General features: G+C 45.3%; 4 protein-coding genes and 1 pseudogene across 4 annotated transcripts; 2 read left to right on the forward strand and 3 right to left on the reverse strand.

Moving 5' to 3' along the window:
* Window positions 1-1253: 1253 nt before the first annotated feature.
* LOC123730922 (DNA-directed RNA polymerase II subunit RPB1-like) lies at window positions 1254-64197 on the reverse strand. The gene is made up of 3 exons (XM_045709531.1): window positions 64165-64197; window positions 49556-50131; window positions 1254-1898 (listed from the first exon to the last, which is right to left on the reverse strand). Exons 1-3 carry the CDS (start codon window positions 64195-64197, stop codon window positions 1254-1256), a joined length of 1254 nt encoding a protein of 417 aa, XP_045565487.1.
* A 9505-nt stretch (window positions 64198-73702) lies between these two features.
* On the forward strand, window positions 73703-75595 carry ntaq1 (N-terminal glutamine amidase 1). The gene is made up of 6 exons (XM_014178627.2): window positions 73703-73911; window positions 74110-74209; window positions 74308-74358; window positions 74513-74661; window positions 74784-74908; window positions 75020-75595. Exons 1-6 carry the CDS (start codon window positions 73832-73834, stop codon window positions 75121-75123), a joined length of 609 nt encoding a protein of 202 aa, XP_014034102.2. The 5' UTR covers window positions 73703-73831; the 3' UTR covers window positions 75124-75595.
* On the reverse strand, window positions 75431-80261 carry psma2b (proteasome 20S subunit alpha 2b). Its single transcript, XM_014178626.2, has 8 exons — window positions 80149-80261; window positions 79622-79698; window positions 79282-79414; window positions 78917-79039; window positions 76430-76511; window positions 76258-76331; window positions 75970-76027; window positions 75431-75780 (listed from the first exon to the last, which is right to left on the reverse strand). The coding sequence occupies exons 1-8, from the start codon at window positions 80187-80189 to the stop codon at window positions 75664-75666; spliced, it is 705 nt and encodes a 234-aa protein (XP_014034101.1). The 5' UTR covers window positions 80190-80261; the 3' UTR covers window positions 75431-75663.
* A 584-nt stretch (window positions 80262-80845) lies between these two features.
* sdha (succinate dehydrogenase complex, subunit A, flavoprotein (Fp)) lies at window positions 80846-91366 on the reverse strand. Its single transcript, NM_001139616.1, is given in 15 exon segments — window positions 80846-81098; window positions 82434-82547; window positions 82937-83067; window positions 83423-83534; window positions 83685-83803; window positions 84016-84190; window positions 84391-84586; window positions 85417-85585; window positions 85947-86071; window positions 86335-86483; window positions 86645-86809; window positions 89167-89310; window positions 89710-89871; window positions 90073-90150; window positions 91295-91366. Coding segments are annotated over 15 exon segments (1986 nt in total). The 5' UTR covers window positions 91355-91366; the 3' UTR covers window positions 80846-81011.
* Window positions 91367-93005: 1639 nt separating this feature from the next.
* On the forward strand, window positions 93006-93916 carry LOC106589008 (coiled-coil domain-containing protein 127-like; annotated as a pseudogene).
* Window positions 93917-101475: the final 7559 nt, after the last annotated feature.

Genomic DNA, 101475 nt, shown 5'->3' on the forward strand with positions numbered 1-101475 from the left:
GACAACCTAGTCCTGACAGTAACATAGAGACAACCTATAGACAACCTAGTCCTGACAGTAACCTATAGACAACCTAGTCCTGACAGTAACATAGAGACAACCTATAGACAACCTAGTCCTGACAGTAACCTATAGACAACCTAGTCCTGACAGTAACATAGAGACAACCTAGTCCTGACAGTAACCTATAGACAACCTAGTCCTGACAGTAACATAGAGACAACCTATAGACAACCTAGTCCTGACAGTAACCTATAGACAACCTAGTCCTGACAGTAACATAGAGACAACCTATAGACAACCTAGTCCTGACAGTAACATAGAGACAACCTATAGACAACCTAGTCCTGACAGTAACATAGAGACAACCTATAGACAACCTAGTCCTGACAGTAACATAGAGACAACCTATAGACAACCTAGTCCTGACAGTAACATAGAGACAACCTATAGACAACCTAGTCCTGACAGTAACATAGAGACAACCTATAGACAACCTAGTCCTGACAGTAACATAGACACAACCTATAGACAACCTAGTCCTGACAGTAACATAGAGACACAGAGTGAGAGTGGCAGTCTACTGGCTCGGCAGAAAGCAAGCTACGGTAACAAGAAACCTAGACAGTATCATGCTGTGCCGTCCAGTGAGTGTTACAGGGCCCGTATTTACACAACCTATCAGAGTAGCAGTGCTGACCTACTGTAGGATCAGTTTTGCCCTTTAGATCATAATGAATGAGATTACACTGACAGGGAGGACCAGATCCTAGATCAGCACTCCTAGTCTTAGACATTTGCAGAGGGCCAGAACTAGCCTCCTTCCATCCCTCTATCTCTCCATCTGTCCATCCCTCCATCACTCCATTCCTCTATCCCCCATCTTTCCATCCCCCCATCTTTCCATCCCTCCATCTTTCCATCCCTCCATCACTCCATTCCTCTATCCCCCATCTTTCCATCCCTCCATCCCTTCATCCCTCCGTCCCTTCATCCACCCATCTTTCCATCCCTCCATCTTTCCATCCCTCCATCACTCCATTCCTCTATCCCCCATCTTTCCATCCCTCCATCCCTTTATCCCTCCGTCCCTTCATCCCCCCATCTTTCCATCCCTCCATCTTTCCATCCCTCCATCTTTCCATCCCTCCATCACTCCATTCCTCTATCCTCCATCTTTCCATTCCTCCATCCCTTCATCCCTCCGTCCCTTCATCCCCCCCATCTTTCCATCCCTCCATCCCTCTGTCCCTTCATCCCGCCATTCCTCGACTGGTGTTAGGAGCCAGAGGACTGGTGCTAGGAGCCAGAGGACTGGTGCTAGGAGCCAGAGGACTGGTGCTAGGAGCCAGAGGACTGGTGCTAGGAGCCAGAGGACTGGTGCTAGGAGCCAGAGGACTGGTGCTAGGAGCCAGAGGACTGGTGCTAGGAGCCAGAGGACTGGTGCTAGGAGCCAGAGGACTGGTGCTAGGAGCCAGAGACCTGGTGCTAGGAGCCAGAGGACTGGTGCTAGGAGCCAGAGGACTGGTGCTAGGAGCCAGAGGACTGGTGCTAGGAGCCAGAGAACTGGTGCTAGGAGCCAGAGGACTGGTGCTAGGAGCCAGAGGACTGGTGCTAGGAGCCAGAGGACTGGTGCTAGGAGCCAGAGGACTGGTGCTAGGAGCCAGAGGACTTGGATGGATCCCAGGGTGAGTGGATCCCAGGGTGAGGAATCCCAGGGTGACTGGATCCCAGGGTGACTGGGTCCCTGGGTGACTGGGTCCCTGGGTGACTGGATCCCAGGGTGAGTGGATCCCTGGGTGAGGAATCACAGGGTGACTGGATCCCAGGGTGACTGGATCCCAGGGTGACTGGGTCCCTGGGTGACTGGGTCCCTGGGTGACTGGATCCCAGGGTGACTGGATGTATGGATACAACACTGTGTATTCTAAACATGTGAGTCATTTAGCAGACACTCTTATCCAGAGAGACTTACACACTAACACAAGTACATATATATATACACATATCTTAACACACGAGCACACACACACCCACACACATACACATAAACACATGCACATCCACACCCACACACTGGTATAATATTCTTCCCCTCCATCACGTATAACCACAGTCTGCCCAATCGCCCATCCTCCCTGCCAGACCACTACCACGGCCATAATCCCAGCCGTTAGCCTGACCAACAAACTAACAAACAGCCCAAATGGGCGATCCACTCCCATCAGCAAACACCCAGGACTGATGTTAATCAAGCACATCATTTTCCTGAAAGGAAATGCTCTGGGGTCTCAGACAGCAGGAAGCTGACATCTATGAACCATCTACAGTTTTATTTATGTGTTTATCAAACCCAACTCCCTCTGTCTCTGTCTGTCTGTCTGTCTGTCTGTCTGTCTGTCTGTCTGTCTGTCTGTCTGTCTGTCTGTCTGTCTGTCTGTCTGTCTGTCTGTCTGTCTGTCTGTCTGTCTGTCTGTCTGCCTGTCTGTCTGTCTGTCTGTCTGCCTGTCTGTCTGTCTGCCTGTCTGTCTGTCTGTCTGTCTGTCTGTCTGCCTGTCTGCCTGTCTGCCTGTCTGCCTGTCTGCCTGTCTGTCTGTCTGCCTCCCTGTCTGTCTGTCTGTCTGTCTGTCTGTCTGTCTGTCTGTCTGTCTGTCTGTCTGTCTGTCTGTCTGTCTGTCTGTCTGTCTGTGAGTATTGTGTGCTCCCTATCTCCAGTCTCTTCGCAGCAGCACCTCCAACTCCTCTACAGTGCCACAGTGCCACCTGGTGGTTCAGGAGTAGTAATGCGGTGCTGCAGGCAGGGCGTTGGAGGTTCTGATGCAGATGACAGATGTGACTGAATAACTCTTATATCATTTGAAGCTTGGCCATTCATGTCACAATTGTCTGTCTGTGTCATCTCTTTGTCTGCTCCGATAGGACGTCAGCAGAATGCAAACCTGGGGAATATCTGAACTTTTAGCCAAAGGAGAGCTTCATCGAGTGGAAAGATGAAGCTGTGTGTGTGTGTGTGTGTGTGTGTGTGTGTGTGTGTGTGTGTGTGTGTGTGTGTGTGTGTGTGTGTGTGTGTGTGTGTGTGTGTGTGTGTGTGTGTGTGTGTGTGTGTGTGTGTGTGTGTGTGCGTGTGTGTGTGTACATGCACGCGTATGCATGTATGTACATGTTTCTATCTACATGTCTGTATGTTGGTTTGCATGATGTGTGAATCCCAGTGCATGTTACTGTACAGCCACCCTGCAACTATTATTATCCTCATTATTATTATTATTATTATTATTATGATTATATCACTCAAAGCAACCCTCATTTATTACAGCCAGTCTCTGCTGCCTTTGTAAAGGCACAACAAGACTATTACAAAAAAAGAGCAAATGTAGTTCTCACCAGTTTAGCAGCATCAGTGCTAATGCATGATATTTCTCATCAGGGCCTTGCTGGCTGGCTGGTGGCGTCTGGGGCTTAAAAGCGTTCTGTAATTACTACTGCCGATAAATCCTGCTAATGAAAAAGACAGAGAGACGAAGCTCAGGGGAGAGCTAGCTAGCACAATGTAACACAGAACAGAACAGCATCTATCTGGCTTGGTGGAAGAGAGGGAGGGAGGGATGAAGAGAGGGATGGAGGGGGACGGAGAGAGAGAGAGGGTGGAAGAGCGCAGAAAGAGAGAGCAGAAAGAAAGAGAGAGCGAGAGAGGAAGAGCTAGAGAGACTGATAGATAGAGGTGGGTAATTATGCATTTAAGATGTCTGTGTACTGTGAGCCTAGAGTTCCACTGTGTACCGAGGCACTGATGTGGGTCAACATTTCTACTAATTAGTGGTGCTCCTGTTATTTACTCAAGTGATACATCATCAGTATGGCAACATCAGACAACCAACATAGCAACACACAAAAGCACAGACTCTCTCTCTGCCTCTCTACCTCAGTCATCCCCAGCTAGCACATAACGTCCTGAGAACCTTATGTTTCCTAGAGCTTGCTGAGATAGTAGTTGTCCTATGGTTATTTAGCATAAAACCTTCCTACAACTTTCTGGGAAAGGTTCTTCTGTGGGAATTTCACACAACATTTTTCCTTGTGGTTCTATTTAAAAGCATGTTCTCACATTGTTCCGAGAACGTTAAGAAACAAAGTAGAGCAGCCCCCCGAAGTGACTCTTCTCATCAACACTCTGAGGAATTCAGCCTTCTCTGTGTTGATCTCACCAACCCCCATTGTCACACCACTGATAAGCAGAGGTTTTGTTGTGATTACATCATATAGGTCTTATATCTGGATTGGAGGTTAACTTTATAGTAATACTATTAGTCAGCCATTCAGATTTTGAATGCAAACAACTCAGATGTCATGAAGGGTCTCAGACGCACTGTATTTGTATCTTATATGTCTGACCTGCTGTGCTGAGATACCTACACTCTTTCTCTCTCTCCCATGAGCTATGGGCCGTGGCACAAACCATGGTTTCTTTGTCTCTCTCTTTCTCGCTCTGATCATGCCGAGAATAATGCTTAGTTAATGTCAGCATTGCTTTGTACCTTAAGCTTTATGCCTTGTGTGTGAATCCATTCATTCTACAAAGGGAATTAAATTGATTTAGAATTCCATTCTCAAGACATTTCTTCATTGCCAATTACTGTAACTATAGTGTTATATTACTGTAATTCAGCCAAAGTGTTCTATTACTGTAATTCAGCCATAGTGTTCTATTACTGTAACTATAGTGTTCTGTTACTGTAACTATAGTGTTCTATTACTGTAGCTATAATGTTATGTTACTGTAACTCAAACATAGTTTTCTGTTACTGTAACTCAACCATAGTGTTCTATTACTGTAACTATAGTGTTCTGTTACTGTAACTATAGTGTTCTATTATTGTAAATCAACCATAGTGTTCTATTACTGTAACCATAGTGTTCTGTTACTGTAACTCAACCATAGGGTTCTATTACTGTATATCAACCATAGTGTTATATTACTGTAACTATAGGGTTCTATTACTGTAATTCAACAATAGAGTTATATTACTGTAATTCAACTATAGTGTTCTATTACTGTAACTATAGTGTTCTGTTACTGTAACTCAACTATAGTGTTCTATTACTGTAACTCAACTATAGTGTTATGTTACTGTAACCCAACCATAGTGTTCTATTACTGTAACTCAACTATAGTGTTCAATTACTGTAACTATAGTGTTCTATTACTGTAACTCAACTATAGCTTTCTATTACTGTAACTATAGTGTTCTATTACTGTAACTCAACTATAGTGTTCTATTACTGTAACTATAGTGTTCTATTACTGTAACTCAACTATAGTGTTCTGTTACTGTAACTATAGTGTTCTGTTACTGTAATTAGTGTTCTATTACAGTAACTCAACTATAGTGTTCTGTTACTGTAACTCAACTATAGTGTTCTATTACTGTAACTCAACCATAGTGTTCTATTACTGTAACTCAACTATAGTGTTCTGTTACTGTAACTATAGTGTTCTATTACTGTAACTCAACTATAGTGTTCTATTACTGTAACTCAACTATAGCTTTCTATTACTGTAACTCAACTATAGTGTTCTATTACTGTAACTCAACTATAGTGTTCTATTACTGTAACTATAGTGTTCTATTACTGTAACTCAACTATAGTGTTCTATTACTGTAACTATAGTGTTCTATTACTGTAACTCAACTATAGTGTTCTGTTACTGTAACTATAGTGTTCTGTTACTGTAACTAGTGTTCTATTACAGTAACTCAACTATAGTGTTCTGTTACTGTAACTCAACTATAGTGTTCTATTACTGTAACTATAGTGTTCTGTTACTGCAACTATAGTGTTCTGTTACTGTAAGTCAAACATAGTGTTCTATTACTGTAACTATAGTGTTCTGTTACTGTAACTCAACTATAGTGTTTTATTACTGTAACTCAACTATAGTTTTCTATTACTGTAACTCAACTATAGTGTTCTATTGCTGTAACTCAACTATAGTGTTCTGTTACTGTAACTCAACTATAGTGTTATGTTACTGTAACCCAACCATAGTGTTCTATTACTGTAACTCAACTATAGTGTTCAATTACTGTAACTATAGTGTTCTATTACTGTAACTCAACTATAGCTTTCTATTACTGTAACTATAGTGTTCTATTACTGTAACTCAACTATAGTGTTCTATTACTCTAACTATAGTGTTCTATTACTGTAACTCAACTATAGTGTTCTGTTACTGTAACTATAGTGTTCTGTTACTGTAACTAGTGTTCTATTACAGTAACTCAACTATAGTGTTCTGTTACTGTAACTCAACTATAGTGTTCTATTACTGTAACTCAACCATAGTGTTCTATTACTGTAACTCAACTATAGTGTTCTATTACTGTAACTATAGTGTTCTATTACAGTAACACAACTATAGTGTTCTATTACTGTAACTCAACTATAGCTTTCTATTACTGTAACTCAACTATGGTGTTCTATTACTGTAACTCAACTATAGTGTTCTATTACTGTAACTATAGTGTTCTATTACTGTAACTCAACTATAGTGTTCTATTACTGTAACTATAGTGTTCTATTACTGTAACTCAACTATAGTGTTCTGTTACTGTAACTATAGTGTTCTGTTACTGTAACTAGTGTTCTATTACAGTAACTCAACTATAGTGTTCTGTTACTGTAACTCAACTATAGTGTTCTATTACTGAAACTCAACTATAGTGTTCTATTACTGTAACTATAGTGTTCTGTTACTGCAACTATCGTGTTCTGTTACTGTAAGTCAAACATAGTGTTCTATTACTGTAACTATAGTGTTCTGTTACTGTAACTCAACTATAGTGTTTTATTACTGTAACTCAACTATAGTTTTCTATTACTGTAACTCAACTATAGTGTTCTATTACTGTAACTATAGTGTTCTATTACTGTAACTCAACTATAGTGTTCTATTACTGTAACTATAGTGTTCTATTACTGTAACTATAGTGTTCTATTACTGCAACTCAACTATAGTGTTCTATTACTGTAACTATAGTGTTCTATTACTGTAACTCAACTATAGTGTTCTGTTACTGTAACTCAACTATAGTGTTCTATTACTGTAGCTCAACTATAGTGTTCTGTTACTGTAACTCAACTATAGTGTTCTATTACTGTAACTCAACCATAGTGTTCTGTTACTGTAACTCAACTATAGTGTTCTATTACTGTAACTCAACCATAGTGTTCTGTTACTGTAACTCAACTATAGTGTTCTGTTAATGTAACTCAACTATAGTGTTCTGTTACTGTAACTCAACTATAGTTTTCTATTACTGTAACTCAACTATAGTGTTCTATTACTGTAACTATAGTGTTCTATTACTGTAACTCAACTATAGTGTTCTATTACTGTAACTATAGTGTTCTATTACTGTAACTATGGTGTTCTATAACTGTAAATCAACCATAGTGTTCCATTACTGTACCTATAGTGTTCTATTACTGTAACTATAGTGTTCTATTACTGTAACTCAACCATAGTGTTCTATTACTGTAACTATAGTGTTCTATTACTGTTACTCAACTATAGTGTTCTATTACTGTAACTCAACCATAGTGTTCTGTTACTGTAACTCAACTATAGTGTTCTATTACTGTAACTCAACCATAGTGTTCTGTTACTGTAACTATAGTGTTCTGTTACTGTAACTAGAGTTCTATTACAGTAACTCAACTATAGTGTTCTGTTAATGTAACTCAACTATAGTGTTCTATTACTGTAACTCAACCATAGTGTCCTGTTACTGTAACTCAACTATAGTGTTCTGTTACTGTAACTCAACTATAGTGTTCTGTTACTGTAACTCAACTATAGTGTTCTGTTAATGTAACTCAACTATAGTGTTCTATTACTGTAACTCAACTTTAGTTTTCTATTACTGTAACTCAACTATAGTGTTCTATTACTGTAACTATAGTGTTCTATTACTGTAACTATAGTGTTCTATTATTGTAAATCAACCATAGTGTTCCATTACTGTACCTATAGTGTTCTATTACTGTAACTATAGTGTTCTATTACTGTAACTCAACCATAGTGTTCTATTACTGTAACTATAGTGTTCTATTACTGTTACTCAACTATAGTGTTCTATTACTGTAAATATAGTGTTCAATTACTGTAACTCAACTATAGTGTTCTATTACTGAAACTCAACTATAGTGTTCTATTACTGTATCTATAGTGTTCTGTTACTGCAACTATAGTGTTCTGTTACTGTAAGTCAAACATAGTGTTCTATTACTGTAACTATAGTGTTCTCTTACTGTAACTCAACCAGTGTTCTGTTACTGTAATTCAACCATAGTGTTCTATTACTGTAACTCAAATAAAGAGTTCTATTACTGTAACTTAACCACTGTGTTCTATAGTTGAGTTACAGTAATAGAACTCTATAGTTGAGGTATATATAAGATACATGTATCAAATATTCCTGTCCACTACAATGTTCTTCTGTGGGAATTTCAACACTTAAGCAGAATGTTTCTTACAGGTTTCCTCGTGGTTGTATTTAAAGTCATGTTCTCAAATTGTTCCGAGAACTTAAAAAAAACATTTGCTAAAAAACACAAAAAAAACTTTTGTAACGTTCAGAGCACATTTTAAGAATGTTATTTAAAAACATAGATTCCTTTCTCAGAACATATTTTTTTTCTTTTTTTTCACTTTTATTTAACCAGGTTGGCAAGTTGAGAGCAAGTTCTCATTTACAATTGCGACCTGGCCAAGATAAAACAAAGCAGTTCGACACATACAACAACACAGAGTTACACATGGAGTACAACAAACATACAGTCAATAATACAGTAGAAAAATAAGTCTATATACAATGTGAGCAAATGAGGTGAGATATGGGAGGTAAAGGCAAAAAAGGCCATGGTGGCAAAGTAAATACAATATAGCAAGTAAAACACTGGAATGGTAGATTTGCAGTGGAAGAAAGTGCAACGTAGAAATAGAAATAATGGGGTGCGAAGGAGCAAAATAAATAAAATAAATAAATACAGTAGGGGAAGAGGTAGTTGTATGGGCTAAATTATAAATGGGCTATGTACAGGCGCAGTGATCTGTGAGCTGCTCTGACAGCTGGTGCTTAAAGCTAGTGAGGGAGATAAGTGTTACCAGTTTCAGAGATTTTTGTAGTTCGTTCCAGTCATTGGCAGCAGAGAACTGGAAGGAGAGACGGCCAAAGGAGGAATTGGCTTTGGGGGTGACCAGAGAGATATACCTGCTGGAGCGCGTGTTACAGATGGGTGCTGCTATGGTGACCAGTGAGCTGAGATAAGGAGGGACTTTACCTAGCAGGGTCTTGTAGATGACCTGGAGCCAGTGGGTTTGGCGACGAGTATGAAGCGAGGGCCAGCCAACGAGAGCGTACAGGTCGCAGTGGTGGGTAGTATATGGGGCTTTGGTGACAAAACGGATGGCACTGTGATAGACTGCATCCAGTTTATTGAGTAGGGTATTGGAGGCTATTTTCTAAATGACATCGCCGAAGTCGAGGATCGGTAGTATGGTCAGTTTTACGAGGGTATGTTTGGCAGCATGAGTGAAGGATGCTTTGTTGCGAAATAGGAAGCCAATTCTAGATTTAACTTTGGATTGGAGATGTTTGATGTGAGTCTGGAAGGAGAGCTTACAGTCTAACCAGACACCTAGGTATTTGTAGTTGTCCACATATTCTAAGTCAGAACCATCCAGAGTAGTGATGCTGGACGGCGGGCAGGTGCAGGCAGCGATCGGTTGAAGAGCATGCATTTAGTTTTACTTTTATTTAAGAGCAGTTGGAGGCCACGGAAGGAGAGTTGTATGGCATTGAAGCTCGTCTGGAGGGTTGTTAACACAGTGTCCAAAGAAGGGTCAGAAGTATACAGAATGGTGTCGTCTGCGTAGAGGTGGATCAGAGACTCACCAGCAGCAAGAGCGACATCATTGATGTATACAGAGAAAAGATTTGGCCCAAGAATTGAACCCTGTGGCACCCCCATAGAGACTGCCAGAGCCCCGGACAACAGGCCGCCCGATTTGACACATTGAACTCTATCAGAGAGGTAGTTGGTGAACCAGGCGAGGCAATCATTTGAGAAACCAAGGCTATTGAGTCTGCCGATGAGGATGTGGTGATTGACAGAGTCGAAAGACTTGGCCAGGTCAATGAATACGGCAACACAGTATTGTTTCTAATCGATGGCGGTTACGATATCGTTTAGGACCTTGAGCGTGGCTGAGGTGCACCCATGACCAGCTCTGAAACCAGATTGCATAGCTGAGAAGGTGCGGTGGGATTCGAAATGGTCAGTAATCTGTTTGTTGACTTGGCTATCGAAGACCTTAGAAAAGCAGGGTTGGATAGATATAGGTCTGTAGCAGTTTGGGTCAAGAGTGTCCCCTCCTTTGAAGAGGGGGATGACCGCAGCTGCTTTCCAATCTTTGGGAATCTCAGACGACACGAAAGAGAGATTGAACAGGCTAGTAATAGGGGTTGCAACAATTTTGGCAGATAATTTTAGAAAGAAAGGGTCCAGATTGTCTAGCCCGGCTGATTTGTAGGGGTCCAGATTTTGCAGCTCTTTCAGAACATCAGCTGACTGGATTTGGGAGAAGGAGAAATGGGGAAGGCTTGGGCGAGTAGCTGTGGGGGGTGTAGTGCTGTTGTCCGCGGTAGGGGTAGCCAGATGGAAAGCCTGGCCAGCCATAGAAAAATGCTTATTGAGATTCTCAAATATAGTAGATTTATCAGAGGTGACAGAGTTTACTATCCTCAGTGCAGTGGGCAGCTGGGAGGAGGTGTTCTTATTCTCCATGGACTTTAGTTTCCCAGATCTTTTTTGAGTTTGTTTTGCAGGAAGCAAATTTCTGCTTGAAAAAGCTAGCCTTGGCTTTTCTAACTGCCTGTGTATATTGGTTTCTAACTTCCCTGAAAAGTTGCATATCACAGGGGCTGTTCGATGCTAATGCAGAACGCCACTGGATGTTTTTGTGTTGGTTAAGGTCAGTCAGGTCTGGAGGGCTATATCTGTTCCTGGTTCTAAATTTCTTGAATGGGGCATGCTTATTTAAGATGGTGAGGAAGGCCTTTCTTTTAAATAACCTGGCATCCTCTACTGACGGGATGAGGTCAATATCCTTCCAGGATACACGGGCCATGTCGATTAGAAAGGCTTGCTCACTGAAATGTTTCAGGGAGCGTTTGACAGTGTTGAGTGGAGGTCGTTTGACCGCTGACCCATTACGGATGCAGGCAATGAGGCAGTGATCGCTGAGATCTTGGTTGAAAACAGCAGAGGTGTATTTAGAGGGCAAGTTGGTTAGGATGATATCTATGAGGGTGCCTGTGTTTACGGCTTTGGGGTGGTACCTGGTGGGTTCATTGATAATTTGTGTGAGATTGAGGGCATCAAGCTTAGATTGTAGGATGGCTGGGGTGTTAAGCATGTCCCAGTTTAGGTCACCTAGCAGCACGTGCTCTGAAGATAGATGGGGGGCAATCAGTTCACATATGGTGTCCAGAGCACAGCTGGGGGCAGAGGGTGGTCTATAGCAGGCGGCAACGGTGAGAGACTTGTTTTTAGAGAGATGGGTTTTTAAAAGTAGAAGTTCAAATTGTTTGGGTACAGACCTGGATAGTAGGACAGAACTCTGCAGGCTATCTCTGCAGTAGATTGCAACACCGCCCCCTTTGGCCGTTCTATCTTATCTGAAGATGTTGTAGTTAGGGATGAAGATTTCAGAGTTTTTCGTGGACTTCCTAAGCCAGGATTCAGACACGGCTAGGACAGGCTAGGTTGGCAGAGTGTGCTAAAGCAGTGAATAAAACAAACTTAGGGAGGAGGCTTTTAATGTTAACATGCATGAAACCAAGGCTATTACGGTTACAAATGTCATCAAAAGAGAGCGCCTGGGGAATAGGAGTAGAGCTAGGCACTGCAGGGCCTGGATTCACCTCTACATCACCAGAGGAACAGAGGAGGAGTAGGATTAGGGTACGGCTAAAAGCTATGAGAATTGGTCATTTATGGCGTCTGGAATAGAGAGTAAAATGAGCAGGTTTCTGGGGGAGATTAAATAGCTTCAAGGTATAATGTACAGCCAAAGGTATGGTAGGATGTGAGTACAGTGGAGGTAAACCTAGGCGTTGAGTGGTGATGAGAGAGATATTGTCTCTAGAAACATCATTGAAACCAGAAGATGTCATAGCATGTGTGGGTGGTGGAACTGAAAGGTTGGATAAGGTATAATGAGCAGGGCTAGAGGCTCTACAGTGAAATAAGCCAATAAACACTAACCAGAAGAGCAATGGACAAGGCATATTGACATTAAGGAGAGGCAAGCTTAGCCGAGTGATCATAAATGTCCAAGTGAGATTCAGACAGCTAGCAGGGCCATAGGTAGCAAGCTGGCAGAAGATGGAGGGAGGTCTGTTTTTAGCCACCTCGTGCGTTTCCGTCTGTAGGTTAGTGGGGTTCCGTGTGGTAAGGGGGACCAGTCCGATGGGCAAAAATAGTTATAGTTATAGTGGCCCAAGAAAACTGTCCAATAGACCTATTCAGATAGCAGCCGATAAGACAGCTAACGATTAGCTGGCCGCAGATGGGCGTTCAGGTTACGTCGCGACGGAGGGACCAGTTGGATAACTCCCTCGGGCAGATAACGTCGGTAGTCCAGTCATGAAGGCCCGATGGGGCTCCGCATCGGCAGTAAAACGGGTCCGGATAGGTGATTGTAGCCCAGAGGTGGCTGATGGAACTCTTCAGCTGGCTAGCTTGAACAGCTAGCTCTGGAATAATTGATGTTAGCTCCGGGACCGACGTTAGCCAATAGTCACTCGGGTAGCAGCTAGCTAGCTGCAAGATCCAGGGGTAAATGCCCAGAGCCTGCGATAGAAATCCGGGGATATGGAGAGAAAAATAGGTCCTGTATGCTCTGGTCTGAGTCGCGCTGTACAAAACTGGCGATAGCTTTTCGAGCTAAGGGATAGCTGACGACCGCCAACTGTGGCTAGATGAACTCCAACGTTAGCCAGTGAACTGGCCAGCCTCTGGCTAACCTCTGGCTAGCTTCTGTTGTGGATTTCAGATTTGACGTAAATAATACTTTTTTTTTTAAATTGGTGAGGTGGGTTGCAGGAGAGTGTTTTGAGGTTGAGTTTTTATAAAAAAATACATAAAAAGATATGCGAAGAAAAGATGTAAATATATATATATACACGGGACACGACAAGAGGACAACGGACGTCTGACTGCTATGCCATCTTGGAAATTCAACATTCAACATTAAGAAAACGTTCCATAAAAACCAGAAGAAAATGTTAGTAACATTCAGAGACTGTTCTAAGAATGTTATTTAAAAACCAGTGGAGGCTGCTGAGGGGAGGATGGCTCATAATAATGGCTGGAACAGAGCTAATGGAATGGCATCAAACACATGGAAACCTTTTTTTTCCTATTGTGTTATTGACTGTACGTTTGTTTATTCCATGTGTAACTCTGTGTTGTTGTTTGTGTCGCACTGCTTTGCTTTATCTTGGCCAGGTCACAGTTGTAAATGAGAACTTGTTCTCAACTGGCCTACCTGGTTAAATAAAGGTGAATTATGATATATCTTTTTTTATGTGTTTGATGTATTTGAAACCATTCCACTAATTCCGCTCCACCCAGTCCATGAGCCTGTCCTCCCCAATGAAGGTGCCACCAACCTCCTGTGTTAAAAACATATACATTCTGTTCTCAGCCTCAACAAAACTCTATCTTGTTAAGTGTGTTCTGGTGTGTTGGCCAAGTCCACTAATTGGCCACACCTCATCTTAATGAGTGCTTGTTTCCTTGGAAATGGGGTCTGTTTGAATAGATTAAAATTAACAGCTTTGTATGAGTAAAAAAAACATGTTATGCTAGCTCCATGCTGGTGGCGCAGTGGACTAATTCCATGGATAAAAAACAGAAGATCATAGGTTCAAATCTCACTGATGCTATGATAATAAAATAAATAAATGTATTTGCATGATTAATGCTTAAGAAAATGTAATTATCTGTGTTTGGAGATTTACCTCTATGGGATCGGTGTCCCCCTGTGATTAGCATGAGGTTGTAAGTAACAAAAACATTTCCCAGCATGTAGACATATCTGATATGGGCAGAAAGGTAAAATTTGTGTTATTCTAACTGCACTGTCCAATTTACTTCAGCTATTACAGTGAAAGAATACCATGTTATTGTTTGAGGAGAGTGCACAATTATGAACTTGAAAATGTATTTAAAAAACAACTAGGCACATTTTGGCAACCTTGATACAACATTTTGAACAGATATGCAATGTTTCGTTGGATCAGTCTAAAACTTTGCACATACACTGCTGCCATCTAGTGGCCAAAATCTAAATTGTGCCTGGGCTGGAATAATACATTATGGCCTTTCTCTTGCATTTCAAAGATGATTGTACAAAAACAATACAAAAACACATATGTTTTTTTTCTTTGTATTATCTTTTACCAGATCTAATGTGTTATATTCTCCTACATGCATTTCACATTTCCACAACCTTCAAAGTTTTTCATTTCAAATGGTATCAAGAATATGCATATCTTTGCTTCAGGTCCTGAGCTACAGGTAGTTAGATTTTATATGTCATTTTAGGATAGAATTTAAATAAAAAGGTCAGATCCTTGAGGTTTTAAGCTAGCTGTGTTATTAAATAACCTATAGTTTGCATTCTCAGAACATTATTAAAACCTCCCAGGAAAATGTTCAGGGAACCATAGTAAAACATTCTCAGAACCTCCCTGCAACATAAAAATGTACGTTCTCAGAACCGGTGAAATGTTCACTTCCATTCTCAGAACGACAGCGTGGGTAAATCACTGGGGAAGCAATGTAAAAGCCATATTACAACCTATGTGCTGTGATAATTGTGTTGTTGCTCTAAAGCCTGTTAGTTCATATGCCTTCCCAGCGTGATATATAGGCCTAAGGCCGAGACAATAAGAAGACACGGTGACAGAATAAAGTCAACCACACATTTGTTTCATTACAAAACCGGAGATCAACATATGTCTGGTGATGCCCACAAAACATATTGCATGTAACAAACAGTTACATGACCGACAGCAGGGTCAAGCAAGGTAATGTTTCCGACATTTTCGGACTACTAAACAAATATTGATTTAGAACCACAGAGTTACAGCAAGTCACAAAGAAAACAGGAGCTGCCTCCACTATTCCAGCACCATTTCAACTTAAACATTTCAACATCATGATGGCGCCAACAGAGATCGTCGCCTCGCTTTGAGTTCTTAGGAAACTATGCAGTATTTCGTTTTTTTAATGTATTATTTCTTACATTGTTACCCAGGAAAGGTTTCTTCCTAGGTTTTGGCCTTTCTAGGGAGTTTTTCCTATCCACCGTGCTTCTACACCTGCATTGCTTGCTGTTTGGGGTTTTAGGCTGGGTTTCTGTACAGCACTTTGAGATATCAGCTGATGTAAGAAGGACTATATAAATAAATTTGATTTGATTTGATTTGAAAGAGAAAACCAGCCACGTCACGGACACCGATGTCACGCTTCCAGACAAACTAAACACCTTCTTTGCCTGCTTTGAGGACAATACAGTGCCACCGTCGTGGCCCGCTAACAAGGACTTCCCCCACCCCTCCTCCTTCTACGTGGCTGACGTGAGTAAAACATTTAAACGTGTTAACCCTCACAGGGCTGCTGGCCCAGACAGCATCCCTAGCTGTGTCCTCAGAGCATGCACAGACCAGCTGACTGGTGTGTTTACGGACATATTTAATCACTCCCTATCCCAGTCTGCTGTCCCCATATGCTTCAAGATGGATACCATTGTTCCTGTACCCAAGAAGACAAAGATAACTAAACTAAATGACTATCACCCCGTAGCACTCACTTCTGTCATCATGAAGTGCTTTGAGAGACTTGTCAAGGATCATATCACCTCCACCTTACAGGCCACCCTAGACCCACTTCAGTTTGCATACCGCCCCAACAGGTCCACAGACGACACAATCGCCATCACACTGCACAATCTCATCTGGACAAAAGGAATACCTATGTAAGAATACTGTTCATTGACTACAGCTCAGCATTCAACACGATAGTACCCTCAAAGCTCATCATCAAGCTGGAGGCCCTGGGTCTCAGCCCCGGCCCTGTGCAATTGGGTCCTGGACTTTCTGACAGCCGCCCCCAGGTGGTGAAGGTAGGAAACAACATCTCCACTTTGCTGACCCTCAACACTGGGGCCCCACAAGGGTGCGTGCTCAGACCCCTTCTGTACTCCCTGTTCACCCACGACTGCGTGGCCATGCACACCTCAAACTCAATCATCAAGTTTGCAGACGACACAACAGTAGTGGGCTTGATTGCCAACAATGACGAGACAGCCTACAGGGAGGAGGTGAGGGCACTCGGAGTGTTGTGTCAGAAAGACAACCTCTCACTCAACGTCAACAAAACAAAGGAGATGATCGTGGACTTCAGGAAACAGCAGAGGGAGCACCCCCCTTTCCACATCGAAGGGACAGCAGTGGAGAAGGTGGAAAGTTTTAAGTTCCTCGGCGTACACATCACAGACAAACTGAAATGGTCCACCCACACAGACAGTGTGGTGAAGAAGGAACAACGGCACCTCTTCAACCTCAGAAGGCTGAAGAAATTTGACTTGTCATCCAAAACCCTGACAAACTTTTACAGATACACAATCGAGAGCATCCTGTCGGGCTGTATCACAGCTTGGTACGGCAACTGCACCGCCCCCAACTGAAAGGCTCTCCAGAGTGTGATGCGGTCTACACAACGCATCACCGGGGGCAAACTACCTGCCCTCCATGACGCCTACAGCACCCGATGTCACAGGAAGGCCAAAAAGATCATCAATGACATCAACCACCCGTGTCACTGCCTGTTCACACCGCTACCATCCAGAAGGCGAGGTCAGTACAGGTGCATCAAAGCTGGGACCGAGAGACTGAAAAACAGCTTCTATCTCAAGGCCATCAGACTGCTAAACAGCAGTCACTAACTCAGAGAGGCTGCTGCCTACATTGAGACCCAATCACTGGACACTTCAATAAATGGATCACTAGTCACTTTATACAATGCGACTCTAAATAATGGCACTTTTAATAATGTTTACATATCTTACATTACTCATATCACATATATAAACTGTATTTATACCATCTATTGCACTTAGCATTTCTCTACACTTGCATTAATATCTGCTAACCATGTGTATGTGACAAATACAATTTAATTTGATTTGATAATCAAATCACCTATGTTTAGTCTAATAGTGACAACCAGAAGATACCAGAAATTATTTTGTCCAATCAATTTAAGCTACAGTAAGTATGATGTGGCTATCCATGGTATTGATTTCTGTGTGTGTGTGTGGTGTGTGTGTGGAAAAAACAGGTTGACTCACCCTACTTGTAGAGAAATGCCAATGCCATCCTCCTTTCTTTCATGTTGCTTAAACGGGTTATCACTCTGTCATACAGTACACGCTTTTAGTTTTTGTTGTCCTAGGCTACCTGGCTAAAATGCTTGCTCACTAGCCTAACTTCCATTCATGGGCAACAATGCGCAAGGCCAGCTAGTTAACATTAGGCTACTACATCTAGCCACATGTTGAACTTCCATCCTCTCAGGCCAGGGGAACAATGTATTCATTTATGGTTGGATCAGAATCACCATTATAATCATTGGCCAGTATGGAGAATTAGGTAAAACAAAACCATATCTCCATCCATTGCTAATTTAGGAATGGCAGATTTTAGCTAGCTAGCCACCGGAGGACAACGACACAATGAGATGCAACAACAATTTTTTTTCGTCAATGACGTTTGGCGTCTGATGTGATTGGTCAGAAGCGATTGGTCTGATGTTTATTTATTTTATTTATTTCACCTTTATTTAACCAGGTAGGCAAGTTGAGAACAAGTTCTCATTTACAATTGCGACCTGGCCAAGATAAAGCAAAGCAGTTCGACAACCTACAACAACACAGAGTTACACATGGAGTAAAACAAACATACAGTCAATAATACAGTAGAAAAAATAAGTCTATATACAATGTGAGCAAATGAGGTGAGATAAGGGAGGTAAAGGCAAAAAGGCCATGGTGGCAAAGTAAATACAATATAGCAAGTAAAACACTGGAATGGTAGATTTGTAGTAGAAGAAAGTGCAAAGTACAAATAGAAATAATGGGGTGCAAAGGAGCAAAATAAAGAAATACAGTAGGGGAAGAGGTAGTTGTTTGGGCTAAATTATAGATGGGCTATGTACAGGTGCAGTGATCTGTGAGCTGCTCTGACAGCTGGTGCTTAAAGCTAGTGAGGGAGATAAGTGTTTCCAGTTTCAGAGATTTTTGTAGTTCGTTCCAGTCATTGGCAGCAGAGAACTGGAAGGAGAGACGGCCAAAGGAGGAATTGGCTTTGGGGGTGACCAGAGAGATATACCTGCTGGAGCGCGTGCTACAGGTGGGTGCTGCTATGGTGACCAGTGAGCGGAGATAAGGGGGGACTTTACCTAGCAGGGTCTTGCAGATGACCTGGAGCCAGTGGGTTTGGCGATGAGTATGAAGCGAGGGCCAGCCAACGAGAGCGTACAGGTCGCAGTGGTGGGTAGTATATGGGGCTTTGGTGACAAAACGGATGGCACTGTGATAGACTGCATCCAGTTTGTTGAGTAGGGTATTGGAGGCTATTTTGTAAATGACATCGCCGAAGTCGAGGATCGGTAGGATGGTCAGTTTTACAAGGGTATGTTTGGCAGCATGAGTGAAGGATGCTTTGTTGTGAAATATGAAGCCAATTCTAGATTTAACTTTGGATTGGAGATGTTTGATGTGAGTCTGGAAGGAGAGTTTACAGTCTAACCAGACACCTAGGTATTTGTAGTTGTCCACATATTCTAAGTCAGAACCGTCCAGAGTAGTGATGCTGGACAGGCGGGCAGGTGCAGGCAACGATCGGTTGAAGAGCGGGTCCAGATTTTGCAGCTCTTTCAGAACATCAGCTGAATGGATTTGGGAGAAGGAGAAATGGGGAAGGATGTGATTGGTCTCAATCCAAAGTGGCTTCCCTTTTTTGGACCATTCACAGTTGAGCTCACTCAACACTGATTGGCAAATTTTTATACTTTTTTATCAAGGGAGGCCTAATGCTCGCTGGCTTCCCTTGCATTCAACGCTAAGGGCGGCAACAATGTCATACTCTTTTTGACCAGACAGCATCAGATAGATGGGCTACACATACAGAGACAGAAGGGCACTGTTTCGCTCGCTTGGATGCTTTGTCTGGTGACATGCAGTCAGCCTCTTGTGAATGTAAGGACATTTATGAAACACAGAGAGACTAAAATATCCATAATTTTTTGGGTGGAATTTTTTTGAGGGGGAAGCCTGGCTTCCCTTGGCATCCATGAATACACGCTACTGGAGAATGTTGCAAAAAATTTCAGTTTTACCGGTCAGGAAACGTATGGCTTCGTTCCCAGAACCAATAGGAACCCAAAAACTTTTCTTTCCAACAACTTCCAAGGAACCAAATGTGCTAGCTGGGTATTCACACACACAAACACACACACACCAGCATAAGCCCTGCTCAGTCACTCTGTGTGATTCCCTGCTGCTGCAGGCTGGGAAGATGGAGGACCTGATGCCGGTGCCAGAGTGACAGCCAAATCCAGCATCGTGTTAAACCAGCTCGTCGCAACTCAAACCTGCAACAGGGCTCGTAGACACAGCCGTCAAATTTCAGTGGCTCGCTAGCAAAAAATAAGAGGCAAGAAGTTGGGGGGCCTGGAGATTTTACAGCTATCACATCCTCCAAAAATTAGACTGCCTGGCATTTGATAGGACCAAGTATCTGTGAGGAGAGAGGAGATAGGAGAGAAAGGTCAGAGAAGAGAGAGAAAAGAGGAGACAGACAGACAGACAGACAGACAGACAGACAGACAGACAGACAGACAGACAGACAGACAGACAGACAGACAGACAGACAGACAGACAGACAGACAGACAGACAGACAGACAGACAGACAGACAGACAGACAGACAGACAGACAGACAGACAGACAGACAGACAGACAGACAGACAGACAGACAGACAGACAGACAGACAGACAGACAGAGGAACGACAGGTGAGAGGAGAAAGAGGAGATTAAGGCAGACAGCTGGAGGCAGCCCCATCCTAGCAGTCCTCCTCCAGAGTAGAGCAGAGCTCCCAGCCCAGAGCCCATCTAACAGAGCATCATTAGACACCGCAGGCCAGTAAACAGCCAGCATCAACCAGGATTAGGATTATGAGAAGCCAACACACAAAACTGAACACACAGAGGTCGGTCTGAAAAGACCAAGCCGAACACAGCCCTTACCGAAAAAGCACATGTCAAATTTGCAGTTTCACATGTGAAATAGCTGTTTACACACGGTGACCTTAAATTTCACGTGAAACCATATTTTCACATGCATTCAATTTAGAGTTCACATGTTAACACCATCTTTTCACATGTGAGGAGAATATCATGTTTTTACCTCAGATTGTAATTGCAGTTTCACATGTGATAATCTAACTTGCAGGTTCACAAGTAATAAAACTCCACATGTGAAAGTTGGAATTGGAGATTCATATGTGGGGTTGAAATAATGTTATTCTCCTCACATGTGAAAAGATGTTGCAGTAGTAGTAATGTTTCCACCGGTCCAATTAGGGTGACCACATCTAAAAAGCCCAAACGCGGGACAAGGGAATGACTTTGCGGTACATTTGTGGAACAGTAGACAGAATCCATTTTTTGGGGGGCAGGTTAATGGATCATGTTCAAATGGCGACATAGTTCTGCTGTATGAAGGTCACTGCCTGTTAAAGGGGCCATCTTTCTTTCTCCTTCAAGAAAGCTACAGGAGAAATGTTCCATAACCTATAGGTAGGCAGGACTGGGATCTGAACGGATAGTTCACAATATATGGCCTATATTTGGCATGTAGGTTTCTCACTTATGTGTTGTATAAATTGCAGTATGGGGGAGGGGACTGGCTAGGGTACAGTGCATTCTGAAAGTAATCATACCCCTTGACTTTTTCCAAATGTTTTTGTTACAGCCATATTCTAAAATGGATTCAATAGTTTTTTCCCCTCATCAATCTACACACAATACCCCATAATGACAAAGGAAAAACAGGTTTTTATATATTTATGGAAATCAATTACAAATTAAAAACAGAAATTACACATTTACATATGTATTCAGACCCTTCACTCAGTACTTTATTGAAGCACCTTTGGCAGCGATTACAGCCTTGAGTCTTCTTGGATATTACGCTACAAGCTTGGCACACCTGTATTCAGGGAGTTTCTCCCATTCTTCTCTGCAGATCTTCTCAAGCTCTGTCAGCTTGAATGGGGAGCGTCGCTGCACAGCTATTTTCACATCACTCCAGAGATGTTCGATCGGGTTCAAGTCCGGGTTCTGGCTGGGCCACTTGTCCCGAAGCCACTCCTGCGTTGTCTTGGCTGTGTGCTAAGGGTCGTTGTCCTATGCACAGGATTTATTAGCCAGCCCTATTCTGTTGTTTATGATTTTGTTATCATGGAGGACTGATTGGGCTCATTAATTCGAGTTGAAAAATAAAAGCTGTGCTCATGGAATGACATGCTTTGAGAGCTACTGAAAAATGAATGGCATATTCTGCATTTGCTATAGGCCTATTGTTTGTTATTGACACTGACATCTTGATAATATGCGCTGTTTAAAGGGCAAATCCATAGATGAAACAATAACAGAATCGCTGCCCCGCCTCTGTTTTGGTAAAAGCTGAGGGATGGGCCTGGAGAAATGTAACCACTCTCAAATTAATAGACAGAGCTACAGTTGAAGTTGGAAGTTTATATACACCTTAGCCAAATACATTTAAACTCAGTTTTTCACAATTCCTGACATTTAATCCTAGTAAAAATTCCCTGTCGTATGTCAGTTAGGATCACCACTTTATTTTAAGAATGTGAAATATCAGAATAATAGTAGAGAGAATCATTTATTTCAGCTTTTATTTCTTTCATCACATTCCCAGTGGGTCAGAAGTTTACATACACTCAATTAGTATCTGGTAGCATTGCATTTAAATTGTTTAACTTGGGTCAAACGTTTTGGGTAGCCTTCCACAAGCTTCCCACAATAAGTTGGGGGAATTTTGGCCCATTCCTCCTGACAGAGCTGGTGTAACTGAGTCAGGTTTTTAGGCCTCCTTGCTCGCACATGCTTTTTCAGTTCTGCCCACAAATGTTACATATGATTGAGGTCAGGGCTTTGTGATGGCCACTCCAATAATTTGACTTTGTTGTCCTTCAGCCATTTTGCCACAACTTTGGAAGTATGCTTGGGGTCATTGTCCATTTGGAAGACCCATTCGCGAACAAGCTTTAACTTCCTGGCTGATGTCTTGAGATGTTGCTTCAATATATCCACATAATTGCCCTCCTTCATGATGCCATCTATTTTGTGAAGTGCACCAGTCACTCCTGCAGCGACGCACCCCCACAACATGATGCTGCCACCTCCTTGCTTCACGGTTGGGATTGTGTTCTTCGGCTTGCAAGCCTCCCCCTTTTTCCTCCAAACATAATGATGGTCATTATGGCCAAACAGTTCTATTTTTGTTTCATCAGACCAGAGGGGGAAAAAAGTACGATCTTTGTCCCCATGTGCAGTTGCAAACCGTAGTCTGGCTTTTATATGGCGGTTTTGGAGCAGTGGCTTCTTCCTTCCTGAGCGGCCTTTCAGGTTATGTCTATATAGGACTCGTTTTACTGTGGACTCGTTTCCTCCAGCATCTTCACAAGGTCCTTTGCTGTTGTTCTGGGATTGATTTTCACTTTTCGCACCAAAGTACGTTCATCTCTAGGAGACAGAATGCGGTATGACGGTATGACGGTTGCGTGCTCCCATGGTGTTTATACTTGCGTACTATTGTTTGTACAGATGAACGTGGTACCTTCATGGCGTTTCGAAATTGCTCCTAAGGATGAACCAGAATTGTGGATGTGTAGAATTTTTTTTCTGAGGTCTTGCATGATTTCTTTAGATTTTCCTATGATGTCAAGCAACGAGGCACTGAGTTTGAAGGTAGGCCTTGAAATACATCCACAGGTACACCTCCAACTGACTCAAATGATGTCAATTAGCCTATCAGAAGCTTCTAAAGTCATGACATCATTTTCTGGAATTTTCCAAGCTGTTTAAAAGCACAGTCAACTTAGTGTATGTAAACTTCTGACCCACTGGAATTCTGATACAGTGAAATAATCTGTCTGTAAACAATAGTTGGAAAAATTACTTGGGTCATGCACAAAGTCGATGTCCTAACCGACTTGCCAAAACTATAGTTTGTTAACAAGACATTTTTGGAGTGGTTGAAAAACGAGTCTTAATGACTCCAACCTAAGTGTATGTAAACTTCCGACTTCAACTGTCTGTACGCAAGGACTGACCATCCGTGATATCAAAATTATTGTTTTAACCATGTTATGAGGCTATACAGTGTTTGTTTACAATTACATTGTTTACAAACATTGGAGAAAAACAAGCTTATATTTTGGGTTCTAATGGAGTGTGACAGTTGAACTAAGCTCATGAAGCATTTCTAAGTTATATTCTTCAAGAATCAATATATATAGTTTATAATTCTAAAAATGGATTGCCCCTTTAAGTCTATCAAAAGTGTACGAGTCAGGGAATGTGTCCATTAGCCCTATGGATTTTGGTTGCTGATAATGGGCCTCTGTACTCCTATGTAGAATTTCCATAAAAAATCTGCCATTTCCAGCTACAATAGTCATTTACAACATTAACAATGTCTACACTGTATTTCTGATCAATTTTATGTTATTTTAATGGACAAAAAATGTTATTTTCTTTCAAAAACAAGGACATTTTTAAATGACCCCAAACTTTTGAACGGTAGTGTACATAGACTTGAAATCACTGGCCACTTGAATAAATGGAACACTAGTCACTTTAATAATGTTTACATATCTTGCATTACTCATCTCATATGTATATACTGTTTTCTATACTATTCTACTCTATCTTAGTCTATGCCACTCTGAGACTGTCTCTCCATATATTTATATATTCTTAACTACATTCCTTTACTTAGATTTGTGTATATTGGGTATATGTTGTGAAATTGTTAGATATTACTTGTTAGATATTACTGCATTGTTGGGGCTAGAAACAGAAGCATTTCGCTACACCCACAATAACATCTGCTAAACACGTGTGTGACCAATGACATTTGATTTGATAAGTATCTGTAATCTGATTGCAATATTTTTTCTGGTAATGTAACGGATTACAGTTAGCATTTATTTTGTAATCCGTTACATGTAATTACACTGTTTTGCCATTATGGGGTATTGTGTGTAGATTGCTGAGAATTTGTATTTATTTAACCATTTAGAATAAGGCTGTAACGTCACAAAATGTGGAAAAAGTCAAGGGATCTGAATACTTTCCGAATCCACTGAACACATATTTATATATTTTTCATGTGAACATTTTCACGCAATTTGTTCAGACGTGTGTACACGTATGTGTTCAAAAACCATGCCTTGGTTTTGTAAAGGAGATGCTTGTTGGAAAGATGAAGAAAGGAGAGAGGAGGAGTGGAGGATGAGTGGAAAGGGGATGAGGAAAGGAGTGAGGACACAAGGGTTAATCTTAAGTCTTTGTTGGTAAGAGAAACAAGAGTGTTCATTAGGGAAAAGGAAAGAGGAGGAGGGGAGGGTTTTGCATTCACTCATCACTCTCCATGATAAATGCAGTAATAAATAAGGCTCCCTTCCTGCAACTAGTTCTCCTCACCTGCACTAATTGTTTTGAGTTTTAAGTTAAATATCAATTTCAAACTTCATTTTTCTCTTACTTATTTGTGCTAGCTAGGTACCAAGTATGCCAGCTGGGTAATGTTCTAGCTGGGTAGTGTTCTAGCTCGTTAGTGTCCTGGCTGGGTAGTGTCTTAACTGGGTAGTGTTCCAGCTCGGTAGTGTCCTAGCTGGGTAGTGTCCTAGCTGGGTGGTGTCCTAGCTGGGTATGGTACTAGCTGGGTAGTGTCCTAGCTGGGTATGGTACTAGCTGGGTAATGTCCTAGCTGGGTAGTGTTCTAGCTCGTTAGTGTCCTGGCTGGGTAGTGTCTTAACTGGGTAGTGTTCCAGCTCGGTAGTGTCCTAGCTGGGTAGTGTCCTAGCTGGGTAGTGTCCTAGCTGGGTATGGTACTAGCTGGGTAATGTCCTAGCTGGGTAGTGTCCTACCTGGGTAGTGCCCTAGCTGGGTATGGTCCTAGCTGGGTAATGTCCTACCTGGGTAGTGTCCTAGCTAGGTAATGTCCTAGCTGGGTATTGTCCTAGCTGGGTAGTGTTCTAGCTGGGTAGTGTTCTAGCTGGGTAGTGTTCTAGCTGGGTAGTGTTGTTTCTGGGTAGTGTCCTAGCTGGGTAGTGTCCTAGCTGGGTAGTGTCCTAGCTGGGTAGTGTTGTTTCTGGGTAGTGTCCTAGCTGGGTAGTGTCCTAGCTAGGTAGTGTTGTTTCTGGGTAGTGTCCTAGCTGTGTAGTGTCCTAGCTAGGTAGTGTTGTTTCTGGGTAGTGTTCTAGCTGGGTAGTGTCTAGCTAGGTAGTGTTGTTTCTGGGTAGTGTCCTAGCTGGGTATGGTCCAAGCTGGGTAGTGTCCTAGCTGGATATGGTCCAAGCTGGGTAGTGTCCTAGCTGGGTATGGTCCTAGCTGGGTAGTGTTCTAGCTGGGAAGTGTTCTAGCTAGGTAGTGTCCTAGCTGGGTAATATAATAGCTGGGAGTGTCCTAGCTGGATAATATGCTAGCTGGGTAGTATCCTAGCTGGGTATGGTGCTAGCTGGGTAGTGTCCTAGCTGTGTAGTGTCCTAGCTGGGTATGGTGCTAGCTGGGTAGTTTCCTAGCTGGGTTTGGTCCTTGCTGCGTAGTGTGCTAGCTGGGTAATGTGCTAGCTGGGTAGTATCCTAGCTGGGGAGTGTCATAGCTGGGTAGGCTCCTAGCTGGGTAGTATCCTAGCTGGGTAGTGTCCTAGCTGGGTAGGATCCTATCTGGGTAGTGTCCTAGCTGGGTAGTGTCCAAGCTGGGTAGGAACCTAGCTGGGTAGTGCCCTAGCTGGGTAGTGACCTAGCTGGGTAGGAACCTAGCTGGGTAATGTCATAGCTGGGTAGTGTCCAAGCTTGGTATGGTCCTAGCTAGGTAGTGTCCTAGCTGGGAAGTGTCCTAGCTGGGTAAAGTCCTAGCTGGGTATGGTCCTAGCTGGGTAGTGTCCTAGCTGGGTAGTGTCGTAGCTGGGTAGTGTCCTAGCTAGGTAGTGTTGTTTCTGGGTAGTGTCGTAGCTAGGTAGTGTTGTTTCTGGGTAGTGTCCTAGCTGGGTATGGTCCTAGCTGGGTAGTGTCCTAGCTGCGTAGTGTCCTAGCTGGGTAATGTGCTAGCTGGGTAGTGTCCTAGCTGGGTAATGTCCTAGCTGGGTAGTGTTGTTTCTGGGCAGTGTCCTAGCTGGGTAGTGTCCTAGCTGGGTAGTGTCCTATCTAGGTAGTGTTGTTTCTGGGTAGTGTCCTAGCTGGGTAGTGTTCTAGCTAGGTAGTGATGTTTCTGAGTAGTGTCCTAGCTGGGTAGTGTTCTAGCTAGGTAGTGTCCTAGCTGGGTATGGTCCTAGCTGGGTAGTGTCCTAGCTGGGTAGTGTTCTAGCTAGGTAGTGTTATTTCTGGATTGTGTCCTAGCTGGGTATGGTCCTAGCTGGGTAGTGTCCTAGCTGGGTAGTGTCCTAGCTGGGTAATGTGCTAGCTGGGTAGTGTCCTAGCTTGGTAGTGTCCTAGCTGGGTAGTGTTGTTTCTGGGCAGTGTCCTGGCTGGGTAGTGTCCTAGCTGGGTAGTGTCCTAGCTGGGTAGGGTGCTAGCTGGGTAGTGCCCTAGCTGGGTAAAGTCCTATCTGGGTGTAGTCCTTGCTGGGTAGTGTCCTAGCTGGGTATGGTCCTAGCTGGGTAGTGTCCTAGCTGGGTAGTGTTGTTTCTGGGCAGTGTCCTAGCTGGGTAGTGTCCTAGCTGGGTAGTGTCCTAGCTAGGTAGTGATGTTTCTGAGTAGTGTCCTAGCTGGGTAGTGGTCTAGCTAGGTAGTGTCCTAGCTGGGTATGGTCCTAGCTGGGTAGTGTCCTAGTTGTGTAGTGTCCTAGCTGAGTAATGTGCTAGCTGGGTAGTGTCCTAGCTGGGTAATGTCCTAGCAGGGTAGTGTTGTTTCTGGGCAGTGAACTAGCTGGGTAGTGTCCTAGCTGGTTAGTGACCTAGCTAGGTAGTGATGTTTCTGGGTAGTGTCCTAGCTGGGTAGTGTCCTAGCTGGGTAGTGTTGTTTCTGGGCAGTGTGCTAGCTGGGTAGGATGCTAGCTGGGTAGTGCCCTAGCTGGGTAAAGTCCTATCTGGGTGTGGTCCTAGCTGGGTAGTGTCCTAGCTGGGTAGGGTGCTAGCTGGGTAGTGCCCTAGCTGGGTAAAGTCCTATCTGGGTGTGGTCCTAGCTGGGTAGTGTCCTAGCTGGGTAGGAACCTAGCTGGGTAGTGTCATAGCTGGGTAAAGTCCTAGCTGGGTAGTGTCCTAGCTGGGTAAAGTCCTAGCTGGGTATGGTCCTAGCTGGGTAGTGTCCTAGCTGGGAAGTGTCCTAGCTGGGTAAAGTCCTAGCTGGGTATGGTCCTAGCTGGGTAGTGTCCTAGCTGGGTAGTGTCATAGCTGGGTAGTGTCCTAGCTAGGTAGTGTTATTTCTGGGTAGTGTCCTAGCTAGGTAGTGTTGTTTCTGGGTAGTGTCCTAGCTGGGTATGGTCCTAGCTGGGTAGTGTCCTAGCTGCGTAGTGTCCTAGCTGGGTAATGTGCTAGCTGGGTAGTGTCCTTGCTGGGTAATGTCCTAGTAGGGTAGTGTTGTTTCTGGGCAGTGCCCTAGCTGGGTAGTGTCCTAGCTGGGTAGTGTCCTAGCTGGGTAGTGTCCTATCTAGGTAGTGTTGTTTCTGGGTAGTGCCCTAGCTGGGTAGTGTTCTAGCTAGGTAGTGATGTTTCTGAGAAGTGTCCTAGCTGGGTAGTGTTCTAGATAGGTAGTGTCCTAGCTGGGTATGGTCCTAGCTGGGTAGTGTCCTAGCTGGGTAGTGTTCTAGCTAGGTAGTGTTGTTTCTGGATAGTGTCCTAGCTGGGTATGGTCCTAGCTGGGTAGTGTACTAGCTGGGTAGTGTCCTAGCTGGGTAATGTGCTAGCTGGGTAGTGTCCTAGCTGGGTAGTGTCCTAGCTGGGTAGTGTTGTTTCTGGGCAGTGTCCTGGCTGGGTAGTGTCCTAGCTGGGTAGTGTCCTAGCTGGGTAGGGTGCTAGCTGGGTAGTGCCCTAGCTGGGTAAAGTCCTATCTGGGTGTAGTCCTAGCTGGGTAGTGTCCTAGCTGGGTATGGTCCTAGCTGGGTAGTGTCCTAGCTGGGTAGTGTTGTTTCTGGGCAGTGTCCTAGCTGGGTAGTGTCCTAGCTGGGTAGTGTCCTAGCTGGGTAGTGTCCTAGCTAGGTAGTGATGTTTCTGAGTAGTGTCCTAGCTGGGTAGTGGTCTAGCTAGGTAGTGTCCTAGCTGGGTATGGTCCTAGCTGGGTAGTGTCCTAGTTGTGTAGTGTCCTAGCTGGGTAATGTCCTAGCAGGGTAGTGTTGTTTCTGGGCAGTGAACTAGCTGGGTAGTGTCCTAGCTGGTTAGTGTCCTAGCTAGGTAGTGATGTTTCTGGGTAGTGTCCTAGCTGGGTAGTGTCCTAGCTGGGTAGTGTTGTTTCTGGGCAGTGTCCTAGCTGGGTAGGGTGCTAGCTGGGTAGTGCCCTAGCTGGGTAAAGTCCTATCTGGGTGTGGTCCTAGCTGGCTAGTTTCCTAGCTGGGTTTGGTCCTTGCTGCGTAGTGTGCTAGCTGGGTAATGTGCTAGCTGGGTAGTATCCTAGCTGGGGAGTGTCATAGCTGGGTAGGCTCCTAGCTGGGTAGTATCCTAGCTGGGTAGTGTCCTAGCTGGGTAGGATCCTAGCTGGGTAGTGTCCTAGCTGGGTAGTGTCCAAGCTGGGTAGGAACCTAGCTGGGTAGTGCCCTAGCTGGGTAGTGACCTAGCTGGGTAGGAACCTAGCTGGGTAATGTCATAGCTGGGTACTGTCCAAGCTTGGTATGGTCCTAGCTAGGTAGTGTCCTAGCTGGGAAGTGTCCCAGCTGGGTAAAGTCCTAGCTGGGTATGGTCCTAGCTGGGTAGTGTCCTAGCTGGGTAGTGTCGTAGCTGGGTAGTGTCCTAGCTAGGTAGTGTTGTTTCTGGGTAGTGTCGTAGCTAGGTAGTGTTGTTTCTGGGTAGTGTCCTAGCTGGGTATGGTCCTAGCTGGGTAGTGTCCTAGCTGCGTAGTGTCCTAGCTGGGTAATGTGCTAGCTGGGTAGTGTCCTAGCTGGGTAGTGTCCTAGCTGGGTAGTGTTGTTTCTGGGCAGTGTCCTAGCTGGGTAGTGTCCTAGCTGGGTAGTGTCCTAGCTGGGTAGTGTCCTATCTAGGTAGTGTTGTTTCTGGGTAGTGTCCTAGCTGGGTAGTGTTCTAGCTAGGTAGTGATGTTTCTGAGTAGTGTCCTAGCTGGGTAGTGTCCTAGCTGGGTAGTGTCCTAGCTGGGTATTGTCCTAGCTGGGTAGTGTCCTAGCTGGGTAGTGTTCTAGCTAGGTAGTGTTGTTTCTGGATAGTGTCCTAGCTGGGTATGGTCCTAGCTGGGTAGTGTCCTAGCTGGGTAGTGTCCTAGCTGGGTAATGTGCTAGCTGGGTAGTGTCCTAGCTTGGTAGTGTCCTAGCTGGGTAGTGTTGTTTCTGGGCAGTGTCCTGGCTGGGTAGTGTCCTAGCTGGGTAGTGTCCTAGCTGGGTAGGGTGCTAGCTGGGTAGTGCCCTAGAAGGGTAAAGTCCTATCTGGGTGTAGTCCTAGCTGGGTAGTGTCCTAGCTGGGTATGGTCCTAGCTGGGTAGTGTCCTAGCTGGGTAGTGTTGTTTCTGGGCAGTGTCCTAGCTGGGTAGTGTCCTAGCTGGGTAGTGTCCTAGCTAGGTAGTGATGTTTCTGAGTAGTGTCCTAGCTGGGTAGTGGTCTAGCTAGGTAGTGTCCTAGCTGGGTATGGTCCTAGCTGGGTAGTGTCCTAGTTGTGTAGTGTCCTAGCTGGGTAATGTGCTAGCTGGGTAGTGTCCTAGCTGGGTAATGTCCTAGCAGGGTAGTGTTGTTTCTGGGCAGTGAACTAGCTGGGTAGTGTCCTAGCTGGTTAGTGACCTAGCTAGGTAGTGATGTTTCTGGGTAGTGTCCTAGCTGGGTAGTGTCCTAGCTGGGTAGTGTTGTTTCTGGGCAGTGTGCTAGCTGGGTAGGATGCTAGCTGGGTAGTGCCCTAGCTGGGTAAAGTCCTATCTGGGTGTGGTCCTAGCTGGGTAGTGTCCTAGCTGGGTATGGTCCTAGCTGGGTAGTGTCCTAGCTGGGTAGGAACCTTGCTGGGTAGTGTCATAGCTGGGTAAAGTCCTAGCTGGGTAGTGTCCTAGCTGGGTAAAGTCCTAGCTGGGTATGGTCCTAGCTGGGTAGTGTCCTAGCTGGGAAGTGTCCTAGCTGGGTAAAGTCCTAGCTGGGTATGGTCCTAGCTGGGTAGTGTCCTAGCTGGGTAGTGTCGTAGCTGGGTAGTGTCCTAGCTAGGTAGTGTTATTTCTGGGTAGTGTCCTAGCTAGGTAGTGTTGTTTCTGGGTAGTGTCCTAGCTGGGTATGGTCCGAGCTGGGTAGTGTCCTAGCTGCGTAGTGTCCTAGCTGGGTAATGTGCTAGCTGGGTAGTGTCCTAGCTGGGTAATGTCCTAGCTGGGTAGTGTTGTTTCTGGGCAGTGTCCTAGCTGGGTAGTGTCCTAGCTGGGTAGTGTCCTAGCTGGGTAGTGTCCTATCTAGGTAGTGTTGTTTCTGGGTAGTGCCCTAGCTGGGTAGTGTTCTAGCTAGGTAGTGATGTTTCTGAGAAGTGTCCTAGCTGGGTAGTGTTCTAGATAGGTAGTGTCCTAGCTGGGTATGGTCCTAGCTGGGTAGTGTCCTAGCTGGGTAGTGTTCTAGCTAGGTAGTGTTGTTTCTGGATAGTGTCCTAGCTGGGTATGGTCCTAGCTGGGTAGTGTACTAGCTGGGTAGTGTCCTAGCTGGGTAATGTGCTAGCTGGGTAGTGTCCTAGCTGGGTAGTGTCCTAGCTGGGTAGTGTTGTTTCTGGGCAGTGTCCTGGCTGGGTAGTGTCCTAGCTGGGTAGTGTCCTAGCTGGGTAGGGTGCTAGCTGGGTAGTGCCCTAGCTGGGTAAAGTCCTATCTGGGTGTAGTCCTAGCTGGGTAGTGTCCTAGCTGGGTATGGTCCTAGCTGGGTAGTGTCCTAGCTGGGTAGTGTTGTTTCTGGGCAGTGTCCTAGCTGGGTAGTGTCCTAGCTGGGTAGTGTCCTAGCTGGGTAGTGTCCTAGCTAGGTAATGATGTTTCTGAGTAGTGTCCTAGCTGGGTAGTGGTCTAGCTAGGTAGTGTCCTAGCTGGGTATGGTCCTAGCTGGGTAGTGTCCTAGTTGTGTAGTGTCCTAGCTGGGTAATGTCCTAGCAGGGTAGTGTTGTTTCTGGGCAGTGAACTAGCTGGGTAGTGTCCTAGCTGGTTAGTGACCTAGCTAGGTAGTGATGTTTCTGGGTAGTGTCCTAGCTGGGTAGTGTCCTAGCTGCGTAGTGTTGTTTCTGGGCAGTGTGCTAGCTGGGTAGGATGCTAGCTGGGTAGTGCCCTAGCTGGGTAAAGTCCTATCTGGGTGTGGTCCTAGCTGGGTAGTTTCCTAGCTGGGTTTGGTCCTTGCTGCGTAGTGTGCTAGCTGGGTAATGTGCTAGCTGGGTAGTATCCTAGCTGGGGAGTGTCATAGCTGGGTAGGCTCCTAGCTGGGTAGTATCCTAGCTGGGTAGTGTCCTAGCTGGGTAGGATCCTAGCTGGGTAGTGTCCTAGCTGGGTAGTGTCCAAGCTGGGTAGGAACCTAGCTGGGTAGTGCCCTAGCTGGGTAGTGACCTAGCTGGGTAGGACCTAGCTGGGTAATGTCATAGCTGGGTACTGTCCAAGCTTGGTATGGTCCTAGCTAGGTAGTGTCCTAGCTGGGAAGTGTCCCAGCTGGGTAAAGTCCTAGCTGGGTATGGTCCTAGCTGGGTAGTGTCCTAGCTGGGTAGTGTCGTAGCTGGGTAGTGTCCTAGCTAGGTAGTGTTGTTTCTGGGTAGTGTCGTAGCTAGGTAGTGTTGTTTCTGGGTAGTGTCCTAGCTGGGTATGGTCCTAGCTGGGTAGTGTCCTAGCTGCGTAGTGTCCTAGCTGGGTAATGTGCTAGCTGGGTAGTGTCCTAGCTGGGTAGTGTCCTAGCTGGGTAGTGTTGTTTCTGGGCAGTGTCCTAGCTGGGTAGTGTCCTAGCTGGGTAGTGTCCTAGCTGGGTAGTGTCCTATCTAGGTAGTGTTGTTTCTGGGTAGTGTCCTAGCTGGGTAGTGTTCTAGCTAGGTAGTGATGTTTCTGAGTAGTGTCCTAGCTGGGTAGTGTTCTAGCTAGGTAGTGTCCTAGCTGGGTATGGTCCTAGCTGGGTAGTGTCCTAGCTGGGTAGTGTTCTAGCTAGGTAGTGTTGTTTCTGGATAGTGTCCTAGCTGGGTATGGTCCTAGCTGGGTAGTGTCCTAGCTGGGTAGTGTCCTAGCTGGGTAATGTGCTAGCTGGGTAGTGTCCTAGCTTGGTAGTGTCCTAGCTGGGTAGTGTTGTTTCTGGGCAGTGTCCTGGCTGGGTAGTGTCCTAGCTGGGTAGTGTCCTAGCTGGGTAGGGTGCTAGCTGGGTAGTGCCCTAGAAGGGTAAAGTCCTATCTGGGTGTAGTCCTAGCTGGGTAGTGTCCTAGCTGGGTATGGTCCTAGCTGGGTAGTGTCCTAGCTGGGTAGTGTTGTTTCTGGGCAGTGTCCTAGCTGGGTAGTGTCCTAGCTGGGTAGTGTCCTAGCTAGGTAGTGATGTTTCTGAGTAGTGTCCTAGCTGGGTAGTGGTCTAGCTAGGTAGTGTCCTAGCTGGGTATGGTCCTAGCTGGGTAGTGTCCTAGTTGTGTAGTGTCCTAGCTGGGTAATGTGCTAGCTGGGTAGTGTCCTAGCTGGGTAATGTCCTAGCAGGGTAGTGTTGTTTCTGGGCAGTGAACTAGCTGGGTAGTGTCCTAGCTGGTTAGTGACCTAGCTAGGTAGTGATGTTTCTGGGTAGTGTCCTAGCTGGGTAGTGTCCTAGCTGGGTAGTGTTGTTTCTGGGCAGTGTGCTAGCTGGGTAGGATGCTAGCTGGGTAGTGCCCTAGCTGGGTAAAGTCCTATCTGGGTGTGGTCCTAGCTGGGTAGTGTCCTAGCTGGGTAGTGTGCTAGCTGGGTAGTGCCCTAGCTGGGTAAAGTCCTATCTGGGTGTGGTCCTAGCTGGGTAGTGTCCTAGCTGGGTATGGTCCTAGCTGGGTAGTGTCCTAGCTGGGTAGGAACCTTGCTGGGTAGTGTCATAGCTGGGTAAAGTCCTAGCTGGGTAGTGTCATAGCTGGGTAAAGTCCTAGCTGGGTATGGTCCTAGCTGGGTAGTGTCCTAGCTGGGAAGTGTCCTAGCTGGGTAAAGTCCTAGCTGGGTATGGTCCTAGCTGGGTAGTGTCCTAGCTGGGTAGTGTCGTAGCTGGGTAGTGTCCTAGCTAGGTAGTGTTATTTCTGGGTAGTGTCCTAGCTAGGTAGTGTTGTTTCTGGGTAGTGTCCTAGCTGGGTATGGTCCTAGCTGGGTAGTGTCCTAGCTGCGTAGTGTCCTAGCTGGGTAATGTGCTAGCTGGGTAGTGTCCTAGCTGGGTAATGTCCTAGCTGGGTAGTGTTGTTTCTGGGCAGTGTCCTAGCTGGGTAGTGTCCTAGCTGGGTAGTGTCCTAGCTGGGTAGTGTCCTATCTAGGTAGTGTTGTTTCTGGGTAGTGCCCTAGCTGGGTAGTGATCTAGCTAGGTAGTGATGATTCTGAGAAGTGTCCTAGCTGGGTAGTGTTCTAGATAGGTAGTGTCCTAGCTGGGTATGGTCCTAGCTGGGTAGTGTCCTAGCTGGGTAGTGTTCTAGCTAGGTAGTGTTGTTTCTGGATAGTGTCCTAGCTGGGTATGGTCCTAGCTGGGTAGTGTACTAGCTGGGTAGTGTCCTAGCTGGGTAATGTGCTAGCTGGGTAGTGTCCTAGCTGGGTAGTGTCCTAGCTGGGTAGTGTTGTTTCTGGGCAGTGTCCTGGCTGGGTAGTGTCCTAGCTGGGTAGTGTCCTAGCTGGGTAGGGTGCTAGCTGGGTAGTGCCCTAGCTGGGTAAAGTCCTATCTGGGTGTAGTCCTAGCTGGGTAGTGTCCTAGCTGGGTATGGTCCTAGCTGGGTAGTGTCCTAGCTGGGTAGTGTTGTTTCTGGGCAGTGTCCTAGCTGGGTAGTGTCCTAGCTGGGTAGTGTCCTAGCTGGGTAGTGTCCTAGCTAGGTAATGATGTTTCTGAGTAGTGTCCTAGCTGGGTAGTGGTCTAGCTAGGTAGTGTCCTAGCTGGGTATGGTCCTAGCTGGGTAGTGTCCTAGTTGTGTAGTGTCCTAGCTGGGTAATGTCCTAGCAGGGTAGTGTTGTTTCTGGGCAGTGAACTAGCTGGGTAGTGTCCTAGCTGGTTAGTGACCTAGCTAGGTAGTGATGTTTCTGGGTAGTGTCCTAGCTGGGTAGTGTCCTAGCTGGGTAGTGTTGTTTCTGGGCAGTGTGCTAGCTGGGTAGGATGCTAGCTGGGTAGTGCCCTAGCTGGGTAAAGTCCTATCTGGGTGTGGTCCTAGCTGGGTAGTGTCCTAGCTGGGTAGGGTGCTAGCTGGGTAGTGCCCTAGCTGGGTAAAGTCCTATCTGGGTGTGGTCCTAGCTGGGTAGTGTCCTAGCTGGGTATGGTCCTAGCTGGGTAGTGTCCTAGCTGGGTAGTGTCCTAGCTAGGTAATGATGTTTCTGAGTAGTGTCCTAGCTGGGTAGTGGTCTAGCTAGGTAGTGTCCTAGCTGGGTATGGTCCTAGCTGGGTAGTGTCCTAGTTGTGTAGTGTCCTAGCTGGGTAATGTCCTAGCAGGGTAGTGTTGTTTCTGGGCAGTGAACTAGCTGGGTAGTGTCCTAGCTGGTTAGTGACCTAGCTAGGTAGTGATGTTTCTGGGTAGTGTCCTAGCTGGGTAGTGTCCTAGCTGGGTAGTGTTGTTTCTGGGCAGTGTGCTAGCTGGGTAGGATGCTAGCTGGGTAGTGCCCTAGCTGGGTAAAGTCCTATCTGGGTGTGGTCCTAGCTGGGTAGTTTCCTAGCTGGGTTTGGTCCTTGCTGCGTAGTGTGCTAGCTGGGTAATGTGCTAGCTGGGTAGTATCCTAGCTGGGGAGTGTCATAGCTGGGTAGGCTCCTAGCTGGGTAGTATCCTAGCTGGGTAGTGTCCTAGCTGGGTAGGATCCTAGCTGGGTAGTGTCCTAGCTGGGTAGTGTCCAAGCTGGGTAGGAACCTAGCTGGGTAGTGCCCTAGCTGGGTAGTGACCTAGCTGGGTAGGAACCTAGCTGGGTAATGTCATAGCTGGGTACTGTCCAAGCTTGGTATGGTCCTAGCTAGGTAGTGTCCTAGCTGGGAAGTGTCCCAGCTGGGTAAAGTCCTAGCTGGGTATGGTCCTAGCTGGGTAGTGTCCTAGCTGGGTAGTGTCGTAGCTGGGTAGTGTCCTAGCTAGGTAGTGTTGTTTCTGGGTAGTGTCGTAGCTAGGTAGTGTTGTTTCTGGGTAGTGTCCTAGCTGGGTATGGTCCTAGCTGGGTAGTGTCCTAGCTGCGTAGTGTTCTAGCTGGGTAATGTGCTAGCTGGGTAGTGTCCTAGCTGGGTAGTGTCCTAGCTGGGTAGTGTTGTTTCTGGGCAGTGTCCTAGCTGGGTAGTGTCCTAGCTGGGTAGTGTCCTAGCTGGGTAGTGTCCTATCTAGGTAGTGTTGTTTCTGGGTAGTGTCCTAGCTGGGTAGTGTTCTAGCTAGGTAGTGATGTTTCTGAGTAGTGTCCTAGCTGGGTAGTGTTCTAGCTAGGTAGTGTCCTAGCTGGGTATGGTCCTAGCTGGGTAGTGTCCTAGCTGGGTAGTGTTCTAGCTAGGTAGTGTTGTTTCTGGATAGTGTCCTAGCTGGGTATGGTCCTAGCTGGGTAGTGTCCTAGCTGGGTAGTGTCCTAGCTGGGTAATGTGCTAGCTGGGTAGTGTCCTAGCTTGGTAGTGTCCTAGCTGGGTAGTGTTGTTTCTGGGCAGTGTCCTGGCTGGGTAGTGTCCTAGCTGGGTAGTGTCCTAGCTGGGTAGGGTGCTAGCTGGGTAGTGCCCTAGAAGGGTAAAGTCCTATCTGGGTGTAGTCCTAGCTGGGTAGTGTCCTAGCTGGGTATGGTCCTAGCTGGGTAGTGTCCTAGCTGGGTAGTGTTGTTTCTGGGCAGTGTCCTAGCTGGGTAGTGTCCTAGCTGGGTAGTGTCCTAGCTAGGTAGTGATGTTTCTGAGTAGTGTCCTAGCTGGGTAGTGGTCTAGCTAGGTAGTGTCCTAGCTGGGTATGGTCCTAGCTGGGTAGTGTCCTAGTTGTGTAGTGTCCTAGCTGGGTAATGTGCTAGCTGGGTAGTGTCCTAGCTGGGTAATGTCCTAGCAGGGTAGTGTTGTTTCTGGGCAGTGAACTAGCTGGGTAGTGTCCTAGCTGGTTAGTGACCTACCTAGGTAGTGATGTTTCTGGGTAGTGTCCTAGCTGGGTAGTGTCCTAGCTGGGTAGTGTTGTTTCTGGGCAGTGTGCTAGCTGGGTAGGATGCTAGCTGGGTAGTGCCCTAGCTGGGTAAAGTCCTATCTGGGTGTGGTCCTAGCTGGGTAGTGTCCTAGCTGGGTAGTGTGCTAGCTGGGTAGTGCCCTAGCTGGGTAAAGTCCTATCTGGGTGTGGTCCTAGCTGGGTAGTGTCCTAGCTGGGTATGGTCCTAGCTGGGTAGTGTCCTAGCTGGGTAGGAACCTTGCTGGGTAGTGTCATAGCTGGGTAAAGTCCTAGCTGGGTAGTGTCCTAGCTGGGTAAAGTCCTAGCTGGGTATGGTCCTAGCTGGGTAGTGTCCTAGCTGGGAAGTGTCCTAGCTGGGTAAAGTCCTAGCTGGGTATGGTCCTAGCTGGGTAGTGTCCTAGCTGGGTAGTGTCGTAGCTGGGTAGTGTCCTAGCTAGGTAGTGTTATTTCTGGGTAGTGTCCTAGCTAGGTAGTGTTGTTTCTGGGTAGTGTCCTAGCTGGGTATGGTCCTAGCTGGGTAGTGTCCTAGCTGCGTAGTGTCCTAGCTGGGTAATGTGCTAGCTGGGTAGTGTCCTAGCTGGGTAATGTCCTAGCTGGGTAGTGTTGTTTCTGGGCAGTGTCCTAGCTGGGTAGTGTCCTAGCTGGGTAGTGTCCTAGCTGGGTAGTGTCCTATCTAGGTAGTGTTGTTTCTGGGTAGTGCCCTAGCTGGGTAGTGATCTAGCTAGGTAGTGATGTTTCTGAGAAGTGTCCTAGCTGGGTAGTGTTCTAGATAGGTAGTGTCCTAGCTGGGTATGGTCCTAGCTGGGTAGTGTCCTAGCTGGGTAGTGTTCTAGCTAGGTAGTGTTGTTTCTGGATAGTGTCCTAGCTGGGTATGGTCCTAGCTGGGTAGTGTACTAGCTGGGTAGTGTCCTAGCTGGGTAATGTGCTAGCTGGGTAGTGTCCTAGCTGGGTAGTGTCCTAGCTGGGTAGTGTTGTTTCTGGGCAGTGTCCTGGCTGGGTAGTGTCCTAGCTGGGTAGTGTCCTAGCTGGGTAGGGTGCTAGCTGGGTAGTGCCCTAGCTGGGTAAAGTCCTATCTGGGTGTAGTCCTAGCTGGGTAGTGTCCTAGCTGGGTATGGTCCTAGCTGGGTAGTGTCCTAGCTGGGTAGTGTTGTTTCTGGGCAGTGTCCTAGCTGGGTAGTGTCCTAGCTGGGTAGTGTCCTAGCTGGGTAGTGTCCTAGCTAGGTAATGATGTTTCTGAGTAGTGTCCTAGCTGGGTAGTGGTCTAGCTAGGTAGTGTCCTAGCTGGGTAATGTCCTAGCAGGGTAGTGTTGTTTCTGGGCAGTGAACTAGCTGGGTAGTGTCCTAGCTGGTTAGTGACCTAGCTAGGTAGTGATGTTTCTGGGTAGTGTCCTAGCTGGGTAGTGTCCTAGCTGGGTAGTGTTGTTTCTGGGCAGTGTGCTAGCTGGGTAGGATGCTAGCTGGGTAGTGCCCTAGCTGGGTAAAGTCCTATCTGGGTGTGGTCCTAGCTGGGTAGTGTCCTAGCTGGGTAGGGTGCTAGCTGGGTAGTGCCCTAGCTGGGTAAAGTCCTATCTGGGTGTGGTCCTAGCTGGGTAGTGTCCTAGCTGGGTATGGTCCTAGCTGGGTAGTGTCCTAGCTGGGTAGAAACCTAGCTGGGTAGTGTCATAGCTGGGTAAAGTCCTAGCTGGGTAGTGTCCTAGCTGGGTAAAGTCCTAGCTGGGTATGGTCCTAGCTGGGTAGTGTCCTAGCTGGGAAGTGTCCTAGCTGGGTAAAGTCCTAGCTGGGTATGGTCCTAGCTGGGTAGTGTCCTAGCTGGGTAGTGTCGTAGCTGGGTAGTGTCCTAGCTAGGTAGTGTTATTTCTGGGTAGTGTCCTAGCTAGGTAGTGTTGTTTCTGGGTTGTGTCCTAACTGGGTAGTGTTCTAGCTACGTAGTGTTGTTTCTGGGTAGTGTCCTAGCTGGGTATGGTCCTAGCTGGGTAGTGTCCTAGCTGCGTAGTGTCCTAGCTGAGTAATGTGCTAGCTGGGTAGTGTCCTTGCTGGGTAATGTCCTAGCAGGGTAGTGTTGTTTCTGGGCAGTGCCCTAGCTGGGTAGTGTCCTAGCTGGGTAGTGTCCTAGCCAGGTAGTGTTGTTTCTGGGTAGTGTCCTAGCTGGGTAGTGTCCTAGCTAGGTAGTGATGTTTCTGAGTAGTGTCCTAGCTGGGTAGTGTTCTACCTAGGTAGTGTCCTAGCTGGGTATGGTCCTAGCTGGGTAGTGTCCTAGCTGGGTAATGTGCTAGCTGGGTAGTGTCCTAGCTGGGTAATGTCCTAGCAGGGTAGTGTTGTTTCTGGGCAGTGTCATAGCGGGGTAGTGTCCTAGCTGGTTAGTGTCCTAGCTAGGTAGTGATGTTTCTGGGTAGTGTCCTAGCTGGGTAGTGTTCTAGCTAGGTAGTGTTGTTTCTGGATAGTGTCCTAGCTGGGTATGGTCCTAGCTGGGTAGTGTCCTAGCTGGGTAGTGTCCTAGCTGGGTAATGTGCTAGCTGGTTAGTGTCCTAGCTGGGTAGTGTCCTAGCTGGGAAGTGTTGTTTCTGGGCAGTGTCCTGGCTGGGTAAAGTCCTATCTAGGTGTGGTCCAAGCTGGGTAGTGTCCTAGCTGGGTATGGTCCTAGCTGGGTAGTGTCCTAGCTAGGTAGTGTTGTTTCTGGGTAGAGTCCTAGCTGGGTAGTGTCCTAGCTAGGTAGTGATGTTTCTGAGTAGTGTACTAGCTGGGTAGTGTTCTAGCTAGGTATGGTCCTAGCTGGGTAGTGTCCTAGCTGGGTATGGTCCTAGCTGGGTATTGTCCTAGCTGGGTAGTGTCCTAGCTGGGTAGTGTCCTAGCTGGGTAGTGTTCTAGCTAGGTAGTGTCCTAGCTAGGTAATGTGCTAGCTGGGTGGTGTCCTAGCTGGGTAATGTCCTAGCAGGGTAGTGTTGTTTCTGGGCAGTGTCCTAGCTGGGTAGTGTCCTAGCTGGTTAGTGTCCTAGCTAGGTAGTGATGTTTCTGGGTAGTGTCCTAGCTGGGTAGTGTTCTAGCTAGGTAGTGTTGTTTCTGGATAGTGTCCTAGCTGGGTATGGTCCTAGCTGGGCAGTGTCCTAGCTGGGTAATGTGCTAGCTGGGTAGTGTCCTAGCTGGGTAGTGTCCTAGCTGGGTAGTGTTGTTTCTGGGCAGTGTGCTAGCTGGGTTGTGTCCTAGCTGGGTAGTGTCCTAGCTGGGTAATGTCCTAGCTGGGTAGTGTCCTAGCTGGGTATGGTCCTAGCTGGGTAGTGTTGTTTCTGGGCAGTGTCCTAGCTGGGTAGTGCCCTAGCTGGGTAGGATCCTAGCTGGGTAAGATCCTAGCTGGATAGTGTCCTAGCTGGGTAATGTGCTAGCTGGGTAGTGTTGTTTCAGTGCAATGTCCTAGCTGGGTAATGTCCTAGCTGGTTAGTGTCCTAGCTGGGTTGTTTCCTAGCTGGATATAGTCCTAGCTGGGTAGTGTCCTAGCTGGGTATGGTTAGGACCATACCCTGGGTAGTGTTCTAGCTGGGTAGTGTTCTCGCTAGGTAGTGTCCTAGCTGGGTAATATGCTAGCTGGGAGTGCCCTAGCTGGGTAATATGCTAGCTGGGTAGTATCCTAGCTGGGTATGGTCCTAGCTGGGTAGTGTTCTAGCTAGGTAGTTTTGTTTCTGGGTAGTGTCCTAGCTGGGTATGGTCCTAGCTGGGTAATGTGCTAGCTGGGTAGTGTCCTAGCTGGGTAGTGTCCTAGCAGTGTAGTGTTGTTTCTGGGCAGTGTCCGAGCTGGGTAATTTCCTAGCTGGGTAGTGTCCTAGCTGGGTAGTGCGCTAGCTGGGTAGTGTCCTAGTTGGGTTATGTCCTAGCAGGGTAGTGTTGTTTCTGGGCAGTGTCCTAGCTGGGTAATGTCCTGGCTGGGTAGTGTCCTAGCTGGGTAGTGTTCTTGCTGGGTAGTGTCCTAGCTGGGTAGGATCCTAGCTGGGTAGTGTCCTAGCTAGGTAGTGTTGTTTCTGGGTAGTTTCCTAGCTGGGTAGTTTCCTAGCTAGGTAGTGTTCAGTTCTGGGTAGTGTCCAAGCTGGGTAGTGTTGTTTCTGGGTAGTGTCCTAGCTGGGTAGTGTCTAGCTAGGTAGTGTTGTTTCTGGGTAATGTCCTAGCTGGGTATGGTCCTAGCTGGGTAGTGTTGTTTCTGGGCAGTGTCCTAGCTGGGTAGTGTCCTAGCTGGGTAGGATCCTAGCTGGGTAGTCTCCTAGCTGGGTAGTATCCTAGCTGGGTAATGTGCTAGCTGGTTAGTGTTGTTTCTGGGCAGTGTCCTAGCTGGGTAGTGTGCTAGCTGGGTAATGTGCTAGCTGGGTAGTGTCCTAGCTGGGTAGTGTCCTAGCTGGGTAGGATCCTAGCTGGGTAGTATCCTAGCTGGGTAGTGTCCTGGCTGGGTATGGTCCTAGCTGGGTAGTGTTCTAGCTAGGTAGTGTTGTTTCTGGGTAGTGTCCTAGCTGGGTATGGTCCTAGCTGGGTAATGTGCTAGCTGGGTAGTGTCCTAGCTGGGTAATGTCCTAGCAGGCTAGTGTTGTTTCTGGGCAGTGTCCTAGCTGGGTAATGTCCTAGGTGTGTGGTGTCCTAGCTGGGTAGTGTCCTAGCTAGGTAGTGTTGTTTCTGGGTAGTGTCCTAGCTGGGCAGTGTCCTAGCTAGGTAGTGTTGTTTCTGGGTAGTGTCCTAGCTGGGTAGTGTTCTAGCTAGGTAGTGTTGTTTCTGGGTATGGTCCTAGCTGGGTATGGTCCTAGCTGGTTAGTGTTGTTTCTGGGCAGTGTCCTAGCTGGGTAGTGTCCTAGCTGGGTAGTGTCCTAGCTGGGTAATGTGCTAGCTGGATAGTGTTGTTTCTCGGCAGTGTCCTAGCTGGGTAGTGTCCTAGCTGGGTAGTTTCCTAGCTGGGTATGGTCCTAGCTGTGTAGTGTGCTAGCTGGGTAGGATCCTAGCTGGGTAGTATCCTAGCTGGGTAGTATCCTAGCTGGGTAGTGTCCTGGCTGGGTAGTTTTCTAGCTGGGTATGGTCCTAGCTGTGTAGTGTGCTAGCTGGGTAGGATCCTAGCTGGGTAGTATCCTAGCTGGGTAGCGTCCTAGCTGGGTAGCGTCCTAGCTGGGTATGGTCGTATCTGGGTAATATGCTAGCTGGGTAGCGTCCTAGCTGGGTAATGTGCTAGCTGGGTCATGTTCTAGCTGGGTAATATGCTAGCCAGGTAGCGTCCTAGCTGGGTAGTGTCCTAGCTGGGTATGGTCCTAGCTGGGTAATATGCTAGCTGGGTAGCGTCCTAGCTGGGTAATGTGCTAGCTGGGTAGCGTCCTAGCTGGTTAGTGTCCTAGCTGTGTATGGTCCTCGCTGGGTAGTGCCCTAGCTGGATAGTGTCCTAGCTGGGTAGGATCCTAGCTGGGTAGTGTCCTAGCTGGGTAATATGCTAGCTGGGTAGCGTCCTAGCTGGGTAGTGTCCTAGCTGGGTATGGTCCTAGCTGGGTAATGTGCTAGCTGGGTAGCGTCCTAGCTGAGTAGTGTCCTTGCTGGGTAGTGTCCTAGCTGGGTATGGTCCTAGCTGGGTAGTGTCCTAGCTGGTTAGTGTCCTAGCTGGGTAGCGTCCGAGGTGGGTAGTGTCCTAGCTGGGTAATATGCTAGCTGGGTAGCGTCGTAGCTGGGTAGTGTCCTAGCTGGGTATGGTCCTAGCTGGGTAATGTGCTAGCTGGGTAGCGTCCTAGCTGAGTGGTGTCCTAGCTGGGTAGTGTCCTAGCTGGGTATGGTCCTCGCTGGGTAGTGCCCTAGCTGGATAGTGTCCTAGCTGGGTAGCGTCCTAGCTGGGTAGTGTCCTAGCTGGGTAATATGCTAGCTGGGTAGCGTCCTAGCTGGGTAGTGTCCTAGCTGGGTATGGTCCTAGCTGGGTAATGTGCTAGCTGTGTAGCGTCCTAGATGAGTAGTGTCCTTGCTGGGTAGTGTCCTAGCTGGGTATGGTCCTAGCTGGGTAGTGTCCTAGCTGGTTAGTGTCCTAGCTGGGTAGCGTCCTAGCTGGGTAGTGTCCTAGCTGGGTAATATGCTAGCTGGGTAGCGTCCTAGCTGGGTAGTGTCCTAGCTGGGTATGGTCCTAGCTGGGTAATGTGCTAGCTGGGTAGCGTCCTAGCTGAGTAGTGTCCTTGCTGGGTAGTGTCCTATCTGGGTATGGTCCTAGCTGGGTAGTGTCCTAGCTGGTTAGTGTCCTAGCTGGGTAGCGTCCTAGCTGGGTAGTGTCCTAGCTGGGTAATATGCTAGCTGGGTAGCGTCGTAGCTGGGTAGTGTCCTAGCTGGGTATGGTCCTAGCTGGGTAATGTGCTAGCTGGGTAGCGTCCTAGCTGAGTGGTGTCCTAGCTGGGTAGCGTCCTAGCTGAGTAGTGTCCTTGCTGGGTAGTGTCCTATCTGGGTATGGTCCTAGCTGGGTAGTGTCCTAGCTGGTTAGTGTCCTAGCTGGGTAGCGTCCTAGCTGGGTAGTGTCCTAGCTGGGTAATATGCTAGCTGGGTAGCGTCGTAGCTGGGTAGTGTCCTAGCTGGGTATGGTCCTAGCTGGGTAATGTGCTAGCTGGGTAGCGTCCTAGCTGAGTGGTGTCCTAGCTGGGTAGTGTCCTAGCTGGGTATGGTCCTAGCTGGGTAGTGTCCTAGCTTGTTAGTGTCCTAGCTGGGTAGCGTCCTAGCTGGGTAGTGTCCTAGCTGGGTAATATGCTAGCTGGGTAGCGTCCTAGCTGGGTAGTGTCCTAGCTGGGCAGTGTCCTAGCTGGGTAATATGCTAGCTGGGTAGTGTTCTAGCTGGGTAGTGTGCTAGCTGGGTAATGTGCTAGCTGGGTAGCGTCCTAGCTGGGTAATATACTACTGCATAAAATAACACCACTCCATTATAGATATGAATGACCTGTAAGTTAAAAGACTGTAAGAACAACTTATCTGGTAGTACTTGGATCAAAATGTTCCAATGAATGTAAAGATAAAAAAAATACTACTTGCAAAACTGTGTGCAAATATGATGTTGTCATCCGTGGGCTTTTCCCTCAATGGAAATACTAAATAACTACTACAATTTACAAGTAAGATTCACAAACAATAACAAATAGTAAAAACAGCATTCATTAACATCAATTTTCACCCATCGGTCCCTAAACTTAACCCAACATGACCGGAGGTTGGGTAGAACCCCGCTACAGATAATGCATTATTTAATCGCTCCAGCGCTTACACACACACACACACACACACACACACACACACACACACACACACACACACACACACACACGCACGGTGTTGCTAGTGGAAGACCACACACACCCCCTAACTCACACACACACACACACACACACACATACTCACCACCTCATTATAGCCCACCGCAGGACGGGCCAAATTTCTGACCGAAGCACTGACCCGTTGCCCTGCCTGCACCAGTCAGTCCGATTGGTCGCTGGCCTCATCCACTTCCCTCCTTTCCTCCCTCCTTCCTTCCCTCCCTCTCTCCTTTCCTCCCTCCTTCCTTCCTTTCCTTCCTTCCTTCCTTCCCTCCCTCCCTCCCTCCCTCCCTCCTGGTATTATTGTGGGTGGTTGTTTTGAGACCTACAGCAGTCCTCTGTTCTCTCTGTGCTGCTTTAAATACACGAGTACACATACAGACACAAATAAATCAGCCTGTCTGTCAGTCCAGTCTAGCTTAAACAATGTTGAAACCACAAAAGACTATTTTTAAAGGTTATGTTGTAATCCTTCATGTTGTAATGTAGCCTGTAGGTTTCCCCCAGGGGACACAATCCCTTTAATCAAATCATTGTGAGGCAAAACCAGGATGTCCTGGGAAATGGAGGTTGAGGAAATAATGCAATATGTTAATGAGGATGATGAGGATGCCACTTTATGTCTGCATGTTCACCCCATGCAGACACCTTTAATCACCCTACAAACAATAAAACACAGACAGAGAGAGAGGGGGGTGAGAGGGTGAGAGAGAGAGAGAGAGAGAGGGAGAGGGGGAGAGAGAGATGGGAGAGAGAGAGAGAGAGAGAGAGAGAGAGAGAGAGAGAAAGACAAACCGAGAGAGGCAGATATTTCTGCATTATTTCTTTGTTGGGGGTCTGGAGTGGAGTGGAGTGGAGTGGAGAAAACAGCTGCAGGCATTGCCAAGTCAAGCTTGAAGATGGCCAGAGTCTAATAAGAAAATCTGATTCATCCCAGGCTTATGGATGGAGAAGGGAAAGGATTCATCCCAGGCTTATGGATGGAGAAGGGAAAGGATTCATCCCAGGCTTATGGACGGAGCAGGGAAAGGATTCATCCCAGGCTTATGGATGGAGAAGGGAAAGGATTCATCCCAGGCTTATGGATGGAGCAGGGAAAGGATTCATCCCAGGCTTATGGACGGAGCAGGGAAAGGATTCATCCCAGGCTTTTGGACGGAGCAGGGGAAGGATTCATCCCAGGCTTATGGATGGAGAAGGGAAATGATTCATCCCAGGCTTATGGACGGAGCAGGGAAAGGATTCATCCCAGGCTTATGGACGGAGCAGGGAAAGGATTCATCCCAGGCTTATGGATGGAGCAGGGAAAGGATTCATCCCAGGCTTATGGACGGAGCAGGGAAAGGATTCATCCCAGGCTTATGGACGGAGCAGGGAAAGGATTCATCCCAGGCTCATGGACGGAGCAGGGAAAGGATTCATCCCAGGCTTATGGATGGAGAAGGGAAATGATTCATCCCAGGCTTATGGATGGAGCAGGGAAAGGATTCATCCCAGGCTCATGGACGGAGCAGGGAAAGGATTCATCCCAGGCTTTTGGACGGAGCAGGGAAAGGATTCATCCCAGGCTTATGGACGGAGCAGGGAAAGGATTCATCCCAGGCTTATGGACGGAGCAGGGAAGGATTCATCCCAGGCTTATGGACGGAGCAGGGAAAGGACTACTGATTTGAATGTACAGAGCCTGGTGAATTCAACATATAACCAGCTATCTGCTTAATAACAACACTGTCTGTGTGTGTGTGTGTGTGTGTGTGTGTGTGTGTGTGTGTGTGTGTGTGTGTGTGTGTGTGTGTGTGTGTGTGTGTGTGTGTGTGTGTGTGTATGTGTGTGCGTGCGTGCGTGCGTGCGTGCATGCGTGTCCGACCTTCCCTCCGTAGAGCTTGCACAATACCAGAGCTTTCATCTCTCCCACACAATACACACACGCCCACAACACACACACACACACACACACACACACACACACACACACACACACACACACACACACACACACACCCACAACACACACGCCCACAACACACACCCACACACACACACACACACACACACACACACACACACACACACACACACACACACACACACACACACAGTTTCCAACTGACCTTGTGAGAGAAACCCCACTATCTTATTGGATGTATGGTGGTATTAAAACAAATGCAGCCCTCAGTTTTACTCAAGTATATAACTACAAAACAAACTACAGCTAAAAGGTGTCCTTCCCTTATTCAGGACTTCCACATATTTAAATGTACCAGTAGGGTAATTCCACGTCAACAGCAGTGGCAAATATTTTGGGTGTCTCAGATTGTCCTGGCAATTCCCACATAGTAACTTCATTGGGAGGAAGGATGTTTGGCCATGGTTTTTTACATTTGTATCACAAACCATTTTTGACAAACCATTTTTTTTCCTTTTTAATCTGTGTTGAAGACTGTACTGTTCCAAACAATATGTCCGAAAATAAGCTAAATCCAAAAATGGTTGCTTGGAGATATTAAAAGTAACAGTTTTAATGTTGAATAAATGAATGTGTCATTATTTATTTCAGAATCTAGACTTACCCCATATGTTAGAGCACATACTGTATGTACACACGTACAGCATTAAACAACTGTAATAACACCAGCATGATGTCTGTACGCTTCACAGATCATAGGATCTTAGATGAGGTATAAAAAAAAAACAGCCTAAAATGGCCACTTTCATCATGATTTTCCACAAAATGGTGGAAGTTTCTATGTGAGAATTACCAGAACAATCTGAGATACCAAAAATATTTTCAACTCCCGCTGGCGTGGGATCTCTCAGAAATAGCCACAGATGAACAGTGCTGATGCTTACAGTAAATCACAGCCAGGTCTGGTCTGTTAGCCAGGGGCTTCTAACAGACCAAATACTGCTGACGCAGAAAGACAGAGAGAGAGAGAGAGAGAGAGAGGAGGGAGAGAGAGACAAAGAGGGAGAGAGAGAGAGAGGGAGACAGACAAAGAGGGAGAGAGAGAGACAGACAAAGAGGGAGAGAGAGGGAGACAAAAAAATTGAGAGATAGACAAAGAGAGAGAAAGAGAGAGAGAGAGACAGAAAAAGAGGGAGAGAGAGGGAGACAGACAAAGAGGAAGGGAGAAAGATGGAAAGATAGATAGACAAAGAGAGAGAAAGACAGACAGACAAAGAGGGAGAGAGAGAGACAGACAGAGGGGAGAGAGAGACAGACAAAGAGGGAGAGAGAGAGAAAGAGGGAGAGAGAGAGACAGACAAAGAGGGGAGAGAGAGACAGACAGAGTGTGTGAGAGAGAGAGAGAGAGAGAGAGAGGGAGACAGACAAAGAGATAGACAGACAAAGAGAGAGAGAGAGAGAGAGACAGAGAGACAGAGAGACAGAGAGGGAGGGGGGAGATAGAGACAGAGAGAGACAGAGAGACAGAGAGGGAGGGGGAGAGAGAGACAGAGAGAGAAAGACAATGAAGATTAGAGATTATATTCATATGTACATGAATGGTGAACATCCCACAATCTATGAATACTCCAGCTCCACAACAAACTGTGACTTTGTTTCCTGTGACATCGTGCCGACGTTGACATGAAAAGGGGGAGAAAAGGAGGAGTAGAATGCAACATGTCTCTTCAGTCAGGAGTTTGTAACCAGACAGACTGGCTCTTACACTTACAGTAACTTCATGGCATCTGAGTGTGTGTTTTGTATTTATTAAGGATTCCCATCAGTTCCTGCCTTGGCAGCAGCTACTCTTCTTTGGTTCCAAACACATTAAGGAACTTGCATCATACAACAAAACAGTACATCATATAGCATTATTACACCACTACATATCTACAGTACAAAATGTATAATACAACAGAACGTGTAAGATCCCTAGGGGGCTCCCGTGTGTGTGTGTCTCTCTTCACAGTCTGCATTGTTCCAGAAGGTTGAAATGTATCCGTTTTTTAAATCAGATTGTACTGCTTGCATGAGTTGATGTGGAATAGAGTTCCATGTAGTCATGGCTCTGTGTAGTACTGCGCACCTCCCATAATCTGTTCTGGACTTGGGGACTGTGAAGAGACCCCTGGTGGCATGTCTTATGGGGTATGCATGGGTGTCTGAGCTGTGTGTTAGTAGTTTGAACAGACAGCTCTGTGCTTTCAACATGCCAATACCTCTCACAAAGACCAGCAGTGATGCAGTCAATCTCTCCTCTACTTTAAACCAGGAGAGATTGACATGCATATCATTGACGTTAGCTCTCTTTGTACATTTAAGGGCCAGCCGTGCTGCTTTGATCTGGGCCAAATGTAATTTGCCTATGAACCTCGTGGCAATAGACCGTATGACTGGGCAGTAGTCCAAGTGTGAATAAACTAGGGCCTGTAGGACTTCCTTTGTTGATAGCGATGTCAAGAAAGCGCTTTATTACTGACCGACCTCTCCCCGTTTTAGCTACCATTGAATCAATGACAATGACAGTTTACCAGGGTTACAACAAGCAGTTTACTCTCCTCAACTTGCTCAATTTCCACATTATTCAATGGCACAATATTTAGTTGAGGTTTAGGGTTTAGCGAATGGTTTGTCCCAAGTTTTTTTTAAATATTTAATACTAGCTTATTACTTGCCACCCACTCTAAAACTGACTACAGCTCTTTGTTAAGTGTTGCAGTGATTTCACTTGCTGTGGTAGCTGACGTGGAAGCATTGGCTGAAGACAGTTTAGACCATTGTTAAATCCATTACGCAAAGTGTGCACTCCAAGTTGGAGAATCAGGACCCAGCCTTAGTATAGATCAGGGCCAGGTGACCAAGACAGTTAGCTCCTCTCTCCCTTTCCTCTCTCCCTATCTTCTCTCCCCTCTCCTCTCTCCCCTCTCCTCTCTCCCTATTCCCTCTGCTCTCTCCCTCATCTCTCCTCTCTCATATCCTCTCTCATCTTCTCTCCCTTTCCTCTCTCTCTCTCTCTCTCTCTCTCTTTCATCTCTCCTCTCTCTCTCCCCCTATTCTCTCCCTCTCTTCTCTCCCTTTACTCTCATCTCTTTAGGCTAGGTCATTCCCCATGTATAACAGTAATTAAGTAGGTTTAGGCTAGGTCATTCCCCATGTTATTCCCCCATGTCATTCACCTTGTATAACTGATAAACTAATTATCAAACACATTCTTCCAAGAATCTATAAAGGGTTAGAAATGGCCGTAGTTTATACCCAGTGATCCTAGAATAGACTGGCTTCTACTTGTGAAGAGCAAACCAGAGATTTATTCAATCTGGATATGCAATATAGCCTATGGAATTATGGAATTCATGTAGATTTCAAACTTTACACAAAGTAGAACATTGAGAAAGTATGCAGGGAGTACACATCAAGAGCCATAGAAAGTATAAGATCCCCTGGGGGCTCCTGTTCCCCTCAGCCCTGGGGCTATATACCTGGCCTGACAGGGTGAGCCTTCCTTCCCTCAGCCCTGGGCTATAGTCCTGGCCTGTCAGGGTGAGCCTTCCTTCCCTCAGCCCTGGGCTATAGTCCTGGCCTGTCAGGGTGAGCCTTCCCTCAGCCCTGGGGCTATAGTCCTGGCCTGTCAGGGTGAGCCTTCCTTCCCTCAGCCCTGGGCTATAGTCCTGGCCTGTCAGGGTGAGCCTTCCCTCAGCCCTGGGGCTATAGTCCTGGCCTGTCAGGGTGAGCCTTCCTTCCCTCAGCCCTGGGCTATAGTCCTGGCCTGACAGGGTGAGCCTTCCTTCCCTCAGCCCTGGGCTATATACCTGGCCTGACAGGGTGAGCCTTCCTTCCCTCAGCCCTGGGCTATAGTCCTGGCCTGACAGGGTGAGCCTTCCTTCCCTCAGCCCTGGGCTATAGTCCTGGCCTGACAGGGTGAGCCTTCCTTCCCTCAGCCCTGGGCTATAGTCCTGGCCTGTCAGGGTGAGCCTTCCTTCCCTCTGCCCTGGGCTATAGTCCTGGCCTGTCAGGGTGAGCCTTCCTTCCCTCAGCCCTGGTGCTATAGTCCTGGCCTGACAGGGTGAGACTTCCTTCCCTCAGCCCTGGGCTATAGTCCTGGCCTGTCAGGGTGAGCCTTCCTTCCCTCAGCCCTGGTGCTATAGTCCTGGCCTGTCAGGGTGAGCCTTCCCTCAGCCCTGGTGCTATAGTCCTGGCCTGACAGGGTGAGCCTTCCTTCCCTCAGCCCTGGTGCTATAGTCCTGGCCTGTCAGGGTGAGCCTTCCTTCCCTCAGCCCTGGGGCTATAGTCCTGGCCTGTCAGGGTGAGCCTTCCCTCAGCCCTGGGCTATAGTCCTGGCCTGTCAGGGTGAGCCTTCCTTCCCTCAGCCTTGGTGCTATATACCTGGCCTGACAGGGTGAGCCTTCCTTCCCTCAGCCCTGGGGCTATAGTCCTGGCCTGTCAGGGTGAGCCTTCCCTCAGCCCTGGTGCTATAGTCCTGGCCTGTCAGGGTGAGCCTTCCCTCAGCCCTGGGGCTATAGTCCTGGCCTGTCAGGGTGAGACTTCCTTCCCTCAGCCCTGGGGTTATAGTCCTGGCCTGTCAGGGTGAGCCTTCCCTCAGCCCTGGTGCTATAGTCCTGGCCTGTCAGGGTGAGCCTTCCGTCCCTCAGCCCTGGGGCTATAGTCCTGGCCTGTCAGGGTGAGCCTTCCTTCCCTCAGCCCTGGTGCTATATACCTGGCCTGTCAGGGTGAGCCTTCCTTCCCTCAGCCCTGGGGCTATAGTCCTGGCCTGTCAGGGTGAGCTTTCCTTCCCTCAGCCCTGGGGCTATAGTCCTGGCCTGTCAGGGTGAGCCTTCCCTCAGCCCTGGGCTATAGTCCTGGCCTGTCAGGGTGAGCCTTCCTTCCCTCAGCCTTGGTGCTATATACCTGGCCTGACAGGGTGAGCCTTCCTTCCCTCAGCCCTGGGGCTATAGTCCTGGCCTGTCAGGGTGAGCCTTCCCTCAGCCCTGGGCTATAGTCCTGGCCTGTCAGGGTGAGCCTTCCCTCAGCCCTGGTGCTATAGTCCTGGCCTGTCAGGGTGAGCCTTCCTTCCCTCAGCCCTGGTGCTATATACCTGGCCTGTCAGGGTGAGCCTTCCTTCCCTCAGCCCTGGGGCTATAGTCCTGGCCTGTCAGGGTGAGCTTTCCTTCCCTCAGCCCTGGGGCTATAGTCCTGGCCTGTCAGGGTGAGCCTTCCCTCAGCCCTGGGCTATAGTCCTGGCCTGTCAGGGTGAGCCTTCCTTCCCTCAGCCTTGGTGCTATATACCTGGCCTGACAGGGTGAGCCTTCCTTCCCTCAGCCCTGGGGCTATAGTCCTGGCCTGTCAGGGTGAGCCTTCCCTCAGCCCTGGGCTATAGTCCTGGCCTGTCAGGGTGAGCCTTCCCTCAGCCCTGGTGCTATAGTCCTGGCCTGTCAGGGTGAGCCTTCCTTCCCTCAGCCCTGGTGCTATAGTCCTGGCCTGTCAGGGTGAGCCTTCCTTCCCTCAGCCCTGGTGCTATAGTCCTGGCCTGTCAGGGTGAGCCTTCCTTCCCTCAGCCTTGGTGCTATATACCTGGCCTGACAGGGTGAGCCTTCCTTCCCTCAGCCCTGGGGCTATAGTCCTGGCCTGACAGGGTGAGCCTTCCTTCCCTCAGCCCTGGGGCTATAGTCCTGGCCTGTCAGGGTGAGCCTTCCCTCAGCCCTGGTGCTATAGTCCTGGCCTGTCAGGGTGAGCCTTCCCTCAGCCCTGGTGCTATAGTCCTGGCCTGTCAGGGCGAGACTTCCTTCCCTCAGCCCTGGTGCTATAGTCCTGGCCTGTCAGGGTGAGCCTTCCTTCCCTCAGCCCTGGGGCTATAGTCCTGGCCTGTCAGGGTGAGCCTTCCCTCAGCCCTGGTGCTATAGTCCTGGCCTGTCAGGGTGAGCCTTCCCTCAGCCCTGGTGCTATAGTCCTGGCCTGTCAGGGCGAGACTTCCTTCCCTCAGCCCTGGTGCTATAGTCCTGGCCTGTCAGGGTGAGCCTTCCTTCCCTCAGCCCTGGGCTATAGTCCTGGCCTGTCAGGGTGAGCCTTCCTTCCCTCTGCCCTGGGCTATAGTCCTGGCCTGACAGGGTGAGCCTTCCTTCCCTCAGCCCTGGGGCTATAGTCCTGGCCTGTCAGGGTGAGCCTTCCCTCAGCCCTGGTGCTATAGTCCTGGCCTGTCAGGGTGAGCCTTCCTTCCCTCAGCCCTGGTGCTATATACCTGGCCTGTCAGGGTGAGCCTTCCTTCCCTCAGCCCTGGGGCTATAGTCCTGGCCTGTCAGGGTGAGCCTTCCCTCAGCCCTGGGGCTATAGTCCTGGCCTGTCAGGGTGAGCCTTCCTTCCCTCAGAGAGAGACAGGACCAGGAGAGGATCAAACCACTGTGCTGTGGCAAGGTGAAAGAGGAAAAGCAGGTCACTTCTCTCTCTCTCTCTCTCTCTCTCTCTCTCGCTCACACACACACACACACACACACACACACACACACACACACACACACACACACACACACACACACACACACACACACACAAGGTCTTCAGTGTTCCAGAGAGCACTGAGTGCTGCTCCCCTGTGTCTGTGTGTCAACCAGGCTGTCCGTGTGTCAACCAGCTCCATACACCCAGGAAAACAAGGTGAATCCTGCGAGACAGCAGGGCTAACACTGTAGGAGAGCAGTAGATCAATACCTGCTGCTGCTGCAAGACATTCCCTACTTAGACTGATAAGCACTAGTTATACCAACCTCTCAAAAACCTACGACTCTAGGCTGGGTGGTCTGGGTTGTTTAGCCAATGGCTATATATATATATATATATATACAGACATGCATACACACGAACACACATACAACTGTTCCTCGGGCATGCAGGTACGCTCATACACACGCATGCATGCACACACAGACACTGACACACACCAAAAACTGAAGCCCACCAGACACTACAGAATGCGGTGATGCGAGCGAGTGGCCCATTCAAGGACATAGATTGATGGCTGTGTTGCTGAGAGAGGATTCTGAGGAGAGGCTGCCTGGCCGGTGATAGCAGGGAGAGGCAGGCAGACGTGGAAATAAACAAAACTCAAACTGACCCATTTTACACAGGTTTCAGGTGTGTGCACGACTTTATAGCCAAATCAAGTCTTCCACCACAACTATTGTGTCTGGAGAATTGTCCTTCACCTCTCTAGCTTTTTACCCCGACCCTCAGGACAACGGCATGGCGCACACACAAAAAAATATATGTATACTGCTCAAAAAAATAAAGGGAACACTAAAATAACACATCCTAGATCTGAATGAATGAAATAATCTTATGAAATACTTTTTTCTTTACATAGTTGAAAGTGCTGACAACAAAATCACACAAAAATAATCAATGGAAATCCAATTTATCAACCCATGGAGGTCTGGATTTGGAGTCACACTCAAAATTAAAGTGGAAAACCACACTACAGGCTGATCCAACTTTGATGTAATGTCCTTAAAACAAGTAAAAATGAGGCTCAGTAGTGTGTGTGGCCTCCACGTGCCTGTATGACCTCCCTACCACACCTGGGCATGCTCCTGATGAGGTGGCGGATGGTCTCCTGAGGGATCTCCTCCCAGACCTGGACTAAAGCATCTGCCAACTCCTGGACAGTCTGTGGTGCAACGTGGCGTTGGTGGATGGAGCGAGACATGATGTCCCAGATGTGTTCAATTGGATTCAGGTCTGGGGAACAGGCGGGCCAGTCCATAGCATCAATGCCTTCCTCTTGCAGGAACTGCTGACACACTCCAGCCACATGAGGTCTAGCATTATCTTGCATTAGGAGGAACCCAGGGCCAACCGCACCAGCATATGGTCTCACATATGGTCTGAGGATCTCATCTCGGTACCTAATGGCAGTCAGGCTACCTCTGGCGAGCACATGGAGGGCTGTGCGGCCCCCCAAAGAAATGCCACCCCACACCATGACTGACCCACCGCCAAACCGGTCATGCTGGAGGATGTTGCAGGCAGCAGAACGTTCTCCACGGCATCTCCAGACTCTGTCACATGTGCTCAGTGTGAACCTGCTTCATCTGTGAAGAGCACAGGGCGCCAGTGGCGAATTTGCCAATCTTGGTGTTCTCTGGCAAATGCCAAACGTCCTGCACGGTGTTGGGCTGTAAGCACACCCCCCACCTGTGGACGTCAGGCCCTCATACCACCCTCATGGAGTCTGTTTCTGACCGTTTGAGCAGACACATGCACATTTGTGGCCTGCTGGAGGTCATTTTGCAGGGCTCTGGCAGTGCTCCTCCTGCTCCTCCTTGCACAAAGGCGGAGGTAGCGGTCCTGCTGCTGGGTTGTTGCCCTCCTACGGCCTCCTCCACGTCTCCTGATGTACTGGCCTGTCTCCTGGTAGCGCCTCCATGCTCTGGACACTACGCTGACAGACACAGCAAACCTTCTTGCCACAGCTCGCATTGATGTGCCATCCTGGATGAGCTGCACTACCTGAGCCACTTGTGTGGGTTGTAGACTCCGTCTCATGCTACCACTAGAGTGAAAGCACCGCCAGCATTCAAAAGTGACCAAAACATCAGCCAGGAAGCATAGGAACTGAGAAGTGGTCTGTGGTCACCACCTGCCGAACCACTCCTTTATTGGGGGTGTCTTGCTAATTGCCTATAATTTCCACCTGTTGTCTATTCCATTTGCACAACAGCATGTGAAATTTATTGTCAATCAGTGTTGCTTCCTAAGTGATCAGTTTGATTTCACAGAAGTGTGATTGACTTGGAGTTACATTGTGTTGTTTAAGTGTTTCCTTTGTTTTTTTGAGCAGTGTATAATAATAATAATGTTTTATTGTCACTGTAATGGGGTGCGTGCTGGTGGCAGGGAAGTCAGGCGCAGGAGAATAAATGCTCACAAACTCCGAAAACCAACTGATACAAAATAAAGAAAGTGGGTACAAAACCCGTCGCACACCATAACATACAAAGCACCAATACAACGAACAATCACCGACAAGGACATGAGGGGAAACAGAGGGTTAAATACACAACATGTAATTGATGGGATTGGAACCAGGTGTGAAGGAAGACAACACAAAACCAATGGAAAATGAAAAATGAAACAGTGATGGCTAGAAGATCAGAGACGTCGACCGCCGAACACCGCTCGAACAAGGAGAGGGGCCGATTTCAGCGGAAGTCGTGACAGTCACATACACTGGATCGATGTAGTGAAATGTGTTGTTTTACCCAACCTGGTCTCAGAGGATTTAGTATTATTCTGTACATATATCTGAGACACTCCATTTAGTATGATATGTTACGTTTCGTATGGTATGTATTAATTTGTGGATGTCCATTATCCATTTCGTATGATATGTTACGAATTACAAATTTTATGATATGTTACGAATTTGCCAAATGTACAACATTTTACACATTTTCAGAATGTACAATATGTTACGAATTTGCAAAACGTATTATATGTTTCAAATTCCAAATTGTTGTGGATAACGTTAGCTATTAATTAGTTTTTAATTAGCTAAAATGCTGAAGTTGTCTGTGATGAGATTTGAACATGCAACCTTCGGGTTGCTAGACTTTGGCGTTCTGGTGGTAGTCTCAAGACTAAGCTGAAATAACACCAGGGAAATGGGAATAATAGAACAGGGGCTCCCACGTCATCCATCCTAAAATGTGACCTCCCAGAGTTCCAACCCAGGTCTCCTGAGTACCACAAGACTGTGTTAGCCCACCGAGCTGACGCCTAGCCATTAGCTCGAGGGGCTAAAGCAAGTCTTCAGGCCTCAGACAAGGTTGCTTGTCATGCGAGTGTGGTTCTGAACCTCTTCCCATACATCAGCTCCTCTCCAGGGCAATAGATCTCAGGGCCTGGTCCTCTAAGTTTGTGCCAAGGGCACAGCTCTGCTCTCCTCAACTCCCTCACCCACCAGCTTCTGCTGATCAGAGAAGTAATTAACAAACTGCCACTTTCAAAAGAGAGCAGATGCTTATTTTAATACCCTGATCGATTGGCCTCTCAGTTGGCATGGCGCTCCGTCGACCAATTACAACAACAACAATCCCCCCCCCCCCCAAAATGGCACCGCTTAATCAGTGGTCAGAGTCTAGCCCGATATTGCCAATCGAGCTGTGAATACAAAATGTGTTTTTTTTGCATCTTAATGACACTGAAGAGACCACCGCTCTCCCCCTCTGCGCCTGCACCTGGCACTCTGTCACTCTGTCCCCTCAGTAGGGCCATGGTGGTAAACTTCCTGTCTAAAGGGATGAGGATAAACACCAACAGCTGGCTGCCTAATAGGGTTGAGAGAGACTGCCCCTGACCTCCGCCGGCTTGGCACGGAGATGTCGTTTGAATGGATAATCAGTATGTTAATCTGCTTGAATCTCTCTCTATCTCTCTGTCACTCCCCCTCACTCAAGGAGTACTGTATATTTAGGCAGATCCGTAGTAGTAAAAAAATAAAAAAGATATGGAGATGCATGAGTAGCACATACTCAAGGAGCGACCAAGCAGCAGACCAAACATCAGCTACTACATCAGCCTCAAATGAAAAATAATTGAGGGTAAAAGTCAATTGGAGAGAGTCCGCTCGCCTTTAATTATATTTTTTGTTGCCTGAACCAGTGCATTACTTAATGGCATTAAATGAACCAACCCTTGTAACCTGATGAATGAGATAACGGCATTAAGTTAAAACCCCTGAGAGTCAAATATCCGCGCCCCCCTTCGTAAACCTAATTAGCATGCTGTTTTTTGCATGGGCCTCGTCTCAATCCACCACATCCATCCAATGTCGCCCTTCTGTTTGTAAGGCCAGGAGACATCCCGAAAATCGGTCTTCTCACAAAAACATCTGTAGCGTCCGAACAATGTGGCCTACAAACAATTATGAACCCACACAAGACTCGTCTGAAGGTAGCCCGGTACCAGTAAAAAAAAAACTGCCTCAACTCGTCAGGCATGGACGTTCTACAGGGATGCTGGCCCATGTTGACTCCAATTCTTCCCACGGCTGTGTGAAGTTGGTTGGATGTCGGTTGGGTGGTGGGCCATTCTTGATACAAACGGGAAACTGTTGAGCGTGAAAAATCCAGCAGTGCTGCAGTTCTTGACATAAACTGGTGCCTTGCACCTACTACCATACCCTGTTCAAAGGCACTTTGATATTTTGTCTTGCCCATTCACCCTCTGAATGGCACACATACACAATCCATGTCTCAAGGCTTAAAAATCATTCTTTAACCTGTCTCCTCCCCTTCATCTACATTGATTTAAGTGGACTTAGCAAGTGACATCAATAAGGGATCATAGCTTTCACCTGGATTAAATGTCTTGTCTTCACTGACATTTTCAACCTCTCCCTGACCGAGTCTGTAATACCTACAGTTTAAGTCGGAAGTTTACATACACCTTAGCCAAATGCATTTAAACTCAGTTTTTCACATTCCTGACATTTAATCCTAGTAAAAATTCCCTGTCTTAGGTCAGTTAGGATCACCACTTTATTTTAAGAATGTGAAATGTCAGAATAATAGTAGAGAGAATGATTTATTTCAGCTTTTATTTCTTTCATCACATTCCCAGTGGGTCAGAAGTTTACATACACTCAATTAGTATTTGGTAGCATTGCCTTTAAATAGTTAAACTTGGGTCAAACGTTTCGGGTAGCCTTCCACAAGCTTCCCACAATAAGTTGGGTGAATTTTGGCCCATTCCCCCAGACAGAGCTGGTGCAGGTTTGTAGGCCTCCTTGCTCGCACACGCTTTTTCAGTTCTGCCCACACATTTTCTATAGCTAGGACCATACCCAGCTAGGGCACTACCCAGAGCTTTGTGATGGCCACTCCAATAATTTGACTTGTTGTCCTTAAGCCATTTTGCCACAACTTTGGAAGTATGCTTGGGGTCATTGTCCATTTGGAAGACCCATTTGCGAACAAGTTTTAACTTACTGATGTCTTGAGATGCTGCTAAAATTGACACACATAATTTTCCTTCTCATGATGCCATCTATTTTGTGAAGTGCACCAGTCCCTCCTGCAACAAAGCACCCCCACAACATGATGCTGCCACCCCTGTGCTTCACGGTTGGGATGGTGTTCTTCGGCTTGCAAGCCTCCCCGTTTTTCCTCCAAACATAATGATAGTCATTATGGCCAAACAATTGTATTTTTGTTTCATCAGACCAGAGGACAATTCTCCAAAAAGTATGATCTTTGTCCCCATGTGCAGTTGCAAAACGTAGTCTGGCTTTTATATGTGTCATAATCCGTGTATGTAGGTGGCAGGGAAGTCAGGTGCAGGAGAAACCAAAGTGGTTCAAAATGGAGTATTTATTAAAGAAAACAAACTCCAAAACCAACGTACTAAATAATCCGGGTAAAAATAACCCGTCGCACACCGATACATAATCAACACGTACATAACATAACAAACAATCACCGACAAGGATATGAGGGGAAACAGAGGGTTAAATACACAACATGTAATTACGGATAAGAAACAGGTGTGTAAAGAGACCAGACAAAACCAATGGAAAATGAAAAACTGATCAATGGTGGCTGGAAGACCGGTGACGTCGACCGGCCGAACAAGGAGGGGCATCGACTTCGGCAGAAGTCGTGACAATATGGCGGTTTTGGAGCAGTTTAGTTTAGTTTAGTTTATTAATTCGACCAGTTTAAAAAACAAGCACACATAAAAGTTAAAAGCCATACATGAACATGAATAAAATCATGGAGGATAACATACAATACAGTCTGGGACTTATTTCCATTGTGGACCTCTTGAAACAAGATGGCTAGACAAGATGGAACACAGTATGACAGTGAAATAATAAAACAAACACATAGAAGAAGAACATCTGTCTCATCCTACCCGTGAAATCATAGGGGTTATTCATATGGGCACAGAGGACATCAAACATATTTTTACTTTATTTTTAAAGCTGTCCAGAGAGGACGTTGTTTTTATAGGCAGAGGCAACTCATTCCATTCTGAGGCTCCAGTATACAAGAAAGTACCTTTCCCAGCATTACTCCTGAACCTGTAGAAGCACACATCAGCATTACTCATTACAGCATTACAGTGGCTTCTTCCTTGCTGAGTGACCTTTCAGTTTATGTCAATATAGGACTCGTTTTACTGTGGATATAGATACTTTTGTACCTGTTTCCTCCAGCATCCTCACAAGGTCCTTTGCTGTTGTTCTGGGATTGATTTGCACTTTTCGCACCAAAGAACGTTCATCTCCTGAGCGGTATGACGGCTGTGTGGTCCCATGGTGTTTATACTTGCGTACTGTTGTTTGTACAGATGAACGTGGTACCTTCAGGCGTTTGGAAATTGCTCCCAAGGATGAAACAGACTTGTGGAGGTCAACAATTTTTTTTTCTGAGGTCTTGGCTGATTTATTTTGATTTTCCCATGATGTCAAGCAAAGAGGCCCTGAGTTTAAAGGTAGGCCTTGAAATACATCCACAGATACACCTCCAATTGACTCAAATGATGTCAATTAGCTTATCAGGAGCATCTAAAGCCATGACATCACTTTATAGAATTTTCCAAGCTGTTTAAAGGCACAGTCAACTTAGTGTATGTAAACTTCTGACCCACTGGAATTGTGATACAGTGAATTATAAGTGAAATAATCTGTCTGTAAACAATTGTTGGAATAATTACTTGTGTCATGCACAAAGTAGATGTCCTAACCGACTTGCCAGAACTATAGTTTGTTAACAAGAAATGTGTGGAGTGGTTGAAAAATGGTCCCGTGTGGCTCAGTTGGTAGAGCATGGTGTTTGCAACGCCAGGTTTGATTCCCACGTGGGACCAGTACGGGGGGAAATGATAATGTATGAAATGTATGCATTCACTACTGTAAGTCGCTCTGGATAAGAGCGTCTGCTAAATGACTAAAAATGTAAATGGAGTTTTAATGACTCCAACCTAAGTGTATGTAAACTTCCCACTTCAACTGTATATGTTTCAAGCAGACCTCCATAGTCCCTGTGCCCAAGAAAGCGAAGGTGGTCATAGGCTGTTCTCTATGCTACCGCACGGCAAGCGGTTCCAGAACGCCAAGTCCAAAAGGCTTCTTAGTAGCTTCTACCCTCAAGCCATAAGACTCCTGAACAGCTAATTAAATGGCTACCAGGACTATTTGCATTGTCCCCCCCAACCCCATTTTTACGCTGCTGCTACTCTCTGTTTATTATCCATGCATAGTCAGTTTACCTCTACTTACATGTACATATTACCTCAATTACCTTGACTAACCAGTGCCCCCTCACATTGTACCGGTACCCCCTGTATATAGCCTTGCTACTGTTATTTTATTGTTGCGCCATAATTATTCTTTTTTCAGTAAATACTTTAACACTTTTTTTTCTTAAAACTGCATTGTTGATTAAGGGCTTGTAAGTAAGCATTTCACTGTAAGGTCTACACCTGTTGTATTCGGCGCATGTGACAAATACAATTTGATTTGATTTGATTTAGATATGATTTTAACTGCTGAAATGTTTACCGCACCCTAGCACTCACGTCGGTAGCCATGAAGTGCTTTGAAAGGCTGGTCATGGCACACATCAACACCATTGTCCCAGAAACACTAGACCCTCTCTAATTTGCATACCGCCCCAACAGATCCACAGATGACGCAATCGCTATTGCACTCCACACTGCCCTTTCCCATCTGGACAAAAGGAACACCTATGTGAGAATGCTGTTCATCTCAACGGTCAACGCCATAGTGCCCACAAAGCTCATCACTAAGCTAAGGACCCTGGAACTAAACACCTCCCTCTGCAACTGGATCCTGGACTTCTTGTAGGGCCTCCTGCAGGTGGTAAGGGTAGGCAACAACACATCCGCCACGCTGTTCCTCAACACTGGAGCCCCTCAGGGGTGCATGCTTAGTCCCTTCCTGTACTCCCTGTTCACCCAAGACTGCGTGGCCAAGCACGACTTCAACACCATCATTAAGTTTGCTGACAACACAACAGTGGTAAGCCTGATCACCGACAACGATGAGGCAGTCTATAGGGAGGAGATCAGAGACCTGGCTGTGTGGTGCCAGGACAACAACCTCTTCCTCAATGTGAGCAAGACAAAGGAGCTGATCGTGGACCACAGGAAAAGGAGGGCCGAACAGGCTCCCATTAACATCGATGGGGCTGCATTGGAGCAGGTTGAGAGTTCCAAGTTCCTTGGTGTCCGCATCACCAACAAACTATCATGGTCCAAACACACCAAGACAGTTGTAAAGAGGGTACGACAACACTTTTTGTATTCGGCGCATGTGGCAAATAACATTTGATTGGAGTTGATTTGATTCACCTGGCAGGTGTTCTTTTAAGCAACAAGTCACGAAGGGGTGTGGTACAGTGGCTTGCGAAAGTATTCACCCTAGACCCTTGGCATTTTTCCTATTTTGTTGCCTTACAACCTGGAATTAAAATTAATTTTTTTGAGGATTTGAATCATTTGATTTACACAACATGCCTACCACTTTGAAGAAGCAAAATATTTTTTATTGTGAAACGAACAAGAAATAAGACAAAAAAACGGAAAACTTGAGAGTGCATAACTATTCACCCCCCCAAAGTCATTACTTTGTAGAGCCACCCCTTTTGCAGCAATTACAGCTGCAACTCTCTTGGGGTATGTCTCTATGAGCATGGCACATCTAGCCCCTGGGACTTTTGCCCATTCTTCAAGGCAAAACTGCTCCAGCTTCTTCAAGTTGCATGGGTTCCACTGGTATACAGCAATATTTTAAGTCATACCACAGATTCTCAATTGGATTGAGGTCTGGGCTTTGACTAGGCCATTCCAAGACATTTAAATATTTCCCCTTAAACCACTCAAGTGTTGCATTAGTAGTATACAGTCGTGGCCAAAAGTTCAGAGAATGACACAAATATTGATTTTCACAAAGTCTGCTGCCTCAGTTTGTATGATGGCAATTTGCATATACTCCAGAATTGTATGAAGAGTGATCAGATGAATTGCAATTAATTGCAAAGTCCCTCTTTGCCATGCAAATGAACTGAATCCCCAAAAAACATTTCCACTGCATTTCAGCCCTACCACAAAAGGACCAGCTGACATCATGTCAGTGATTCTCTCGTTAACACAGGTGTGAGTGCTGACAAGGACAAGGCTGGAGATCACTCTGTCATGCTGATTGAGTTTGAATAACAGACTGGAAGCTTCAAAAGGAGGGTGGTGCTTGGAATCATTGTTCTTCCTCTGTCAATCATGGTTACCTGCAAGGAAACACGTGCCGTCATCATTGCTTTGCACAAAAAGGGCTTCACAGGCAAGGATATTGCTGCCAGTAAGATTGCACCTAAATCAACCATTTATCGGATCATCAAGAACTTCAAGGAGAGTGGTTAAATTGTTGTGAAGAAGGCTTCAGGGTGCCCAAGAAAGTCCAGAAAGCGCCAAGACCGTCTCCTAAAGTTGATTCAGCTGCGGGATCGGGGTTACACCAGTACAGAGCTTGCTCAGGAATGGCAGCAGGCAGGTGTGAGTGCATCTGCACGCACAGTGAGGCGAAGACTTTTGGAGGATGGCCTGGTGTCAAGAAAGGCAGCAAAGAAGCCACTTCTCTCCAAGAAAAACATCAGGGACAGACTGATATTCTGAAAAAGGTACAGGGATTGGACTGCTGAGGACTGGGGTAAAGTCATTTTCTCTGATGAATCCCCTTTCCGATTTTTTGGGGCTTCCGGAAAAAAGCTTGTCCGGAGAAGACAAGGTGAGCGCTACCATCAGTCCTGTGTCATGCCAACAGTAAAGCATCCTGAGACCATTCATGTGTGGGGTTGCTTCTCAGCCAAGGGAGTGGGCTCACTCACAATTTTTCCTAAGAACACAGCCATGAATAAAGAATGGTACCAACACATCCTCCGAGAGCAACTTGTCCCAACCATCCAGGAACAGTTTGGTGACGAACAGTGCCTTTTCCAGCATGATAGAGCACCTTGCCATAAGGCAAAAGTGATATCTAAGTGGCTCGGGGAACAAAACATCAATATTTTGGGTCCATGGCCAGGAAACTCCCCAGACCTTAATCCCATTGAGAACTTGTGGTCAATCCTCAAGAGGCGGGTGGACAAACAAAAACCCACAAATTCTGACAAACTCCAAGCATTGATTATGCAAGAATGGGCTGCCATCAGTCAGGATGTGGCCCAGAAGTTAATTGACAGCATGCCAGGGCGGTTTGCAGAGGTCTTGAAAAAGAAGGGTCAACATTGCAAATATTGACTCTTTGCATAAACTTCATGTAATTGTCAATAAAAACATTTGACACTTATGAAATGCTTGTAATTATACTTAAGTATTCCATAGTAACATCTGACAAAAATATCTAAAGACACTGAAGCAGCAAACTTTGTGAAAATTAATATTTGTGTCATTCTCAAAACTTTTGGCCACGACTGTACTTGTGGTCATTGTCCTGCAGGAAGTTGAACCTCCGTTCCAGTCTCAAATCTCTGGAAGACTGAAATAGGTTTCCCTCAAGAATTTCCCTGTATTTAGGGCCATCCATCATTTCTTCAATTCTGACCAATTTCCCAGTCCCTGCCGATGAAAAACATCCCCCACAGGGGATGGTGTTCTCGGGTGATGGGAAGTGTTTGGTTTGCGCCAGACATAGTGTTTCCTTGATGGCCAAAAAGCTCAATTTTTGTCTCATCTGACAAAAAAAAAGCAATGGCTTTTATCTAGCCACTCTTCTGTAAAGTCCAGCTCTGTGGAGTGTACGGTTTAAAGTGGTCCTATGGACAGACTCCAATCTCCACTGTGGAGCTTTGCAGCTAATTCAGGGTTATCTTTGGTCTCTTTGTTGCCTCTCTGATTAATGCCCTCCTTGCCTGGTCTGTGAGTTTTCGTGGGCGGCCCTCTCTTGGCAGGTTTGTTGTGGTGCCATATTCTTTCCATTTTTTAATAATGGATTTAATGGTGCTCCATGGGATGTTGAAAGTTTATGATTTTTTTTATAACCCAACCCTGATCTGTACTTCTCCACAACTTAGTCCCTGACTTTGTCCCTGATGAAGAGCTCCTTGGTCTTCATGGTGCCGCTTGCTTGGTGGTGCCCCTTGCTTAGTGTTGGTGCAGACTCTGGGGCCTTTCAGAACAGGTGTATATATACTGAGATCATGTGACAGATCATGTGACACTTAGATTACACACAGAAGGACTAACTCATTATGTGACTTCTGAAGGTAATTGGTTGCACCAGATCTTATTTGGGGGCTTCATAGCAAAGGGGGTGAATACATATGCACCCACCACTTTTCCATTTATTTATTTTATTATTATTATTATTTTTTAATTCATTTCACAACACCAATTTGGACTATTTTGTGTATGTCCATTACATGAAATCCAAATAAAAATCTATTTAAATTACAGGTTGTAATGCTACAAAATAGGAAAAACGCCAAGAGGATGAATACTTGTGCAAGGCACTGTATATGAACAATATACCACGGCTAAGGGCTGTTCTTAAGCACTACGCAACGCGGAGTGCCTGGATACAGCCCTTAGCCGTGGTATATTGGCCATATACCACAAACCCCTGAGGTGCCTTATTGCTATTATAAACTGGTTCCGAACTTAATTAGAGCAGTAAAAATATATATTTGTCATACACGTGGTATATGGTCTGATATACCACGGCTGTCGCCAATCAGCATTCACGGCTCGAACCATCCAGAATATAAAACGTTTTATACATTCAGTGTATATGGAAGTAGTTGAGAGCGTAAAAAATGGGTTAAATATGGGTAAAAAAATATATATTATAATTTCCGGATATTTTTATATTTCTCCGATATAGGTCAGAAACTTAAAAAAATATATATAACTAAAGGGGTCCTACAATTCAAAATCAAATAGCTAATTGTTCCTTGGTATGACCATGATGAATGAGATAATGGCATTAAGTTAACCAACCTTTGGAACCTGGTGAAATAGTTAATGGTATGAAGTTAACCAACCCTTGGAACCCGATGAATGAGATAATGACATTAAGTTAACCAACCTTTGGAACCTGATGAATGAGATAATGACATTAAGTTAACCAACCTTTGGAACCCGATGAATGAGATAATGGCATTAAGTTAACCAACCTTTGGAACCTGATGAATGAGATAATGACATTAAGTTAACCAACCTTTGGAACCCGATGAATGAGATAATGACATTAAGTTAACCAACCTTTGGAACCCGATGAATGAGATAATGACATTAAGTTAACCAACCTTTGGAACCTGATGAATGAGATAATGACATTAAGTTAACCAACCTTTGGAACCTGATGAATGAGATAATGACATTAAGTTAACCAACCTTTGGAACCTGATGAATGAGATAATGACATTAAGTTAACCAACCTTTGGAACCTGATGAATGAGATAATGACATTAAGTTAACCAACCTTTGGAACCCGATGAATGAGATAATGACATTAAGTTAACCAACCCTTGGAACCCGATGAATGAGATAATGACATTAAGTTAACCAACCTTTGGAACCTGATGAATGAGATAATGACATTAAGTTAACCAACCTTTGGAACCTGATGAATGAGATAATGACATTAAGTTAACCAACCCTTGGAACCCGATGAATGAGATAATGACATTAAGTTAACCAACCTTTGGAACCCGATGAATGAGATAATGACATTAAGTTAACCAACCTTTGGAACCTGATGAATGAGATAATGACATTAAGTTAACCAACCCTTGGAACCCGATGAATGAGATAATGACATTAAGTTAACCAACCTTTGGAACCTGATGAATGAGATAATGACATTAAGTTAACCAACCCTTGGAACCTGATGAAACAGATGTTATTTATTTATTTATTTGACCTTCATTTAACTAGGCAAGTCAGTTAAGAACAAATTATTATTTACAATGACGGCCTACCCAGGCCAAACCCGGACGACGCTGGGCCATATAATAGATAATGGTATGAAGTTAACCAACCCTTGGACCCTGACGAAAGAGATAATGTCATGAAGTTAAACAACCTTTGGAACCTCTCTGTACATGTTCCTCCTTCCCCTCTACAGCCCTCCAGACTTCCACTTGAAGTACATGGCTTTGTTTAAACTAGAACCCCAACATACATGCCAACACTTGTACTCTTAGATACCCTTTTCAGTGGATTACTTCTGCCCCCTTTTGGTCCACACAAAGCACTACAGGGACCGAGTTATATGGAAACCTATTGCAGTAATATACGATCTTCTCGAAACCTTTTATTCTTGGTAACTAAGACTGGGAAAAGGGAAAACCATTCCCAGATCATTATCATTGGCAAACAACATAATGTGCAGTCAATTGAACCCAAATCTATTTGGCCTGAGTAATTGGAGTTTAATTGACTGGTATACTTTTTTTGTTGCTGCACCAAGCAGAGTTCAGTTGTGTGGCTCGTTTACTTGGCTGTGATTTAATTCAATGTATACTCTAAGGAAAGATGTTGCTAAGAGTTTTACGTCTGAAGGATGGGAACACAAAAGTGTGTGCGTTCAAGCCTCGTCTGTGACCTCTCTAACAGAAAATAAATATTCTGTGAAATAAGTGCTTGTCCGATGTGACATGTACCTTAACTGTCAAAAAATATCTGAGCAACAAAACATTAAAAACAAAATCCAGCTTTACAGAAAACTTCACCAAGTTGCTTTCATACTGTGAAATCCTCAATAATGTGTGAAATGCATTGGGAAGCATTGGGTCTCTTCTGCCGAGGTAGAAAAGTTAGAAACTTCACATTGCAGAGAAAAAAAGTACAAAGAGGCAAAAAGGGAGTGTGAGGATTGACTTGTAACACATATTATACCCTACAATGCCAGGACTTATAGTGAAAGCTCTCTGTTTAAGCAGCTTATTTCCCCAAAGCAGCCAGGCATTCTCAATCCACAGTGCACCTGTTTTATATGTGTATTTATGTATGTATGTATGTATTCATTAAACTGACACAAATGTTTCGCTGTGCCGCCACGGCTGCCCTTGTCGGCGAAAACAGCAACAACAATGGATGAGGAAATTGAACTTGGAAATTTAAGATGAAACAAGTTTCTTTATACTATTGAGGGATAAAGGGAAACAACCGTGTCTAACTTAAAGGCCTGCAGCATCAGGGAGGCATCACGACACCCTATACCCTATATAGCACACTACGTATGACTAGAGCCCTATGGGACATGATCAAAAGTATTGCACTATATAGGGAATAGGGTGCCATTTGGGACCATTATATAGGCAATAGGGTGCAATTTGGGACCATTGTATAGGGAATAGGGTGCCATTTGGGACTATTATATAGGGAATAGGGTGCCATTTGGGACCACTGTATAGGGAATAGGGTGCGATTTGGGACATAACCATAGGATTCCAGCTACACTGAATGACCCTCGTCTCCCTGTGCTTTCATTTTCCGCACACACAAAGCAACGGAGGATAAGAACTCAGCTCGGATCCAATAGAGTACAAACAAGTTCAACATGATTTATGTTTACGTAGATGCTCCTTAAAGTAGTGTGCGTATACATTTTCATACGGGTCACCCGTGGGACTCGGACCCACAACGCTGACGTCACAAGCACCATGCTACCAAGTGAGCCACATGGGACAGTTGATGTATTTGCGCAAAAGGCCTACACTATACCAGACCCTAATAAAGGACAACCCTATAACCATATTCCTTCTTATATTTAATGCTATGACTATAACACTGTATACCATACCAACACACACTATATCAGACCCTAATATAGAACCACGCCAGAACAAGTCCAGCGATACATTTAAATCTGATCTAAGACATATGTGGACGGTCCATCCTTGCCGAGACCTCACCTCTCTCTAATGAAATGTTCTGTGATATTGAAATATAACAGCACTGACACTTCAGAGCAGCAGCCAATTAGTGGAGTGACTGCCGGGGGATAGATGGCCACAGAGCGAGGATAAAAGCAGAAACACACCTGCGGGCACACACACATGCGCGCTCAAGGAGGGAATAAAAGCAGCTCTAATGGCGGAGGCAACTTGGGTGACCCTGGCCCGCAGCACAGCACCGTCCACAGATGACGACCTGTGTTCTCCCTCTCGCTCATATTTCTCTGGGAATGAACGAAAGAGAGAGCTGGTTAGAGAGCTGGTCCTGCGCCCACACCACAGTCCTGAGGGAACTGGCTGAGTGCGTTCAGCCCTGGCTCAGCCACAAAGTCTTTCTATCGCCGCTGCTGCAGTGATCAAGACTTGAATGTTGAGCTGACTTTTCCAACCACTTCAAGTTCACCGGCTTGGGCATCACTTGCTTGTAGATGAATCTCGGTATCGTACAACCACTGTGGCACAGAATATGAAGACATGCTGAAGACCAATGGTCCCTCGTAAACTGCGCACATGCGCGGCCGTGCACCTCCTCCAGGACTGCCGCGCAGATGAAATGCCAGGCTGCACAGAGACTCAAGAGATTGAACTCACTGAGTTCGCCCCGTTAGTTTGCACTATATAGATTCACGTTTTTTTTCTGTGATCGAAACAACATTATATCAGCCCCTTTTCAATGCAACAAAACAAAACAAATCTCACTTTGCAAGATTGAGTCTGTGATGTTGTTGTAGGCAGAGCCAGAGCACAATAGAGTATAATTTAATTTGCAGGGGGACCTTGGCCCACGAGCAGTCTTTCAATCATCTGCGAGTGAATGGCTTTTCAGTGCGGTAGGCTACATTGTATACTTCTCTGTGTGGTAATAATAATTCATTTTATTTTGTAATAAAACAATGCAATTTACAGTCACCTATTTAGTCCATGGTGTTACAGACCAAGTAAAAAATAATGTAAAAACGTTTTTAAAAGTCTCATGCAAAGTAGGCCTGCATTGAACACCACATATAGACCTATTGGCTGCTGTCTAAAACGGTTAGGGTACAGCCTCAGTGTTTACTGTAAACGCACCCTGGAAGTTGCACAAAATTTTCACAACCTTCAGGTTTCCGCTCAGTGCCCCAAAAAATTAAAGGGAACATTGCTGAAGGGGATTAGTTGTGGTAGTGTGAAGTGGGATGATTCAGCAACAAAGGAGAGAGAGAGAGAGAGAGACGAGAGACAGCGAGAGAGTGAGAGAGAGAACGAGAGAGAGCGAGAGAGAGTGAGAGAAAGAGAGAGGGAGAGAAAAAGAGAGAGAGACAAGAGAGAGAGAGAGAGCGATTTGATTTTATTTGGATCTCTTTTAGTCCCCATTTGGACTAATCTTCCAAGAGTCCTTAAACATTAAAATACAATTTATAATACGAACACATTTTCACATATAACACACTATTACAAACATACATAATATACTAACATAATGACCCAATAAATACTCAATCTAAAAAATATTGATTCTTCTATAGTCCCACAACATTTCTCTGTATTATATTTAAATAGTTTTAAAATAATGTTTAAATTTATATATTGAAAGTTTTCTGGTTTGCTCAGTTAATTTATTCAATTTCTTCATTGCTCTAAATTGAAATACTCTTTTGCCTATTTCTCTTCTCTGTCTGGATAACGCATAGATGGTGGACAATCTATTCCTAGTATTTACGGAATGTCTGTCTCTTACCAACTGAATACCATTGTGAATAGAACTTGGCCGTTTTAAATGATGTATATTATGAAATAAAATAAGCATGTTTTTTCCAATTATATTGTCGATTGATGACCAACCAAGAACATTGCGCATGACTGCAACAGAAGAACCATATCTCCACCTTAAAACAATCCTTGCTGCTTTGTTCTGTGCAATCTGCAGCCTCCTAACTTCACCTGAAGATGCATTTCCCCAGACCACAGAACAGTAGTTCACGTGACTCTCAATTAATGCTTGTGTTATTTGCTGAAGAATTTTTCCTCGTAAATATTTAGCTATCCTTCTGATTATACATGCTGTTTTATTTATTTTTTTACATAGATTAGTTATTTGAGACGACCATGATAAGCAGTTGTCTAGCTGCACTCCTAGTAGTTTGGTTTCTGCCACTTCTTCAATTTGTACTCCTCCCATACTTAATTGTATCCCATGCTGTTTTGGCCTTTTCCTAGTGGAACAGACCAACATAACTTTGGTTTTCTTGGTGTTTAAAACAAGTTTGTTTTGGCAAACCCACTCCCTGATATTCTCCAAATCTCCTTGTAAAGCTTGCGGTACCTGTTGAACTGATTGTCTTGCTGCATAAATTGTAGTATCATCTGCAAATATAGTAGCTTGAGTTTCAGCTAAGGCATAGGGAAGGTCGTTGGTATATATTAAATAAAGAAGTGGCCCAAGGCAGCTGCCCTGCGGTATTCCACAGTTTAACACACGAGGGGAAGAAAATGAACCATTGATATAGGTGGACTGTTTCCTGTCAGTTAGATATGACTGTACCCAATTCAATGCTACCTCCTTAAAACCATAATGCATTCATTCTGTCAAAATTATTTAATGATCCACTAAATCAAATGCTGCACTGAAATCTAAAAATAGTACACCCACAAACTTGCCATTATCCATAGCATTGAGCCACTGGTCAGTCATGTCAACCAATGCAGTGGTAGTGGAATGGTTTTTACGATAAGCATGCTGATTGGCTGTAATCAGATCATTCTTGTCTACTTGTCTACTCACAATGCCCTGCAATATCTTACTGAGTGTAGGGAGTAGACTAATTGGTCGACTATTGGCAGGAGTAATGGGTTCTTTGCAGTCTTGCGGAATAGGACACAGTTTCGCATGCTTCCATACATTTGCAAACATCCCCTTTTCCAGTGACCAATTAAATATGTATCTCACTGGAACTGCAATCTGGGGAGCAGCACAGCGAAGCAAAAACTTGTCCATAAGACCATAACCTGTAGATTTACCATCAGGTAATGACTTCAATAGGTTTAACACCTCCTCCACTGACACCGTTTGCAGACTAAAAGAGCAGACCTTGTTGCTCATAATATGATCATCAATCCATTGGGCAATAGCTTGTTTGGAAGAATGTATGTTTACATTGTTGCTCAGTAAATTCATTTCTTTGTAAAAAAATCTGCAAAATGATTGGCAATATCAACTGGTTTTGTTATTATTCTCCCGTCAACCTCCACACTAGATGGAGAGAGTAAGATAGAGAGAGAGAGAGTGAGAGAAAGAGAGAGAGAATTTATGCTGAGGCTTCATTGTTATGTCGTGCCTGCCTGTGGTTCTCTGAACAGCCTGTTCTGACTCTCTGTGGTTCTCTGAACAGCCTATTCTAACTCTGTGGCATCTGGAATAAAATAGTTGATTTATGATCTGCAGCTTTTTGAGAGGAGGAGGAAAAGCCAGAAATAGAGGAAGGGGGAGACAGAGAGAGGAAGGGGGGAGACAGAGAGAGAGGAAGGGGGAGAGACAGAGAGAGAGGAAGGGGGGAGACAGAGAGAGAGGAAGGGGGGAGACAGAGAGAGAGGAAGGGGGAGAGACAGAGAGAGAGGAAGGGGGAGAGACAGAGAGAGAGGAAGGGGAGAGACAGAGAGAGAGGAAGGGGGAGACAGAGAGAGAGGAAGGGGGAGAGACAGAGAGAGAGGAAGGGGGAGAGACAGAGAGAGAGGAAGGGGAGAGACAGAGAGAGAGGAAGGGGGGAGACAGAGAGAGAGGAAGGGGGAGAGATTGTCTCCCTGCTCTCCTCTCCAACAATTACTTCTCTTCATATGATCTACTATAGAGAAAAAGTTATTCATGTCAGTGGTTTGACATTCTTGCTTGGTCTCATGATTGTTTTGAATGTGATTTAATTTATACATGTACAAAGCTTCTATAATGCAAAAAAATAAAAATGGCACATCCCACAAAAACGTATTCAGGTGAAACAATATATTTTATCATAAACAAGGTTCCCCATGGTTAAAAATCTGTAGGAATTCAAAGGTCTTCGTGGGCTGATATGTATTCTACAGAGCAAAGACCAATCCTGGGTATGTTGTTTTACCCTCTGATGGAAAGGGCTGATCCTACTTGACTTACAAACTGTGATAAACAAACAGCTACAGTATGTCAAACTTGAGGTGGGAAGAATCTGAGACAACTATGGGAAATACAATCTTTAACCTCACTTACAGAGGCAAACACAAAGCAAAATCCTTGTTTGAGAGTGGAAACACCGGAAATCAATGACAAAATCAATGAGACTAACAATAGCAGCTTGGAGCAGAAACTGTGAGAAGCCCGCTTTTTCACATTCTTACCGCCTTTTTGAGTGAGTTGAGAACTGAACAAGTCGACCCTAACAATGAGCTCCACATCCATGGCACCCAGGGCAGCAGAAGAGGTGAACATCTGAAGAATGGATGCTGTTTCATCATACTCAGTGTATGATAGCAGGCCAGAGATGTCCATTCTGCAAATAAGGAGGGCTTTAGTTTATATGGTACTCTCTCTGTGTCTCTGGGACAGGGGGAGAGAGAGTCTTGCTAAATATTGTAATGGAAATTAAACTAATTCTGGGGACAGTTCCACTACCCTAAAAATGCACATTTTGCCTGTGGACTCACATGAACGTGTAGTGCAAATTATGTAAGGGAAAACAAGGAACAAGTTCACATTTTGCAATGTGATGTCACCCCCTACCGACAAACTCCTGCGTAGCATGTGAGTTGTAGCGACGTCCAAGCCAGTGATAGAAAGGGAAACATCAAGAAACATGTATATTTTAGTAGACACTCTTATCCAGAGCGACTAGGGTTAAGTTGCTTGCCCAGGGGCACATCGACAGATTCTTCAACTAGTCGGCTCTGGGATTTCGAAATAGCGACCTTTCAGTTACTGACAAAACACTCTTTACTGCTAGCCTACCTTTATTAGTGTGGCTACAAAGTGGTTTTCAGAGGATGCAGCGATGGAGGATACGGAGAGAAGATTGGAGAATCAACATCTGGAAAGTTGTGGTGTGTTTGATGTGACCACAGGGCTGCATCTACACCCTATCCCATTAAGCAGTGACATAATGACAGATAGGTGAAGTCAACCTAGACCGGTTCATTGGAAATGGTAGACTGCTATTATCCTGTGGTAGCCATGCTCAGCAAGGGAAGATTCTTCAAATGGGAACTCTCAATAGGAAGAAGATCAAAAGCCAATTTATGCTAAATTGAGTGGAGTCATTTATTTGGTCCCACTATCTCCATAGATGATATTAAAGAGAATGTGAAGGATCTGGTGCTTCTACTGGTCCTGACGTGGCCTCGAGGCCTTTTCAGAAAGCTTGCTCCCATAAATGTGCTGTGTCAAAGGACATTTTGGTAGTAAATTCACGAATCGGATTGTGGAAAGCAGAAATGTCAGGTTGAAGATTATTGTGGACATGGCAACAGAGTTATTAGGGGTAACACGTTACTGTCTATATGTTTATTTTTATGCTGAATCATCGCAAGGATGGATTGTCTCAGTATGATAGAGATGGATTTATTTTATTAGTAGTACATAATTAGCCAAACCATGATTGATCGCACACTCCAGCACAATAGGTGGCGGTATGCACCTTAACAGCGGACCGCCATTATACCACAGAAGAAGACGACTCTCATCCTCCGGCGGATACTTAACAATGTAACACCAAATTATGTAGACTGCTGCAAAAATCAACTGCTGTTTGTTTTGTAGGGTCAGTCTGTTACATTTTCAGGGAAGACATGCATAAAGAACACGTTTCATCAAAGTATGTCAACATCACTCCATCCAGGGATGAATGCGTGTACACAAGCTGTTACTGGTAATTGTCAGCAATGCATGCATGCTCAGAATGAAGCTAGGTGGCTAGCTAAATACATCATGCTAGCGGAATAAACTCCACTCCATGGGAAAGGAAGCTTGGTGAAGTTCACAATTCATTTAATTCACCATGGAGGGAAGTAGTCCGCTAATATAATAATGGGTGCATGAATTAAATGTAAAAATCTTGCTTTTTCAGTGAGGAAAATGTCTGGAAGCTATGTGAACACATCAAGACTCAAACGCAAATACATTTGGACGAAGTGTATGCAGTCTTTATATCAAATGAAAGAAAAATGGTGAGTTGTAGGACGTTAAAAAGTGTTTGTGAAATTATGTGAGTCTTTGTTAACCCTTTACTCTGTTATAATAATTGATGAATTTCCATTCCTCTCAGATCCCTATATGGAAACAGAAGTCCAGTCGTGGAGATGAACCTGTTGTTTGGGTAGGCACTGTCCTTTGGCTTTCATATTCAGAGCATGGAGGAAATATGAAGCCACATCCTTGCCTTTTCCTTAGCATTATGGGGAAAAATATTGTAGCCTACACTGTAAACTATTACAACGGTCACAATATAACATTCATCATTCTGTTTGTAGGATTATCACGTTGTCCTACTTCATCAGAATCAGCAGGGACAGAGCTTTATTTATGACCAGGACACAGTCCTGCCTTTCTCCTGTCCTTTCCATGTTTACACTACAGAAGCCTTCCATACAGATCATGGCCTTAAACCAGCTTTCTGGAGGTAAGCAAGTATTCATATTGTTATTTTACCTTTTTATATTCTAAGCTAGTATGTGTGTCAAGGTAATCGGTTCTCTTCAATGATAAACACTTTTGAACGCTTGTCTATTCAACGCTTTCCAGGAAGTTGCGAGTTATTCCTGCAGATACCTACCTGAAGAATTTTGCCTCGGACCGGTCACATATGAAAAATGCCGATGGGACATGGCGCATGCCTCCGCCGCTGTATCCTTGTATTGAAACAACAGGTACATCTCGGTCCTATTACATATTTCTTCTTGCAAAACTCAATATTTGAATGGAAATCACATTTGTCTGTGTGAGGATTGTCTAACGGAATAATGGGTTTTTCATTCTAGACTCTAAAATGAACCTGGGTGACTTCATCAGTATGGATTCCAAAGTGGGATGTGGACATGTATATAGTCTCTCTGAATTTGTCAAACACTTTGCAGAAAAATGATTGCTGGTTTGAAATTAATATACTCCATACAGATTGGTGGTTACCTGCTGGATACTTTCTGCCTTTCTCAGCTCAAGACTACTACAGGGTCACAATCCAGGAAATAACCGTTCTTAATGTTACGTTCCTTATCCTGGTGGCAGAAGGAAGCCATAGGAATTGCCAGGAATATGTCTAAGCCATAAATACAGATGACACAAAAACTAAATTATTACACATTGTATAGTTAAATGCAATGCATATGAAGCAAACTGTACAGGGATGAGTTGTAAAATGTATCTTAATGTCATTTAAAGCAATTAATGCATTTGTCTTTGTGGAAATGTTTTATTTTGTGAGATAAGCACAAGTTACAAGATGTAAATAAAAACATGGGAGCTTTAGTTTCTGGCATTTATTGATAGTTACTGAACTTGTCAGAGGGGAAGGAGGAACTGGAATACAAAGAAAATAAATGCTGTTATGTTGAAAATACAGTAGAGTCTAAATTATTTCAGTAATAACCAAATACGAACAATCACACCAACGAGTCACTTTTTTTTAAGCAATGGCCGCCAAGTAGTCTTTCACTTCTGCGGATGAGAGTCGCCTGAAGCCTGCTTCATTACAGATCCCCACCTCAATATTGTCTTCGGTCATCTGACCCTCGAAGCTTTCCTGTAAATAAAATATAAAACATTCAGGATTCTGCTAATAACCGAAAGATCACAAGAGTCCTGTGGTCTCTTTTAACAGACGTATGTGATGACAGGAGAGCATAGAAGGGGAATGGCTATGAGAACATTTCATGTGTAGCCCTTTCCACATAGAAGCCCAGCAGGAGACGTTTACAGTTGAGTCACTCACCTTCAATGTCAAGATAGCTGTGTGGATGGCGTCTTCCAGTTCCAGGTCCTCGTTGTACCTGAGTGAGGAGACATTACTTTACCCCACATTTATTAAAGGGTTACTAAGCGCTGCAGTCTAAGTTCTAGAGGCGTCACTACAGACCCTGGTTCGATGCTGGGCTGTATCATAACCTGCCGTGATCGAGAGTCCCCTATGGCGGCACACAATTGGCCCAGCGTTGTCGGGGTTATGGGAGGGTTTGGCCAGGGTAGGCCGTCATTGTACGGGGGGGATAAATTGAAATACCTTTTCTCAAGGAATGTTTTCCCATTGACGTAGTTCTTCCCCATAGCAGTTGCTTTCCAGGCAAAATATGCTCCCTGGGTAGAGAAATCCAGACATGGTTATCAATTTATCATGATCTCACAACAAACAGACAAATATGCTCAGATAGCAAACGGTGGTAACCAGCCCTTACAGACGGATCAGACTGGAAAAGGTATGGTCGGTCCTCATCCCAACCTGCGATCAGCAAGGACACTCCGAAAGGACGGACACCCCTGCAACGTAAGACAAAACATTTAAAATAGACACATTAAAACATTTAAGCCTACATGAAGCAAATTGACTCCATCATGAATGCATTCATTGATCAAATTAAATGAACTACATTAGAATAACCCCCCCCCCCCCCCAAGAGTCATTTCGTTACATCCTATGATTCTTACTTGATAGTCTGAAAAGGAACATTGAAGTACTTTTATAATCTCCACCCGGCACAGCCAGAAGAGGACTGGCCACCCTCAGAGCCTGGTTCCTCTACATTTCTCCCTAGGTTCCTGCATTTCTAGAGTTTTCCCTGGCCAGTCCCTGGCTTTGTGGTTTTAGGCTTGGTATCTGTATTAGCACTTTTTCGTCATCTGCTTACAGTGCATTCAGAAAGTATTCAGACCCCTTGACTTTCCACATTTTATTATGTTACAGCCCTATTCTAAAATGGGTTAAATAGTTTACTCCCCCTCAATCTATCCACAATACCCTATAATGACAAAACAAAAACAAATTTTTAGAAATACATTTTTTTTCAACGCTATTACATTTACATAAGTATTCAGACCCTTTACCCAATACTTTGTTGAAGCACCTTTTGCAGCGATTACAGCCTCAAGTCTTCTTGGGTATGACGCTACAAGCTTGGCACACCTGTATTTGGGGAGTTTCTCCCATTCTTCCCTGCAGTCCCCCTCAAGCTCTGTCAGGTTGGATGGGAACGTTGCTGCAGAGCTATTTTCAGGTATCTCCAGAGAGGTTTGATCGGGTTCAAGTCTGGGCTCTGGCTGGGCCACTCAAGGACATTCAGAAACTTGTCCTGAAGTCACTCCTGCATTGTCTTGGTTGTGTACTTAGGGTCATTGTCCTGTTGGAAGGTGAACCTTCACCCCAGTCTGAGGTCCTGAGCGCTCTGGGCCAGGTTTTCATCAAGGATCTCTGTACTTTGCTCCGTTCATCATTCCCTCAATCTTGACTAGTTTCCCAGTCCCTGCCGTTGAAAAACATCCCCACAGCATGATGCTGCCATCACCATGCTTCACTGTAGGGATGGTGCCTGGTTTCCTCAGACCAGATAATCTTGTTTCTCATGGTCAGAGGCCTTTTGGCAAACTCCAAGTAAGCTGTCATGTACCTTTTTCTGAGGAGAGAATTCCATTTGGCCACTCTACCATAAAGGCTCAATTGGTGGAGTGCTGCAGAGATGGTCGTCCTTCTGGAAGGTTCTCCCATCTCCACAGAAGAACTCTGGAGCTCTGTCAGAGTGACCATCGGGTCACCTCCCTGTCCAAGGCCCTTCTCCCCTGATTGCTCCGTTTGGCTGGGCAACCAGCTCTAGGAACAGTCTTGGTGGTTCCAAACTTCTACCATTTACGAATGCTGGAGGCCACTGTTCTTGAGGATCTTCAATGCTGCAGACATTTTTTGGTACCCTTCCCCAGTTCTGTGCATCGACACAATCCTGTCTCGGAGCTCTACGGATAATTCCTTCGACCTCATGGCTTGGTTTTTGCTCTGACATGCATTGTCAACAGTGGGACCTTATACAGACAGGTGTGTGCCTTTCCAAATCATGTCCAATCAATTGAATTTACCACAGATGGACTCCAATCAAGTTGTAGAAACATCTCAAGATGGTCAATGGAAACAGGATGCACCTGAGCTCAATTATTTCAAGTCTCATAGCAAAGGGTCTGAATACTTAAGTAAATAAGGTATGTTTTTTTTTTAAATACATTCACAAAAATGTCTTAACCTGTTTTCGCTTTGACATTATGGGGTATTATGTGTAGATTGAGGATTTAAAAAAATCTATTTTACAATAAGGCTGTAACAAAATGTGGTAAATGTCAAGGGGTCTGAATACTTTCCAAAGGCACTGTATGTGTGTGAGCGAGAGAGAGAGATCGAGAGAGACATATGTGTTCCCAAAAAGTGATGAATTAGGCCTTTCAGGATAACCTACTTCTAGTGAGGCTACTAGATTTCCAGTATAAATGATTGGGTCTATGCCAAACAGCTTTTTCTAAGGCTAAGTAGACATGTAACAGAGAATAAAGAGATGCTCTCAAGTCTGTGCATGGATATCAGAGCAAAGAGTCTGAATATTTATGGAATAAGATTTTTTTATTTTTGAATACATTTGCAAAAACCTGTTTTCGCTTTGTCATTATGGGGTATGGTGTGTAGATTGGATTTTTTTTGTCCATTTTACAATAAGGCTGTAACGTAACAAAATGTGGGAAAGGGGTCTGAACACTTTCCTAATGCACTGAATAAATGATGAATAAACGGTTGACTTTTGGACTACTCCACATTTATATTCTAGTAATTTAAACTAAGAGAGAACTGTGAATCAGTCATGGTAAGCAAAACATGAATCCTCGATAAGTAGCTACAGTATTTCACTCCATACCCTGATTGTGTGTACTCCTGCATGACGGAGGCCACCCTCTGAACAAGCTGAGCTGTGGGGATGGGCTCCTGGTACACCAGGAAGTACTGCTGGGCCAACTTCCTGGCTCTCCGGAGCAGCACCCTGTCAACACAACAAAGAGCATCTCTCCCGAGTCCAGTCGTCTCATTACAGTCAAGGGCTGTACATTTAGTTTACTTGGTTTAGCATGTATGCTAAGAAATCAGTTCTTAGTAATATTCTATAAAACAACTACATCATGTTTCTATATATAATATACTAGAGTGCATAGGTAGTGGCATATGTATATTACTACATGCTGTAGTTGATTTCCAGTAAGAATGAGTTCCCCATTCCCTCATTACCTGTAGTCAGGTCCCATGCCGCTGTACACCATACCAATGTGTTTGGTTATAGGCTCAACTTTGTGAACACTGGTCTCGTCGTACAGGATGGACTTCTGTTTCTTCTCTGTTGCCAAGACAACTCCATTTGAGGCTGTAGTTAGGGGAGAAACATTACATGAAATTACAATGATTGGAATCAGCTCTCATAACTTGAGGTAATAATGAAAGTGAATGTTTAGTTGTGTATAAGTCTGTTGAGGTGTTTAATTGGTGGGGAATTATTAAATCAATTAAAACAACAAATAGACAAGGTGGATATAAACTACCTGCATCTAAATGTTTTAATCTAACTACATACCTTTGATTCCTACAGCGGGTGCACCTGCGGCCACTGCTGCCAGGGCATATTCAATTTGGACCAGTTTCCCAGAGGGGCTGTAAGGAACGAGGAAGATATGTAACTAGGTAAACGTTAGTTATTGCACTAACCTACACCTGTTCATAGAAATGTAAGTTAAATCAGTTACATCCATTTACTTAGCTAGCTACATATCTCGCTAGCTAACTGAGTAGCCAGTAGCCAAAACTAAACGGGGTGGTAGCCAATAGCTAGCCACTGCAGGAGCTACAAATAATCATACATTAGCCTAAATTACAGCGCTATCAATTGGATTACGCTAGCTAGCCCGCTTTAACTCTTCAACAGCTACCGGTAAAAGGCTAGCTAGTTAGCATCGGCGTGACACTGCATCTCTTGCAGAGTTGCCTCAAGTGTTTTTAATGGCCATTAAGCAAGATCAAGATCACAATAATAGCAGAATATGGCCTCACAGTAAGATGTTAATTGACTACGTTTTGCGATGCAGAAATCTATTTTTATTTTACCTGAAGGTAGTGAGGGAGAAACTATATCCTCGTTCAGCCATTGTTAATCTGTCATGAGGAAAGTTTTGCTGGACGGACCAAATAGCGGAAATGAACTACATGACGTTCCGGTTCCGCCCATTCATTTCTCTGTGTAACCGAAAGGCATATGGGTGATATGAAACATGCATAACGTTCACAGGATTCTCGGAATTCATGAATAAACGTTTTTTTACAAGTATTATAATGCAATTTACATAGGTGAAAATGTTTCAAAATAAACACATGTCATTCTCTCTATTCCTTTCATCTTCAAATACAATTATTGTATTTCAGATGTAACATGGCATTGTGGAGATGCACTAATCACTAAGACAGGAGGAATTTAGTTATTTGAGCATCTTTATTGAGATAAAAACAATACATTAAGCATGCAAGATTAACAGAACTTTACATACAGTTGAGAAAATGTTTTTTTTCCCCTTGAGCAAAGACCACAGAGTGAACAAATTGAGTATTGTATTGGCATTGTGTGTGGATATCTTAAACATGGTTTTCATTTCCTCCCCCCAAACAGTGATTATGCTTTTCTTTTTACACAGATTTCTAGAATCATTCAATATTTAAATATTAAATATGTATTTATTTGCCTGTAAGAACTATAGCAAATGTGGTGAAAGTTTAAAGTACACACAAAACACTCAATTTTGCACAATTCTTTTAAGGTTACAATAAGTTTCAGTTTATTATTGAACATATGAAATATTCCACATATAGTATTTATGAGCAAAGGGAGAATCCGGTTGAAACTTCATATAAATGATAACTGCAAAAGCATCCATTCTGATCATGAATAAAATAGTCTGCATTGGATCGGTATGTGCTTAATAGGAACGGATGGCGGGAGGGATAGCAGCACAGTCCTCTGCATCCAGTGAGTTATCAATAACTGGTCTGTATTTCAGAGTTACCTGTAACAAAAGCACAGAAGGGAGAAATGAATGAGTGATGGCAAAAGTACATTGGCATGTACCTAGACTCCGCTATCATTGTGCTGTTAAGCACGAACGTATGTTACAATTAGGCTTGACGGATATACAGTACACAAACGTATGCTTTTAATTTTTTATTGTAGACCATCCATCTGATGCCGTCTGGTCAACAAAAGGTTTTAATTGTTGCCGCCCGTAGCATTGAATGCAAGCAAAGCCAGCGAGCATTTGGCCTCCCTTGCTGAAAATGTTTTATACAATAATAACCAAATCAGCGTTGAGCTAAACTGATTGAGCTCAGCTATAAATGGTCCTGGCCCACAAAAAGTGTCAAGGGAAGCCAGTTTGGATTTGGCTTCAGACCAATCACACCAAGCCAAACGTCATTGACAGAAAACTTGAATTGTTGCATCTCGTTGTGTGGTTGTCCTCCGGTGGGCTAAAAATGTCCCTTTCCTAAATTGGCCATGGATGGCAATAGGGAGTTGGACTTGTGGTTTTACCTAATTATCCGTACTGGCCAATGATTAGAACGGCGATTCTGATCTAACCCTAAATTCATACATTGTGCCTCTGGCCTGAGAGGATGCAAGTTCAATATGTTGCTAGATGTAGTAGGCTAATGTTAACTAGCTCGCTAATCGTTACCCATGAAATCAAGTTGGGCTAGCAAGCAAATATTTTAGTCACGTAGCCTAGGACAACAAAAAAAATAGAGTGTACAGAGTCATAGACCACTTCGCTAACATGAAAGAGGATGGCATTGGCATTTCTCTACAAGTAGGATGAATCAACATGTTTTTCTACTCACACACACTAAATAGTTTTTGGAATCTTTTAGTTGTCACTATTAGACTAAACAGAGGTGATTTGATCATGTTGAAGTTGAAACAGTTCTGGAGTAGTGGAGCCAGCTCCTGTTTTCTTTGCGACTTGCAGCAACTGTGGTTCTAAATCTGTGGTTCTAAATCAATAGTTGTGAAAATGTCAGCAACATTAACTTGATTGACCATGCTGTAGGTCATTTAACTGTTTGTTACATGCAATGTGTTTTCTGGACTTCACCGGACAGATGTTGCTCTCTAGTTTTGTGATGAAACAAATGGTTGACTTTATATCACAGTGTCAGGGCATATGAACTAACAGGTTATAGAGCAACACAATTATCACAACACATAGGTTGTAATATGGCTTTTTTTTTTACCCTGGCTTGGCTTCCCCAGTTATACCATCCAACCCTAGTTACAATTAATCCTGTCATTTATATTTAGAAAAATGAAGTTAACACAATCATTAGGCATCAATTTGGTTTACCTTCCCGGTCTTAGGATCCACAGTGGACAGGGTGTGTTTTCTCCAGTGCTCTTCAATGGGCTTCTTCACCTGTCCCGCCAGAGGCTTGGCGTAGTCAAGCTCATCCATACGGTCCTGCAATGTTAAATAGGCCTCTTTCAGAATGACATCAGTCTACAGACTGTTACAACTACTGCTGGAGATCGTGCCTATAGTTGTTTTGTGGTGGATGTTTACACAAAAGCATTGTCTGTCAATATGCATTACTTTCAGCTCCAAAAAAAAAAATGTCCACATCGAGACCCCTACTGTGAAGCAAAATTAAACCATTGGCTGCATAGAAGAAGTAAATCTCACTTTACCAGACAACATTTTCATTGCGGACCAGGCTTGTATAGGAGTGGTTTGTGTCTTCAGTAAATTGTCATTGCAGACCAGGCTTGTATAGGAGTGGTTTGTGTCTTCAGTAAATTGTCATTGCAGACCAGGCTTGTATAGGAGTGGTTTGTGTCTTCAGTTCTTACCTTGAAGTCCTCTCTGGAGTGGGCTCCCCTGCTCTCCTGGCGCTGCTCGGCAGAGTTGATGGTCTGCACAGCGTTCAGCATAAGGTTCTGCAGCTCCAGGGTCTCCACCAGGTCAGTGTTCCACACAATGCCTGAGGGGGAGGGAGACAGAGCTAATGCCTGAGGGGGAGGGAGACAGAGCTAATGCCTGAGGGGGAGGGAGACAGAGCTAATGCCTGAGGGGGAGGGAGACAGAGCTAATGCCTGAGGGGGAGGGAGACAGAGCTAATGCCTGAGGGGGAGGGAGACAGAGCTAATGCCTGAGGGGGAGGGAGACAGAGCTAATGCCTGAGGGGGAGGGAGACAGAGCTACAGAACATCTTTACGTGCATGTTTCATGTTTTTACAACCAAGCCCAACAAATGGGACAACAAATATCGGCCTCTGTGAGAAGGGGCAATTGAAAGTCTATTCTTATCACATCAGCAGAGGGAATGAGATGCTGACCTCTGTCAAAGGTCTTGATGTCGTCCAGGGTTTGGTAGACGGCGTCCATCTTGTCACATCCCTCCTTCAGGACCTTGCCGGTACGGAACACAGCGGCGTGGTTCTGCATGGTCTGACAGCGGAGAGGAACACAGGCTTACAGAAGACGTGATGGTACTGTACAAGTCCTCATTAAAGCCCATTACCTGTACTTTTGACAAACAGCCAAGGTCAATTCCCTATTATGGATGTTAGACATCCTTTCCATTTTTAGGATCCGTACCTTCTGCATGTTCACTCTGATCTCAGAGGTCCTTATGTTGCCATCAGCAAACCTCAGCTTGTCCAGGTTGGCCACAGACTCCTCTCCTGCGTTGGGCTTCAGGGGGGAGAGCTTCTCTCCTGCAGAACCACCACATTGCCAGGATTGTAAAAATTTATTTAACTATTTAAAATCTGTTATTCATCCAGGTTAGTCCCATTGTGATCATTTTTCAAGGGAGTCTTGGCATTCACATTGAAAAGCTGTGGGACAATCCATTAATGCATATGCTTTTTGTCTTGATGACATATACGGGCAAAGGCTCGAAAAACGGAGAGTATGAAGTTGTTACCTGGAGTGCAGATGTCAGCAATTGTGTGAGCGCAGGCGCGACCAAACACCACCAGATCCAACAGGGAGTTGGCTCCCAGACGGTTGGCACCATGGACACTGGCACAGGCAGCCTCGCCACAGGCAAACAGCCCTGGCACCACCTTGTCACCCTCCTCGTGCGTGTGGGTGATGACCTGTGGAGAACAGGACAGTAAATAATTATATAATAAAAGGTTTAAAAGTAATCAAACTCGGGGAGGTCCAGTTTTAAGACTCATCCTACACAGAGCTCTCATTATATCTGTCTACTTATTTTAGAGTTATTCAACAGGACTTTTAAAAAGAAAAATATGCAGATCTAGTGCATTTATTTGCTATGGGTACTGCTAGTTACCTGTCCCCTGTAGTTGGTGGGGATTCCTCCCATGTTGTAGTGTACAGTGGGCAGGACGGGGATGGGCTCTTTGGTGACGTCCACACCGGCGAAGATCATGGCGGTCTCAGAGATGCCAGGTAGACGAGTGGCCAGCTGCTGTGGGGGGAGATGGTGCAGCTGCAGGTATGCATGGTCCTTCTCTGGGCCACATCCCCTAAGGACACATATACAGGGCTGTTAGCATGACAGGTTCACGTGGGGTTTCTCTGGGTCACTCAGATACAGGGCTGTTAGCATGACAGGTTCACGTGGGGTTTCTCATAAAGTTAATTTCTTTGCCACATTTTTGTGCAGTTTTACTTTAGTGCCTTATTGCCACCATGATGCATGCTTTGGAATATTTTTATTCTGTACAGGCTTCCTTCTTTTCACTCTGTCATTTAGGTTATTATTGTGGAGTAACTAAAATGTTGTTGATCTATCCTAGTTTTTTCTATCACAGCCATTCAACTCTAACTGTTTTAAAGTCACCATTGGCCTCATGGTGAAATCCCTGAGCAGTTTCCTTCCTCTCCGGCAACTGAGTTAGGAAGGATGCCTGTATCTTTGTAGTGACTGGATGTATTGATACACCATCCAAAGTGTAATTAATAACTTCACCATGTTCAAAGAGAAATTAAATATCTGCTTTAAAAAAAAAAAAAATACCCATCTACCAATAGGTGCCCTTCTTTGCAAGGCATTGGAAAATCTCCCCGGTCTTTGAGATTGAATCTGTGTTTGAAATTCACTGCTCGACTAAGGGACCTCATAGATAATTGTATGTGTGGGTTACGGACATGAGGTAGTAATTCAAATATGATTACACAGTGAGTCAATGCAACTTATTATGTGACTTGTTCAGCAAATCTTTACCCCTGAACTTATTTAGGCTTGCCCTAACAAAGCGGTTATATGCTTTCTGAAAGCACTGCATGTATCAGTTATCCAGTGCAATGATTCTGTGGGTGCTCAGGGAAGACAGGGCCTTGGCGGTGATCTTACCTGCCCTCTCGAATCTCGATGGTAATGGAGCGGGACACCACGTCTCTGGAGGCCAGGTCCTTGGCGTTAGGAGCATAACGCTCCATGAAGCGCTCACCCTCACTGTTGATGAGGATTCCTCCCTCACCACGGCAACCCTCTGTGATCAGACAGCCAGCTCCATAGATGCCTAGAGAGATAACGTTATATGAAATCAGCACTGAGGGAGGGCACTTCACACCCAATGATATTTATAGTATGATTATGTATCCACAGTATGTAAAGGGTTAGTCTGCCAGCCCTCTGACTTACATCACCATGTGATTGACTTATCCGACATCAACGATACTATGTTATGAAACACAAAGGATTATTCAGCAGTTACCTTCCGACTAAGCACAGAAACATTTTCAAGACGACACTTCTGATATCCCTATTCTGAATGCTAATCCATTCTTCTCCAATAAAATGTTTATTTAAAAGTTATTTTCGTCTCATAAGTCCATTCCCTAGCAGACAGGCCTGCATTGCCAATCCGATATGGAACTGACCTGTAGGGTGGAACTGGACAAACTCCAGGTCTTGGCAGGGAAGGCCAGCACGGGTCACCATGGCATTACCGTCTCCCGTGCTGGTGTGGGCTGAGGTGCAGCTGAAGTAGGTACGGCCATAACCACTAGATCAAGCAGAGAGGCAGGAGTAAGACTCAGCGCACAATAGGAACACTTTAAATTGTCATCAAGGAGGCACCTTCTGTTCAGGTGCGGATTGTTAAAAAGTTAACATTATAAACTGGGTATAACTGGTAAAACAAAGCTCCCACACACAAATTACTTGGAACAAGCCTTCTAACTATACTTATTCGCTACAGAAACACCCAATACAGAGAGACAGATTAATTCCCTGTGGCAATGACCGTTCTTGGACCTGAATACATACCCTGTGGCGATGACCGTGTTCTTGGATCTGAAGCGGTGGATCGATCCGTCCTCCATACACAGAGCAATTACTCCCTTGCACTCTCCATCCTCCATCAGCAGGTCCAGGGCAAAGTACTCCACAAAGTAGCTGGTGTCGTACCTCAGAGACTAAATAAGTGAGAAGCATAGAAGAGTGATAGATGACCGACTGGCATAAACAGGCCAGAATTTGAGATTTGGGATTCTAAAAGCAGTGTGTCAGCAAAAGGGGATTCAGAGGACTGCAAGTGGTGAATTATGGGATTTTGAGTCCAGAGAGTGTGACGTACTCGTCCGTAGAGTGTGTGCAGGAGGGAGTGGCCGGTTCTGTCAGCTACGCAGCAACACCTGTGGGCCTGGCCTCCCTTGCCATACTTCAGACTCTGGCCTCCAAAAGCCCTCTGGTAGATTTTACCATCCTCGGTACGGCTGAAGGGCATGCCAAAGTTCTCCAGCTGGGGACACAAAACAAAAAAGTAAACTCACTGCTTCACAACAGTTATTTTCATAACAGGAAGCTAGACAAATTAAGTTAGCTAAGAAATAATACATTAATGTTTTAATTTGATCAGCCTATCAGTGTTTGTGTTGATGTTGTGCCAATCCTTTGTGATTAAAGGGATTTCAACTGAATCCTCCCAAAATTAGAGGCTACATAATTACACTTGCATTTTAGCTCAATATTGAATTACACAGAATGTATTAAATCAAATTGCTTAAGTCTACAAAAAGACAGCTATGCAACATTGCAGAACAGATTAAGGGCACTGAAAGGCCACTTCCACTTGTTTTGATACATCAGAAGGGGTGAAAAAGTAAAAGGGGCACTTGAGTTCTACTGCAGCTCTTTAAGCATGGAGCCTTATTCCACCTCCCCTGTTAGGGGGAGGCCACATTACCCCGATGAACCCTACTTCCACCTCCCGTTAGCAGGCACCATTCCCCCGATGGACCCTACTTCCACCTCCCCTGTTAGCAGGCATCATTCCCCCGATGGACCCTACTTCCACCTCCCCTGTTAGCAGGCATCATTCCCCCGATGGACCCTACTTCCACCTCCCCTGTTAGCAGGCATCATTCCCCCGATGGACCCTTCTTCCACCTCCCCTGTTAGCAGGCCTCATTCCCCCGATGGACCCTACTTCCACCTCCCCTGTTAGCAGGCATCATTCCCCCGATGGACCCTACTTCCACCTCCCCTGTTAGCAGGCATCATTCCCCCGATGGACCCTACTTCCACCTCCCCTGTTAGCAGGCATCATTCCCCCGATGGACCCTACTTCCACCTCCCCTGTTAGCAGGCATCATTCCCCCGATGAACCCTTCTTCCACCTCCCCTGTTAGCAGGCATCATTCCCCCGATGGACCCTACTTCCACCTCCCCTGTTAGCAGGCATCATTCCCCCGATGGACCCTACTTCCACCTCCCCTGTTAGCAGGCATCATTCCCCCGATGGACCCTACTTCCACCTCCCCTGTTAGCAGGCATCATTCCCCCGATGGACCCTACTTCCACCTCCCCTGTTAGCAGGCATCATTCCCCCGATGGACCCTACTTCCACCTCCCCTGTTAGCAGGCCACATTCCCCTGATGGAGCCTTCTTCCACCTCCCCTGTTAGCAGGCATCATTCCCCTGATGGAGCCTTCTTCCACCTCCCCTGTTAGCAGGCCACATTCCCCCGATGGAGCCTTCTTCCACCTCCCCTGTTAGCAGGCATCATTCCCCCGATGGACCCTACTTCCACCTCCCCTGTTAGCAGGCCACATTCCCCCGATGGACCCTACTTCCACCTCCCCTGTTAGCAGGCATCATTCCCCCGATGGACCCTTCTTCCACCTCCCCTGTTAGCAGGCATCATTCCCCCGATGGACCCTACTTCCACCTCCCCTGTTAGCAGGCATCATTCCCCCGATGGACCCTACTTCCACCTCCCCTGTTAGCAGGCATCATTCCCCCCAATGGACCCTACTTCCACCTCCCCTGTTAGCAGGCATCATTCCCCCCAATGGACCCTACTTCCACCTCCCCTGTTAGCAGGCCACATTCCCCCGATGGAGCCTTCTTCCACCTCCCCTGTTAGCAGGCATCATTCCCCTGATGAACCCTACTTCCACCTCCCCTGTTAGCAGGCATCATTCCCCCAATGGACCCTACTTCCACCTCCCCTGTTAGCAGGCATCATTCCCCCCAATGGACCCTACTTCCACCTCCCCTGTTAGCAGGCATCATTCCCCTGATGAACCCTACTTCCACCTCCCCTGTTAGCAGGCATCATTCCCCCAATGGACCCTACTTCCACCTCCCCTGTTAGCAGGCATCATTCCCCCAATGGACCCTACTTCCACCTCCCCTGTTAGCAGGCATCATTCCCCCAATGGACCCTACTTCCACCTCCCCTGTTAGCAGGCATCATTCCCCTGATGAACCCTACTTCCACCTCCCCTGTTAGCAGGCATCATTCCCCTGATGGACCCTACTTCCACCTCCCCTGTTAGCAGGCATCATTCCCCCGATGGACCCTACTTCCACCTCCCCTGTTAGCAGGCCACATTCCCCTGATGGACCCTTCTTCCACCTCCCCTGTTAGCAGGCATCATTCCCCCGATGAACCCTTCTTCCACCTCCCCTGTTAGCAGGCCACACTTGTTCAGGGGCAGAATGACAGATTTGTACCTTGTCAGCTCGGGGATTTGATCTTACAACCTTTCGGTTACTAGTCCAACGCTCTAAGCACTAAGCTACGCTGCCGTGTGTGTGTGTGTGTGTGTGTGTGTGTGTGTGTGTGTGTGTGTGTGTGTGTGTGTGTTCACCTCCACCACAGCATGTGGAGCCTGCTCTGTCATGTAGTGAATGGCGTCCTGGTCTCCCAGCCAATCAGATCCCTTCACCGTGTCGTAGAAGTGCCACCTCCAATCATCTCCCTCCATGTTTCCAAGGGCTGCGTTGATCCCACCCTAAATGCAAAAACAACTGTTACGGACCACTGGGAGAAAGATAAATCATCTTAAAGGAATAATGGGAATTTTGTCAGTGCAGAGAGCGCGTCAAGGGCAGTTTCAAAGTGCATGATCAGCATGAACTTTGGACAGCTTTATGTCGAGACACCGCATGGAGGTAGGCTTAATACAAGTGTAACACATTAAGGTGGCTAATAACGCCACTGCAGTGGGATATGATTGATTCGTTGTGACTTTAAAATGGCATTGCTGCCTTCCGTGGACAGAGTGAAAACGGCCTCATTATAATGAACAGTTAAAAATGCAACACTACACTTAAAAAGGGGACAATCTGGAAAATCCCCTCCTGTGACATGGTCACATTCCATTGATTCTTGTAGATATAACTTGACCTACCTGTGCAGCCACCGTGTGTGACCTGGTGGGGAACAGCTTTGTGACACAAGCTGTGTTGAAGCCAGCCTCAGACAGACCGAAAGCAGCACGCAGCCCTGCTCCACCGGCACCCACAACCACTGCATCAAACTCATGGTCTACCACTGGGTACTGTGTGGACATCTGGAAACAACGACCCACAAAACATAGACCTGCATTTCACTCTTTTCCTCTAGTTAAGACTTTTCTTTATACAAATTGCCTCGACAAGCACTGAGACAAATACACATTTAAAAAGTCAATATAGTTTGTGCAACAACAGAAAAAGATTGAATCCATTCATACAGTACTGTCAATGGTGAACATGGGAGTATGCAGACTTACGCCATCTGATACTTTAGAGTTGTTCTTCCCATAGACTGAGAAGTGGAGCTTCCTGGAGTTGTGGGATACAGCCGGAAGCTAAATGGGGAGGGGGGGTAGGTCAATATAGGCCAAAATCATAGGCTATGCTTGGCTGTTGATGTAAGTACTCAATTGCTTAAGAACACTAGGCTAACCCACACAATGGCAATGGCTTTTTTTTTTAAGTTAATGTATACCTTTACTATGGGTTTCTAAAGTTAGTCTAGTTTGCTCACTGTTTTCAAATGCAGCAGAACCCCATCCAGCTGATTGTGATATAAATAAAGTGAGAACACTGCAGCAACAAAGTCGTCTAGATGCGTTTAAAATTATATATAAATCACTACACAACATGCATAATAGTGCTTCATAAAAGCATTCCAACCAATATTTCTGAGAGGAGAGATACACATCTGTACGTGTGTAAACACAGACTAATGTGTAGGAGAGTTCGGATTCATTTACATTACGTCGTGACAAATAGAGATTTCAAAATCATATAACTAGGTAAATGTGAGGATAATCCACAATGCCAGAGACATCTAAACAAACAACTTATTTTCTTATTCTTCCGCAACCAGTCTCAACATCCCCTCTTAAAACACAGCATGCATTCAAAACTGTCGAGACATTATTTGTGATAAAATAAATCAGTGACTGGCAACACAAACTCAGCCAACAATTCGTTTTGCATGGCCCGGTGGCCCGGTGAATGGAGTATTCGCCTTAGGGCCAATGGAATTGTCGCAAATTTCAAACACCGCCTTCTCGGGGCACCGGGCCATGCAAAACGAATTAGCCCACTGGGAACGAGCCACAGATTCGTATTAAGTAACTTGCCTTGCTTGACCTTCAATGCACTGATGTTTATGGCTACCGTAAGACTCAACCCACCCGCAATACTTAAGCAATGAAAAGTATATTAAATCAAGTTATTCGTCAGAATCGAATTGCCATGGAAATGTAAAATGATAACATTGAAACTGCGACAGAAAGGAAGCTAGCTCCGCTCTTCGTATTGTATAGAAAATAATAGCTACAGTAGCTAACGTTAGCTACGTTACGAAACCCCAACAATGGTGACCCATCATTAACCGGCTGATTCTGCCACTACCAGATCATATAAACACATTCACGAAGTCAACATAGAAACTAGGTCATAGTGATATTCTAAAGCAACAGTTCGTTTCCAAGTACTTACCGCCTTGGCTGACAGCAGCTTTTTGGTGAGGACACGGGAGACAGTACACACCGCAGCCATGATGGGTAGTCGTTTCGTCTGATAACATCCACGTTACCAAACCTCTCTGACACAGCTTGGGTCCCTGTTTATGCTGGGGCCGGAGTATACCATCTCCAGAGAGGGGTTCATTTGGTCAAGGGAAAAATAAATCATCCTCATTGATGAAATACAGAATTCATTATATAGTCAAATAATTTATATGTAAAGGTTATCATATTTTACAACCCACATAATTCGCTTTCCGTCATTATATTGACGATATCTAAATTAACTCAGTTTTAACTCCCCTCTGCGAATTCTAGGTGGGAAATTACGGAATGTTTATTTTCCAAAGAGAGACGATTGAGGTTCGATTGAAGAGACATTCTTGAACATAAAGGTATCTGTAAGGTTATTTAATCCATGCTTTTCTTTTGGTAACCATTGTTTTACTAAATTGGTTTGAATGTAATTGTATTAAGACAGATTATCCTTTCCATAACAAAGCTAGCTGTCAAGATGATGAGGAGAAACCTTCCTTTGCAAAATTGTGTCTGTGTGATCGATCTCCTTGCTATGACAGTTATAGCTTGGCAGTGAACGACATCTGGTAACTGTGTAGTTTATCTTCAGTAAAGTTATGCCCCCTCAATTCTGAAGGATGTTGTCATTTTGCACAAATTACCCCATTTGTACATCAATACATGTTTTCATGATTGTGTTCTTATAACGTTACCAGAGCAGTTAACTCTATTACGGTGAGCTGCCCATTCACATTTGTCGGAGATGATAAAACTCATTGAATTTACTGTATGCTAACTCTGCAGGCCAGACGAACAACCTGACGCTAAGGATATACTGCTGCTCTCGGACTAGGCCCAAATCTTTGTCATTCGTATGAAGAGGAGACTGAGATTCAGAGGCTGCCGATCCGGATGCCTTGTGAGAATTTGTCGGCGACTGGGTAACCCGCCTGTACCATCCGTCCTATTGGCCAACATGCAATCACTGGAGAATAAACTGGAAGAGCTCCGTTCAAGACTATCCTACTAACAGGACATTAAAAACTGTAATATCACAGAGTCGTGCCTGAACGACGATATGGATAATATACAGTTGGCTGGGTTTTCCGTGCATCAGCCAGACACAACAGCTACCCCGGGTAAGACAAGGGGTGGTGGTCTGGGTCTATTTGTCAGTAACAGCTGGTGCGCGATCTCTAATATTAAGGAAGTCTCAGGCCGGAGTGGCGGCAATGGGAACAAGTGGAACTACGCCCTACTGGTGCCCATGATTGACCTACCTGCCTTACGTAAATACTGTATTACATATACACAAGCTGCATGCTCAAGGACCTCTGCAGGAGCACAGAGCAGCTTGTCTGTTGACTAGACATAAGTTAATTACGTGTAACGTTGCTGACTCAACCTTACTTTGCCATGAGAAGGCCACTGTGCTCAGTTTACAGACATCCATTTTAGGCCAATGAATATGTACTGTACTGTTGATGTCTTATTAAATGCATTAACTATCTCAATGCACTTCATGCAATCCAAGGTTGGCATGTCAGATGACAAATGTTCTTTACTCTCATTTGGTAAGATAAGGTCTGAACAAGTGGCAACATTCCATAACATGTAAGGCACAGGTAACAGACAACAAGCTAAATGTGTCCATCTTTCAGGGTTGATCTGTTCCAGGGAGTCACAGAGGGAGGTCCGACAAGTGCTTTCAGGCTATCCGTGATGACATCGAGCTGAAGTACAAGGAGACACTGAGAGAGAACCGACGGGAGACGGTCCACCTGGAGAAGGAGAAGAACCACGTGCAGGGCTACCGCCAGGCCATAGCCTCCCAGAGCCAGCAGCTGATGGAGGAATGCAGGAGGCTTAGCCAGGAGCAGGAATCCCTGACTGGGGAGAAGAGCCAGCTACTGCAGACAGGCGGTGCTAGGGCCCTCTTCCACATGGCTCTGGAGAGGGAGAGAGAGTGGCACCGAGGGACTATGGCTGCTCTGAGGGAGGTGAAGGAGGGTCTGGTGAAGAGGCAGGAGGCCTTCTACATCATCCTGGTGCCCTGGGAGAAGAGGCTGGAAATGGAGATGGACGTGCTGGCAGGGAACGGGCTCTCGCCCAGCTGGACATAGAGGCCGGCTTTAAGGACATCTTTAAAAATGACCTCCACTGTGCACAGTCCCTGAACATGGACAAGCGCAAGAACGATAGTCTTAGCTCAGATGCTGGCAGCTGCAGGTCACACTACAGAAACACAGGAGAGCAGAGGCCACGTTGTTGGAAACACAGTCTAGCAGTCTATGATGTATCTGGGATTATAATCCAAACTGATATTTATTAATGATGTGTAATAGGTCAAATGAGGACAGAAAATCACTGTTGTTGAATTCCAAAATGTGTATTGGGCAGTCTGACCTTCACCATGCTTTAGCTGAACAATAGGGTAAACTCTTTAAAACACTTATTGAATCTAAAATGGTATTTGCATGACCAAAAGAATCCTATCGTGTACTGCCTTTTTCCATCTTATATCTCAAATCTGTATGTTTATGGGTTATGCAAAATAAAGTACCAGACTGACACTGTATATCAGTTTATTTACATTTTATAAATATTTTTGTTGTTATTATTATGAACAAAACAAATACAAAAACAGAAATATACAAACAAGAGTACATAAACCTAACAGACGGGAATTCCATATCGAGATACATTTTCAATTTGTCAATAAGTTTTATGGTACGTATTGCTTTTTTGTTTTTACACTTCCTGATCATTTCAAAATAATATTTCAATTCTATCTTAAACAATGTGAAGAGGGTATTTTCTCTGCCCACTTCATTTTATGGATAAAGAATCTGCCATGAAAAATAAACAAATGAACAATGAAAGTTAAATCAGGGTCCATATCATTTGAATCAAAATAAAACACAGTCTTTCAAATTAACATTAATAGTCGTTTCTTTTCAAATAAAATCTTCTAACTCACTCTGAGATCTTCTGACGCAAGAACAGTCCCAATATAAATGGTCAAGAGTCTCTGGGTCACAACCACAATATACACATTTGTTATCAATAGCTATTTTTAAATCTGTGTATAATAAAGGTCTTTACATGGTAGATTCTATGAATGAGTTTGTATGATACTTTTTTCACCTTATTAGATATATACAATATTTGCCAGACAACAAGACTTTGTTCCAGTCCACTTGTCCTAGGGCTGCATTCCAGTATATTCTAGTAGAGGGAATAGTAGGCCGTCATTGTAAATAATAATTTGTTCTTAACTGACTTGCCACGTTAAATAAAGGTTAAATAAAACATTTTTAAAAACATCTTGATATAGCAGTGTATGGATGTGTTTGTTTACTCTTTTCACCAGTAGGTGTCAATGTTGTATTATTTGCTGGAGAGGATATAAACTGTCCCAAAATGTTTCATCTTGAAACAATGAGGAGAGAAAATGGCAGCCCTGTGACAAAATAGACACCCAAGAGGAAAAGAATATGGCAGAAGTGGATGCTAAATTCGAATCAAACCAATATGCCATAGAAGAAGAAGAGGAAGGGAGGGTGGTATGATGCAGGATGATTATGATGGAGATAATGACACCAGATTACATATCTCTTGGAGTATATTTGTTTCATTGTAATGACGGAATTCGTATAGGCCTATAGTATTTTCGTTGTCATCCTCTATTGGTTTTAATGTTTACAGATCTGGAGTTGATGATGGAAGCAGGGGACAGACTGGAGGAACCAGTTCCTACGTTTGAATGAGTGAGGGGATGGAGGACTTGAATGTGGTCTCTTTGTTGTTGGCTCCCAGGTCATCTGAGTCAGAGTTTCTACCACTATTGAGGATTTTAAAAAATTCACTTAGAAGTCAAGTTTACTATTACTTATTTTATTTAACGTTTATTTTAGCAAGGGGGTGAGCCCTGCATCAATACTTTTACTGATGCATCAAATACATAACACAGCACACATCTATAAACATGTATGTTATATAGAGTATGGGGAACACAATCACTATAATGAAATATGTGGACCAATAGGACACTCAAAAACCACAGCATGTCATAGACAAACATAACATACACATAGGCTATGCTAATACATTGTATGCCTCAGGTCTATATATACAGTCAGGTCCATAAATATTTGGACATTGACCAAGTTAGTATTATTTTAGCTGTCTACCACAGCATATTGGAGTTGAAATGAAATAATGACTATGAGCTGAAAGTGCAGACTTTCAGCTTTCATTTGAGGGTATTTGTCACGTCCTGACCAGTATAAGGGGTTATTTGTTATTGCAGTTTGGTCAGGGCGTGGCAGGGGTGTGTTTGTTTTGTGTTATCGGGGTTTTTGGGTATGGTTCTATGTTTTTGTATTCCTATGTTTTTCTATGTTGTGTATTTCTTTGTGTTGGCCTGGTATGGCTCTCAATCAGGAACAGCTGTACATCGTTGTTGCTGATTGGGAGTCATACTTAGGTATCCCTTTTTTCACCTGTCTTTTGTGGGAAGTTGGTTTTGCATTGCTAGTTGTGAGCCTGCAAACTGTCATTTGTTTTCTTGTTTTTTTCGTTAAGTGTTCAATAAAAGTTTAAGATGAGCACTCAACCCGCTGCACCTTGGTCTACTCTCTTCGACGGCCGTTACAGTATTTACATGTCAATTGGGTGGATGGTGTAGGAATTAAAGCACTTTTTATATGTGCCCCCCCTTTTTAAGGGACCAAAAGTAATTGGACAACTGTCTGCTCAGCTGTTCCATGGTCAGGTGTGTTATTCCCTCATTAGTTCATTTACAAGTAAGCAGATAAAAGGTCTAGAGATGATTTCAAGTGTGGCATTTGCATTTGGAATCTGTTGCTGTTAACCCTCAATATGAAGTCCAAAGAGCTGTCACTGCCAGTGAAGCAAGCCATCATTAGGCTGAACAATCTAAACAAACCCATCAGAGCGATAGCTAAAACATTAGTTGTGGCCAAATCAACTATTTGGTACATTCTTAAAAAGTAAGAACACACTGGTGAGCTCCGGAACACCAAAAAGCCCGGAAGACCACGGAAAACAACTGTGGTAGATGACAGAAGAATTCTTTCCCTGGTGAAGAAAAACCCCTTCACAACAGTTGTCCAGATCAAGAACACCCTCCAGGAGGTAGGCGTATCTGTGTCAAAGTAAATACATACGATTTACCACAAGATGTTAACCATTGGTAAGCCACATAAACAGGAAGACTATATTAGAGTTTGCCGAAAAAAACATCTAAAAACACCTGTACAGTTCTGCAATAACATTCTATGGACAGATGAGACATCAACTTGAACCAGAATGATGGGAAGAGAAGTGTATGGAGAAGGGAAGGAACTGCTTATGATCCGAAGCATACCACCTCATCTGTGAAGCATGGTGGAGGTAGTGTTATGGTGTGGGCATGTATGGCTGCCAAGGAAACTGGTTCCCTTGTATTTATTTTTGAATTCTGAAGTGTTTATTAGTCACATGCGCCGAATGCAACAGGTGTAGACTTGACAGTGAAATGCTTACTTACAAGCCCCTAACCGACAGTGCAGTTTAAAAAAATACAGATAAGGATAAAAGTAACAAGTAATTAAAGAGGAGCAGTAAAAAAATAACAATATATACAGGGGGGTGCCGGTACAGAGTCAATGTGCAGGGGCACCGGTTAGTTGAGGTAGTATGTATATGTAGGTAGAGTTAATTAAAGTGACTATGCACAGATGACAACAGAGAGTGGCAGTGGTGTGGAGAGAGGGGGGGGGCAATAGTCTGGGTAGCCATTTGACTAGATGTTCAGGAGTCTTATGACTTGGGGGTAGAAGCTGTTTAGAAGCCTCTTGGACCTAGACTTGGCGCTCTGGTACTGCTTGCTGTGTGGTAGCAGAGAGAACAGTCTGTGACTAGGGTGGCTGGAGTCTTTGACAATTTTCAGGGCCTTCCTCTGACGCCGCCTGGTATAGAGGTCCTGGATGGCAGGAAGCTTGGACCCGGTGATGTACTGGGCCGTTCTCACTACCCTCTGTAGTGCCTTGCGGTCGGAGGCTGAGCAGTTGCCATACCAGGCAGTGATGCAACCAGTCAGGATGCTCTCGATGGTGCAGCTGTAGAACCTTTTAAGGATCTGAGGACTCGTGCCAAATCATTTCAGTCTCCTGAGGGGAAATAGGTTTTGTCGTGCCCGCTTCACGACTGACTTGGTGTGCTTGGACCATGTTAGTTTGTTGGTGATGTGGACACAAAGGAACTTGAAGCTCTCAACCTGATCCACTGCAGCCCCATTGATGAGAATGGGAGCGTGCTCGGTCCTCTTTTTCCTGTAGTCCACAATCATCTTCTTTGTCTTGGTCATGTTGAGGGAGAGGTTGTTGTCTTGGCATCACATGGCCAGGTCTCTGACTTCCTCCTTATAGGCTCTTGTTGTTGTCGGTGATCAGGCTCCACTGATGTGTCATCGGCAAATTTACTGATGGTGTTGGACTCGTGCCTGGCCGTGCAGTCATGAGTGAACAGGGAGTACAGGAGGGGGATGAGCACGCACCCCTGAGGGGCCCCGTGTTGAGGATTGGCGTGGCGGATGTGTTGTTGCCTACCCTTACCACCTGGGAGCAGCCCGTCAAGAAGTCCAGGATCCAGTTGCAGAGGGAGGTGTTTAGTCCCAGGGTCCTTAGCTTATTGGTGAACTTTGAGGGCACAATGGTGTTGAACACTGAGCTGTAGTCAATGAATAGCATTCTCACGTAGGTGTTCCTTTTGTCCAGGAGGGAAAGGGCAGTGTGGAGTGCAATAGAGACTGCATCATCTGTGGATCAGTTGGGGTGGTATGCAAATTGGAGTGGGTCTAGGGTTTCTGGGATGATGGTGTTGATGTGAGCCATGACCAGCCTTTCAAAGCACTACATGGCTACAGACGTGAGTGCTACGGGTCGGTAGTCATTTAGGCAGGTTTCCTTATTGTTTTTGGGCACCGGCACTATGATGGTCTGCTTAAAACATGTTGGTATCACAGACTCAGACAGGGAGAGGTTGAAAATGTCAGTGAAGACACTTGCTAGTTGGTCAGCTCATGCTCGCAGTACACGTCCTGGTAATCCATCTGGCCCTGCAGCCTTGTGAATGTTGACCTGTCTAAAGGTCTTACTCACATCGGCTGCGGAGAGCGTGATCACAGTCTTCCGGTACAGCTGGTGCTCTCATGCACATTTCAGTGTTATTTGCCTTGAAGCGAGCATAGAAGTAGTTTAGCTCGTCCGGTAGGCTCGTGTCACTGGGCCACTCTCCACTGTGCTTCCGTTTGTAGTCTGTAGTGGTTTGCAGGCCCTGCCACATCCAACGAGCGTCAGAGCCGGTGTAGTACAACTCGATCTTAGTCCTGTATTGACGCTTTGCCTGTTTGATGGTTCATCGGAGGGCATAGCGGGATTTCTTATAAGCTTTAGGATTAGAGTCCCACTCCTTGAAAGCGGCAGCTCTAGCCTTTAACTCAGTGCAGATGCTGCCTGTAATCCATGGTTTCTGGTTGGGGTATGTACGTACGTACGGTCACTGTGGGGACGACATCAACAATGCACTTATTGATGTAGCCAATGACTGATGTGGTGTACTCCTTAATGCCATTGGAGGAATCCCGGAACATATTCCAGTCTGTGCTAGCAAAACAGTCCTGTAGCTTAGCATCTGCTTCATCTGACCACTTTTTTATTGATCTCGTCACTAGTGCTTCCTGCTTTAATTTTTGCTTATAAGCAGGAATCAGGAGGATAGAATTATGGTTAGATTTGCCAAATGGAGGGCGAGGGAGAGCTTTGAATGCATCTCTGTGTGTGGAGTATAGGTGGTTCAGAGTTATTTTCCCTCTGGTTGCACATTTAACATGTTGATAGAAATTAGGTAAAACTGACTTAAGTTTCCCTGCATTAAAGTCCCCGGCTACTAGGAGCACCGCCTCTGGGTGAGCGTTTTCTTGTTTGCTTATGGCGGAATACAGCTCATTCAATGCTATCTTGGTGGCAACCTCTGACAGTGGTGGTATGTAAACAGCTACAAGAATATAGATGAAAACTCTCGGTAGGTAATGTGGTCTGCAGCTTATCATGAGAAACTCTACCTCAGGCGATCAATGGCTCGAGACTTCCTTAGATATCATGCACCAGCTGTTGTTTACAAAAATACATAGACCACCGCCGCTTTTCTTACCAGACGCCGCTGTTCTATCCTGCCGGTACATCGTATAACCAGCCAGCTGTATGTTGATATTGTCGTCGTTCAGCCACGACTCCGGGAAGCATAAGATGTTACAGATTTTAATGTCCCGTTGGTAGTTTAATCTTCCCAATAACTCGTCCATTTTATTGTCCAAAGATTGCATGATTGCGAGCAGAATTGAGGGGAGTGGGGGTTTATTCGATCGCCTCATAATCAAATCAAATGTATTTATATAGCCCTTCGTACATCAGCTGATATCTCAAAGTGCTGTACAGAAACCCAGCCTAAAACCCCAAACAGCAAGCAATGCATGTGAAAGAAGCCTCAGGGCTATATTATCTGCTCAGATTCAGCCAAATGCTTCAAAACTCATTGGACGGCGCCTCACAGTGCAGATGGACAATGACCAGAAGCATACTTCAAAAGCAAACCAATACTTTTTTAAGGCATAGAAGTGGAGTTTTCTGCAATGGCCATGTCAGTCACCTGACCTGAATCCAATTGAGCATGCATTTCACTTGCTGAATGCAAAACTGAAGACAAAACACCCCAAGAACAAGCAGGAACTGAAGACAGCTGCAGTAAAGGCCTGGCAGAGCATCACCAGGGAAAACACAGCATCTGGTGATGTCTATAGGTTCCAGACTTCAGGCAGTCATTGACTGCAAAGAATTTGCAACCAAGTATTAAAACTCACAATTAAATGTATGATCATTTTGTTCAATAACTTTTCAGACCTTAAAATTGGGGGGATATGTATTAAAATGGTTGTAGTTCCTACACGGTTCATATAATAATTTTGACAAAACCCTTAAATTAAAGATGAAAGTCTACACTTAAATCATATCTAAATTGTTTCCTTCAAAATCTATTGTGGATCTAGTCACTGGTGCTTCCTGCTTTAATTTTTGCTTATAAGCAGGAATCAGGAGGATAGAGTTATGGTCAGATTTGCCAAATGGAGGGCGAGGGAGAGCTTTGTATGGAGTAAAGGCGGTCTAGAATTTTTTTCCCTGTGGTTGCACATTTAACATGCTGATAGAAATTTGGTAAAACCGATTTAAGTTTCCCTGCATTAAAGCCACCGGCCACTAGGAGCGCCGCCTCTGGGTGTGTTTTCCTGTTTGTTTATGGCAGAATACAGCTCATTGAGCGCGGTTTTAGTGCCAACCTCGCTCTGTGGAGGTATGAAGACAGCTACGAAAAAAACAGATGAAAACTCTGTAGGTAGATTGTGTGGTCTACAACTTATAGTGTACTCTACCTCAGGCAAGAAAAACTTTGAGACTACCTTAGATATCATGCACCAGCTTTTGTTTACGTTAATGCATAGTCCCCCGCCCCTTGTCTTACCAGAGGCTGCTGTTCTGTCTTGCTGATAAACTGTATCACTGTAACGACTGTCGTAGGAGAGAGAGGACCAAGGCGCAGCGGGTTGCGTGCTCATCATTATTATTTATTAAAATGTGAACACGGGAAAAACAATAAACAAAGACACGACAGGAACAGTTTTACAGGCTATAATAAGCAGTGCAAAATCAACTACCCACAAATCCCCAGGTGAAAACACGCAACTAATATATGATTCCCAATCAGGAATAATGACGTACAGCTGTTCCTGATCGGGAGCCACACAGACATAAACAAACTAGAAAACCAACCTAGAATACAAAACCCAGAACATACACCAAATCCCCGTAATACATAAATAAAACACCCCTCTACAATACACATAACCCTCGAACCACATAAAACAAATACCCTCTGCCACGTCCTGACCAACCTACAAATACAAATAACCCCTATACTGGTCAGGACGTGACAATCACTCACCATATGTTCTTAATGTCATCGTTCAGCCACGACTCTATACGACTCGGCAGTCGTATAGATGGGACCAAGGCGCGGCGT

This window comes from Salmo salar, chromosome ssa27 (assembly GCF_905237065.1).
Source record: "Salmo salar chromosome ssa27, Ssal_v3.1, whole genome shotgun sequence".
NCBI lineage: Eukaryota > Metazoa > Chordata > Actinopteri > Salmoniformes > Salmonidae > Salmo > Salmo salar.

Coding starts and splice junctions, on each gene's coding strand:
- psma2b (XM_014178626.2), bottom strand. CDS start 80,189: ATGGCTGAACGAGGATATAGTTTCTCCCTCACTACCTTCAG. Junction 79,415..79,621: donor ACCCGCTGTAGGAATCAAAG/GTATGTAGTTAG, acceptor CCCTAACTACAG/CCTCAAATGGAGTTGTCTTG. Junction 76,028..76,257: donor AAAACATTCCTTGAGAAAAG/GTATTTCAATTT, acceptor CTCCTCACTCAG/GTACAACGAGGACCTGGAAC.
- ntaq1 (XM_014178627.2), top strand. CDS start 73,832: ATGCATAAAGAACACGTTTCATCAAAGTATGTCAACATCACTCCATCC. Junction 74,210..74,307: donor TATCAAATGAAAGAAAAATG/GTGAGTTGTAGG, acceptor CATTCCTCTCAG/ATCCCTATATGGAAACAGAA. Junction 74,359..74,512: donor GAGATGAACCTGTTGTTTGG/GTAGGCACTGTC, acceptor TTCTGTTTGTAG/GATTATCACGTTGTCCTACT.
- LOC123730922 (XM_045709531.1), bottom strand. CDS start 64,197: ATGAAGACCAAGGAGCTCTTCATCAGGGACAAA. Junction 50,132..64,164: donor AGCTCTTCATCAGGGACAAA/GTCAGGGACTAA, acceptor TCACCCTGTCAG/GCCAGGACTATAGCACCAGG. Junction 1,899..49,555: donor GGCTCACCCTGTCAGGCCAG/GTATATAGCCCC, acceptor CCATACATCCAG/TCACCCTGGGATCCAGTCAC.